The following is a 144179-nucleotide window of genomic DNA, read 5'->3' as shown; positions in this document are numbered from 1 at the left end:
GCCATTTGATCTGCCTACCTTAGCTGAAGCCATCAAGAAATCAAGAAGTATGCAGTTGGCTGCCCCTAGGTCCAAATTTTAGTCCAAGCCTTCTTCATTTTGGAAGGACAAGAAGAAATTTTCCAATCAACTTTAAACTTCCTTTCTGGATGGATGATGCACTCTTTCAAGAGCTCCGAAGGAAGAATCTTTGTTGTTCTTGCAGAGAACCTTAGGCTCCAAGACATAAATGTCATGGGAAGGGAAATTTACATCAAATGGAGTCCTATTCAATTGATGGATCAAATACTGAAATTTCAGAATAGCAGACTGAAAATGAGGACAATGAGTATGAAGAGGCTCCAGAAGGGCTTGAAACTGAGCTAGAAGATAGAGGAGTGGTTGGTCAACTCTCATGCATTCACAAAAATGAGTCCTTTAGAGTTCGGGGTGTGATAGGAGAACATCGTGTCATTGCACTCATTGACATAGGAGTGACTCGCAATTTCATTGATGAGATAATTGTTTCAAAGAGGGGGCTAGTGGCTAAGCAAGTAGAAGGCTCCAACGTCATGGTAGCTGATGACTCCACTATATCATGCAACCAATGTTTGCAATTGGCACTCATCCGGTGACTTTCGATACCTGATTTATGGTCTAGGGTTGTCATTGATGGCAACTCTTCTTGGTGATTCGATCTGGCGGTCGTGATTCATCTTATCCGAAAGCTAGAGGTAACGGGTAAAACATGGTATTTCGGTAATGTTTTGGTTTGGAATGATTTCCAATGATTGTGGTGTTTTTGGTGATTGTTTTTGTGATCTCGGTGATTAGGAAGACCCTTAAGAAGCGTTTGATTATAATCTTTTGGTCCGGTGCTATATTTTGTTCGAGATTGAAGTCGACTTGGAGCTACACGTTACATTCTTGAAGCCGACTTGAAAGAGATTGCTTTTGTATTGAGACCGGATATATAAGATCGATTTGGCGATTAATTTTTGATATGTTAGTGGTGTGGTGATTCATTTTGGTGCAATTGAGTGCAGTTTCACGTGTACACTTTTCTTTCAGACAAACCGGTAGCTGACTGAGACATAAATAGAGTATTCAGTAGAGAAAAGACAGTCAGAGATTCAGTGCTTAACCATAACTCATTTTTGCATAGTCAGATGCTAATTGAGAGTTTATTTCATTGTTTTTTCTCATTGTAATCAAATTGTAAGTTAGTGAGACTTCCCTGAAGGTTGTAGCCTTCCAGGCAACTAGATTTGAGCAGTGAGCTCTAGACAATGAGCCTGAATGCAAGTGCATTCCCCATCTATGTAATATTTATGTACTCCTAGCCATAGTATATGAATATTGTGGGTTCCAGCCCCACCTCGGTTTTTCCCTTTCTGGGTTTCCACGTAAAAATTCTGGTGTTGTGGATTTGTGTATTCTTTGTTGCATGTTTATGTTCTTTTCTGCTATGCATTGTTAACTAGTGGATAAAGAATAAGTTTGAGGATTTGATTTCAGGTAGATCATTAATTCACCCCCCCTCTTAGTGATCTCTGATTCTAACAACCGAATGGTTTCCAACATGTCTCTAAAGTTGGGAAATCATGAAAATAGAGATGATTCTTTGTGGTTAGCATTGGAGGGACTAATGATGCAGTCCTTGGCATTTAGTGGATGAGATCTCTTGGTGAGATCACATTAAACCTGCAAACCATGGAGTTGAAATTCATGTCGGATGGGAAGAAGGTAGTATTGAGAGGAATGTCTGATGGTGGGCTTAGATTTGTATCATTGAAGAGGATGGAGAGACTGATCTGCCATAACCAAGTGGAGTGGGCAGCAGAGTGCTTGATAATGCCATCAAGTCCACTTGAAGACAAGCGAAGCTATTATGGAGACATTCAAGCACTAATCACAAATAAGAGTAAGGTCTTTGGGAAACCACCTCTTGGTAGATCTTCTAAGTGTATGATCATGCCATCCAATTCACTTGAAGAGAAAAGAAGTTATCTTGATGACAATCAAGCTTTGCTTATAAAAAGGAGTAAGGTGTTTGAGAATCCACCTCCTGCTAGGCCTCCCGAGCGTGGTACTAAACACATCATTGAGTTAGAAGGAATTAAACCTTTCACGACTACTCCTTACCGGTACCCCAAGAAGCAGAATGATGAGATTGAAAAGACCATTAAGGAGCTGTTGGACATGGGTTACATTAGGCCAAGCAAGAGCCCTTTCGCTTCGGATGTTGTATTGGTGAAAAAGAAGGATGAGATTATGCATATGTGCGTGGATTACCGAGCACTAAATCAAAAAACCATCAAGAATCAGTACCTTATTCCGAGGATAGATCTCAGATCGGGCTACCATCAAATCAAAATGAGAGCATCTGATATTGAGAAGACTGCTTTCAGATGCCACTTTGGGTATTTTGAATTCCTAGTCATGCCCTTTGGCTTGACCAATGCTCCTGCCACATTCCAATCTTGCATGAACAAGATCTTTCAGAAGCAGTTGAGAAAATTTGTACTCATATTTTTTGATGATATCTTCATTTTCAGCAAGTCTTGGAAGGAACACTTGCAACACTTGGATGAAGTGCTCAATATATCGGAGTCTGAATCCCTATTTGCTAAGGATTCCAAATGTGAATTTGGAATGAGAGGGTTTCTCTATCTTGGTCACATCATCAGTGCAGAAGGTGTGAAGGTGGATCCTGAAAAGATTAGAGCTATCATAGATTGGCCACCACCTGAGAACATAACACACTTGAAGAGATTCTTGGGTCTAGGTGGTTTTTATAGAAGGTTTGCGAAGGGGTACTCTCAATTGGTTGTCCCCCTCACAGATCTCACTAGGAAATGAGCTTTTGAGTGGTCAGAAAAGGCACAAACAATGTTTGATCGGTTCAAGGAGATTATGAGCTCGTGCCCTGTTTTGGCCTTACCAGAATTCACCAAGCCTTTTGAACTTCAATGTGATGCATCAGGATAAGGTGTTGGTGCGATCCTTATGCAAGACAAGCATCCTATTGTTTTTTAAAGTAGAAAATTGAGAGGAGCTGAAATATTATATTCCATATATGATAAGGAGATGCTTTCCATAATGCATGCTCTTGCGAAGTTTAGGCAATACCTTGTGGGGAATAAGTTTGTTGTTAAGATTGATAATAATAGCCTTAAGCACCTCATGCATCAGAGGGACTTGAATGAGAGACAATAGAAATGGGTGAGTAAGCTACAGGCTTACGACTTTGACATTGAGTATGTCAAAGGGAGGAATAACATTGTGGTTGAAGCTCTATCTAGAAGACCCCACTTGAGCTCTTTGTGCGAGCTTACTGCAGATTGGAGAGGGTTTTTGCTTGTTGATTATGCCAAAAATCAGTTTGCAACCAGCCTTATTGAGGGTACTTTTCATGATGAAAAGTACAAAGTGGTTGAGGGGTTGATCTTATACAAGGGAAGGATCTTCATTGTGGCAGAATCTAAGCTTAAGGAGAAGATTTTGTAGACCTTCCATGACATTCCCCTTTCTGGTCATCAAGGTTATTTCAAGGCTTACAGTCAGATCCAAGAAAGAATTTCTTGGAAGGGGTTGAAAAACGATGTCTTGAGATACATTAAGGAGTGTCATACATGTCAGAAGAACAAAAATGAGAACACTCTATCAACTGGTTTGTTAGAACCTTTGCCCATTCCCAGTCAAAAATGGGAAAGTATATCCATGGACTTCATCATTGGGTTGCCGCGGGCTCAGGGGAATGATTGCGTATATGTTGTGATGGATAGATTGACTAAGTTTGCTCACTTTTTTGCCATCGCCAGCTCATTTACAGCAGCACAAGTTGTTGATGTGTTTTTTCGAGAGGTGTTCAGGTTACATGGATTGCCGAAGAACATTGTAAGTGATACAGAAAACAAGTTCCTCAACACTTTTTGGAAAGAAGTCTTCATATCATGTGGTACTGTGCTCACTCCAAGCACAAGCTATCACCCTCAGACTAATGGGCAGACCGAGACAATGAATAAGTGGTTGGAAGGCTATCTCATAAACTATGTTTCAAAGCAGTGGAATGCATGGGTCAGATGGCTTCACCTAGGAGAGTATTGTTACAAATCTTCATATCACATGTCCATCAAAATGTCACAACACATGTCCATCAAAATGTTACAATTCATGGCATTATATGATTATGAAGCTCCTGGCTTTGTTGATTTAATATTTGGTGACAACAGAACCCCTCAGGCGAAGGATATGATGCAGCAGAGTCAGGACATTTTGAGGTCTTTGAGGGATAATCTTCACCATGCACATAATAAGCAGAAGTTGTATGTTGATCAGCAACGGATTGAGTGCACCTTTGAGGTGGGCGACATGGTTTACTTGAGGCTCCAACATTACATACAATCTACTCTCAAGAAGAGTGGGGTCGAGAAATTGAAGCCACGTTTCTATGGGCCTTTTAGAGTCATATGGAGAGTCGAGGAAGTAGCGTATGAGTTGGAACTTATGACAAGCATCAAGATTCATAATGTATTTCATGTATCTCGCCTTAAGAAGGCTCTTGGGCATTATGTTGTAGCTTCGACAAAGTCGCCTCCACTTGATGAGGAGGGAGAGTTGGTTTTGATTCCTGAAGCTATCATTGACTTCAGGGAGAGTTCTTTGAGAAAAAGGGTGATCAAGGAGTACTTGATCAAATGGAAGAACCTATCTATTGAGGATGCTACTTGGGAGAATGAGGAGATTCTGCAACATCCAGGCTTGCGATTGCTTGAGGGCAAGCAATCTTGGGGAGGGCGAATTGTAATGTCCCCTTCTCAATAAGGAGTAATCACTGATCCATTGGCCTATTCCAAAGACTCATAAGCTTATTGGAATGAGGAATTATGGTTTCCTATTTTCTAGAAGAATTTTTCACAATTTTCAGGGATGCTCTTGTTGGAGTTTGGTAGAATGATTTGGGGATTCCTTTTGGGTTTTTCGAGAGCTTCATAGTGGTCTAACATGCATTATGTTCCAGAGTGATTTCTGTGGTGGCAGCTGACTGGATTTTAAGGTTTTTCTAGGTTTTTCAAGCTCTCTCACAGGGTTCGACAAGCATGTCTTTCGGAGATGTTTTCATGATATACCATTTTTAGTAAGTGTCGGTTCAGGCAGTGTTATTTTTGGTAGCCTTGAGCAGAGCTCCAATCCAGTTTAGATTAGTGTTTTCCTGCACCTCCATTCACATGGTTGATTTGGCAGCAATCAATGGTTGATTTTTAATTGCTAATTAAATATTATTACTTTATTCTAAAGTTTAATATTTAATTATTTCGATTTATTATATTTTTTGAGGAATGACTTAGGAAGGAAAATATTATGTTATTTGTCCAAAGTCACATTTTATTTTCCTTAGCTGATGGCATAAAAAATGAAGGTGTTTATGCTTTGTATTGTTGATATTATAACATGTTGATTTTCCTTGGGAAAAAGTTCGACTAGGGAGTGTGGAAAGTGGACGCCATACTTGGAGGGGGATGTGAAATGAAATGCAAATGAATGAAAGGTTATTTGGGTACCATTTCAGGTGAATTTGAGTTTCAAAAATCTATAAATACAAGGAATGGGCTCCTCATTTGTTTATCTATGAAAAAATTATAACAAAGTGCTGCCAAAATTTGGAATGAAGCTTTGAGGAATGCATACCTCCTAGCTACCACTTTATTTCTTGCTTGCAATACAACAACTAGTCGAGCTTGTGACCTCTCTTCATTAAGAGGAGTGGATTGGAAAATAGTGTTGCAAAATTTGGTGCCAGTTTCAAATGTTTGGTGTGTTTTCTTGAGTGTTCATGTTGTTGGTCGTGGTGTGTGTTGAAGGTGTTTTTTGCTCGTGGCGTCGTGTGTGCTTGACGTGTGGTTCTGGGTATCAGCTTCATCTCGTCATATGCCTTGGGCGATAAAGTTCACCATTTTGCGGATCTTGAAAAGCTGATTTGGATTTTATGTAGCAAGTCGAACTTCCCAACTAAGTCGTCCCCTTTCCTTGGCTACCTCAGGTTGTGTGTTGATTGTTTGTGGTGTTCACGGTGCAGGGATGAGGTTTTATTTGTGTTGTCTATGTTATATCTCTTATTTGCTTTTGATTGGTGCAATTTGGAATTGATTTGGAGAAGTAGTGAGCATTTTAGTGTGTTCGTAGCTTGCTAGTCTGCGTAGTTTTAGTGTGTTACTATTAATTTCAAAATTTGAAGTTGGTTGTGTGAAGAGATTTCTTGGTGTGACTTGATCTTTTAGTGTTGGGAGTTGTTTTCTGGGGGTGTGTAAGTTCATTGGTGTGGAAAGAAAAAACTTGGTTATTATTTGCAATTGTTGGATCTCCATTCTCTACTTCTATGATTCATGTTGTAATGTTGGTAATAGTACTAACAACAATTCCTATTGTTCTTTCTTGTCCCACTACATAAGTGGAAGAGGTTGGCCATGCCGCCTATCTTGGAATAATGATTTCTCTTAGTTTGTAATCCATATTATGCATTGTGAGCTAGTTAGTAGTACTAACAACGGTTTGATTGGATTATTGCTTTAAGACCCACTGCATAAGTGGAAGAGGCTGGCTTTGCCGCTTATTTAGGATATTGTAATACTGTCCTCCCGCTACATAAGCGGTAGAGTTGATTTGAATTTCATTGCTAGTCCTCCCTCTGAACAAGTAGTTGAGTGGTTGCATTCTTCAAGTCTTTGGCTTGTCCTTGACTAGTTTACCGCCAAGTGATTGCATTGTTTCAATATCCTGTTGTATAAACGGAAGGGGTTGGCTTGCCACCCGAAGATTGTAATCATTTTCAGTTATTGGTATCTAAAGATCCCCTCGACACTGTATGCTCTCACCCTCCCAGATTGGGCTCTCGATGATTAGAAAGTGAAGGGTTACTTTCAACAACATTTGGTTTTCATTTCCTAACATTAACAAGTGTTGTGTTGAATGTAACTTTGTGATTAAATTGGAAAAAATTAAGAAGGATATTACATTTAAATATTAACCTATCTTGTAATCTAAAATTTCGTTGATTTTCTTAACAATAAATTTTGTTGGTGATGACATATATGTATTCCATGATTTAAAGAGCTAGAACAATATTGTCTACTTATGTAATGTAATTTATGAGATTATTTTATAGACCTTTTTTAAATTAATGGCAATAGAGTTGCTTCCATCCAAATGCCCCATACTATTATAATACATATATAAAATATTCATTTATAATTTTAAATGTACTTTGGAACCTTAGATGCGATATTATTAATGATAGTGACAAAGCGATTTAGCCTTTATAAGATAGAAGGCACTTCATAACAAATTCCCTTCTATTGTAAACATTTAGTACATTCATTACAAAAATCTAAAATGACTTACAAATTTATAAATGTATGTTTCCTTATAAACATGAAGTTATCAAATTCATTTTTATGAAGTATTGAAATTCATCATTCTAGATTATTTTCAAAGACTATTTTTTTGTGTCTTTGTTGTATACAAACATGTATGCTTATGATAACATTCCAACATTTTAAAATTGACTAAACAATTTTTTTTGGTCACATGACTCAAGTGTGTGAACATTATCTGAATGCTTGTTATAAATTTTTTACATGAAACAAGTATTAAAAATCATAATTCTTAATGCAGTTGTGACTAGGGACTGCAAACAAACTTTAGATTTGACCTGGAATTCAGTCTTAACTAGCATTTGCTAAGCTTGTAACTAATGCAAAATTATCCAATTTAACATTTGCTGACATTTGTTAGGTTTACTACACATGAATATAGTGGCTAATTATATACCTAATCTAGAATGTTAACTTAATCTCAATTAGTCAAACTTGACATAGTCAAAAGATAATGCAAATAATCCAAACAAAAAAGCTATACAATATGACAAGGATTGGTCGTGAACCCTAGTCTCCATTTTTATTGTTCAGCCATCTTTCCATTTATTTGAAGTTTGCCTCACCTTTTATTTATCCCCCATTCTCCTCCTCCTTGTCTAGCTTTTCATTTCATATATATGCAGGTTTCCTGAAAACAATTCAATAAAACATCTATGTTATCATAACTGATCTCTACGCATCTAGTTTTATGAAGCCAATAGATTGCCAAATATTCGAAACAAAATTAATTAATTAATTAAAATCTAGAAAATGAAGATATAACCTTGTCCCTTCATCATTACTGCAGATCCAACACAATGCACATTATTCGATTTCCAGATTGCTTCAATTAGCATCACCAATAATCTCCCCAAGAACATTATCCCTGTTTAAAATGATAGAAATGGTTAGCATCTTTCGCAGCAATTTCTCTTCTAACAATCTTACAGATAAAGTTCGCTGCAGTGTGGCAATCAGCACATACTCAAAGCTGCCTAACAACTGTAATAGTCGTTCCAGAGGGCATGTTTAACAAACAAAACGCAATTGCCAACTTTTCACTGTGGTGGCAGATATATAATTATTCTTCCTCCTCTTCCACATCATTAAGTGAATGTCTTAGATCTGTGGTGGCAGATATATAATTATTCTTCCTCCTCTTCCACATCATTAAGTGAATGTCTTAGATCTGTGGTGGCAGATATATAATTATTCTTCCTCCTCTTCCACATCATTAAGTGAATGTCTTGAATCTGGAAAACACCCTGCTGCTTTAATCTCCCAAGCCAATTTCTCCAACTTTGCATGGATCTCCTGTCTGTAGATGTAATCTGTCTCCTACACAAAAAGTATGTACTGTTTTATGGCCTTCAATCCAACTACATCCATGTATCTTTTTAATTCCTCTATCTTTCATCAATCTCCTTACCATTTCAACCTCATCCCACCTACCTACTTCTGCATAGATGTTTGACAGAAGAACATAGGTTGCAGCATTTTTAGCATCCAAATCAAAAAGCATCATCGATGTAAATACTCCTAAACCTATATTCATATGTGATCTACAGGCACCAAGAAAACACATCCACACAACCACTACAGGTTTAACTGGCATCTTAATGATAAAGTTTAGGGTATCCTCAAGATAGCCAGCACGGGCAAAAAGATCAACCATGCACACATAATGATCAACTGTAGGTATAATGCAATAAGAGTTACTCATGTGATTGAAGTATGTGCAGCCCTCATCCACTAAACCTACATGGCTGCATGCACATAAAACACAAGCAAAGCTTACGATGTCAGGATATGTTCCAGAGTGCTTCATTAATTCAAAGATTTTGAGAGCATCTTTGCAAAATCCATTTTGTGCATATCCTGCAATCATGGCATTCCATGACACCACATTTCTTTCAGGCATTTTATCAAACAGTTCACGTGCCTTGTCTATGCTTCCACATTTTGCATACATGTCTATTAGGGCAGTTGCAACTACAACATCTGATAAAATTCCTCTATCATTTATACCTTGATGAATGTCAATACCCTGTTCCAAAGCTCCCATTTTAGCACAGGCAGGGAGGATGCTCGCAAAGGTTGTGGAGTCTGGCTTTACACCTGTCAGTTGCATTTGCTTGAAAGTTTCTAAAGCTTTTTCCAAATATCCATTTTGTACGTATCCTGCGATCAGGGCATTCCATGAGATGCAATCTCTTTGAGGCATTCTTCCAAACAGTTCGCGTGCCTTGTCTATGCTTCCACATTTTGCATACATGTCTACCAGAGCATTTCCAATCATAACATCTGACAAAAAGCCCCCTTCCATTATGCTTTGATGGATGTTCATACCCTGTTCCAAAGCTCCCATTTTGGCACAGGCAGGGATGACGCTTGCAAAGGTTGTAGACATTGGCTTTACACCTGCCAATTGCATTTGCTTGAACGTTTCTAAAGCCTTTTCAAAAAATCCATTTTGCGCATATCCTGCAATCATGGCATTCCAAGACACTACATTTCTTTCAGGCATTTTGTCAAACAGTTTCCGTGCCTTATCTATGCTTCCACATTTTGCATACATGTCTACTAGGGCTGTTGCAACTGCAACATTTGACAAAATTCCTCTATCCTTTATGTTTCGATGGATGTCCATACCCTGTTCCAAATCTCTCATTTTAGCACAAGCAGGGAGAATGCTGGCGAAGGTTGTGGAATCTGGCTTTACACCTGCCAATTGCATTTGCTTGAAAGTTTCAAAAGCCTTGTCAACTAATCCATTTTGCGCATATCCTGTAATCATGGCATTCCATGAAACCACATCTCTCCGAGGCATTCTCTCAAACAACCCACGTGCCTTGTCAGTGCTTCCAAATTTTGCATACATGTCCACCAAGGCACTTGCAACTACAACATCTGACAAAAAGTCCCCTTCCACTATACTTTGATGGATGTCCACACCCAGTTCCAAAGCTCCCATTTTGGCGCAGGCGGGAAGGACGCTGGCAAAGGTCGTGGAATTTGGCTTTACACCTGCCAACTGCATTTGCTTGAAAGTTTCGAGAGCCTTTTCAACAAATTCAAGTTGTACATATCCTGCAATCATTGCAGTCCATGTGACCACATTTCGTTCAGGCATTTTGTCAAACAATTCACGTGCCTTCTTTATGCTTCCACATTTTGCATACATATCTACCAGGGCAGTTGCAACTGCAACATTTGACGAAATTCCGCTATCCTTTATGCTTTGATGGATATCTATACCCTGTTCCAAAGCTCCGATTTTGGCACAGGCTGGAAGCACGCTAGTTAATGTGAACTCATCGGGTTGGAAACCTGTTCGTTGCATTTGGTGAAACAATCTGACCGCCTCGTGAGGATACCCATGTCTTCTGTAGGCTGCAATAATCCTATTCCATGAGACACTGTCTCGTTCTTGCATGTGATCAAACACTTTACGAGCATCAACCAAGCTTCCGCACTTGACATACATGTAAATAAGTTTACTATGAAAAGTTTTGCGTGTAGCAAATGCAAATTGCCTGTGAGTGATAAAAGAGTGGACATTTTTCCCTTGTGAAAGAGCGTTTTTGAGAATGCAGGTCTGCAATAATCGAAGATATGTAGAGTCGTCCTCAGGAGGTTTGTGAGTTGTAAGCAGAATGTGCAGCGCCTCTTTCAACTGGCCCTCTTTACATAATGCTGTGAGATTGAGATGAGTAGCGGCTGGCAATGACATCTTATGACTGTAAGTGGAGCAGGAAAACGTGCAGTGTTATTCAGTCGTGCTGGCATTTCTGTGAATGGGATAATACTTTTACATTCCATATTTGTATGTATGCTTCAATTTTTTATTACTATTTTTTTGTTTTATTATTTCTTGATGGCCAGCACATAATTCAAGACTGTCATATAACTTGTGGAGATTCGGAATCCTATTGATGTCTACAACATAGTTCTGTTGAGTGCAATTCGAAAATTTGATTAAAAAAAGTTACACAGTTTTTTCAAGCACTCTTGCACATGATACATGGATTGTGGAAAGCTCATGCCTATTACACTATTAAACAAAGCATTTTTTGGTATTTGTGTTATAAGTTGATGTCTTATTTGGTTCAAGGCTAGTTATCAAATAAATTAAGGTTAAATTAATAAACAATTTAATATTTTATAGTTTATATTTGTGATTAAGTACATTGTTTAATACAATATATTAGTGTTTTTATATCAACATTTTAGATTATATTTTATAATTGATTTGAGAGTAATAAATCTTGTGCATTGTCATTTCTAGTTTAGACTGTGCATTTTTCCTCGATGTCTAGGATCAAACTTCGTGATCCTTCATCAAGAAGTGAAAACAAGAGAAGAGAATTGTAAGATAGTTTGCAGACCAAGCCCAAATAAAAGGTGGAAGAATAGTAGTTGGGGTCTAAAAACCAAGAAGACCAAAGAAGAGGGAGACACAATAAAATAATAAAAAACTAAAAAACTGAAGGGGGAAAAGGAACATGAAAAGAGCAATAAAATGAAAAGAGGAACATAACAAAATTACAAGAAGAAAGAAGAAAGAAAAAGGAAACAAAGAGGAAAGAGAGGAAAAAGAAAATAAGAGAAAATGAAAAACAAGAAAACTAAAAAGAAGGTGTATATATATATATATATATATAGAGAGAGAGAGAGAGAGAGAGAGAGATCAAAGGAGAGGAAAGAGAGTGAGGTGGAAGGAGGGGAGAGGTGGGCGGGACGAGTGGGGAGGGGGGGAGGGGGGTTGGAGAGGATGAAGGGGGCAAGGGAGGACGAGTGGAAGGAGGGGACGGATGGACATAGGGCAACTCAAGGATTGAGGAAGGGTCTAGGAGGGGGGAACTTATAGATTGTGAGGCGGGTTAACAAGGGATGCCGAGAAAAGCTTAAACCCCATTCAATGTCATGGTTAAGGTTTAGGGATGGTGGTTTATTTCAATTTCTTCTTTAAGTTTCCTCTTAAAGAAGTGATCTTTAGTGGCTAAGATTTGAGTGTCTTCTAATGGGATATGGTGTTTGGTTAAAGAAGAATGCTCCACAAGTGTCGACTTTTGTATTCGCTCAAGTCTTATGTTGATGTCATTCTCTTTAATCCTTGTGCTAATAGATCTACATGTTGCACATATGTATGGTGTGTCACACAAGTAGGTGACTTTATAGACCCCAACACATTGGAGAAGGTTTGGGGGCTCTTTGGGGGAGGGGACACTGTTTCTAAGGGTTTGAATTGGTTTAAAGGTGCAACAAAGGCTTCCCTTTTTAAGAATTTTGGATATTTTATAATAGAGGCCTTCAATGAAAGGGAGGGAGGCGATATATAGGGAGGTCTAAAGGGAATGACTCTTTGGACTTAGAACACACATTAGAATTGGATTGCTTGATAGCCTTGATGATATGCTTTCTTTTGTACCCATTTAATATGAAGACCTTTGTAAGATGGGAAATCTCTTTGGTCTTTGTGGTCATTATCACATATTCTATAGGCTCTGGTGAACAAGGTTTTGAGGATGCCAATTTTTTTAGGGTGGTGATGATGCGAGGAGATGTGAAGATAGAGCTCAGTGTGGGTGGCCTTGTGAAACACTTGGTGGGCTAAGGTGTTGGCGATTTGGAGGAATTGATTATGTTTAGCATTGATGTTTGTCATTGATGTCAACACTATCTGCTTTGGTTGTGTTACTTGTATATGTTTGGTCCCGATAGGATGATTGGTTTCTGGTTGGATTATGCTCCGGTATGCTTTGGTCTTTGGAATTGTTTGGATTGGTTATTCATATGTTCCTGATATGTATCACATTCAGTTGGTTTGGGATTTAATGATCCAGAAGCTATCACTTGTTCTAGTAAGCCTTTTGGTTACCGGTAAGGGTTTCATCGACAGAGCTTTGTTAAAGATCTTTTGATGAATCTGATGAGTGATGTCGGTGTGGCTTCTAGAAGGTTATCCAAATGCTAATGGTTATCTTGTCTGTGTTCCAGTTGATCGATGGTGTTGGATTTGGTTTATGGCAACCTATTTTGGGTCCGGTTCTATCTAGGTTATGGACCAGTTTATGTGACGTGTTGGAGGATGTTCCTGATGCATTACCAACAGGATTTCAGGACTGGTTTACATTATTTTCGACCTAAGCCAACTTGGTTGATCATTAGATTGCGAGTTTATTCTATGAATTTATTGTATTATCTTTTAGGTGGCCAACCTAATTGTTTAGGTCCCGGGTTGGTATAAATGTGATGTAAGATCTCTTTGTAGATCATGTATGGTATGGGTTATGGGATTATCTATATGCGAATAATGTAATAATCATATGCAAAGGATTTGGTCGATCATAGGTGATCGAGTTGGGTTTGTGGAAGAGGTTTAAGGCCTCAAGTATTGAGCTTAACCAGGACTATACTCAGGCATGGGAGATGCCATACTTGCAGTTCAATCTTTATTCCATATTGTTGTCCGATGTTTTATGTAGTCAGTGAGACTCTTTTTGTGATGAGCAGTGTGCTCTAGGTTGTTGGCCTTCCTGCATGTGCAGGCCCCTTATTGTAATATTTATTCATCTTATCAGTGTATAGATATTGTGGGTCTCCAATCCCACCGTGGTTTTTTCTCTTTGAGGTTTTCCATGTATAAATCTATGGTGTTATGGTGTTCATCTTTGTGGTTGTATTGTTTCTTATTGTTATATGCTTTTATGTTTATCAATTGTTGAGTTGTTGTATTAATAAGGTTAAAATTCTCCATTTCGATAGAACACTGATTCACCCCCCCTCTCAGTGTTCTTGTATTCCAACAATTGGTATCAGAGCCTAGTGCCTCGGAGTAAGTCTAACAACTTGAGGAAGATCCTGTATCCGGAATCTATGGAGATAAGTTTAAGGAAGGAACTTCAAGTGGCACTTGAAGACTATGATGATGAAAGATTGAGGAACATGAAGTTGCAAGATGAGTTGAGATCTTCAAAGGAATTCATTTTTACTCTACAGGAGAGGTTGTCATCTATTCAAGCTAGAAGGAAGGAACTTTTACAAAATCACGATGATGAAGAGAAGGATGCCCTTAAGGAACAATGTCAGAAGTTGAGTCAGGAGAATATTGTCATGAAGAATGAAATGCAAGCCCTAACTATGAGGATGTCCACGGAGATTGAAGACCATAAGAAGAATGAATAAAATCTTGCTATATCTCTGAAATACAGATTTGAGGAATGCATTCGGTTGGTTCATGAGAATGAAGTGTTGAGAACTGAATTGGTGCAATCACAGATTAATGAGCAAGAATTGGAAAGAATAGTAACAATCCAAAGAGATTATCCGACTATTGCAAATGAATACAAAGAGAAGTTCAAGGTTAGTTTTGCTATGCTTGATGAATTATTGAAGGATCAAAGGGACACTGGAGACACTAGAGGTCTTGGATTTGAGCATGGATAAAGTTCTGGTACTGCTAATCAGGATAACACATCTGATATGCATGATGGTCAGAAGGTCAACCAGAATTAGAGGTCACTGATAAGGCAACCCAATGCACATAAATTTAATGGTAGATGCTTTGTTTGCAATAAATTTGGTCATATGGCAAGACATTGTAGAAATAGAGCAAATCAGAATAATAATGCAATTCCCAGTCAGTGTTCAAATTGTAAGAAGTATGGTCATAGGACAAATGATTGTAGAATGAATGTGAAATGTCATGCATGTGGAAAGTTTGGACATATGGCTAATCAATGCAGGTCAAGGAATGGTCAAGGTTAAAGTAAGGCAATTCAAAAGAACAATGTCACTTGTTATGCATGCAACAAAGTAGGACATATTGTTAAATTTTGCAGAAGCAAGAGCCCATCGGCAGGAAGTGATAAATCTAATGAGAAGGGAAAATAGAAGGTTGATGACATTCGAAAGGAGCATGAGAAGAAGTGGGTTATGAAGTCTGAGGCTCAACTGAAAGAATCAATTGCCCCAAATGTTCATTTGGCTAAAGGATATACCTTGGTTACTCAACCGACAGAGCAGAATGTTCTTGCACCGACAGGTTACCCATTTGGTAACTAAGGCATTCGCCTTAGGGGGAGGCAAATTGATGACAGATCTTGCATTGCCCCTGGTAGTGGTCTGAAATCCTGTTTCAAATCTTTGGAAGTCAGTTTGAAGGTTAACCGGCAAAGATTTGTTGTCCGTTTACCGGTAAGTCATTTTATGAGTTATGGTTTGGTCATGCAGTTAAGTATTTCAAAATCTTTGGTAGTAAATGTTATATCAAGAGAGATGATTTCATTGGCAAGTTTGATCCTAGATGTGATGAAATAATATTTCTTGGAAGTCAAATCAGAAATTATGAGCAAGACCTGGTCGTAGCAATGAACTTAACTGAACCGGTAACACCTTTACCGGAACAGAATGTTGAACTAGTTACTCCGGTTGTATCAGAAAATTCAACAGTAATTGAAGATTAGGGAAGAGGAACAGAGAATCAAAGACTCCTAGGTATGTAAGGTTGAATCATTCAAAAGTCAGATAATTGGACAAGAAGGTTGGCAGTTGATGAGGTATGCTTAATTTCTTTAATTATACCAGCATTAGTTATTGAAGCTTGTGAGGATGAATGTTGGATGAAAGTTATGGAAGAGAAATTGGATAAGTTAGAAAGGACTTTGATGTTATTGGAACTAGGCTTGATTGGTTTGCAATGGATATTCTCAGAAGGAAGGAATTGATTATGTTGAATCCTTGCTCTGACAGCTAGGATTTTTAGATATTTTCAAGGATTTTCTGGTATGGTTTTTGTTTTATGATGACTTTACATTTTGAGCATGTTCAGATGCAGATTGGGCTAGAGGTATAGGTAACCGGATAGGCTCATCCGATGAAGCTTTATTTCTTGGAAAGAAACTTATTTCATGGATCAGCAGAAATAGTCATGTACTTCTTTGTCTACTGCTGAAGCTAAGTATGTTGTTGTTGCTACTGTATGTACCCAAGTTCTCTAGATGAAGAAAATGTGGAAGGATATAAGGTTGGATTCTAATGTACCGGTAGTTATTCATTGTAATAACTCTACTGCTATTGACATATCAAAGAATCTGATATTTCTATCAGGTATAATTTTATGAAGGAGTAGGTGGATTGGTTTGAGGAAGCATTTGAGAGACAGGTTGGGAGTTTCTACCCCTCTGGTAGAGACTTGGGTGATGCTATTTGACATCAGTCTGGTATGCATTATTAGAGTTATTATTCATTTCGGATTGATGTGGTGATGCTACTACTCAGGGGGAGTAGTTAGTCTTATGATTTTGCTTTGATATTTATGTCAGATTCTTGGCATTGATGTCAAAAGGGGAGAGATATTCATGTGAAAAAATTAAAATAAAAACTTAAGGAGTTATATATATTGGAGGGAGAGATATTTATATGATAAACATAGCTTAATAGAGATATTAGTCTAAGGGGGAGACTATTGGAACTATATTTTAGATTGGTTGTATCCCATTGGGGGAGTTTGGTTCAATTCTATGGATGGTTAATTGGTACAGAGATATTTGGTCATTGTCATATCATCTTGTGGGAGATTGTTGGTTGTCTTCCATTGGGGGAGACTTGTTTGGCATTTCTTGGCACTTGGATGTTTTTCACATCTAGTGTTGCCATCAATGTCAAAGGGGGATATTGACAATTTGGAGGAATTGATTGTGTTGCATTTATGTTTGTCATTGATGTCAACACTAGTTGCTTTGGTTGTTTACTGGTATCTGTTTGGTCCTGGTAGGATGATTGGTTTCTGGTTGGATTATGATCCGGTATGCTCTGATATGCTTTGGTCTGTGGAATTAGTTTGGATTGGTTATTCATATGTTCCTGATGTGTATGACATTCAATTGGTTCAGGATTTGATGATTCGAAAGCTATCACTTGTTCTAGTAAGCCTTTTGGTTACCGGTAAGGGTTTCACCAAAAGAGCTTTGTTGAAGATCTTTTGATGAATCCGATAAGTGGTGTTGGTGTGGCTTCTAGAAGGTTATCTAGATGTTGATGGTTATCTTGTTCATGTTCTAGTTGATCGGTGGTGTTGGATTTGGTTTATGGCGACCTATTTTGGGTCTGGTTCTATCTAGGTTATGGACCAGTTTATGTAACGTGTTGGAGGATGTTCTTGATGCGTTACCGATAGGATTTAAGGATTGGTTTACATTGTTTTCGGCCTAAGCCAACTTGGTTGATCATTAGATTGCAGGTTTATTCTATGAATTTATTGTATTATCTTTTAGGTGGTCGACCTAATTGTTTAGGTCCCGGGTTGGTATAAATATGATGTAAGATCTCTTTGTAGATCATGTATGGTATGGGTTATGGGATTATCTGTATGTGAATAATGTAATAATCATATGCAGAGGATTTGGTCGATCATAGGTGATCGAGTTGGGTTTGTGGAAGAGGTTTAAGGCCTTCGGTATTGAGCTTAACCAGAACTGTACTCAGGCATGGGAGATGTTATACTTGTAGTTCAATCTTCATTCCAGATTGTTGTCCGATGTTTTCTGTAGTCAGTGAGACTCCTTTTGTGATGAGAAGTGTGCTCTAGGTTGTTGGCCTTCCTACATGTGTAGGCCCCTTATTGTAATATTTATTCATCTAATCAGTGGATAGATATTTGTGGGTGGGTCTCCAATCCCATTGTGGTTTTTCCTCTTTGAGGTTTTCCACGTATAAATCTGTGGTGTTATGGTGTTCATCTTTGTGGTTGTATTGTTGCTTATTGTTATACGCTTTTATGTTTACCGGTTGCTAAGTTGTTTTATTAATAAGGTTAAAATTCTCCATTCCGGTAGAACACTGATTCAACACCCCCCCCCCCCCTCTCTTAGTGTTCTTGTATCCCAATATAAGGATCCATTGGGCTTCCTACTGAGCAAGATATCCAAGAAGGGGAGTTGGTTATTGCTTTCAAGCTCTTTGGTAAAGGAAATGCAAGGAGCTATGTTGTTAAGGTGTGAGTGGAATTCTTCTAACTTTTTAGGACCATGGGGCCAGCAAATATTAGTATCATCCACATAACGCTTCCACCATTTAGGTTTAAGGAGAAAGGAATTGAGAGCTAAATCTTGAAAATGCTCCATGTAAAGATTGACCACTATAGTTTACAAAGGGGATCCCATGTCAACCCCTTCAACTTTCTCATAAACAATTCCTTGAAAGGTGAAGAAGATGGACCTAAGACATAGCTCAACTAAGGAGGCAATATCACTATTGGTTTTACACTTGACAATCTCAATAGAGTTCGAGATTGACACCTTGGTGACGAGAGAGACAACATCAAAGCTAACTATGAGGTCATTGCTATCTAGTTTTTTTATCATTGATGAATTCTTGATATCCAAACTAGAATTGCCAGAAAGGGGGGCAAGGAGTTTGGTGAGGTAAGAGGCAAGTTGATAGGTCAGGGAGCTAGTGGTGTCCACTATAGGTCTAAGGGGGATACCCTCCTTATGGATTTAGGGACTCCATAAATTCGAGGGGTAGCCTCTTTGGAGGGGTTAAGTTGTATCTTGGTAGAGTCATCAAAGGGGGATTAAGAAAGGCTAGTTTAAATTTTTTAATAATTTGAGAGATGGGGTTATGAGATAAGATTTTATAGCTATTATTTGTCAAGTACCTTTTAATGATGTCCTTCAAATTATTTTATTATATATGAATAATAAAGATTAAATAGAGAATACAAAATTAATCAATAAATATAAAAATTATATTACAATCTAAAACATCATCAAAGTAGATTATAAGTGCGATAGAAGAAATGAATATCAAGTGATAAATATCTTAAATAGTAATAAAACAACCACGCCACTAGTATTAGATAAATCATAAATAACAATAATAATAATCTTAAAACACAATTAACAAAAAAATGCAACAATGATATTAATTAGTTGCAAACTAGATGCGCTTGTTTATATTTTCTTATTGAGTTTCTAGCTAGAACATTTTCTCTTGAATCCAATTGAATTACTTGGCTAATTATTTGTTACCTTTGAGTGCTCCTTGAGTTGTGAGAAGTCAAAGTGTTGATCTCAAAATATCCATTTTAGAATAAAGCTCTAGAAAGCTACTTGGTTGTCTACTTGTAAACTTTGAGTGCTCCCTAGATTGTGAGAAGACAAAGTAACAAACTCGAAAAAGACTTGTTTATATAAAGCTCTTAAATTGAAGTTCCCAAATGAAAATTTTAAATGCTGCAAACTACCTTGCATCTAGATTTCCAAATGTGACTAATGATATAAGTTTGTCTTATGGATTTTGAAAAGCTTTATCTTAAGTACTTGTATTAAGGAAGGCATATTTCCATCTAAGAGGGATTACAAAGGCAAAAATGTAAGAAACCACAACAATTTAGTATTGGTGCGAGTATAGTCCCAAACACATTCTTAACATGCTCTTTTTGCAGTGGCAACACTAGATGCTTTTGTTTGTAGAAATCTAAGATAGTTCTAAATGGGGTTTTTTAGGTTAAAAGGCTTCTAAGCCACTATTTGAACATTAGCTACAAAAGTTGACTTTCAAATAAAACTATTAAGTTTAGATTAGAACTTATTGGAAAATTTACATGGCCTCCTAACATAGAGTTGATGGAAACGGGAAAGCTTAAGAAGCACATATTAGTAGATTTGTTTCAAATAGAAAGGAGAAAATCCTAGATTCTAACTAGTGTTTTCTATCTAGATGGATCTTGTAATTATTGGAGTATGTCAAATATATTGACCACATAGGATTCTGAATGAGATTTCCAATCATTGAACAAGTTATTATAAGAGAAACTCCTAGATTCAAAGACGATAGTGTTCTAATCTCTCCCTTTCTTTCTATTTACCCCCATCTCTAAGTAGCACTTTTATAGTGGATATGCTCACATTATTGGAACAAACCATTAATGAATAGATCCATGAAATTAAACCTACTAGAAGAATCTTAAGAAAACCTACAAGGGTCCATTGACTAAGAATGCCAAGTCTTATTTGTAGCTCTAATATGAAACATTATGTTGATTATAACCCAATGAAATTGGTTCAAGTTCAATCCACCAACAAATGAGTCATACTAATAGATGAAGCTTTTATCTTAACTCATATCCATCCAATAATTCCTTGGCTCCTATCTCATACCTTACTAACAATTTACAACTTATGGATATGTTATATAGACAATTTCTTCTTAAGATTGCACTCGCCCTAAAATATGAAGAGAAAGAGGTAAAAATTAAGGAGATGAGGAACAAATTAGAAATGATTAGGGATCATCTACCTTGATCCAATTAAGAGAGAATAGTTGAATATGGTAAAAAACTTGAAAATAGAATTAAAAAAATTGCTATGTATGAACAAGAAGATGACTAACCCAGATACTTTTCAAGTTCTAAATGTGGATATTATATTATGGGGATATTATTCAACTAGGTTGCACACACAAACAAGAAAGATACATAAAAATTTAAAGCCCAAAGAAAATGGATACCCTAATTGTACATTTTTTCCAAGCAAATATAAATGATATAGCTTATGGTTCTTCCACCATATTGCCAAAGAAAGAAATATGAAAAGAGATTTAGTAATAAATCTATATCAAGGAGTGACAATCTATTTAAAAATAGCCATGTTGACTCATAGCTAAACAAGAGCAGAATCTAGTCTCAATGGTGTAACCAATCGACATACGATAATTGAGACATTCACCTTGAGGATGTGCATGTCTTGGTCAAAGAGGACAATTTCTTCAAGAGGGAGCTCAAAGAAGTTATTTTTATTAGAAATCAATGTACCAACCTAAATTGAGATGATGGGTGAAGCTCAAGCTCAACTTGAAATCCTCTTCTAAATTCCCTCCAAATTGATTCCCCTTCTCTCCAAATGATTTCTCTCCACCTACCATCGTCAACTTCGTTTTCCATCCATTTTGGTGGTCTCCCACCTCCTCCTTTCACATTGCTCTAGCTCCTTCTCTTCTCCTTTCCCCACCTTGTCCTCTCCCCCAACCTTTCATTAGAGTTCTTTCTATGTTATCCTCATCCTCATCTATGCATTACCTCTAAACCCTCATCTTATTGATCATAGGCTCATTATTTCCCTATGCATTTTTTTCATATGTTTCCCTCTTCCTTTTAAAAGCTTTTCTTTGGTCCCCCTTCATTCTTTCTTTTTTCTCATTTTACTATTTTTTTTTCAATCCCTTCTTTGTATCAATTTTTATTTTCCCTATTAAATTTGTTATTTCCTCTCTTATCGCTATTTATAATTATTGCCTTGTTTATAGCTTGATTATTATTATTGCTCTCTTTTTGCTTCTCTCTTTTATATGGTTATTCACTTGTCAATATTACACGTTCACATTATATCATTATGGTTACACTCATTATCTATTGTGTATTTATCCTTATAGTATTTTTTCACAAAAATAACTAAATATTGAATTTTCGTATTAATAAAATTTTAGTGTACTTTATTGTGATTTTCATTGCTATTTTTTCAAAAATCATGTCACTATTTTTTTTTTTTGTTCTTTGTTTGTTTTTTGATCAGTAAAGGGCACTTCTTTAAGGTGTCGAAAACTACTTTTGTTCAAATCCGTGAGCCCACAAGCCTAGCAAAAGTACCAAGCCTACGAGCATAGTGACCCGATGGGGGTTTAAACCTTGGTGGCGGTTTCACCAAGCAAGTGTTTTAACCGTTGAACTACATAGGTCACCCCTAAAAATCACCTCACTATTATTTATATTTTTATTTATTTATTTATTTATTATTGTTATTAGACTCATATTGTACCATATTTTGAGGCTTTACCTTTCCTATTTTTTATTTTAAAGAAGTTATGGTAGTGGAACAACTTCCTACATTGATCTTGAGAGGAGAATCATGCAAAAGTTTTACAAATATTTAAAATAGTTACATAAACTTAATAGAAATAAACATAAATAGAATGCATACAAAAACACAATGATTTACGTGGGAGAAACCCATTTAGGCGAAAAACCCCACACTCTAAAATCTGCCTAATATATCATTCAAAAATCAACAAAAAAAACAATATACTTGTAGAGCAAGATTCTCATAGGAGTATCACCAACAGAGATCCAGAGAAAACTCGATGTCTATCAAAATCTTATAATACATCACAATACATAGCCCTAATACAATGCCCTCATAAAATAGGGTTTCCTTCTAGGACAAACAAAACACACAAAATATCCACCATTAGATCTTTTACCTAATGATAAATAGTTTAAATTCACAATGATAAAATATAAATGAAATTTTGTTTCAAGGGTGCTACCCCCAAAGACTCCCACTAGGGTGGGCTGCTCCCAGCCCCTAGTTGGTCAAGGGATCAAAGCCTGCAAGGGGGTACCCCTTGTGCTCACGTATCAACATTAATCTTTTATCAACGATACCTTTTGATTATTGCAAGGTTGAGACATTTTTTTCCTAATAAATCGAGACATTTTTTTCCTAATAAATCTCCCACTTGTCGAACACTTGGGAAGAGCAACAAGAGGGATAAATCATTGTTTAATAATTAGGGCTCAAGAGGCACATAGACTTTGAACACCATTTAAACTTCTTTGTGCTCACAACCTTAGCTAAAGAATCTGCATCATTCATCAAAGTTTCTATATTAACTAGCTTTACCCTGCCATCCTCAATCATATCTCTGACAATATGATATTAAACATTAATGTACTTGGTCTTGGCATGAAAATTCAAGTGCTTAGCTAGGCATATTGCACTCTAATTGTCACTACACCTTGTTTTATTTAAAATTTGAACACAGTCTCTTAAGCCAAATGGCTTCTTTACAAGCATTAATAACAACTATATGCTTTGCTTCAGTAGTGGACAAAGCAACCATAGCCTCTCGCTTACTCATCCAACTAATTACACCACCAAATAGAATAAACACATAAGCACTAATGGATCTTCTACTATCAACATCACCTACCTAGTTTGAATCCACATAACCATGAATATCAAGGGAAATCTCGTCTCCTATCAAATTACCATGATAACACAAAGAATACTTTGAGGTACCCTTTAAATATTTGAAGACTCTTTTAATTGCATCCTAATGAACTCTACTATGATTAGACATATATACAGAAAGAACTCCAATTGATTGGGCAATGTCTGGTCCAGTACATACCGTAGCATACATCAAACTCCCAACTGCACTCTAGTAAGGTATTTTGATCGTGTCTTCCATCTCTGATGGGGATGCAGAACAAATTGAAACAGATAACTTTGTTCCAACTATAAAATGAACACATAATGATCTACAATCCTGCATGTTGAACCTTCCTAAAACAAAATTCACATGCTTACTCTGGCCTAGCCGTAACTTTCTTTTCATTCTATCTTCTATAATTTCCATCCCAAAAATGTGTTTAGTTGCACCAAGATCATTCATTTCAAACTTATCAACAAGTTGAGACTTTAGTTTTGAAATTTGACCTTTCCCTTTACCAATGAATAACATATCATCAACATATAATGCAATGTATAGGAAATGATCACGTATCAACAATAACCTTTTATCAACAGTACCTTTTTATTATTGCAAGGTTGAGACACCATTTTTCCTAACTTCTATCTTAATTGTCTTCTAGTTCTCCCTATTATTTTTGTTTTTCTATGTCAAGTCTTTATCTCTTTATTTAAGGAGCCAACCATTCATTTGTGGACCATTTTATCACCTTCTTATTGATCAATCATGTTTTGTGATTTGAAATGCCAATGCAAAAAAGATATGCATAGTTTATCTTTGGAAGCTTTTAGAAATTTAAAACATTCTTTATCCTAATTCAATTTCAACTTCAAATTAGAATTTAGAATCCTCCATGTTTTGAAGACAACTTACTACCATTAATGCATGTTTTGGTATACAATTTTTTATATTAAATAGAGAAAAGTAGAAATGTTGTCATTTTACCAAATTTTCTAATGATATGTTCTTGTTTTAGTTTGAAATACTATTATTTGCTTTCATATGCTCTTTTACAATTCAACATCAAACATCCAAGATGGTCATAGAGACTTAACACTTGTAAGATCTCTAGACCTACTTGAATACTAGGCCATGAACATGAACTATGACCAAGGTGTCTCCTTATAACATTAATTTTCCATGTTAGAGATATGGTAAAAGAGAAAATCACATTAGGTTTATGAGCCACCAACATCATGAATGATGGTTTCCTTGCAAATGGTATCCCCTTGTTTTAATAAGTAAAGGGTTGTTGTGTTAGAATTTGTGAAATGTGAATCTCACAAGCCTAGTTATCTTCTGCAAGAATACCTGTCACACAATAAGAGAAAATTGAACAGCAAAGAGAATTGAAGACAACTAACAGTAATTGAATGTATTGCTTTGAAATTGCTTTATTACAATGAAAGATATGACATCCTTATAAAGAAATCTAACTCTAAAGATAAAAACCCTAAATGGTGGAGTCTACAAGATAGACTGAGAGTTAAAATAGAATGCATGAATCACTCATGTATGCACAAAAAGCATAATAGACTAATTAATGCATGAAACTCTCAAAATTCTAAACATAGCTTGCTTTTCCTAGTTTGCATTATGCATGGAGATAAATATTAATTAATTAATTAACTAACTAATAAATGGCAATAATTAATTACTAACTAAGGCATCGATTATTTAGTGAATTAATATAATTAAGTTAATAATTAATATATGAATTATTTATTCCAATACCCCCTTGAATGCACAACTAGGAGAGAGGCAAAGATATAGGAAAAATCATGTAAAAATGAATGCATGATGGGTCCCAGCCTAAAGCCTGATGAGGTACCCATGAACAAACATGCAAGTTTCTCAAAAATAGAGCAAAGGAGAAAACCCTGTGTGGGGAAAAAACTCCTCTCCAAAAGAGAAACAAAAAGAAAAGCATGAAGAAACATTGAAGCATGAAGAAGTTGCAAACATTGTCATAGAATGACTGTTATGATGCTAAAAAAAGAACCTCCGGAAATAGGAATGCTAGTGTGTCAATATGGTAAGTATTTCATCTCACCGACAATGTGTGGGTAAATGGTTGCGACGCATCTCATAGTACATAGGAATAAATATGTAAGTGATCCATCTCACAGACAATGCATGGGTAAATGGCTCTGCATCTCTTAGTACATAGGAACAAGTACTAAATATAAAGAACACGCCAACATGAAATCAAGGAAGCATTAGCAACAACAATAGAAACTCCCTCATAATGCTGACAAGGGAGAGTAAGATAGGTACACATAATCTAAATGCTATTGTCCATGATGCTAAAAAAAATAGAGATGTGTGCCAAAAAGATGGAGCTCAATCACAGGAGGACAAAATAGGGCCAGGAAGTCACTGATTACTTTGGCAAGAAGAGGTAGTGGGCTGGAAATCTATCTGCAAAAATGGACCTGAGATTTGGATAGAGCGCTGAATCACCTTTCCGACGATATCTCGTTTGCGAAAAAAGGAGTCCGCATGCACAAGATATGCCCCCGGGAGTGCAAACTGCAACTTCTAACTTCAACTAGCAAAAAACCTTGCAAAATAAAAAAATCAGAAAAATATACCTCCATCTCTGGACCGGGCTCAGAAAGAGATTTCCAACGGTATATGGCTTGCCCAATTTCGCCTCTGTATGACCAAGTTATGGCCAAAACAGAAAAAACACCTCTTTTAGGGCACAAAGAGGGTCAAAGAAGGGCCATGTATGCTGACTGTACTACTAGCGTCAGTAGCCGAAAATCAAAATCCCTTAAAAAATAAATCAATTTTTTTTGACGAAAAATTTCTGATGCAGGTACAAGTATGGTCGTACAGATTTTCATGCCTCGAAAAGCGTGCTAATGAAATTTTTTGCCTCTGATGCTCCCGTCACAAAAAATAAGCAAACTATATATCAAAATTTGTGGAATCGGCCTTATGAATCCAACCATGATGTCCTTTTCAGCCCGAAAAGCTCCGAATTTTCAGGTACCCTCTGGAACAGAGAAAAACCCTCGAACTTCGAACCCTTGCAAAATGGACTCTGTATATCGGATTTCAGTGAAACGAAAGGCGATCCTGACTTTCTCGAGCCTTCTGGAACTGATGGTGAGCTCCAAACTAACCCAAGGTGAACAATTTTCTGTGTAAATTCAAATATTTTCCAAAAAAGCGAACAAAAATCTTCAGATCTAGAGCTCTGATACCATGTTAGAATTCATGAAATGCGAATCCCACAAGCCCCGTTATCTTCTGCAAGAATGCTTGTCACGCAATAAGATAAAATTGAACAACAAAGAGAATTGAAGACAATTAACAATAATTGAATGTATTGCTTTGAAATTACTTTTATTACAATGAAATATATGTCATCCTTATAAAGAAATCTAACTCTAAAGATAGAAACCCTAAATGGTGGAGTCTACAAAATAGACTAAGAGTTAAAATAGAATGCATGAATCAGTTATGTATGCACAAAAAGCATAATAGACTAATTAATGCATGAAACTCTCAAAATTCTAAACATAACTTGATTTTCCTAGTTTGCATTATGCATGGAGATAAATATTAATTAATTAACTAACTAACTAACTAATAAATGGCAATAATTAATTACTAACTAAGGCATCAATTATTTAGTGAATTAATATAATTAAGTGAATAATTAATATATGAATTATTTATTCCAACATGTGGTACCAAGGATAATTATGAATACCAAATTCTCATATTCATTAGTATAGCTTTATATCAAGATACTTAGCTCTAGCATGGGAGATCATAAGAATTGAGTAAAGATGAATTTCGATGGATTCAATCCCCAAATACAATTCCTATTAGTTGTCAAGGAAAGGATGTAAACTAGTAACTTCCAAAGACAACTCTAATTTAGCTTTATGATATATGCGTGGTTCATATTTTTTTGCGATTTACAATATAAGTGCTAGCTAGACAATTCCACATAAATTTGTGACAACAATTTTAGGATCGGAATAGGGTGTTAGATGCCATAATCCGAGCAAAAGGGACCCAAATTTGAACCCTTTTATGATCGTGAGTAGGAAAAGATACCAAACATTGGTCTTCTTCATAGTTTTCAACGTTTTTGTGAGAATAGGTACAAAAGCAAGTTTTATATCCCCTCATTTGAAATATCTCTCCACAAGTTTGCAATTCATTTCAAGTGAGGAAGCAATCAAGCATCATGAAGGCAATGAAGGAGAGGTCAAGTATTCAAATTTTTAGGCATTCAAGATGGTATTCATGATCAATCTTAGGTGAATTAATGAATGAGTTCCTACCTAACAACATCAACCTTTCATGAAGACTTCAAAGAAAGGGAGATTCATGAATGAAGGTATGACATTTTAATTCAACTTTTCATTCCAGATCTAGCTTCTACCCTACAAAAGTAAGCTCTCTTTTCTATCAATTCTTCACTATAGGGTCAATTTCAAACCCACCCAACACCATTTTTTTGCTCTCTTGTATATGCAAATTTCATATTTAGCAAAGGACTACAAATTCAAAAAGTACAGATTGAGACAAAAAGATTTAAACTTTGAAGAAGCAGAAAACCCAAGACTATGGCAATCATTGCCTAGTTACTGACACTTTTTCGACAAAATTTCAAGAGGATGCAACATTATGATCCTGAATATGTTTTCAATATATGCATCTAACACCTTTAGGAATAGGATGCTTATTGACACAGTCCATCACTTTCAAGCTCAAATTATAGACATGAGATCCTTTCTGATCCTTGTTTCCAGATCTCTACTCAAAGTCTACATATCTGATATGTAGCTTACTATTTATTCTAATTACTCTCAAATTTGCATCATTAGCCCTACTTCTTGCATTTTATCATTCTAACTTATTCAATTGTGTCTATTCTCAACAAGGAAACAATCAATTATTGTGACCAACTCTACTAAGGGTTTGTAGTTGGGCCTATCAGTTGTTTCCTTAATGTGGATTGATGTGAATGGGTTTTATTCCTAGTTTTGCATGTTTAGGCTATAGAATCCCATTCCACCACTCTACACCTATTATTTAAATAACCACTACTAAATTACTCACTATTAAAATGTAATGTATGAGATTATTATTAATGACAACGGGATTGATTATATTTAAATGTTTCACATTATTATAATACATGCATCAAATACTCTTTTATTTTTAGATGTATGTTTGGATCTCAAATGTGATACTATTAATGATACCTATAAAATGATGTAGCTCTTATAAGAATAGAAAGGTACTTCATGTTGGGAAAGTTGTCTCAACCTTGCATCCTATTGCCACACTTTATTAATTAATTAAAAAACATAAAAATTATTTATTTTTCATTCCACAACTTTGTGGATTATGACTCCCAATCAAATTATAAAAAATTGAAGCTATTTGATGTGTTGGTAAAGACTGTGGAAGACCTAACAAGAGCCATTGAGAGGATCCATATAAGGGCTAGAAAATTTCTTTAGGCCATTGCAAATGTAGATTGTATATGTAGAAAATACCAAAATTTTAAATTTTCAATATTTCCTAGATATAACTAAGCAAATGTCATTGAAATAATCTTGGATCTTTATTGGATCATGATGCACCTTTGAATGCATTGGAATATGTCAAAGTGGAGCACCCAAATCAAGGAGTCGATTATGACAATTATAAGAGCATCTTTTATTTTTAGTAGAAGAGATTATGACCAACTTGGGTATTAAATTTCACACCAATTATAGCATCATTTTTGGCTCATTGTTTTAACTCAAGGTTTTAGTAAAAACTACTTATGTTTTGTGGTTTCAATTTTGTCCATTTATTGGTGCTTGAAGATGAAGTAGCATACAAGTTATATGATTGATTTTCCAATAGCATTATGCTATCAAATTTACTCTTACTCCAAAATCTAAATGTTAATACTTTTGTAAAGGCATACTCTAAGATTTGTATTGTAACCAATTGCTAAATAATAAAGTTATTTTTTCTTTAGAGTGTGGGGTTTTCCATCTAAAGGATTTTCCCCGCATAAATCATATTGTAGCTGGTATATTTTTTGTGCATTATTTTTTATAACTGTAATATCTTTTGTCTTTTGCACATACCCCCTTTGAAAGATTAGTGTAAGAAGTGTTTCTACACCATTGCTTCCTTTTAATGTATAGCAAATTCCCTCCTATTAGAAATATTGAATACATCATTAGAAAGAGTTATATTGCAAAGAATTATACTTTTAAGTGTATGTTTCCTTATTTCCATAAATTTGTCAAATGCATTTGTCTGAGGTGAGGAATTGAAGTTCATCATCCTAGATTATGGTACTAATATTCCAACATTTTAAAATTGTCTCAACAAATTTGTTTAGCTACATACTTCACGAGTCTTTGAACAATATAGATTGAACCCTTTATTTATAAATTTTGACATGAAACAAGTACAAAAGTTCAAGATTCTCAATGTAGTTGTGGTTAAGGATTGTTAACAAACCTTAGACGCAACATATGGAATTTAGTATTCACTAGCATTTGCAAGCAATGTAACTAATGGAAAATTATCCAATTCCTATCTTATCAAATGAAATTTAACCATTATAGCCATTTGTTAGGTGTGCCACACATGAATTAAGTAGTTAGTTTGACCCTAATATGAATATAGTTGTAATGTTATATTTAATCGTATGGATGTCTCCCATCATATTTCTTTGAGGGTCTTATAGCCTTGATCCTTTTGGGTTCCTCTTGTTTTAAACCTATCGTTTTGTCAAATACTTCTGAAATGCACCATTTAGTGTAACAACCACCTTCAAACACTCATCTCATCGGTATCAATTTATAAATCTCATCATGCACAATTTTGTAATCTTATAGGCCTAACTCTTTTGAGTTTCTCTTGTTTTAAACCTATCATCACTCCAAATACTTATGAAATGCCTTATTTCGCTTTCGCCCAACCACCTTCAAACCCTCATCTCATTAGTATGAATTTCTATATCTCATTGTGCACAATTTTGTAACAGTTGTGAATGTGTAATTATATTGAGATTCCATTTATATACACACGCTATTCTCTTCTCTCCAACATCAATTTATAAACCTTATTATGAGAGTTTTCTAGTGCCATGCTATTTGCTAATTATAACATAAACACAATAGGGATTTTTTATTTTCTTTATATATAAATTATTATAGTTTATTTCTATTTGAAGCCCAAAAAAGTTGAAAATATTTTTTTTTTAAATGGTAAATTTGTCAATGTCTTAGCTACCTCATAACATTAGGAATATCTAACAATAGATGAGACAAAATCTACATAAAATTTAAAATGTGTGATTTGATTTCAAATGGTTGATTACACAGACAAGAGATGATACAATTGGTCCACACAAAAAAACTGTCCAAAATGGTAAGGGTTGATTGTGAGCCCTCCTCTACCATTTCCTGCTGGTCAAGCATCTTTCTATTTACTCAAGTGTTCCTCACCTTTTGTTTTTCTTCATCCTTCACCTCCTCCAATTTTTCATTTCATAACTAGGCAAGTTTCCTGAAAAAATTCAATAAAACAAACGTCCATGTCAAAACAGGTCTTTGACAGATAACCCAACAAGGTCTATAAGCAGTGATTAGCATTGCAGTCTATCATCAAATTTTATGAAGCCAATAGCATGGTCTAGAATAATAAAAACAAAAACAAAAGAAAAAGTTATTATAGAAAAAAGAGCTTTCTGAAACAACAAATAAACCTTATCCTTTCATTATTACTATAGGTCTGACAAGGTGCACATCATTATAGAGCAAACCTATTTTCCAGATTGCTTCATTTAGCATCACCAATAATCTCCGCAGGAATATTGTCCCTGTTTCAAATGATGGAAACAGTTATCTCCGCAACAATTTCTCTTCCAAGAATGTTGGAGATAAATTTTGTTGCAGTATCGCAATCAACACACACTCGAAGGTTTTTTACTACTCTGATATGTGTTTCAGAGGGTGTGTTCAACAATCCAAGCAACTGCCAACTTTTCACTATGGTGGCATAGAAATATTTCTTTTTCCTCCTTCCACATCATTAAGTAAATGTCTTGAATCTGAAAAATTCCCTGCTGCCTTCACATCTCCCAAGCCAATTTCTCCAACTTTGGATTGATCTCTTGTGTCTATAGATGTGATATGTCTCCTACACAAAATGCATGCACCATTTTACTGCCTTCAATCCAACTACATCCAGGGATCTTTTTTATTCCCGTCTTTCATCAATCTCCTTACCATTTGAACCTCACCCCACCTGCCCACTTCTGCATGAATATTTGAGAGAAGAACATAAGTTGCAGCATTTTTAGAATCCAAATCCAAAAGCAGCGTTGCTGTAAATACTCCTAAGCCTATATTCATATGTGATCTACAGGCACCAAGAAAACACGTCCACACAACCACCACAGGTTTAACTGGCATCTTAATGATAAAGTTTAGGGTGTTCTCAAGATAGCCAACACGGGCAAGAAGGTCAACCATGCACACATAATGATCAACTGTTGGTGTAATGCAGTGAGGGTTACTAATGTGATTGAAGTATGTACAGCCCTCATCCACAAATCCTGCATGGCTGCATGCATATAAAACACAAGCAAAGCTTACAATGTCAGGATATGTTCCAGATCGCTTCATTAATTCAAAAAGTTTGCGGGCATCTTTGCAAAATCCGTTTTGTGCATATCCTGCAATCATGGCATTCCATGACACCACATTTCTTTCAGGCATTTTGTCAAACAGTTCACGTGCTTTGTCTATGCTTCCACATTTTGCATACATGTCTACCAAGGCAGTTGCAACTATAATATCTGATAAAATTTCTCTATCTTTTATGCTTTGATGGATATCCATACACTGTTCCAATGCTCCCATTTTGGCACAGGCAGGAAGGACACTAGCAAAGGTTGTGGAGTCTGGCTTTACACATGCCAATTGCATTTCTCTGAAGGTTTCTAAAGCCTTTTCAATAAATCCACTTTGTGCATAGGCTGCAATAAAGGCATTCCATGAGATGACATCTCTTTGAGGCATTCTGTCAAACACTTCACGTGCCTTGTCTATGGTTCTGCATTTTGCATATATGTCTACTAGAGCATTTCCAACTATAGTATCTGATGAAAGTCCTCCTTCCATCATGCTTTGATGAATGCCCATACCCTGTTCCAAACTTCCCATTTTGGCACAGGCAGGTAGGATGCTGGCAAAGGTTGTGGAATTTAGCTTCACACCTACCAATTGCATTTGCTTGAAAGTTTCTAAGGCCTTTTCAATGAATCCATATTGTGTATATCAAGCAATCATGGCATTCCATGAGACCACATTTCTTTGAGGCATTTTGTTAAACAGTTCAGATACCTAGTTTATGCTTCCACATTTTGCATACATATCTAGTAAAGCATTTGCAACTATTATATCTGACAAAAATTCCCCTTCCAGTATGCTTTGATGGATGTCCATACCTTGTTCTAAAGCTCCCATTTTCACACAGGCCTGGAAGACGCTGGCAAAGGTTGTGGAATTTGACTTTACACCTGCCAATTGCATTTGCTTGAAAGTTTCTAAAGCCTTCTCAACAAAACCAATTTGAGCGTATCCTGCAATCATAGCAGTCCATGAGATAACATCTCTTTGAGGCATTTTGTCGAACAGTTCACATGCCTTCTCTGTGCTTCCACATTTTGCATACATGTCTATCAGGGCAGTTGCTACTACAACATCTGATGAAATTTCTCTATCCTTTATGCTTTGATGGATTTTCATACCCTGTTCCAAAGCTCCAATTTTGGCACAGGCAGGGAGGATGCCCGCATAGGTTGTCGAGTTTGGCTTTACACCTGCCAATTGCATTTGCTTGAAACTTTCTAAAGCTTTTTCAACAAATCCATTTTGTGCATATCCTGCAATCATGGCATTCCAGGAGACCACATCTCTTTGATGCATTCTGTCAAACAATTCACGTGCCTTGTCTATGCATCCACACTTTGCATACATATCTACCAGGGCACTTGCAACAACGATATCTGACAAAAATCCACCTTCCATTATGCTTTGATGGATGTCTATACCCTGTTCCAATGCTCCCATTTTGGCACAGGCAGGAAAGTATGCTGACAAAGGTCGTGGAATTCGGCTTCATACCTTCCAATTGCATTTGCTTAAAAGTTTCTAAAGCCCTCTCAACAAAACCGATTTGTGCACATCCTGCAATCATTGCAGTCCATGACACCACATTTCTTTCAGGCATTTTGTCAAACAGTTCACGTGCCTTTGTTTATGCTTCCACATTTGACGAAATTGTCAACCAGGAAAGTTGCAACTATAACATTTGACGAAATTCCTGTGTCCTTTATGCTTTGATGGATGTCCATATCCTGTTCCAAAGCTCCCATTTTGGCACAGGCTGGAAGTACGCTGGCAAATGTGAATTGATCGGGTTGGAAACCTCTTCATTGCATTTGGTGAAACAGAGTGACTGCCTCGCGAGGATACCCATGTCTTCCGTATGCTGATATAATCGTATTTCATGAGACACTGTCTCGTTCATTCATATGGTCAAACACTTTGCGAGCGTTAACTAAACTTCCGCATTTCACATACATATAAATAGGCTTATTACGAAAACTTCTGCGTGTACCTGTTGTGACGTTTTCACACATCGCCCCATTGCAAATGGGGACCCCTGTTTTTTGCTTTTTAGGGTTTGTTTTTGTTTTTTTTAGGTCTTTTAGGGTTTTGTCAGTTGGCTTTTGCATTTTTGAGTGCTGTCGGGGATATCAATAGGATAGCAGGTCCTGCTGGAGTGAAGCCCTGATCCTGAAAATTTGGCTAAGTCTGAAAGTCCTGATTCTAAAATTTGGCTAAGTCTGGAATGTCCTAATCCTGAAATTTGACTAAGTCTAGAAACTGAAAAACCTCCAAAAACTAGATTTTGCAATATAACTCCTGGAGGTCTGAAACCACTCTCAAACATCCTGAAAGTATATATGGAATATAACTTAAAGTATAAGAAAGAATACTTAAATGTTATATTCCATAAAAATTATCCTGATAGAGAGTTCAAAAAAGTCAAAAAGCGCTCCTGTCCTTCACTGAGTGTCCAGAGCGAATTTCGCTCCTGTCCCTCTCCAAGGGACCAAGGCAAAGCGCTCCTGTCCCTCACCAAGGGTCCAGGGCGAAAAGGCTTATTTGAGTCATTCCTGACCTTGTTTGGTCAAATTGGAACATCAAAGGCATGGTGAAGGACGAAATGAGCATGATAGAGCATCCAGACTTGACAATGAAATGATGGAGTTTTTGTCTACAAAGGTAAAAGCGCTCCTGTCCCTCACCAAGGGACCAGAGCGATTTTCTTTATAGACACATTTTTAGACCTTTCTTGGACTTGAACTCTTATTCATGGCGTGTAACAAGATGATATCTTCCTTAGCCAAGACATTTCATGGTGAAAAGTGAAGCATTTTGGCCTAGAAGACAAAATTCGCTCCTGTCCCTCACTGAAGGACCGGAGCTTGAATTTCAAATTTGCACTGTTCTTGCAAGATCAAGACAATTTTATGATTTGAAGAGACCAAGGAAAACATGATTTATCCATTGAATATAATTTGGAAGGCTAACAAAGGACGGATAAGCTTGGATTTGCAAAATCGCTCCTGTCCCTCTCCAAGGGACCAGGGCGAAAAACCTAATATCCAGTCCTTCTCGCCAAGTTTGGACAAATCTAAGCCAAGGCGCGAATTTGAAATGATGTTTAAAATGCCTTGAGGTTGATATGATCAAGAATTTGCGCAATGGATGCAAAAGGCGCTCCTATCCCTCACTAAAGGACCAGGGCGATTTTTATAAAATCAACAATTTCCCTCCGAGATTATGCTAAGGCAAAGTTGAGCAAGATTGGAAAGGTCTTCTAAATCATGATGAACAAAGGTTTGACTCCAAAAACTTGATGATCCTAGGCCAAATGCAAAAGGCACTCCTGTCCCTCACTGAAGGACCAGGGCGAAAATCTCTAGAACATCAATTTTGCCTTGCAAAAAACGAGTTGAACATGCACTGAAGGGACGAAAGGGATCATTGCTAGCCCCACAACGTGAATTGGCAATTAAAAAATGAAGGATTGAGGACAAAAGTGAAAAGGCGCTCCTGTCCCTCTCCAAGGGACCAGAGCGAAGTTATTGGCATTCACTATTTTCTACTTGGGTGTTAATATCCTCCAAATCGCATGAAATGCCAAAATCATCAACTTCGAAATATTTGAAAAAATTAATTAAATTGGCATTTAATAAATTAATTTTGGGCCTCAAAAAATCGAATTTCTATTATAAAGGCATTTAAAATTAATTTTTGTGAAATAAAAAATTAAAAGTTGAGTGCACAAGGCATTATTTTGCCTTTATTTGGCAAGTCGGCTTACTCCTTTCGAGGTTTTATTTATTATTTCACCTTTTATTTGCTAGGTCGGCCTCATGGGTAAGTAGAAGGTGAGCGCTCTATATATTGGGGGTGTTTTTTCACAATTTAAATCATTCAATCATCCTTTCAAGTGCGAAATTGGAGAGCTAATTGAAGGTGCGAAATCTAGCTGGAGTGGAGCGAATTTCTACTAAGTGTGGAGACTAAGGAGGGCGAAATTCATATTGAAGGCTATTGGAGAGGCGAATTTCTTGCTAGATTGGAGGATAATTTCCAGATTTTTGAAGACATTTGAAGGCGAATTTCCAGATCTTGAAGAAGCTAGTGGAAGGTGGAGTTCTTTTCCAAGCTAAAGGAGGCGCAATTTGTTCAAGAGAAGGCTTTGATCTACACTTTGCCTAGCGAAATCTATTTTTTTTACATCATTTCTTAGAGTTTAAAACTCAAGAGGAGGTATGGCGAAATCATCTTGACACCCTTGTTCAAGGTTTGATTTTTTAGACATTTGTTTTGGAAAATCTAAGTATTGCGTAGTTAATTAGGAAATGATAATTCAAAGATTTATCATAAAGTTTCCTAATTAAAATCTTGAATCTTCCTTTTAAAGTTTAATTTTTAGATTTCAAGATATATTACTAATTTTGAAATGTTGTGTAGGTATCAAGATGGCGACTCCAAAGCCCGGAGGATCTACAAGTCGGCAGGTTCTCATCAAGGACGATCAAGCAAGGACAAGGGCGACCTCCTCCAGCCTAGCATCGACAAGGACGGCCTTCTTTGGACTAACGTCATCAAGGGCGACTTCTCCAATCCAGTATTCCAAGGCGAGGTACATCAATCATCCTGCACATCAAGGACACAAGAAGTTAGAACAAGGGTTCGTTGAAGAAGCAAATAGTTCCAGATGAATTAATTAAAGCTAGCTTCTCAACAGCATCAAGTTGAATATTTACTAGGTTACAAGTGTCAGACGAGGTGGCATCCTAGTCATCACTTCTCCAGTCAGTGTGGTCCACCTCAGCATTTCCAGATTCAATGTACCTAACTCATGGAAGGTGGCACAAACTCCGATGTACCTACCCCAGCTATCCATTGGTGGAATTTTCTAGAGAGGACATGTGTCCAAGCAATACAATTTTATCATTGGTCAAGCATTAAATGTTATGTAATGGTTGTAACAAACCCTAATTAGGGTTTTCATTGTTGAATCTTGGCCATTGATCTCGAATTGATCTAAGCCATCGAATTGTATTGAGGGCACTATATAAGCCCTGGCATTTCATTTTGTAAAGAGAGTTAGAATATAGTTGGAAGCAGTTAGAAGACAGATAGAGAGTAGTTAGAAGGTGATTAGCTAGTTGATAGAATAGCAATTAGAGTAGAATAGAGAGAGAAGGCAAAGATTGTTGCCAAGATGTTGTAAAAGACTTGTAACTTCATTGAAGAAATGGTGAAATTTATGGGTCGATTCGACAATTTGTATGGTCTCTATACTTCTCGTATTTGATTTCATGTTATTAGATGAGTGGAAGAAATGTGCTTGATTGATGGTGGAATTTGTATATCCATACTACTAGCAGTTTGTTGATTGTAGACTTGCCTTGTGTAGTCAACTGGAATCATTCAGCTTAAGCTTAACTTCAATTGTCGCTTCTTCATTGATATGCATCAACCTGATGGTGTCTATGCCTGCAGTGATGATTTGAACATCATAAAGCTTTCCTTCGAAGATCGCACTAACCTTGTGGAGATGGTCCTGGGATGTCAAAACAAGACTTAGTTAGAATTCCATCAAAGATCATTCATTGCTCTTACATTCTTAGTGTTAGGATTAGATCCTTTCCTCGCCCTCATCTTTTTTTCCTTTTTTCAAATCAAAGCTAGTAAGAGCCTGTGTTCCAGCAATATTCAAAGCAGATCAGACGTTCAATCATCAAATGTAAGTCCCCTTGTGATTCCAGTAAATCACATCATACCACAGAGAGCTTATCCACACGTAGAGATCCTACATCGAAGAACCTTGGAGTCATCCTGATTGATCCTTTTTCGCGATATCTTCAGCAATCAAAGGCTTTATTCAAGAGAGGATAAGGTACCCTTGGGTATTTTACTCTGTGTTTGATTGTGTACAAAATACACGTCAACAGTACCCAATGCGAATTCCCTTTGAGCAATGAAAGAGTGGACTGTTTTCCCTTGTAACAGTGCATTTTTGACACTGCAGGTCTGCAATAATTGAATACATGCAGATGAGCCCTCAGCGGGGTTGTGTGTAGTAAGCAGAATGTCAAGCGCTTCCTTCAGCTAGCCTTCTCTACATAAAGTTGTCAGATTAAGATGAGAAGTGGATATGATCCGAATTATTGAATCGGATGACAACACCTGAGTGAGAACCTGCGGTATTGTAAATTCTGTTTACAAGAACTAGAAAGCATAGAATTGAAGCAAGCGAAAAAGTAATCTATTCCATTCGAAAATCCAACATATAGAAGTTCATGAGATTCCAAGGGTCACAAAAACCCCTTGAGAATCGAAGTCCAACAATCACATTTGTTTATTACATAATAAAATCTAAAACCTACGAAAATTTCAAAAAACTATATGAAATTTTATCACAACTTTAACTAGGCATAACCTCGGGACTCGAAATTACAAGCCGTTTAACTCGTTGGAAAGGTCTCCAAGAGTTGTAGGCGAAATCTTGTTTCAAGGGCTAAAAATGCCCTGAAGGCCTTCAAAAATGCCATTTACTAATGTCTAGAAAAACTAAAAAAATATGAAAATATTTTTTTCAATTATTTCAGATTTTCTTCTGATCATTACTTCCCCCTTGGAAACCAATGGGCCCCATTGCATCAACACTCTGAATGAGATGAGATCTTGAAGCTGCTCTCTGGTAAACCACTTTCCTTGTTGAGCAATCTGCCCTACTCGAACCACTTTGTACAAGTAAATCTGCTGCTGTTTGAGTGTTTTCACCATGGTGTCCACAATCTGATCGCATTGGAATGGGGTAGCTGCATTTGGATTCAATTATGTAGTGGATATTGTTTCTGCCACATCTGCAACATCTAATAGTGGAGGAAAATATGGCTTCAAGAGTTCCACATTGAAGACTGGATGAAGACCCAAAAATGGAGGTAAATTAAGCTCAAAAGCATTATCACCAACTTGCTTGATGATGGTGTATAGCCCATAACTCAGAGGACGAAGCTTCCTATTGGTACCCTGCAATCGTTCCTTCTGGATATGCAACCACACCTTGTCCCCGACTTGAAAATTATGAGGAGTACGATGCTCATCATGTCTCTCCTTATACTTCTTATTGGTGTGTTCCAAAATTTCATGAACTTGTTGTTGTAGATGATGAATTCTATCGATGAACTGGGCTGCCTTATCTTCCTGCTTACCAACACGTGGAACCAGATCAGGTTGAAGAAGTGGTATGGCAACGTCCATGGGTGCAAGTGGCTGATAACCAAGACAAACCTCAAATGGGTTGTGGGCAGTTGAACTATGAATTGCCCTGTTGTAGCTATGCTGAACATATGGAAGACTTTCATCCCATGTGCGGGGATGTTTTGAGTGGTACATTCGTAGGATGTGTATGATCATCTGATTCACTACCTCTGTTTGGCCATCTGTTTGAGGGTGGAAAGCAATAGACTTTGTTAATTTTGTGTCCATATTTTCCCATAGTGTAGACCAGAACTTACTAAGAAACCTATTGTCCCTATCCGAGATAATGGTATTCGGCAGACCAAAATGAACCCAAATGTATTCAAAGAATAGCTTTGCAGTGTCCTCTGCAGAAATTGTTTTTTTACATGCCACTATTACTGCCATTTTTTAGAACCTATCTACCACAACATACACACAATCATGGCCTCTTTTGGTGGTAGGAAGACCAGACATAAAGTCCATAGAAACTGAGTGCCAAGGTTTTTCAGGAACAGGAAGTGGTGAGTATAGCCCAAGTTTACGATTGGCAGGCTTAGCAATAGCACATGCGATACAAGCTTGAATATATGAAATAACATCATTTCGCAATTTTGGCCAATAGAAATACTTTTGAAGTATAGCAATAGTCTTACCTATACCAAAGTGACCGGCAACCTTACTATAGTGAGCTTCCCATATCAACTTTTTGCGTTCTGCATTGGGCACACAGATTTGGCCAAGGTGACAAAGCATTCCATCCTGCAAATAGAAGTCATTCACTTAATGTCCCTTCACTAATTGATTATAAACATCTACAAATTCAACATCGTTCTCATACAAGCAAGCTTAGGCTTCGGTTTGATGACCACATGAGTTCAAAACCATACTTATGGCTGCAATTGGAGGCCTGCTCAAACAGTTCGCTACTTTGTTAGTACTTCCCTTCTTGTGGCGAATATTGAGGTGAAATTGTTGAAGATATTTTGACCATCATTGATGTCGATCATTCTGCAACTTCCCTTGTGTTTGCAAAAATCTAAGGGGTTTGTGATCTGTGTGGATGACAGTCTCCTTACCCAAAATGTAATGTTTCCACTACTTACAGGCTTGAACAATAGCATACAGTTCCTTGTCGTAAGTAGCATATCGACGCACTGTATCAGAAAAAGTCTGACTGTGATATGCAACTGGATGACCATGTTGCATGAGGACTACCCCTAGAGCATATTCTGATGCATCTGTTTGTATTTCAAATGACTGTTGCAGGTCAGGAAGAGATAAAACTGGTGCAGAACATAACCTTCGTTTTAGCCCCTCGAATGCTTCTTGTTGAGCACTTGTCCATTTAAACTTTGCTTGTGTCCCCCCCCCCCTCAATGACTGATTTAGAGGCCAAGACAGATGGGAAAATCCCAACACAAATCTACGATAAAAGTTTGCCAACCCGAGGAAACTCCATAACTCAGTGAGATTTCTAGGAAACGACCAGTCCTTAATCACTTGTATCTTCTCCGGATCAACATGGACACCTTCACTGTCAATAACATATCCCAAGTATCTGATACTCTGCATACCAAAGGAGCACTTTTCTTTGTTTGCATAAAGCCTATGATCTTGTAAGGTTGAGAGGATTTTTTCCACATGTTGCAAATGTTCCTCCCAAGTTTTGTTGAAGATGAGTATGTCATCAAGATATACCACCACGAAGGAATCAGTGAATGGTCTAAGTATATCATTCATCATTCTCATGAATGTCGCTGGAGCAATTGTTAGACCGAAAGGCATCACTAGCCATTCAAACAATCCCTCTTTAGATTTGAAAGTTGTCTTCCACACATCGGCTGATTCAATTGGTACTTGATGGTACCCTAATTTCAAATCAATTTTGGTGAAGAATCGGGCCCCTCTAAGCTGGTCCAAGAGGTCATCTATCCGGGGAAGTGGATACCTATTTTTGACTGAAATTTTATTCAAGGCCCTATAGTCAATACAAAGCCTCCAGGTTCCATCATTTTTCTTTGCTAGAACAATGGGGCTGCCACAGGGTGATGCACTTGGACGAATATGTCCCTTCTCAATCAATTCTTGTATTTGCCTCTTAATCTCATTATTCTCTAATACTGACCTATGGTAGACTGGTTCATTAGGTAATGGAGTTCCTGGTATCAAATCAATAGTATGTCTCACTTGGCAGTGTGTAGGTATCCCAGTTGGTAACTTAAACAGATTTTCATATTTCATCAAAATTTGATCCATTGATATTTTCTACAGTGTTATGGTGTTTGTGATGGTATGGGAATTATAAACTGATTTCCTTTCTTCTTCAGAACGAATCATCAATAAAATGAATGTTCTCGTTTTGGCAACCAACCTCTTACATTGCTTGGCACTAATCAAAGAGGTAGTGTATGCAGGGCTTACCTCTGGTATTCGGTATTTCTACTCACCTAATTTGATGGTCACGCTGCAAGTGTATGCAGGGCTTACCTCTGGTATTCGGTATTTCTACTCACCTAATTTGATGGTCACGCTGCAAGGCCTGGACTCATAAACACCATGTCACTGGTACATATATGGTTGTCCCAATAGAACATCACAAACATCTAAGGGAGCCACATCACAGATTACCTCATCTTTGAAAGGCTTTATGGAGTATGAAAGGTGACACTGCTGGTGCACCTGGATATCTCTTCCTTGACTAACCCATCCCATTGAATAGGGTTGTGGGTGGGTTGTTGTTTTCAGATTCAGTCTCTTCACAGTCTCTGCTAATATTAGGTTCTTTTGACTTCTGCTATCAACGATAAAGTGCAGGGCTTTTCCTCCTACCCACACTTGTGAATGGAACAATCTCTCCTCATCCTCCTGGAGCAATATCCTTGTAGTAGCTACCATGGCATATGGATCAGCCTCAATAACCTGTTCATGATTTCCTTCTGTGCAAGTTTCTGCCACCTTAGATTTTGCCTTGTCTTCATGCGTCTTCATCATTAAGATTTTTATGGTTCTGCAATCATTTGTATTATGCGAGGGACTCTTATGGAATTCACACCACATACCATTTTCTTGTGTCTTCTTCACACTCCATGTCTTTTTTGTTGGTGAATTGGGAGAGGGGTCCTTAGACGTTTGTTTCCATGTAGTTTTGCCACCTTCACCCTTCCATCTGTTGTTTGCAAAATTATCCCTCCTTCCTTTCTGTTTGAATTTCTCCTCACTTTTGGTAGCAAATTTATATGCACTAGGTAAAGTCTCTATGTTTAGGAATTCCATTTCGGTTTGGATGTACCTGTGGAGTCCACTCTAATATTTCAAAACTCGGTGCTTCTCACAATCTTTGATGCCAAGCTTTGCTGCTAAGGCATGAAACATATTAGTATATTCTTGAATAGTTTGGTCCTTCTTCTGTCGAAGCAATTGCCATTGCATATATTTTTGTTCATATGTATCAATAGGAAAATATTCTTCCTTTATGTGCTCCATGAATTCTCCCCATGTGGGTTTTTTATCAAAAATAAAAGTGCTGCCATTTTTTGCTGCCTTGGATGCTAATTTTGCTTCCCACAAATCTTTCACATGATTTTCAGCTTTGAGGAGAGCGAAAGTTATCTTATCTTCATCTGAAAACTGATTGACAGAGAAATATCGTTTTGAAACCCAATCATCAACAACATCTGCATCGATCTTTCCTTGAAATGTGGGTATATCAAAATTCACTTGCACCTTGAATGGCGTATACCCTGTGAATGGTGGGTTTGCTTGTGACCCATGACTTTCCAGCATTTGCTTGAACTGCTCCATCATTTCTTCACGTTGTTTTGTTAGTGCATCTGCAACTAATGCTTTAATGTCATCATCGATCTGCAACTTAGCCATCTGCGATCGTGTGCGTCTCAAAGGAAGGTAATCTGAAGGATTCCTTGTTTCCAACCCCAATCTTTGATATGTTGATCGCGTGTGATATGACATACAGGAGTGAACTTGCTCTGATACTACTGATCCGAATTATGGATTCGGATGACAACACTTGAGTGAGAACCTGCGGTATTGTAAATTTTGTTTACAAGAACCAAAAAGTATAGAATTGAAGCAAGCCAAAAAGTAATCTATTCTATTCGAAAATCCAACATATAGAAGTTCATGAGATTCCAAGGGTCACAAAAACCCCTTGAGAATCAAAGTCCAACAGTCACATTTGTTTATTACATAATAAAATCTAAAACCTACGAAAGTTTCAAAAAAACTATATGAAATTTTATCCTAACTTTAACTAGGCATAACTTTCTGCTCGGGACTTGAAATTACAAGCCGTTTAACTCGTTGGAAAGGTCTCCAAGTCTACATCACCACAATGATATTGCCATTGGTAATCCTGGGAGAATTCTCACTTGAAGCCGAGATGATAGCAAAAAATCAGGTTGTGAACTCTTCCTCAGGTACGCTCCTCCTACTCTTTTCCTCTGAATAATGGTCCCGCTGATTGCCATGATCTGGTTAGGTGCTATCTAAATTGTATAGTTGTATTTAGGTATATCTAAATTCTCCCTTTCAAACTGATTATGACTTTAAGTTGCTTGCTTTCCTTACCAATAATGGTAGTTACAAAGCATTAGATCATAACCCCGTTGCCAAGATCATGAAGGATGTGAGAAATAGTATAGCTCTTTCTTCTTTTCTTGATAAGATCAAGAGAAATTGCACCCTAAATAGAATTTCTTTAAGGCCTATCGTAAACATCTCCAACTTCCCTACATACAAGATTGTCTCCTAACTCACTAAGAAAATAAAATTGTCTCTTATCTCACCAAGAAAATATGCTCCCTCATCGGAAATTATTGTTTTCACCAATTAGCTCTCCCATTTTGTTGAGTTTGTCAAAGATTAAAAAGGTGAAAAATAAAAGACATATTGGTCAACTCTAATGTCATCACTAGATGCAATACTAGTGATGAAATGACTTCCCCAATAGAGCTGCCTTAGGTCCACGTATTTCACCTTCCAAGAAGTAGTATATGAACAATTGTAGGTATAACTATGGTCCTCTTTCTTTTTGTAAATAACATTTTTAAAAATATAGCTCTCAATTTCTTTCACCTTAAACTTAGATGGTAGAAGTGTTACATCACGATGACATCAATAATTCTTAGAAGGAAAACCCTAAAATTTTGAAAAGAACAATTCTAGTCTCATTTACATATTACTGAAAGCATTAATTTCATCAAAGAACTTGAAATCAATAGTTCCAAACTCCCCTTTCCAAAAAATCCTTCTCATTAGAAAACATGGTGGTGGTGGTTCACAAAAAGCATTAATTTCACCAAATAACTTGAAATCAATAGTTTTGAACTCACCTTTATAGAAAATCCTTCTCATTAGAAAAACATGGTAGTTCCTTGGCCTATTAAGTGTGTGGGTAAGATATCTCCCTTGCTAAAAATTTGTGTCATTTTAAACATGTTGATTGTTCCCACAAATGTAATGTGTTCACCCTTACAAAGTTTGTGTATTTACTCAATCAAATCTTTTATGGAGTACATGTCTTTTGTACCTTTGGAAATGGATCCACTTGCTATATAATATATTTTTTCTCTTTTGCTAAACCTTTCAATTAGCCTGATTGGTCATTAGAGTGAAAATGTTATTTATAATCATTTTAAAAAGTTTAAAGAAAATGTCAAAATACATTTATTTAACACATTGTGGGTTGTAAGAAGTGGGATAAGTTGTGCATTTATAATTTTTCCAATAAATTTTTAGTCCAATTATTAAAAAAGTACATGAAAATACTTGAAATTTATGGAAAATTTATACAAGAGTGCAATAGTAATTGTGTATGGCTATGCGTCTTCGGACATGTAGTGTCGTGGTTAAAACACTTCGTTGGTGAAGCGGCCACAAAGGTTCAAATCGTTGCTGGGCCTTTGTGCTCACAAGGCCTTGTGCCTTCGCTGGGCCATTGTGCTCGCGGATTTGAACAAGTGAAGTGTGGGGATGAGGTCCCCCGTTTGTGGCCTCACTGATTCATAGTTCCAGGTCAAAAGCGTTTACCCCTTAAATAAATAAAAAAATTGTGTATGGCTATGCAAATTAATAGAGGGGTTTTGTTTGATTGTGTAGGGACCAATGATTTAAAATATTAGGTGTATATAACAAGATATCATATAAAGATAGGTGCATTATACATTTAATGAAAGCTCAATGTTTGAGGTAGGATATCGTAAAAAAAATTAACTTGTGATGCACAACAAAGATGACTGGAAAAGTATGTTATGACCATTTTCAGCATTATGTTCAATTGGAGGAAAATAATGTAAGTTCATATTGTCGGAATAGTACTTATCCATGTTCAAATGTCTAGATAAATGTTTGATGATTCCTGTCCGTGTACAAATGTCTAGATAAATGTTTGATAATTCCTCTCCATGTCTAAATATCTAGATAGGTGTTTGATAATTTTAGGGGACTTCAAAAATCTCTAAAGCTACATTCTCTATCTTGTTGATTTTTTATTTATTCAACTATGCAATGACTTAAAATCCTTTCACTAGTCTAGTATCTATTCATTTTTTAATTGAAATGAATGTTCACTCATATAAAGTTCTTGAATTAAATTTTTATTTGAATGAAAGTGTAGAAAGAATAGTGACATTTTATATATGTTTTTATTCTCTATTTAGATTCATGTGTGTTCTAGTCATAGGTGAAGTAAAAATTCATAAGAATTTGAATTTTGTATATGGGTTTATTAATCAAACTTTCACACGAGTTGTATCATAACCTGCTACTTAATTTACTTTCTTCAAGGATATATGATCCAAAAAGCAAGTAATACAAGTATAGAGGACATATAGAGATATCCTTTTCGGATGTCTTTATGCTTACGATTTAGCTAAGTCCTATGGTTATTTTGTCTTTATGTATCCTACAAAGGTCTCTAGGAACATCCCTCTTTTACCCAAGCAAATCTAGAACAGTAGAAGAATTATATTTATCTTCTTAGTTGGTCAAAGCCACATGTAGTCTAATGATTAATTCCACATGACTCTTATCCAAACTTTGTTTCCCCATAATTATTAATTATGTTTTGTCTTCTAGAGTTGCTAAATGTAATTTTGATGGCCAAGAGAGTCTTTTGAAAGACTACCCATAAATAACTTTACCTTCATTCATTCTCTCACCACAACCCAAACTAAAAAATTGGTGCCTTAAAAACTTTGCCCACTAGGGAATTCTAAATTTTTTATAAGGATCATATCAATTAAGAAATTTTCTATCTCACCAAAGTTTTTAAATAGAATTTTTACAAGAGCATTCAAACAAACCAAAACAAACAAACAAACAAATCAAGTTTTCTTACTTTGCTTAACTCTTCTGAAACTATCTACTTGATCATGCTTGCACGATCTCACTTTCATGCTTGGGAATTTCATCCTTGTGATTTATTTCACCTTAAATATCCTACCTCTTAGTAGTCCTTGGTCTTAAAATGTGAACGTGCGCTTGTTGTAGCATATGCTTGATGATGTTATTTTGACTTTGTGATGTCCTTGCTTGATCTTGATCTCCCTTTTGCCTATGCTTTGATTATCATGTGCAAGTTCATCCTCTTGCTTAGGAATCTTCCTTGAGATGCACTTCTTCTTGATGATATTTGATCTTTGCCATAGACTTGAACTCCTTGCCTTGATCCATGTTGCAGTGTTCCTCATCCAAGATTGCTTCCTTGTACTGACACTTATTCTTGGATTTCCGAAGGAAATTCAAGATGGCCAAATTTCCTCATCTTCATTGAGATGCCTTAAACAAGATCGAACTATTGAATCCTTCATGCATTACCAAGTTTATGTAGTCCCTCTATATTGCAATGTTGATCACCTCCTCATGTTGCCATCTTGAACTCGTGGATCTTGATGTGTAAGTCTTCCATCATGTTGTAGACCTTCATTCTCCTTGCCTTGATGTAGATTCCTTTGATGTTGCAATTCTCTAAGTCCTCCATCCTTGCCTCAAAACTTGATATTGACACACTCAATTCACTGGGTTGAGGCGCTCCTTGTTTGTAATGAAGTCCTCATAACCTAAAAGAAAGAAAAAAAAAACACATTGTGAATAGAATGCAAAACAAATAATAATGTATCACAATTAATGAAAATCAATTTCATTTCTCAATTCTGATCTGATTTTCTGCCTTTGCAACCTATGTTTGTTGGTGAAACTCTTTAAAAACCTGGTCTGAATTGCCCCCAAATTACCTCTGATTTGGATCATTTCTTGTTTGAAATTCATACCCTTCTGCCTGCTTAACGTCTAATCTTTGCCCCCTAATCGTAGGTCTGCCCCTTCTTATTAAGCCCTGAATTGATGTTGATCTGATGGTGGAAAGGAACTTAATCTCCATCTTACAGGCATCCTTACCGCTTTAAAATCACCTCCACCTTATTAGGCTGACCTAACCATCTATGTGTTTGAAATTTAATTAGATTCAAGTCGGCCAAGGCAATAACATTAGCTTTGCTTTGTCTTTCCTTCAAAAGGGCTGACTTGGGTTCTTAACCCTCCTTGAGCGGGTTTGATAAGGTTAAATGCACAAGACAAGTCGGTTGCACCTCTTTGTTTTATTTATTTTCCTCGCCCTAGGTCAGCCAAGTTGAGGGCATGTTAAAATTGGTTTATTTTACCTCATTTCATGAGCAAGTCAGCTGAAATTAAGTGTCATCACATAAGTGCATATAAATAATAGTCAAGATTGTACCTCAAAACATAATTCAAGACTTGAAATACATACTTGCTCTGTTCTGCATATAAATTTAGGTTTGAGTTTGTGAGTTGCAGGTTTGATTTTGCCCCGAGTTGACTGATTTCAAAGTATCAAAGGTCTGATTACTCATTTCATGGTCTGATTTTTCGTTTGTCAGATTTGATTATCTTGCTTTGACCTGCAATTTTCCTTCTGGAAAATTTTGAATTAAATGTGGGGGTGAAAAGGGACTCTTAATTTTCCCTTCATTTGTCATCTTCTCAAAGGTTGGAAATTCGATGTTTAGGAGGAAATTCTCATTTTTGAATTAAGAGTGCAAGTTCCACATCTAGGGGATTTTCCACTCTTCCTTTTAATCATCCATTAATCACCAAGACATTGAGTGGAAAATCGCACTAGACAAGGAAGGGTGGACAATTGCTACATAGAAGGAAGATTTTGATTTCCTTGTCTTTCATCCTGCTTTGTTGCATCTTACTTGCATTGTTCATCAATTTGCTTGGAGAGTGGAAAATCGAACCACACAAGGAAATTTCATTTTCAAGCAAAGGGTGGAATTTCGTGGTCTACAAAGAAATTCCACTCTTTCACCTTATTTTGCCTTGTAAATTTTCCCTTAGAGTGAAAAATCGACCTCAATTCTTTTTATTCAATTATACCTAATTTTTCACTCAATTTCATAGGGTGGAAAAATGACCCTGACAAGGAAGATCCCACTTCTCTTTCATTTTCATTTAACATTCAATCTGCATGAGTGGAAATTTGATGGGTACAAGTAAATGGTGATTTCCAATCTATCAAAGGGTGGAAATCAATGGTGGACAAGGAAATTTCACTCTTACTTGATTTTCACTTGTACTTGTAAATTTTCCTCAGGAGTGGAAAATCGACCCCTAGGAGGAAACTAGGAAGTTTCGCTCACCTTGACATCTTTTCTGGCGACTTTGCAACATGACAACATTTGACAATTTCTTACAACCTCTAGCAATTTGTCCCCAAACTCAATCCTAACACTCTACCATGGATTCCGAACTCAAACCAAACCTTTTCATACACAAAGGCTATAAACAAAGAAACCACTGCCAAGCCAGGACAACTAAACTTAAAACAATGACTCTAAAAAGAAAAAAATGGGGGTCCGCATTTGCAATCGGGCGATGTGTGAAACTGTTACAACACCAACTACCTTCAAACCTTCATCTCATTGGTATCAATTTAGAAATTTTATCATCCACCAGTTTTTGCAAAACCATAAATGAGTGATTGCATATAAATTATGATTTTATTTTTACATATACAAAAGTTATTTTCTCTAGCATCAATCTATATGCCTCATTATGTGAGTTTTTCAAGTGTCATGCATATTTGCTAATTACAACATAAACACAATTATATTATTTTTTAATTCATATATAAATCGTAATAGTTTTCTTCTAATTGAAACCAAACAGATTGAAATCAAATTAAATCAAAATATAATTGTGAATCATCTAATCTGTTAGCCATCTCACCAAGTAAAGGGATGACAAAATCAATTAGAAATATCCTATGATAAATGAGACAATATCTAATGCACTTATATAAAATTACGTACCTCATTTGGAATGTGCAATTTAATCTCAAATGGTTGATCTGGCATAGGCAAAAGATAATACAATTAATCAGAACAAAAGAACTATATGAAATGGCAAACATAGATTGTGAGCACTCCTATCCAGTTTCCTGCTGGTCAAGCATCTTTCCATTTAACTTAAGTGTTCCTCACCTTTTTCTTTTCCTCCATTCTCCTCCATCTCCTCAAGCTTTTCATTTCTTACATTTGCAGGTTTCCTGAGAATATTTCAATGGAAAGTCCATGTTATCGTAAAACGGGTCTTTTACAGATAGCCCAGCAGTCTATATAAGCAGTAAATCTGCATCTACTCTATGTATCTAAATTTATGAAGCCATAGCATGGTCTAGATTGCCAAGTACTCAAAACGAAACAGAAAAATAAAAGAAACATAACTTACTTTCTAGAAACTGAAAATAAAACATTTTCCCTTTATTGTTTCTGCAGGTCTGACACAGCACACATTGTTAAAGTGCAGGCTTATTTTTCAGATTGTTTCATTTAGCATCACCAATAATCTCCGCAAGAACATTGTCCATGTTTAAAATGATGGAAACTGTTTGCATCTCTCAAAAAAAATTCTCCTCCATCAATCTTGCAGATAAAATTTAGTTGCAGTGTGGCAATCAGGACATACTTGATGGTTCTCAACAACTCTATTAGTTGTTACGAGAAGCGTGTTTAACAAACCCAATGTGATTGCCAACTTTTCACTATGGTGGCAGAGAAATAATTATTTTTCTTCCTCTTCCACATCATTAGGTGAATTCTCGGATCTGGAAAATACCTGTAACTTTCATCTCCCAAACCCATTTCTCCCACTATGCACAGATTTCCTATGTCTGTGTATGCGATCTGTCTCCCACACAAAAATAATGTACCATTTTATTGCCTTCAATCCAACTACATCCAGGGATCTTTTTAATTCCTCTATCTTTCATTACTCTTCTTACCATTTGAACCTCACCCCACCTGCCCACCTCTGCATAGATGTTTGAGAGAAGAACGTAAGTAGCGGCATTTTTAGGATCCAAATCCAAAAGCAGCGTTGCTGTAAATACTCCTAAGGTTATATTCATATGTGATCTACAGCCACCAAGAAAACACATCCAAACAATAACCACAGGTCTAACTGGCATCTTAATGATAAAGTTTAAAGTGTCCTCAAGATAGCCAGCACGAGCAAGAAGATCAACCATGCATACATAATGATCAAGCGTAGGTGTAATACAATAAAGGTTACTCATGTGATTTAAGTATGTACAGCCCTCATTGACTAAACCTGCATGGCTGCATGCACAGAGAACACAAGCAAAGCTTACAGTGTCAGGATATGTTCCAGAGTGCTTCATTAATTCAAAGATTTTGAGAGCATCCTCGCAAAATCCATTTTGTGCATATCCTGCAATCATTGCATTCCATGAGATGACATCTCTTTGAGGCAATCTATCAAACAGTTCGCGTGCCTTGCCTATGCTTCCACATTTTGCATACATGTCTAGTAGAGCATTTCCAACCATAATATCTGATGAAAATTCTCCTTCCATTATGCTTTGATGGATGTCCATACCCTGTTCCAAAGCTCCCATTTTGCCACAGACAGGGAGGATGCTGGCAAAGGTTGTAGAATTTGGATTTACACTTGCCAATTGCATTTGCTTGAATGTTTCTAAAGCCTTTTCAATAAATCCATTTTGTGCATAACCTCTTATCATTGCATTCCATGAGATGGCATCTCTTTGAGGCATTTTGTCAAACACTTCGTGTGCCTTGTCTATGCTTCCACATTTTGCATACATATCTACCAAGGCAGTTGTAACTACAACATCTGACAAAATTCTTCTATCCATTATGTTTTGATGGATTTCCATACCCTGTTCTAAATTTCCCATTTTGGCACAGGCAGGGATGATGCTAGCAAAGGTTGTGTAATTTGGCTTTAGACCTGCCAACTGCATCTGCTTGAAAGTTTCTAAAGCCTTTTCTACAAATCCATTTTGTTCATATCCTGCAATCATTGTAGTCCATGAGACCACATCTCTCTGAGGCATTCTGTCAAACAATTTATGTGCATTGCCTATGTTTCCACATTTTGCATACATGTCTACTAGAGCATTTCTAACTATAATATCTAATAAAAATCCCCCTTCCATAATGATTTTATGGATGTCCTTACCATGTTCCAAAGCTCCTGTTTTGGAACAGGCAGGAAGGATGCTAGCAAAGCTTATGGAATTTGGTTTTACACATGCCAATTGCATTTGCTTGAACGTTGCTAAAGCCTTTTCAACAGATCCATTTTGCACATATCCTGCAATCATGGCGTTCCACGAGACCACATCTCTTTCAGGCATGCTGTCAAACAGTTCGCGTGCCTTGTCGATGCTTCCACATTTTGCATACATATCTACGAGAGCGCTAGCAATTACAACATCTGACAAAAGCCCTCTATCCTTTACGCTTTGATGGATTTCCATACCCTGTTCTAAAGCTCCCATCTTGGCACAGGCAGAGAGGATGCTGGCAAAGGTTGTGGAGTCTGGCTTCACACCTGCCAATTGCATTTGCTGAAAAGTTTCTAAAGCCATTTGAAAAGATTTACTTTGTACATATCCTGCAATCATTGCATTCCATGAGACCACATTTCTTTGAGGCATTTTGTCAAACAGTTCACGTGCTTTATCAATTTTTTCACATCTTGTATACATGTCCACCAGGGCAGTTGCAACTACAACATTTGACAACATTCCCCTATCCTTTATACTTTGATGAATGCCCATACCCAGTTCCAGAGCTCCCATTTTAGCACAGGCAGGGAGTACGCTGGCAAAGGTTGTGGAGTCTGGCTTTACACCTGCCAATTGCATTTGCTTGAAAGTTTCTAAAGCCTTTTCAACAAATCCAATTTGTGCATATCCTCCAATCATTGCATTCCATGAGACTACAGTTCTTTGATGCATTCCTTCAAACAGTTCGCATGCCTTGTCTATGCTTCCACATTTTGCATACATGTCTACCAGCGCAGTTGCAACTACAACATTTGACGAAATTCCTCTATCCTTTATGCTTTGATGGATGTCCATCCCCTGTTCCAAAGCTCCCATTTTGGCACAGGCTGGGAGTACGCTGGCAAATGTATACTGATCGGGTTGGATACCTGTTCGTTGCATTTGGTGAAACAGTGTGACTGTCTCGTGAGGATTCCCATGCCTTCTGTAGGCTGCAATAATCGAATTCCATGAAACACTGTCGCGTTCTCTCATGTGATCAAACACGTTACGAGCATCCACCAAACTTCCGCATTTCTCATACATGTAAATAAGCTTATTATAAAAAGTTGTACGTGTAGCAAGAGCAAATCCCCTGTGGGCGACGAAAGAATGGACCTTTTTCCCCTCTGAAAGCGCGTTCTTCAGAATGCAGATCTGCAATAATTGGAGATATGTAGAAGAGTCTTCAGGGGGGTTGTGTGTGGTAAGCAGAATGTGCAGTGCCTCCTTCAAATGACCCTCTCTACATAATGCTGCAAGATTGAGACGAGTAGAGGATGGCAATGGCAATGACATTTGACGATTGTAATTGAAGCGGGAAAAATGTGCAGACTTGTTCAGTCTACGTCTACGAAATTGCCACTGGTAAACTTGTGAGCAGACAATCACCAGTCATATTTTCACATTCTCAACTGGTGCATTCTCTTATTTTATTTGAAGGGTATTAAAGTTTCTTATTTTATTTGAAGGGTATTAATGTTTGGAATCACATTCTATGATCTATTATCTTTTTCATTTATCACTTTTTATTTTCATGATGTCATTTCTTTAACTATTTGTGTTTCTTAGGTTGGGTTCTTTCTTCCATCTTCTCCCTCCTTCCTTTTCTCTCCTTTCCTCTTCTTTCCTCATTTGTTGTCATCAACTATCTCCCATCTTCTCCCTTTTTCTATCATTTCTCTACCCATCTCTTAATTTATAATTTCTCTTACCAACTCTTGACTTGTTCATACCTTGTTCTCATCTAATTATTTCACTAAATTCCTTTCTAGTCTTTTTTAAATTTGCCCGCCTTGCCACTCCCTACTCCTACACTCCTTCCTTTTTTAGTTCTCTTTTTTGTGATTATCTTTAATTCTTGCTCACACCCTTTTATTTATTAAATTCCTTCATTTTTAATTTACTAATCTTTTGTATTAAGCATTAATTAAGTAGATGTTACTGCTAATATAAATATCTTTAGTAAATCTTTCTAGAAAATACCAAGTGATGTCAATATTATATCATGTTCTTTTAAATCTTCAATAATTAATTACTTATTAATCTTTAGCTTGCCATGTAGATAATTGGTCTAATTTATATTATACTTATGGTATTATTTTGTAAAGGTTTATCGAATGGTATTCTCATCTTGGGGATAGGCAAGACTTGCTAGAAGGGAATATGTAATGGACTACTTTTACATCTCTTTTGAAACGGACCAAATGTTGTCAAATGGAAGTACTTTGGGGATTGCCTCTTCTAGAAATCGGATAAATAATTGTTTATGTGGTAGTTAGGCCATAGAAAGATTTTTGCTAATGGGAGGATAATATTAGATGGACTGAGTTGAATATAGGCATGTACTCTATTAAAGTTGTTTATTTGGTGGGTAATGACTAGGTGGTTGTAGGGATTGGGCATCTTCCCTTTATTGACACAAGTCTTACCTTCTAAAGACCAAGGATTTGTCTAGTTAGTCCTTCACAATAGAGTTCAATCTATTAAAAAAACATGTACTATTTGGTCTTTCAAGTGACTAAGAGTGTCTTATGCATGGATGATAATAGAAGCATCAATCATTTATTTCTTTATTATCTTTTTGCTTCAAAATGTTGGTCATTGCTTTATACTTACCCTACATGGAGTAGAGCAATTCCTCAAACTTTGTTACAATTATTTCAATGTTGGTCATCTATATATCCCAAAACAATCTTTAATTTTCTTGGGTATGTCTCACTTTCTCTTCTAATGTCATATTTGGAGAGAAAAGAACAACATAATTTATTTCAATAAGTTATCATCCATTGGTGTGATCCTTCAATTGGATATGGCAATCAATAAACTTATTATGACAAAGGTAAAAGCAAAACTCAGAAAAAAATAGAATCTTCTTCTTGTGGGATGGTTTGATGCTAAAAGAATTGAAAACTATTGAAGGTTCCCCTATTTTGAGGTCACTAGTGACCGAACTACTCATGGTGAGGAAATGAAACTTAAGTGGGTCCCCTTCTTAAAAAATTGTGAAATTGAATTTTGATGGAGCTATGTGGAGTGATCTAGGTGTTCCAAGAGATGGATGTTTCATTAGAGACCTAATAGGTAGAGTTGCGGTAGTAGCTTCTAGGAAAATCAATATGTGTAATAATAATGAAGTTGAGGCATAAGCATTGTTTTCAGGTCTCACTATGGCTACTCAAATGTGTCTAGCTCATATTATTATTGAAAGTGACTCCGTGATAATGATAAATGTGATAAATGGCACTCAATAATCAATTGGATTTTTATAATACCTTTCAAAATTCCTAGGTATTTCATTAATATATTTCCTTCTTAAAAAGTCAATATTACTATCAATAGGTCATTGGGATTATAAATTGGCTAGCTAATTTGGCTATTGACATGTCTTTTGATAGAATGAGCATGCTAATTCGCTTGATAACTTTAATTTATGATCCTTCAATTAGATATGACAATCACTAAAACTATTTTGACAATAGTAACATAACTCTCACAAAAAATGGAAGTAGTTATCTTCATTGGTAATTAGATGTTGGAAAATTGAACATTATTGAATATTCTCCCTATTCATGGAGCCATTAGTGATGTAACTACTCATTTGGATAAAATAAAAGATAAGTGGGATCCCTTCCGCAACAATTTGTGAAAATGAATTTTGATGGGCTTGCATAAGGTAATCTAGATATGTCAAGAGACAAGTGTGACATTGGAGACTCAATAGGAAAAATATTGTGGTAGTAGCTTCTAGAGAACATAATATAGGTTTGCCTTTAGTACCTATATAGGTTTAGTGCGTCATTTGATACCATGGCTACCCAAGTGTGTGTGTCTTAGATTGTTACTAAAGGTAAACCTATGATAATGAAAAATTTGATAAAATGATGCTTAGTACTCAACTAGATATTAGATATTATCTTGCAAAATGTTTAAGTGTGGCTTGAATCTATTTCAGTTTTTGAAATTCAATATTGTTATCATGAAGCTAAAAGGGTGTAGACTCATTCACTAATTTATCTATTGAAATACATTTTGATAGTGTGTGTATGTGAGAAGATAGTGGATGCCTAGATCTATGTTTAACTACCAATACTTATAATATATAGATAACATGGTTATTCGCATTAACCACAAATTATGGAGGGTGAAAGGAACCAAGGATTTAGAATAAGTCTCACCTCATGTGGTTGAGACATGTGTCCTCAATTTGTGAGACACCTCTAGCATGCACATTTGTCACTCACTATCTAACACTTGTCAAGTGAGATAACAAGTGTTCCATTATTGGAGGATTAGTCACTTGTTTACTACTTGCCTACCTCCATTGGCTTGCCTATATATGCAAGTCTTCTATGTACACTCAAATCGTTTCTTGATAATATCATTTGGTTTATTGCAGGCATGTAATTTGTGGATGTTTATTTCTAGTTTTAACTTGTTTATCTTAGAAAACACAAAACTAGGACACAAAGAATACAAATGTATAAAGAAAAAGATAAATAAAAGGGTATGGCAATGGCAACATCAACAATTTAAAAAAAATTAAAATGGCTTATTAATTCAGTAACATCTCACCATATGACCTATTCCTAATATCAATTTATTTCATTGTATCCCTCATATATAGTTGAATTAAAAATAGAAAACAACACTTCTTTGTATGTTTGTGGGAAAGGTACCATTTAGAGAGGGAATGGATACTTCATTGATGTGTGTTTTTTCATAATTGAATAGTAACCTCCTCTCTATTAATCAAATTACAAACAATAGGACTAGGAAAACAAATGATTTTCAACCAAATTCAGTAATCATTTGAAACTTGTTGAGTACAAAAATTACAACTGTTAGAAAAGTTGATAGTTTTTCTTGTCTATATACATTCACAACCTTTTCTCCTGATGATTATTCTTCTATAGTATACTCATCCACATCCAATGTAGATAGTTCATCACTTGGTGCTACAGAGCTCAAAGGCACTTCGTAGAAAGCTTCCAAAGATTCTTCACATCAATACAATGTTGACTCCATTGAGGATATATGTAGTCACCTTTGATATATCATTATTTGTAGCATGACTAGCTTATATTTCATCATCCCTCTTTTGGAGGAAAGTTTCTTTCCATGGGGTTATCTTTCTTGCTTCTCTTTATGAGAGATCCTATTGTACTTGGTACCTAACATGGCTAGTAGTCGGGACCCATCACCATCTTGAATACATTACTCCCTAAGTTGAACTTAAGGTGGGTGTTGGTGTTAATAGTGACTTTATCAAACTAGTTGGATTTCAGCCAACCCAAAGAGAGTCCTATTCACTTTTCTTAAGTTTACAAAGATATTTTAGAGATTTGTCTCACCTCATGTGGTTGAGACGTGTACTCACTTTTTGAGACATGTTTAGCATGCATACTTGCCACCCTCTAAAACACTTGTCAAGTGAACTAACAAGTGTTTCATTATTGGAGGATTAGTCATGTGTCGTTTACTACTTGCCTATCTTCACTAGTGTGCCTACACATGCAAGTCTTCTATGAACATTAAAATCATCTCTTGATAATATCATTTTTCTTATTGTATGCATGTAATTTGTGAAAGTGTATTTCTAGTTTTTGCTTTATGATCTTGGAAATATCAACGTCATGTTTGCATGAAAACTTGAGGCCTATGAAGGTGTGTTTTGATATTATTGTAGGACTCAAAGATTAGAAAAAATGTCAAACTTCCAAGAACAAGTCTCGAGTCCAAGCGAAAGCCCAAGGTCCACATGTAACTTTAAGATTAGTCCATTTTTTTTAGTAGAGGTTGGATGTCAAAAGGGAATTCCAAATTAGAACTAAGCTCCATGTCCTCTTAGAACATAGCTGCATCATCAATGGGAATATGTTTGTAGATGAGGAATGTTTTGATTAGTTGAGGTGGGTTGGATTCTAAGGTGAATGGGGATAGATGATGGGTTTTTTTGTAAGGTAGGTGTAGCATGGCCCTATAAGAAATAATAGGATTCAAAGATGTTGAACTAGGGAAAGTGGAAAACACCTCTACTAGCATAGGATAATTGCTAAGGAGGTAGGTGGTTATTCATTTCTAGTATTCATATAATGGGTTTCAAAAAGTGAAGGTTACTATGGGTTTCAGTGTGGTGAAGTTATTAGGTTTGGATTGGTTGATGTCAGAAGTGACTATAGTTAGGTGTTGTGATGAATCATATAATGGGTTTTGAAAGGAAAATGTAACTACAATCTCTTTCTTACTAATATTACTTAGTTTTTATTGGTCAAAGCTATGGGAGAGTGTAGTACCCTCCTCTATAAGTTGTTCTAAGAAATGTGTTCTATTTGATTTTACAAGATGATCTAGATAGGCTTGATTAATGTCATCTTTATAAACTCAATAAATATCCACCATGTCTTCTTCATCTATTCTAACGTGGACTTGTAAAAAATTTCCTTGTCTATACTATTTAGTTACAAGGGGATTTGAATCATTTTTCTCCATATTCTTCTTTGCTTGCAACATAGTGATGGGTGTGATGAACCTATTAACTCTAATTTCTTTTTTTGGTTTTAAAAGTTGAACTAAGAAAAAGATTGAAATGTTAAAAGAACTATGGCTCAAAGGATGAGGTTTCTTTTTTCGTTTAAAGTGGGGAGGTTCTAATACAACAATGAAAAAAATACAAGACATACATATAATATTAAAATTAATTAGGTGGAGGTCTCAATCATTGTGGGCTCATGGACATCATCTATTGAGTGATAGATAGTCAAGGAATGAAATGTCATGTACCACCTATACACCCATTACCTTAGAGGCTAAAACCTTACCCAAAGTTATCTCTCTCTCCACAGTCTGAAAGAACATTGTTAGTAATTTCTCAAGCCTAACCAATCTCCAATGTACCATATGCAAGGATGACCAAAGGTCTTAAACTCTAGGATATATAGGCGACTAGGGGAATCACTGATATACCACAAGGGCATAAGAGGCTTACTTTGTGAATACGAAAGTACAATGATGCCAAATAGCCAAGAGAAGAGGGTAACCCAACCTTCTCCTTCACTTCTTCAAGGTATAAAGTTCTTAGGGGCTTATCTTAAACAGAAAAATTATAATTTTTCAAGAGGCATATTTTTTGATTTAGCCCTCACTCTTTATATGTTGTTGGAACACTAGAGTTCATGTTGTCCCCTTAGTGATGAAATCCAAGATAGGCCTCCTAAATATTTTTTTGGAAGAAGTTTTCTATTTTATTTTCAAGATCACGCAAGTGTGTGATACAAGAGTGTGTGTGTGTGTGCGCACACACACACACATGCACCTTTGGGATTATAAAATGATTTATTGATTGACCAAATTGAAATGTGTAAGTATATTTTAATCCCTAAAAGTAGTGATTCAAAAAAGACATTAAACAAACACAATGAATAAAAATAGAAAATAATCTATAAACAACAACCTTGTGATGGTCATCTTGTAAAACCATTGAGTTAGAATTTTTTGGTTTTTCTCTTTAGCTTAGAAAAATGATGGTTTTATGTTTCAGTCTCTAGCCAAGGATACTACATTAAAATATTATGCAAAAACACAAAAGGGAGTATTTCAATTTAAAAAATATAATGCACCATTGAATTTTTCTTGAAATTCTCATAATTTTTTAAATTGTCAAATTACAATCATGTATGTAAAATTTGAGTTCATTTGAAGATTTAAAATGAAATACTCACTTTTAACAATTTTATTTGATTCTCGATTTGTCATTTAAAGAGTGGTTTGATCCATTACATCCATCATGAAACTAGCTTTCCAACACTTGTAAAAAGTCCAAATTTTGATTAATTTTGCAAAAGATATAAGCATTTTTTTGAAGGTAGGATTTTTTAAAAATTAAAAGGATGGTGTGCTAGTGCTTAGCCCCTTCAACGTAGCTCCCAGTCACCAGTGGGATCCAGGCTAGGTCAGTGGTTTATAAACATAGGGGCTAGCCTTGAAGCCCCCACAAGCAAGTGATATAGAGAGGTATGGTCAAGGGATAAAGGTTGGTTTGGTGGATCCCTTGGTTAATCATGTGATCAAGAGATTTTGAAAATTAAAAAAATAAAAAATAAAAAATTATTATAGTCCTTTTGTTGGTTATATATTGATGCAAGATTATGGGTTAGTTTAAAAGTAAACTATGTGTTGTGTGTATTAAGTCCCATGAGTACTATGCATTTTCCCATGGGTGCATATAAGTATACAAATATATATTCATTGTATAACCATTAAGACTCCTATGTATATCGTAGGCAATGGTAAAAATATGAATATTTTTATGAGTATGTGCTAGGGTGTGGGTGTTATGTATACACTGATATTTGTGTATATCATAAAACATGTGTATACAGGTCTATCAACGGGCCTAGAAGGGTTAATCTTCCTGAAGTCCCAAATAAATTGGTGGTCTAGAAGCCTCTTGATCTAGGATGGATTAAGATAAACTTTGATGGTGCTTCATAGGGTAATCCTAGTCTGGTAGGTGTTGGATGCATTACATGTGACCACACAGGTAGAACTTTGGGTTGGAGTAGGCAGGGGATTGGAGTGGCCACTAACAACGTGGCAGAGGCTGGCACGACCTATTTGGCAATCTGACTTGGCAAAATAATTTCAATTGAATCGATTCACTTGGAAGGTGATTCACAAATCATAATCAATTCCACAGGGTGATGCACTTGGACGAATATGTCCCTTCTCAATAAAATTCTTGTATTTGCCTCTTAATCTCATTATTCTCTAATACTGACCTACGGTAGACTAGTTCATTAGGTAATGGAGTTCCTGGTATCAAATCAATCGTATGTCTCACTTGGCAGTGTGTAGGTACCCCAGTTGGTAACTTAAACAGATTTTCATATTTCATCAAAATTTGATCCATTGATATTTTCTGCAGTGTTGTGTTGTTTGTGATGGTATGGGAATTATAAATTGATTTCCTTTCTTCTTCAGAACGAATCATCAATAAAATGAATGTTCTCGTTTTGGCAACCAACCTCTTACATTGCTTTGCAAATAAAGTTAATTGATGAGGCGAAAATGAGAATTTTATTTATTGAAAATGAATATATAGCTCTCAATTAATAATAAAATATCATTTCATTAAATGGTAAGTGATGATAAATGTTCAATGATGTGACACACAATAAATGGTAATGAATGATAAATGTAATGATTAATTAATGATACGATAAATAACATTTAACAAATAATATGTTGATAGTCAGGATTCAACTATTAGGAGAAAAAATTTAGTGTCTACATGTATTATATTATGAAGAAAAAAAAAAGATGAAGGTACATCTTTTTATGATTTTTCATACTCTTTATAAATTGATAAATTAAGAGAACTTTAAACTTATTAAATTTTATTTTTCTTAAAAGAAAAATGTTAGTAAGTTTATTATAAAACCTTCTTTTTATTAAATTGTGTTGTCTAATTTTTAGACCGTTGTAATACTTAAATGTGATAGTCTTATGTCTAATTGGAAAAAAAATGGGTAAGGCTTATGGAGGCATCATCAAATTAATTTAAATTATTTGGAAGACCACTTACATGAATAATATAGTGTTGTTATCTCATTATTAGCCATGTGTTAATCCCTTAGATAACTTAGAGGAACAAAGAGGCCTATGTGGGCCCACTCAATTTGCACATGTTCTTTGGGAGACCACACATGATTGAGAATGAAATATAGATGTATACCAGATAGAAAAAACTTAGCCTAGTGTTTTGAATAATATAATATTTTAAGATAGTGGCAAGTAGGTCCTATCCTAATACACTTTATTGATTACTATGCATGGTGAGAGAAGGTCATCACTTCAGAGTAAACGTGTGTACAAGTGATTAAAAATTTGATGTTATTTTGTTCTAAACATTGATCGAGAGGATGAATTTATTGAAATGGTTTATTATGTTTTTAAGAGTTAAAATGAAATTTCATTAGATATTCTATAATCTTAGATTATCTAATTTATTTGTTTAGCATTGAATACAATATTAGAAATAATTTTTCTTTTAGAGGAATGTAGAATAAGTCAAATTCCATGATAAGAAAATCATTTTAGTATTGTCTTTTGAAAATTGTAAATTTTAGCTAGTTTAGACATTATCTAGTAACATGAAAATCATACTAAGAAAACACGTATGTATGTGTTCGTGTGTGTGAAGTTAAAATCATGGAAAATAAATAAACTTTAGTATGTTATTTAAGCAATTGTAAACTCTAGTTAGTTTGAACATTATCTAATATCATGAAAATCAAATTATTAAGCAAACATGTGTGTGTGATCTATGTGCTTAAATTAACAGATCACAACATTGAATGTGATAAAATTAAATATGAATTTAAATATAGAATTCTACACAATAGATTAAATCAAATTATTTGAACATTTTTTTGGTTGTCAACTAACTTTCACATACCCTTATTCATACTCCTAAATTTCAACACTTTGAAATTCATAAACATTCTTAGAAATCAAAATTCACAATCTTAGTGTGTCACTCACTTAAAACTTTAGTTTAGGTTGAGTATAAAATCAAATATAGATAAAGAACTTGATTTAGATTGAATACTTGGTTCATAGTTTGATAAATACTAAACATAGTAATTTTTTAAAGTCTCGTGACTAGGTAATTCGCATGCATTCCTATAGTACTATTTTGAGAAAGGCTTGTTGGATTTTGGGTTATTATATAAATTATAGGTTATGATATAAAGTATTACAAAATATATTAAATGGGATGAAACATCTTTTGTTGAGCTCCTCCATCTTTTGAAGACAACTTATTACTGTTCATGAACGTTTTGACTTATAAGTTTTTATATTATCTAGGAGAAATTGAAAATATTATCATTTTACTAATTTTATTGATGTATGCTCTTGTTTATTTTGAAAGATTATAGTGTGATTTCATTTGCTAAATCATAATATCAAAATCAAACATTCAAAGTGGCCTTAAAGTCTTAACACTTGAAGGTCATCTGAACCTATTCAAATGTTAGAGCCAAGCACATAAACTATGACAAAGGTGTCTCCCCAAAGACTTCTCCGTACATGAGATATTGTAATAGAGGCAAGCAGAATAGTTTTAGAAGCCACCTTCATTATCTAGGATGGTTTCCCTAAAAATGGTCTCGTTTACTCCAATAAACAAAATGGTGTATTACTTAAGGATAATCATCAATACCAAATGATTGTAGTTGTTATGGCTCCAAAAATGCTCTGTTGTGCACTGATAACTTTCGTGTTATACTATAATGGGGGACAGCGGCCGCAACGCTTCTACCGAGGGATGTGCCTTATCCGGCTCCAAAACCGTGCTATCGTACGACCAATAACTTTCATGTTATGTAGACACAAAAATTGTAAAATACTCACAAAATCATTGTGGAGCTCGACAAAAGCATTGTGGCCGTTGTTCCCCACTATAGTATAACACGAAATTTATTGGTGTATGATAGGGCATTTTTGGAGCTAGAATAGCTACAGCCTCTATTAAGCCTCACAGCCATACCAAATTACCATATTCATTGGCACAACCTCATATTAGGACACTTACCTTGAGCATGGGGAGATTAAAGTAGAAGCACTAGGCACACATGACATCCAATAAGATTAGTTCCCACTTTTTTTCCTATTGGGTGTTAAAGAAAAGATGTAAACCACATCTCCCATTTTGTACTTCTTAAGACAACTCTAATTAAGCTTTGTGATATTTATGCAACTCGTATTTTTTGTGATTTACAATGTGAATATTCGCAAACATTTCTACATCTTTCTAATATTATCATTCTTATAACCTAAGTATTGACTTATCTTGTAGTCTAAAATTTTGTTGATTTTCTTTATAATATTTTGTATTGATGATGACATATATATCCAATGATTTAAATAATTGCTACTATATCATCCACTTATGTACTATAATCAATGTAATTACTTTATAATTATTGTTATTATTAATAACAAAAAATTTCTTCTCAAGAAAAAATATTCATTCTTAATTTTATATGTACCTTAAGACCTTAGATGTGATATTATTAATGATAATTAAAACTAAACTAATTTTACAAGAATAAAAAACAATTCGTATTGTAAAACAAACAAAAAACATATTTACTAACAATTTAATTTTTAAAGCTATCAGATTTGTGCAATCCATAAGACTGTATGTGTTGCTTCTGGATTTGATTGTGTGAATGTTTTTTCATCAAAGTTTCGGATCACATTTTTCTCCTTATGATCTCTATCTCATCCTGATGATGGATCATGGAGTGTGATCCGAAACGTTGACGAAAAAACATTCATACAATCAAAATCCAGAAACAACACATACGATTTAGTTTTTTTCTTTCATTCTATGATTCTTGTCATGTGGTTTCAAGGGTAGCAACTGAATTTGCAGAATAAGTTTTTTAAGCTGAAAGGATAGACTATTATATTTAAGGAAGGATATCATAGCAAGGAAGGGTTGTTATTTTCCAACAGAAAATATACATTTCTCTAGCTTCTTTTCAGTGATAAAAAAACCTCCTGACAGTACAGGCCTGTAATTTTCTATCATTAACTTTCAAATATGTCATTGCAAGAGGCCTGTAGGTAGTTGAATTGAAGATTAAAGCTGTTCAGCCTATGTCCTTTGAAATTTTCTGAGTAATTAAAGATTGTCACAATTTGTTGATTTAATGAATTGTTTGTGTAATGAAATTGGGTTGCCTGAATTTGCTATCTGTTGAAGGTATCCAGTTCAGACTGCATCAAACTCTTATTATAAGAAGCTATAATGATATTAGAAAGACTTCTATGTCATTAGAAATATATTTCTTTATATGTATAAGTTTGTATGGGATGAAGAATTGAAATCAGACATTTTAATTTTTTTTTTAAATTTATGACAAAAATATATGTTTTCTTACAATCATAGAGTTGTCAAATGTATTTGCATGAGATGAAGAATTAAAGTTTATCATTCTAGATTCTTTTTCAAAACTATCTTTTTTTACCTTTGTTGTATACAAAGATGGATGTTTATGATAGCATTTCAACGTATTCAAATCAACCAAACGGAAGTTGTTAGCTACACAACTCATAAGTCTTTGAATATTATGAATTGAACCTTCTACTATAGAATTTTGACATGAAACATCTACAAAAATTCAATATTCTTAAAGTAGTTGTGATTAAGGTTTGTAAACAAATCTTACACGTGACATGGAATTTAGCGTTCACTGGCAGTAGCTACTAATCTGACTAATATAGAGTTATTAAATTTTTATCTTATCAAATGAAATTTTATCTTTACTAGCATTTTTTCAGTTTGCCACACATGAATAAAGTAATCAATTTGATCATATTATGAATATAATTATCTTTTTCAATCCTATGGATATCTCCCATTGCATCTCTCTAAAATTCTAATCATCCTAATCCTTTTGAGTTCCTCTTGTTTTAAACCTATTGTTATTCCCAACACTTAAGAATGTTCTCTTTAACTCTCTTCAGATCATCTTCAAACCCTCCTCTCATTAGTATCAATTTATAAATCACATCATACACAATTTTGTAAAATCATGATTTTATAGTTACAACGCAATATAAATTGTAATTTTATTTTTATATATACAAATATTATTCTTCTCTTTCTAATATTGAATCTATAAACGGAGAATGGGTTTTTCAAATGTCATTCATATTTGTTGGTTACAACATAAATACAATTGTAATTTTTTTACCACTTTGATATATAAATTTCAATAATGTATTATTGAAACCAAACAAATTAAAATTGAATACAAATTTTAAAAATTGTGAATTCACAATTTTTTTTAGCTTTTATCACCAAACAAAATGGTGTGAAGCATAAATGAAAGAATTACATATACTTACATAACATTACATACTAAATTTGGAGTGTATAATTTAATCTAAAATGAAAACCCTGACATAGGCAAATAATAATAATAATTAATCCAAACAGAAAAATTACATAAAATTACACGAATAGATTGTGAGCTCCCCTCTCCCCTATTTTCAACTTGAAAGGAGTATATGATTCATTGATTGTAAAAAGCCTAATAGAGAAAAAAATAGATTTCGATACAATATAATATAGACTATGAAAGAGGGGTATCTTATTGTTCTCTAGGAATACAGTAAGTTTCTCATGGATCGAATCAGTTAGGGTATCAACAAAATCAAAATCTAGATACTAATTCTTCATAATAGATTTCATTTTATGAAGGGCACCTAATTGAAACTAATAAACATGGTCATTTTATGGCTTTAGGAAGGTGCAACTCTTTGTTAAGAAAACTAATTTGATCAAAACTTTATTTCTCGGGTCTCCTCAAATATTGATATATGCAATAAAAGGCACTAGGTATGATTGATAATTCTAACATTTTTATTATTATATCTATATTCACAATATCCTTAGGCTTGTTCCTTAATAACACTAGTGTTTCCACTATAACAATTAGCACAAGCGTAAATCAATTAAAGATAAGGATGGACTTGGGAAATTATAGTGGAGGAAATTTGTCACCTCAAGGATGATAAACCGAAGAGGACAAACTAATCCTCCAGTACCTCACTTAAACTGATGCTAAGGGTGAGTCAGGGGATTAAAATAACAGACTGTGATCTAAGATTCTCAGATAACTCTGCCAAGCCTCTGTCAAGAGTATGAGCGCACGGTTTTGGGACACAAGTGCAATGTGATTTCAGCTTGTACGGATGAGGTACAAAGACCGTACAAAAAATACTAGATGAGATTGTAATATGATAAACACTAAGCTAGTAAATACATGATACAATATGACTAGGATAAAATAAAAGGAGAAAAGATGAGAGAGACTCACAGTTGGTCCACGATTGGAGCCTCCCACAAAGTGACTATTCTTCCATGATTATTCACCTACACACAAACAAGAGTGAAAATGTTGGGGTTGTGTTTTGGATCGTGCCTAAGTCAAACCACCATTTTGGTGTTTCCACCACCACGAACAACCCAGATAAAACCATGGGGAAATAAACAATGAAGATGATGGAAAGACAATGCAAGATAAAAGGGAGATAATGCATAAAATGGATGAAAGAGAGAATAAGTAAAATCCCCTTTCAAAAACTGTGAAGATGGTGTTGTGAGCTATTGGGAGAGTTACAACAATGGTGGTATTTGTGAGGAAAACCTGAATGCTTCTTAAGGAGATTTCCAAAAACTTTAACCTGCAAGAATTGATCCAAAATTGCCAAAAGATCCCAAATATGCCTTCAAATGGGAGAGATATAGGCCTTGTAAGGCAAACTGATGTCCGTAGGCGCATGCAAGGGTGTTAGGATTCCTTCCAAGAGCAAGTATAATGCTCAAACGACCACCTATGGACTATCAAATTCGCGGGATGCTAGCACGCAGACGTCTCTGCACCATGCTATAGTCCCAAATGTGATAGTTCGACAAAGTTGGTGAAATTCTAGTTTGAAGCTGACAAAGCGATCTCGATGGACAAAGGAAAAAGATGGCGGTACACAACCTCTGACGATGTGGAGGAAGGTGTCATTTGTTGTGTTGAATTGCACAAGGTATGATTTTTGATATTACATTTTTCCCCCACTTTAGCGAGCATGTCTTTGCTGAGAGATGTCAAGATAAAATAGAGGAAGATAAAGAAAAGAGTCATGACAGGGAGACAAAATTTCGTTGATCAAATGAGGTTGCCCCAACGAGAAGTTTGAAATAGATATTGCTAATTGATACATCACAAACATGCTAGCTACAGACTAAGTTGTCAGATGATAAGATGAAGGATAAATTTAGGATAGATGTTAGATAAGATAGTGTGACAAAAACGGACCTTGCTTGGAGGAAAGCCCCTTATTATGAAAAGATATAAGATAAGCGGTTGTCGTGATATGAGATGCATCGGTATGGATAGAAAAGTGTATTATTCTATATAGCCATATGATAGGACGGTAATATATACTAGTATGGGTAACCATATGATAGGGCAGGATTTTGCCAGCATGGGTAGTGATACGCTCGATAGCCATGTGATTGGGCAAGATTAAAGACAGATTCAGTAAGTAGAAGATTGGCCCCTACGAAGGCGAATGAAAGAGATAGATTGAATGGTTTGGCCCCCATTTAGGCAAACATGATAAAGAAAAAGATCAAGTGGTTTGGCCCCTACCTAGGCAAAACATGAAAAAGAAAAAGATCAAGTGGTATGGCCCCCACCTAGGCAATACATGAAAACGTGATCAACAAGAAACATAAACGTAAGAAACTAAAAGACAAAGGTAGATCATACAAAAAATGCAAATATGATGGCCCCCCCTTAGAATGATATGCATGAAAGGCATGTTATTCTAAGGAGAAGAGCAATTGTGGCACATCAACATAACAATATGTTTCCATGGAATGCCACCAGTAGCTGGTGGCACATAAGTGTCCACAACATCAATGATGAATGCAAGAAGATAGGGGGGATTCGATAGTTTGGCATCAGAACCCATAGTAGTGAAAAAAAGATATGTCATATAATTGTGAGATGGGTATATCGTCATAGCGCCAAAGTTCTTGGATCTGAGGAAGAGCATATGAAGACAAAGATAAAATAAAGATCTGGGTCAACATGGAAGAAGGCTCGAAATTCCCCCAACGCTTTGCATCATCCCCGAATATCAAAAAATAAAGATACAACAAATAGAAGAAGTAGAGAGACAAATAGAAGAAGATATACAACAAAAAATATCCCGTATTCGAACACCTATGGAGTAACTTGGGTCCTCCGGGAGATCACAACAGATAAATATATTCAACCTCTTGTATCCAAGTACCTATGGAGTAACCTGGGTCCTCTGGGAGGGAACAAACATATAAAGCAAGCATGTGGGAACACAATCAAGCGCACACACACAAAAAGATGGAGGTAAGAGATAAACATCCTAAAGGCCATCCTGTAGGAGATCATTGTCCTCCCAATCTAGATCATAGGGAGGAGGACAAGCTCAGAGAGGGACCACCGCAAGAGCTTCAACAGATGCCTCACCAGAAGCAAGGGCAAGGGACGAAGCAACAACGAGGGAAATGGATAAAGAAGCATCAACGTCTGTGTCCACAAGCTCGAAAGAGGCAAGGGTCAACGATCACGTGAAGATCATAGACAAGGCCGAGATGTCCTCCAAGGAGTTGAACAAGCAAGCCTCTGTAGAGGAAGTAGGTGACTCACTCAGAGAAGATGAAATAACAATAGGATTGTCAATCTCCGGGAGAGGGGTAGTGACAAACTTAGGAGAAGGTAGATCCTTCTCAATCACACAGACAAAGATAGGCAAAGAAGTAAGCACTGAAATAGGCAGAGAAAAGTATGAGGTGAATACTTGCGAGGATTTTTGTCGTTGGAACTCTAGAACGGAGCCTTGCTCAAGCTTGCGTTTGGGTCGGACAGGAGAAGCGGGTCTCCTATCAACCGTAGCAGGCTGAAGGACTCCAGGGAAGCTCTGATGCTGGAATGGTTGTGAAACAGGGAAAGTAGATAAACTTGCATTGGACACCACCTGCATATGCAACATATCAATAGGCTGAGACAACAGAGGTATGTATGGCAAGGAGGTGATGAGGGGTGGCTCCAATGAAGGAGCAATGAAAACCTGCATCCGTTTAGGGGGAGATTCATCGAGAGGCCCCAAAGCAACTGGAAGAAAAATCGAAGAAGATGCAGAAATAGGAGCATCAGATAAAGCAAGAGCCGACGCAACAGAGTTGGGAGCTACAGATGGAGCAGCAGCTTGCAGAGCAACATCACGCTCTTGAGCCATGGTTTGTCGATAGCACTTATGTTCACACACACGATGATTACGATGGAGATGACGACCACCAACTAAATCCTGAGAGGATTATGGAGCATCATGCTCCATAGGAGAGGCCTTTGGGACCGTGTCAGGGATAGGAGAAGGTTCAACCGATGGAACACGAGGTGCATCCAAGATAGGTAGTACATTCACAACAAGCGTCCTACCTTGCTTCACTCGAGGAGCGACCAGAGGGACAAAGGGTTCCATCATAGGCTATGAAGTAGAAGCGAGCGGCGACAAATTTTCACTGGAGGAGCGCTTCTGTTTCTCATAACGAGAGGGCCAAGGAATATCAACCATGATCGAAAGCTCAAAGGGAGGGCAGGCCACAGACTTTAACAACATGGGTGCCTTTCCCTTGTCTTCTCTAGGTGCAGTCGTAGGAACAAAAGACACCACTGGAGGTTGTGTAGTCCTAGGCAAACAAGATGGTCTATTTGGAGGAACAGGCTTAGCCCTGACCCCTAATGATGAGGGGACATAGGGCACTACCCGCTCCAACACGCGAATAGACAAAGCAGAGGTTGATGAAGGAAGAGGCAATGAATAACTGGGATGAATAGATTTAGGGGCCATCTCCCCCGTCTTATATTGATAATACGCGTGATACATCAAATCACCATGGGGAAGCATGGGTCCCACTAGAGCAGGCCAAAAATGATCCAACAAAAAATCCCCACGGGCTACCACATTCATAAAACCCTCGTGAGGAAACTGTAAAGCGGAAAATCGCTGTTGAACCCTAGTTGGTCTCCCCTCTTCTAACTCCGAGGAGAGAGAAGGGAGGTTCGCTAGGATTCGATGGGTTTTCACTTAGGGGGAAGACTTTACATTCAAAAGAGGGGTTGAAACTCATAAGATCCAATCCCACACAAGGTAAGATTGGATGCTAGATGAATTTCAAGGGTTTGGAAAGCAAAGCTACCCTCTTTTGTAAAGAATGTTGATTAAGGAAATTAAGCTAAGGATGCATAGAAAGTCATAAAGATTCGCTTATAAACTGAGTTTAGGTTATAGGATGAAGCTGCGGACCTGGAATTAGCAGTAAAATGTCGATACGGCGCTGTCCTGCAAATTTGAGAAAAAGCTGTTGGGACGATGGCGCCCGGCGCCACGGTCCTCCGAAAAATCCGCGAAACAAAGGGGGATCGGTTCGTCTCTGCACAAGGATTCCAGATCTTCAATCTCAGCCGCGTACCTGCAACCTACACACAGAAAAGCGAAGACGATGGGGGGTTAGGGATTAGGGGTTTGCCTTTAGGTCAAACCCCGGTTTTGGAATTAACCAAGAAATGAGCAAGAGCTGTAAATGTAAATGACTGTAATGTAAAACAAGTACTAATACCTTGTTCTAAGGATGTTGGTATCCTTATGTGCGAAGGTTTAGATGTTGTATGTTGTAGTATGTAGCATGTTGTATGTAGCATGTAGTAAGTGATCTCCTCTTCAATGGTTGAATCCTTGACTTGAATGCAACACTTAGCCTTGAATGGAGACTTGAAATGATCAATTGCTTGAATGCTTGAATGCTTGAGTATAGTTTCCACGCCTTTTCCATCATATCGAATGAGAGAGGAAAATGTAGTTTATATACTTGTCATTTAGGGCTGATAGACTGATTTTCCCGACCTTAGGCCGACCAGGGAAGTATATTTCCAAATTGCAATCAAAAAGACCCGATATCACTTAGGAGACCGGGCCCAAAATAGGACCCAGGGACCAGGGCGCTAGGCGCCATGGTCCTGGAGGACCAGGGCGCTGGGCGCCTTGGTCCTGAGGGACCAGGGCGCTGGGCGCTCTGGTCCCACCTCCGGGACAGCGGGGTGCAAAGGAGGTTCAGGCCAGGGTGCATGAAAAATGCAGTTTTCAGTGTCGTGAGCAAGTTTTGGGGTCTCCATTCAGGTTGCGTGTTGCGTCGCCATTGTGAAGACCGAAATGCAGTCGAAATTGCAAGTGTCGCAATTTTAGGACGCTACATTTAGCCCCCACTTTAGCGAGAGTATGTATGCTCATACTTCCGGTAAAGTACAAGGAAACAACATTGAAAGACTTTCACCACGTCAAGGAGGCAAGACACACCAAGCCCCCAGTGGACTAAGGATCTTACAACTTCGATTGACAAAGTAAAAGGGAAGATCACGAGGGAGAACCATGACTGTCAGTAGTAAGGTTCCCTCACTATGAGTCATGTAAGAGAAATACCGAAAATTTTCAAGGCAAAGCTAAGTTCTCCAAGAAATTTTCAAGTATCGTGAAGGGATAGTCAGGGTGTATGCCCCCCTATGTTAAAGCGATCGCACGCACCTCAACGGGGGTGATTGTTTTAACATAGTGATACACATAAGAAATGAGAAAGGAAAGGAGCACGTTATCGCAAGGATTTAGCCCCCAAGTGTGAGATAAACCCAAGGATAATGAACACAAACACAAAGCACGAGGTGACTTTGCTTTCCTCGGGGTCAATATGCTCTATGATAAGTCATGTATATATCATATGTATGTATGCATAATTGTTCTTCATTCCCCAATCAAGGAAGGTCACCTAGAAGAAGGGAACACATGTGTCTTTTGAGTCAACATGAGAGAGACCAAAGAGATCTCAATGCTTTGCATCGTCCTCAAGTAGACAACACTAAGGACAACAAATAGAAGAATGAGAATAACATATAGAAGAAGTAACAAAAGAGAGGGGGAGAGAATCTGCCATGCTAATGTAACTAGTCTAGCACGTCATCTACCCCCCGATCTTACTGATCAATGTTTCGGGAAGGCAGGGAACACGCTAGAGGAGGAACATCCAACACCGCAGATGGAGCTATCACAAGATCCAAACAAGGGCTATGTTCATGTTCCAAGCCACATTGTTCTTGTCTAGGAGCTAGGATAAGTGCTTTAGAAAATTCATTAGATAAATGGTTGTCAACATCAACAAGTTCATATTCACTGTCAGAAGCAAGAGGAGTAACATTTTCATCATGAATAACATTTTCATCTATATCATCATCAAGATTTATAAAAATAGGATCTTTAACTCGCACAGGATCAAGACCATCATGCATCTTATGTTTAGGAGATTTAGGCTCAATATCCGGCTGAGGAGAAAATGGAATAATGCTTGTTGAAGGTGTTTTTGGAGATTGTAAATTTTGAGAAGCGGCTGCTTGAGCCCTAAGACGACGTTTTCGTCGGCGTTCGCGTGCAGAACGATTACGTCGAATCTTAGTAGGAAGTGGAGAAGATTGAGGAGGAGGAATGTTCTCATCCTTAGCACTTGGGTGTTTAGGTTGTGGTCTCTTCGGTTGAATAATAGGAGAAGAAGAAGGTCTCTTCTCTCTATAAAAGGCAGGAGGAGGAACTGCTCCATATAAAGGAGGAATTTTTGGTTTAGGGAGAAGACCAAGTCCATCATGACGAGGAGGTATAGGTCTACTCTTAAAAGATTTATTAGGCATAGACATAGTTACATCCATGGGGACGGGTTGGGAATCTTCTTGAGGAAAGACATTAGTTTTGTTTTTCAAAGGAAGAATTTCCTTTTCAAGAATGATAGGAATGTCAAGTTTAGGTGTTCTAGGTTCACTTAAAGATAGGATCATATCTGTTTTCCACTTTTGATAAGATTTGAAAAGATGATCACTTCGCGGGGGAAGAGATTGGAATTGTTTAGGCCAAAAGTAATCAATAGGAACACTAGAGGTTCTTTCAGCTGGTTTAAAGAGACTATGATTGACAGTAACAATTTCACCATTATGGGGAAATTTTAAACACTTATGAATAGGAGAAGCAATAGCCTTCATGGAAGATAGCCAAGGATAGCCAAGTTTCACACGAAATTGTTCGGAAGAAGGAATAATAGCAAAGTTCACATCAAGAGATTTATTATGGACCTCAATAGGCAATGTAATAGAACCAATTGCAGGAGAAAAAAATGCATCAAATAGTTTCACAATCACATCTGTTTTGTCATATATCACTTGATTCAATTGCAAAGTAAAAAGAAATTCTTCAGTAATAACATTAACCATGCACGAAGGATCAATAAGCACTCCACGGCAAGGTATATTCTTAACTTTTGCAACTATGTATAAAGGACCATCAGGTGCTCTAATGGTTTCACTAGAATTAAATGTGATGGAAGGTTCTTTAGGGATTTCTTGCTGCTCTACAAAGTTAATCACATTCGGAGTCATAGACACAAGACCATCAGATGAAAGAGAGGAATCATTAGCCTCAATTGCATTAGAGGTATGAGAAGGCAATGGATCAGTAAAAATCTGAAGATTTTGGTTAGGAGGAGTTACAGATGTGTTGCCTTTATCATTCACTCCAGAAACAGAGATAGTATTATTATCAATCAAATCCTGAATTTTACCCTTTAAAGAAAAACATTTTTCAGTATCATGACCAGGCTGACGATGAAAATGACAAAAAGCTTTGTGATCAAAATAAGGGGAAGTAATTTTTGCAGGATCAATTTGTCTTATAGGAGGAAGAGTAAGCACATTTTGTCCCAATAACTTATTCATAATATCATGCAATGATTCATTCAAAGGAGTATACTTTCTTTCTTTCCTGAAAAATTTAGAAATAGGAGGCACACCTGATGCTGCATTCACAGTGTTGTTGATGATGTTTTCATTGAATTTGATGGAATCTCTGTTCGGTTTAAACTTCCCAAATGGTTGTTGACTGCTATCACCCTTATCACTCGGAGCCATAGGATGTGATTGTTCCATTTGACTCACAGTCAGTTGATAATTGTGAAGAGTGGCACACAACTGTTGGAAAGAAGTAAACTCAGAAAACAGAAGTTTGTCTCGAATATCTTTTTGCAAATTAGAAATAAAGATTCTTTGAATATCATTATCAAGCACTGGAAAAGAAATTTGAGCATACAAATGCTTATATCTACCAATGAAATCAGTCACTTTTTCTTTAACACCTTGTTTACAATGCATTAAATCAATCAAAGTAACTTTAGGACTTATATTGTTTTGAAATTGTTGAATGAAAGCATTTGCAAGTTGTTCGAAAGAAGTAATAGAATAAGAAGGCAACGAGCAATACCATTGTAGGGCTTTGTCTCTTAATGTTCTAGTGAATAGTTTCGCAAGCAACCTTGGGTCGTAAGCAAAATCAGTACAAATTGTTTGAAAAGTTTTAACATGTGTTAGAGGATCTCCTTTACCATTATAAAGCTCCAAATGCGGGATTTCAACATGTTTAGGAGGGATAGCTCGAACAATGTCAAGAGAAAGTGGGCTCGCAACATCAAATGTGGGCACACTAAACTTAGATTGATTCATAGAGGCAATTTGTTGCTGTAAAGAAGAGACAGTTTGTGCAAGATTGTTAATGGTCGCTTCAGTCGAAGAATTCATATTAGGTGTGTTAGATTGAGATGGAGGTGTTATGTTATTGAAAGAAGGTAGAGAATAAGGTGGTGGGACCCTATGATAGTCAACCATAGGGGATGATTGGATAGGAGGAACACTACAAGGAGGAATGGAATGGTTAAATGAATTGCCCCCTTGCGTCATGTTCATTTGTGAAGATATAATAGGAACACTCATTGAAGGAATGTACGAAGAAGTTGGATTGAATGAAGGAAGAGGATTAACTGAAGAAGGAGGATTGCCCCCATGACTGGTAATCACAGGAGGAATGTCTTGTATAGAAGTAGCCATGATGTTTGATGTAAAGGTAGGTATACTAGCAATAGGAGTAGTCAAAGGAATAGAATGATTAACTTGTGTAGAAGGTTGTGTATAACCTAAGGATTCAGCACAACTCTTCATAGGCATCACATTCAAATCCACAATGTGTGCAATACCACGCAAAACATCAATTCCATTCTTATCACTTTGAAGCATGCGTTTTAGACCCTCAATTAAAGGAAGAGCTTGACTATCGGGATACTCATGAGACATCCACTGGTGAAAATCGTCAAATTGGTTATCCAATTTGGAAAGTTGTTCAACGGAAACTTCATGGAGAGCTTCTTCATCATTCGGAGGATTAGAGGAATTACCCATGTCCTCGTTAAAAAGGCTACTCAAATTAGGTTCCATCTCCTCGGTAGTTAAACCTTGGAAAGACTTAATTATACGGCTTCGTCTAACGGGAATAGTGTAAGTAGGACTTGTTGTTGTAAAACTCATGCACTAGAGAGAGAGAAAAGATTTTGAATTTAGAGGTAGCAATTTTCAGTAAAAACAGCCAATCTTCCAGATTTAAGCTGTTAAATGCAATCACAACAGTCTCCCGAAATTTCGGAAAAAATGTTCGGGACCGTGGCGCTCGGAGTGCAACACGGTCCTTGCAACTTTTTTCGAAATTTGTAGGGATGAAAGGTGTGATGATTTTAGAGCTAATCTGAAAAAATTGAGTGATTTTACGATCTGTAGATAGGCCAAATTAAAGTTGCAATCTCAAAATTGAACCCTATCAAGATTGTCGAAAAATGCAAAATGTGAATTTTGAAAAAGAGAGGGAAACTGAAATTTTGAATTTTATGATTTTAGAGGGAATGTCAAAAGCAGTGCAAGTTTTGAATTTTAAAAATTGACTCAATTTCACACAAAATTCAATTTTGAAAGCGGAAATCAAGGTTGTTGTAATTAAGCACTTAATTTCAAAAGTCACAAATTGCAAGATTTTGAATAAAGCACTGAAATTTCGAATGAATGCAAACACACTTTTCAGATTTAGGACAGTAAGAACACAATTTTGACACAAAATTTCAATTTCAATGATTTTTGAATGATTAGAAGCCTTAAACCAAGCAATCACAAGACCAACTTTGACTGTAATTTTGAAAGTGTTATAATTGACAAAATCAGCCAAAATTCTGGATTTTAGCAGGAAAATACCGCAAGATCTCACTCCCGAAATTTTGGAAAAAATGTCGGGGACGATGGCGCTCGGAGTGCAACACGGTCCTCGCAACTTTTTTCCAAATTTTCAGGGATGAAAGATATTGTGATTTTATTGCAGAATCCAAAGTTACAGCTGATTTGGAGATGTTTTGATCGGTCAAATTGTCGGACAAAGGTTGAATTAAGAGGGTTTCAAAAATTAGGGTTTTGACATTTAACCACTTAATTTTCAAAATTAAAGTACTGATATGAATTGATAATTTATAATAGAAAAGCAGATCTGAAGCAAGCATTAACAATTAAACATTTCGCAAGTTCAATGTTCAAAAAGAAAATTTAGGGTTTTTATGCAATCACCTCTAAAATTTTGCAAAAGATCAAACATGGAAATATAATCAATTTTTCAGATCTAAGCATAAAAAAATCAGAAAGGATGTTCACGTCGGGTTCACCAAAATGTAAAGCGGAAAATCGCTGTCGAACCCTAGTTGGTCTCCCCTCTTCTAACTTCGAGGAGAGAGAAGGGAGGTTCGCTAGGATTCGATGGGTTTTCACTTAGGGGGAAGACTTTACATTCAAAAGAGGGGTTGAAACTCATAAGATCCAATCCCACACAAGGTAAGATTGGATGCTAGATGAATTTCAAGGGTTTGGAAAGCAAAGCTACCCTCTTTTGTAAAGAATGTTGATTAAGGAAATTAAGCTAAGGATGCATAGAAAGTCATAAAGATTCGCTTATAAACTGAGTTTAGGTTATAGGATGAAGCTGTGGACCTGGAATTAGCAGTAAAATGTCGATACGGCGCTGTCCTGCAAATTTGAGAAAAAGCTGTCGGGACGATGGCGCCCGGCGCCACGGTCCTTCGAAAAATCCGCGAAACGAAGGGGGATCGGTTCGTCTCTGCACAAGGATTCCAGATCTTCAATCTCAGCCGCGTACCTGCAACCTACACACAGAAAAGCGAAGACGATGGGGGGTTAGGGATTAGGGGTTTGCCTTTAGGTCAAACCCCGGTTTTGGAATTAACCAAGAAATGAGCAAGAGCTGTAAATGTAAATGACTGTAATGTAAAACAAATACTAATACCTTGTTCTAAGGATGTTGGTATCCTTATGTGCGAAGGTTTAGATGTTGTATGTTCTAGTATGTAGCATGTTGTATGTAGCATGTAGTAAGTGATCTCCTCTTCAATGGTTGAATCCTTGACTTGAATGCAACACTTAGCCTTGAATGGAGACTTGAAATGATCAATTGCTTGAATGTTTGAATGCTTGAGTATAGTTTCCACGCCTTTTCCATCATATCGAATGAGAGAGGAAAATGTAGTTTATATACTTGTCATTTAGGGTTGATAGACTGATTTTCCCGACCTTAGGCAGACCAGGGAAGTATATTTCCAAATTGCAATCAAAAAGACCCGATATCACTTAGGAGACCGGGCCCAAAATAGGACCCAGGGACCAGGGCGCTGGGCGCCATGGTCCTGAGGGACCAGGGCGCTGGGCGCTCTGGTCCCACCTCCGGGACAGCGGGGTGCAAAGGAGGTTCAGGCCAGGGTGCATGAAAAATGCAGTTTTCAGTGTCGTGAGCAAGTTTTGGGGTCTCCATTCAGGTTGCGTGTTGCGTCGCCATCGTGAAGACCGAAATGCAGTCGAAATTGCAAGTGTCGCAATTTTAGGACGCTACAGAAACTTAAGACATTTATGAATCAGCGAAGGGATCACATCCATAGAAATCAACCCAAGAATACCTAGTTTAACCCGAAATAGGTCCGATTTAAGAATGATCACAAACGTTGAAGAAACAACCTTGGGTCCCATGAGGACCATCAAGGTGATGCTACCCAAAGGAGAGATAGAAAAACCATCACGTGTTCTTAGGGTTGCCTAATGTTCATCATATGCAGGTCTATGCCAACCGTTCACGAATAGAGTCTCCTCCATGATAACATCGACTCTGCAAGATGGGTCAGCCATCACACCTTTGACAGTTTGACCCTTCAACTTAGCAGGGATGTACAAAGGAGCAGGCTCTCCATAGTATGGGGCATCCAGAGGGGTGGAAGACATGTCATACGCCTTCTCCTTTTGGCTAGGAGGCAAAAAAATAGGAGTGATGATGACTATGTTCACAAAGGGACCAAAGGGACCATCATCCAAGGAGGATCCGATGCAGAAATTAAATTCATCAAATGCAAGGGAAACAAATCAGTGTAGATCTGCAAATCCTTGTTAGTTTGATCAATAGATTTGCTTGACTTATGTTTCTGTGCATCCACTTTAATCGCCCCACTATCGATGTGGTCTTGGACAATATTTTGAAGATGATAACATCACTCAATGTCATGACCAGGCACACGATGGTTATGGAAAAAAATTGACCCATCATACCAGCACGAATAGGGTCTTCTATTGGGCAACAGTCGAACCTAGGGAAGGGTAATCAGATTATCTTTTAATAATTGTCGCATAATTCTTTCTAGACCCTTTTGTGGATGTGCCTGCAAAAGACCCACTGCAAGAGTTCAAAGTAGAATCTTCAAACTGAGTCATGGTATGCTAGTAGTCTGTAAGTGCAAAGCACACATTAGCAAAGTTCTGGTAACGATTAAGTGATAGTTTCTCCCTCAATGTAGGTTGTAGATTGTCGATGAACATCCTCTACAAATTGTTATCTTGCAAGGAAAAGGGGATTCTATTAGGGATTGATTGATACCTTGAGATAAAATCTGTGATCTCTTCGTTGGGCTTCTACTTACAGTGAACAAGGTCGGTGATAGTGACCCTACTGCCAATGTTAGCTTGAAACCGTCTAAGAAATATATCTATGAGTTTATCAAAGGTACGAATAGAATGATCTGGTAAGGAGTTGTACCATTCTAACATGATTCCCTTAAGGGATCATGAGAATAGCTTGAGCAACACAAAATCTAGGTTGTGATATTCACTACACATGGTCATGAAGGAATTAATGTGCACATTAGGGTCCCCATCACCATTGAACCTATCAAACTTCAATGATTCAGCCGCAGAGGAAGGATGGTGTTCAGTATAGTGATATCAAGGGGACTCTTCCTATAATATGCAGGCATAGATGATTGACCAGAAGCAGAGGCAAGGTTTGTGACCTGTAATTGTAATTGCCCCATGTATTTTAAGATGGTGTTCAAGACTGGATTAGCAAGTGGAGGAGGCAGAGGTTGGCCAAACGCGCCACCACTTCCACCACCACCTCCATCGGCACCACCAAGAGAACCAGTGCCACTAGAAAAGGTAGTACTAGTACTGACCATAGAGACCTAAGATGTAGCAGAGGCAGAGGTCGAACTACTAGACATACCTGTATACCCTAAGGGAGTGATCAAGGCATTGGTGCTAGGGATGGTAGGCTCGGGGTCGACTATGTGTATTGTCAAACCAGGTATGTCAACACCCAACTGAGAACCACAAATGTCAGACTGGACATCCTATGGGGGGGCATCAGCCAAGGGTACATGATTTTTGACAATGACAGATAATGCCCTCAACATCTCTAAACCTTTCTTATTTGAGATAAGCATGTGTCTCAAAGTGTTAACTACACTCCCGGTTTTAGGGAGAGCATTCTCCTAATTGAGGAACCCTTCTAAATCTCTTAGGTTCTCCTCTAGAGACTGAATCCAGTCAAAGTCAATAGTGATAACAGAATCGTGGTCAACGAAAGGAGGAGAAGGCAGCGAATAGTTCGTTGGGGAGTTGTTTTGAGAACTAGTGGTTGACGAGCCTCTCATGAAAGGTATCTAGAGAGTATAAGAGGGGAAAGGCTCGCTGGATTCGAGCAAAGGGTTTTTGATCATCGCGTCAGATAGAGGACTGTAATGATCATGAGGGAAACTCCATCTAGATGACCTTCTGACTACGACTCTTGTGGTAGTCTGGATCGTAAAGCTTATAGACAAGCCTCACAACACTAAGACTACACTACAAGGACACGAAGGATCTTCTCTTCTACTAAAGATTGTGACTTAGATGAAGAGGCTAATGCAAATGTTAGAACAAAGATGCAAACTATGTTTTGGATTTTAAAATTTTAGATTTTAAATGTATGCAATGGACTATATGATAAAAACATGATGATAAAAAGAAAACTAGCTTCATTCTGGGTCCACCAAAATGTAGTGGACGAAATTTGTCACCTCGAGGATTATAAACCCAAGAGGATAAACAAATCCTCCAGTACCTCACTTAAACCGGCGCTAAGGGTGAACTAGGGGATAAAAATAGCAGACTGAATTGACAGACTGCGATTTGAGATTCTCAAACGACTCTGCTAAGCCTTTGTCCAGAGGACAAGCGCGAAGGTTTGGGTCACTAGCACAAAATTCTCTTGTCTTGTATAGACGAGGTACAAAGACTGTACAAAAAATACGAGATGCAATTGTAATATGATAAAAACACAGGAAAATGATAAAACTAAGCTAGTAAATATAGAATACGAAATGACTAGGTTAAAATAAAAGGAGAAAAGGTGAAAGAGACTCACATCCGGTCCACGATTGGAGCCTCCCGCAAAGTGAATATTCTTCCACAATTATTCACCTACACACAAACAAGAGAGAAAATGTTGGGGGTTGTCTTTTGGAGTCTACCTAGGTCATACCCTTGTTTTGGTGTATCCACCACCACGAACAACCCAGATAAAACCACAGGGAAATAAACGATGAAGGTGATGGAATGACAATGCAAGATAAAAGGGAGATAATGCATAAAGTGGATGAAAGAAAGAATAACTAAACTCCCCTTTCGAAAAATGTGAAGATGGCGTTGTGAGCTATTCAGAGAGCTGCAACAATGGTGATATTTGTGAGAAAAACTACAAATGCTGCCCAAGAAGATTGCCAAAATCTTCAACCTGCAAGAATTGATCCAAAATTACCAAAAGATCCCAAAGATGCCTTCAAACTGTTAGATACTTGGTGAATCCCAAAGACACTGAGAGAGGGGTGGGTGAATCAGTGTCTCGCCGATAGATGAAAGATTTAAACTTATTTGCAATTTTGTAACTGAAATTAATATACCGGTAAATAAATAATAATGCAGTAAATAGAAACAAAAGAATCAGCATCAATGCACACCATAACAAAAATATTTTGGTGAGGAAACCCGGTAAGGGAAAAACATCGGTGGGATTTGTGACTCACAATATTTACTCACTGGCCAATATGAATAAATATTACTTAGTACAAAAGGGCTTGCACATGCAGAAAGGCCAATTGCCTAGAGCTCACTGCTCAAAAAAATGGAGTCACACTAATGTAAACACAAAATCGAACTCTTACAACTTGCATCAAAATGTTGGATGAGTTCTCTATTATGCTCTGTCCCATACCGGTTTTGCCTCTGCCAAAAACCGTAGCTAGTATGTCGTCAATATTATCACTTACTTCATACATACATACATACCAAATGACCTACAAGAACTCATAAATATATGAGTCTTTATAATACAATATGTCGGCCATACAATTATAATTTACATTACAATTTATTTCGCATAAACAATACTATTGTCAAGTCGGCCTTGAATGCCAGTATGATCTGCTGTTGGTGTAACCTAGATGCCGGTGTGAATAAACCTTATTGTATTTGTCGGTGCCGGTAGGTGAAGTCTATTGCTGATTGAACCTGTAGAACTTTGTTGTCATCAATGCCAACATCTACCTTTCTCATCTAAGTGTATAATGCCAACAATCTCCCCCTTTGGCATTGATGGCAACACTCATGAGAAAAATCAAAAACCAAAAATTGAAAGTACTCCCCCTAAGCAAATGATCTCCTTCTGTTCACTTTTCACAATGCCTTACTTTGTACATTTTTTCTCACTATACCACTCCCCCTTTGACATCAATGACAAAAGGATGTCAAAGTATCAAAATTCAAAAATTACCTAGATACCTGAAGTCTGTTATAAACAATCTAAAAAATATCTGCAAGAACTAAGTTAAGACCCTGTAGGAACTTTGTACTGTCGGTAATTATTGTTTCAGTCTGCCTGATCATCCTGGTAAGATAGTGCATTTGTTGTTCTGGTGATCTGTCTCCTTGAATTGTTGCCTTGGATAGTTCATTCTGGTGAGTTAGTAGATTGTCCAATCTTGGACCAAGCTTATTCTTCAACTCCCGGGTTTTCATTTTCAATCTAGCCTTTTCTTTTTCCAGATTTTCAATATTTTCCTCATAAATAGCCATTTCTTGATCTAAGACTGATGTTAGTTCCAAAGAACCAATTATGTTATCTACAATATCATCAATCTCCTTCTGAGTTTTCCTGATTTGATCATCAATATCTTCAGTTAAATGATGAGGTTTGCAAGTTTCATGGTATAATTCCTTATATTCCAAAATAGTGGAATTCAATGCCGGTAGCAATGAATCAATCTGTTGAGTACAATCCTTTATGGTTTTACCAAATAATTCTTCCTTTTCTTTATTAACTCTTTCTTGAATAGTCTCCTCATTTATTTTGTCTAATGTTTGAATGTTAGTAGAAATGAATTTAGACAATGTGTCCAATTTACCTATTGAGCCAACAATGTGATCTACCTTGCACTCTGGTGCAATCATCTGCAAAATGGGTAGAGAGTCATCTATAGCCTTGAATGCTAAGGCATTACACTCTGTTATCTTCTTTATAGAATCCAATAATACATCAGTGACAGTTGTTGGTCTGAAATCCACAGTTGAAGTACTGTGAGAAGTGCTAGGTTCTGTATTATCTTTCTTCTCTTCTCCTGTTATTTGTTCAACTACCTTAACCACTTCCTCTTCCTTGTTCTCACTCTTATTCTCTACCAGTATCTTAACATTTTGTTGAGTGTCAACTACCTTGACCGGTGAGTCAGAGATCTCAACATTTATAGATTCAGATTTCTTCTCCTCAAAGCTTTCTGAAATAGAGGTATTATCCATTACAATATTGATGCCCTGAGTGTCAACATCATCTGTTTTTACTTCCTCTGATATCTTTTCTTCGGGCTGATTCTGCATATTTGCCTATGTCTCTGCTACTGTCGGTGGGGTGTCCTGAGCCAGTGGAGGTAAGTTATCTTTTATTGTGAAGTCAGGTACACTGCCAACCTTATTCTTTCCTTTATATCCTTTTTGGTATACCTTAGTAAAAGATTTGTCGACCTTTTGTCTTTCTTTTTCTTCTCTTTTCTCTTTCTCCACAAAGAAAATATCCCATTTATCTGTTGTCTCATCTGCTATTTCCTTTATTTTGTTGACCATGAGGCTTACTTGTCAGTGACCACTTGCAAAAACAATTATGTTAGCTTCAGATATCAATTCATCAATTTCTTGTTTAGATTTAACTGGATGAACATCCAAGAGTGCTTCAACATTCAATTTCTTATCCAATTCCATAATAGATATTCTTTTAGCTTCAATTCTCAGATATAAGTCATTAGGGAGAACATCAATGACTTCAATAAGAACTTTCTTATATATATCTAAGTACAAAATTATGCTCTCTTCAATAGTGTCCTTATCTGAATCTTTAAAAGAATGATAAAACTTACTAACATTGTTGAGATTTCCATCCTGATTTATTTCATTAATAAGCTCTTCCGGGGAAAGAGTATCGAATACCTTTTGTTCTGGTTTCCTCTATGTAACCTTCTTCTTCGAACCGCTAGTCTCTCTCACAACTTGTTCTTTCTTTCTAAGTGTCATTGTCTTCTTAGGTGATGGAGCAGGTGCCGGTAGGATTTTCTCTTCTTCCTATCTACCCTTTTAAATTATGCAGCCTTGTCAATATCAGAGTCGGATGAGGTAACAACATGGGAAACATGTGTTACCGGATGTTGTTCAGATTTTCTTTATTTTACAGCAACACCATTCATCTGATCAAGTTTCATCAACCCCTTTGTAACATCTTCAACAAACTTTGAAGCATCTTTCAATATTTTATCTCTTTTCTTCCTTTGCTTCTAAATATCAACATCTTTTTCTATGGTCTCAGCAGTGCCAAAGATCTTTTCACTAGGTTCCGGTGGTGTATCTAGAAGTATCTTGGCATAAGATTCCAAAATGTTTGAGTCCACTTCATATCCCATCTCAGTTACCCAAAAAGTTCTAGGTTTAACTGCCTCCATCCATATTTCATCTCTCTTAATAACAAAGCATATTTGTTTGTCATATTTATCAATAATACTCTGAGGAATTCTTTCCCTTTCCTTCATTTTAGCTTGAAAGTTTTTGAAATATTCCTTTACTTGCTTGTCACCTTCTAAACCCATGCCGGTAATTGCCTCCTTAATTTGTTTTCCAATGGAAATATCATAGGCAAAGTCTTTGTGGCCTATACCGAGAATCTCCATTGAGAAGTATAGCATTAAACATACAAGTAATTCCCAAATTTGAAGGTTCCCTTTTTATCACCCTTGATTTTGTCCAAATTTTCTATCAGTTCATCTTTCAACCACTCACAAATGCCAATTTTAGCATTGTTCTTTATCATCTCATAAGTACCATGAATGCATAGACTGGAAACATAATTCAGCCTATTTGTATGTGCAACCTTATATCCAATAATCATACTGGCATATTTAACATTGTTATCAGTTATGTCACTAACCCTGAGTGATCTATTATCAGATGTAGCGTCAGTTAAGTTCATAACCTCTTTGTTTGGAATTTTCTTCTTCTTCTCAGGCTTTGTGCCGGTAGAGGGTAAACCTGTAACAACCCTAATTGCTTCCTTAGTGATTTTGTGAACTCTACTAAGAACATATCAGACAGTTTCATCTTCGAATTCAAGCATATGAAGGATGTCTACCAACCCTATGTCTTCTACAATCTTATGTTCAGGTTTGATTACGCCTTGTTTGTTTGTGATGACATTCATGAACATGTTCTTTATATCCTCATACCCTAAATCTTCAATATTACAGTGAATGTATGCCCTAGGGTCTTCTGCAAATGCAACTCCCTTCGAAATTTTTGAAAATGTACCAATAGAGTCATCCATCTTAGCTATCTTAGGGATTATCTTAAAGACTAGTCTAAGACGTTTGATATTCTCCACAGTAGTAGGGTTTGCAAAGAATTCAGGAACGGAAGATGAAGAAGCCATGTCGTAAAATAAATACCTTTTAAGTGAAAACCTTGGATGCCCTGAAAATATTTGTCGCTTTGCTTTTTGAATGTCGGTGCTCTACTTCTATGCTCTTCGAATACTTGAATGCTTGGTGAATCGAAATGAGAAATTTCAATGCTTTATAACCAAAAAGTTAACTGACAACCGCATTAAATGCTTCGTCGGTTTAGTGAATTTCCATTGTAACTCAACATATGTGCCAGTAAAGAAGGATTATGACTTCTTACCACCACCTGAGGGTAAAATGCATGATCTTCAATTAGTTGCCTTACCCCTAAGGGTTATTCCTTAGTTAGACGAAGAATCTCCTGCCAGTACAAGATTCAGTGTAGAGCCAGATTCATCATTTCTCTTATCTCTCTTCTTGACCCATTGTTTAAAGAATTCTTGCTTGATTTCATTCACCTTTTCCTTGCCTTTGTTACTAGATCCTTTGTTGTTTGTCGGTACATTCTTGCTTCTGCAAAATCTTGCAATATGCCCAATCTTGTTGCATGCATAATAGGCTACATTGTTTCTTTGAATAACTTTTCCATAACCTTGCCCGGTTTGAGTTCTGCATTGATTAGATAGATGTCAAAATCTACCACAAGTATAGCATTTTACATTCATTCTACAATTGTTTGAGTTATGACCATGTTTATTGCATTTGGAACATTGACCGGTGGATGAGTTTGTATTATGATTATTCCTATATCTACACTAATTTGCTCTATGACCAAATTTATTGCAATTAAAACATTTGCCATTGAATTTATAAGCATTGGGTTGCCTTACCGGTTTGTTGTGATCATGATTGTTTGCAGTTCCAGAACTTTCTCCATGTTCAAATCCAAGTCCAACTGTTTCACCATGAGATCTTTGACTTTTCAGCATATCATCAAGCTTGTCTGAACTCTTTTTGAATGTGTCCTTGTATTCATTTGCAGCGACCAACTCACCTTCCAGAGTGCTAACTTGTCTCATAAGTTCCTCTTTGTCATGTTGCATTTGAATCAACTCTATTTTAAGCATATCATTTTCATAACTAAGCCTTGTACATTCATCTGATCTTTCATTAAGTTGTTTGGCCAAATCTTCTTGATTCTTCTTTTTATCTTCAATATCCTTACATTGTCTCATGGTTAAATCTTGCATCTCATTCTTCGTGTTACTATTCTCTTGTCTCAGTTTCTCTGCAATATCTTTGAGAGTTTCTTTTTCTTCATCATCTTGGTTTTGTAGTTGTACATGTAATTCTTTTCTCTTATTCTATGTCATGACCAGGTTATCTTGAAGTGCTTTGATGAATTCTCGAGCAGATCTGAGTTCTTCTTCCAGTTTGATATTCTTTAATTTTTCTGCATCAAAATCTTCAAGAGTTGCTTCCAACTGTTATCTCAAACTTTCCATCGGTACCAGTTTCAGAATCTCCCTCAAGTTGTTAGGCTTCTGCAAATAGAGGACCAGGCTCTGATACCAATTTTTAGATACTTAGTTAATCCCATAGACACTGAGAGTGGGGGGTGAACCAATGTCTAACCGATAGATGAAAGATTTGAATTTATTTGCAATTCTATAACTGAAATTAATATACCGTTAAACAAATAATAATGCAGTAAAGAGAAATAAAAGAATCAGTATCAATGCACACCATAACACAAATATTTTGACGAGGAAACCCAGTAAGGGAAAAACCTCGGTGGGATTTGTGACCCACAATATTTACTCATTGGCCAATATGAATAAATATTACTTACTACAAAAGGGGCCTGCACATGCAGGAAGGCCAACTGCCTAGAGCTCACTGCTCAACAAAAATGGAGTCACACTGACTACAACATCACATATATGTAAACACAAAATTGAACTCTTACAACTTGCATCAAAATGCTGGATGAGTTCTCTGTTATGCTCTGTCCCATACCGGTTCTGCCTCTGCCAAAAACCCTAGTCGGTATACCATCAATATTACCACTTACTTCATACATACATACATACATACCAAATGACCTACAAGAACTCATAAATATATGAGTCTTTACAATACAATATGTTGGCCATACAATTATAATTTACATTACAATTTATTTCATATAAACAAACTATTGTCAAGTCGGCCTGGAATGTCGATATGATATGTTGTCGGTGTGAATAAACCTTATTGTATCTGTCGGTGTCACTAGGTGAAGTCTATTGCTGGTTGAACCTGTAGAACCTTGTTGCCATCAATAACAACATCTACCTTTCTCATTTGAGTGTATAATGCCAACACAAACGGGAGAGATATAGGCACTGGAAGGCAAACTGACATCGGTGGGCGCATGCAAGGGCGTTACGATTTCTTCCAGGTGTAGACGTAACCCTTAAACGACCACCTGTGAACTGTCAGATTCGCAGGATGCTAGCATACCACGCGAACATCTTCATGTTGCACTATAGTCCCGAGGGTGACAGATCGACAGAGTTGGTGAAATTCCAGTTTGAAGCTGACAAAGCAATCCTGTTGGATAAAAGGAGAAAGGTGGTGGACACGACCTCTGATGACATGGAGGAAGGTGTCATTTGTTGTGTTGAATTGCACAAGGTGTGATTTTTGATATTATAGAAATAATATATTAGATCAAAGAAAAACTAGTAAAGCACATCAACATAAAATTTTCTTGTTCTATTTGAGGTGGAAAGTTCATCTACCCTTCCCTTTCAACATCTTTGCTTTGAATTGGAATATTAGGCTATTGCACAACCGTTCTACAAAACCTTTGCTTCAGTGATTATAAGTGAGCTCCTAAAGGTACTTTGCCCAAAGCATCATTCAACTAGATTTTGCACTAAAGACTTTTCTACTACAATTTGATACGAGAACAAATGAGAATTCAAAGTGAAAATCATTATATAATTTCACTTTTTATAGGGAGACTTTATTAACTTCATTTAAGATCATAAATGTTCATGTCACCTGGGTTAGGTCACACTTATCTTGAAATTTCAAATCTTCATATATGCCTGTTCAATAATCCACTAATGATCTGAATAAGATTTGAAGGATTTATTGCATTTACTCATGATTTTGATATGAAAAGACTACTTGCATGCTAATGCAACTTCAATCTTTAACTAGTGTCACTAAAATCCCTTTGAACTGAACTTTTAGCTTCTAGAAGATTTGACGGCCAATGATGAAGCTAAACTTATAATCCAACAATTGCCACAAGTCTTTTATTCAAAGAGGGCTTGACAACATTTGAAAGTTGAGTGGACTATTCATTTAGTTTGAGATTTATGATTGATAGACCTTACTTTCCTTTTGAGAGTTTTCCCAGTTAATCTTCATAATATAAAATATCATCTCAAAATCTAATGTCCCCTAATTGCTAACCCATGGTTGGATGAAAAAAGGAGCTTCACGTTGAAAATGTCAATGGTTATTCGGACTAGCTTCAACAACACAAATGAGAGAGCAAAGGAATCAAGCCCACACATGATGAATCAAATCTAAAACGAATTTGAAGGATTTGAACACACAAAAACTATGTACATACTCCACCATAAATTGGAAACAAGAAAAATGATACATATATACATGATACTCTTACACAAAACTCAATTGTGGGGCTTGTGATGCATCCCAATGACTAGGATTTGATGCCCGTGTCTGTTTAGAGGAGAGAGCTCAAAAGAGTTTTCCTATTTGTATGATGAATAAAGTAATGATCATTCCACAATGTATCAAACTTATTGTGATGACAAGACTTTTCTCTATCTTTGTTTCACTTGGGGACCATGACGCCCATATTGGAACTTTGCATTGTGGAACATTTGTCAAACCAACATTTGACAACATTGTGATGCTTTTGTAATGCATTTATGGCCAATTGTTTCTTCTTTTCAAGCTTCAAATTTTTTGTCAATCTTACAAAAATGGCCCCTTTATCTCTATCTTTTAGTTGTTAGATAGATTAGTAATGCACGAAGTTCAAGTGAACTAGAAATGGATGTTTCTTTATCATATATCAGAGAATGAGAGGCAACACAAATAGCCTTCTTTGATGTCTAGGCATTCAAATGTTCCATACAATTATAACGTATATATAAAAAAAAATCATTTATGATTTTGGATGTATCTTAGATCTTAGGTGTAATACTATTTATGATAGTTACGAAGTGATTTAGCTTTTATGAAAATAAAAGGGACTTCATAACAAGTCTCCTATCATAAAAACTAAATCACTCATTATAAAGAGCTAAAATACTTCAAAAATATATGTTTTCATAACCATAAAGTTGTCAAATGTATTTACTTGAGATGAAGAATTAAAGTTCATCATTCTATATTATTTCAAAACTATTATTTCCTACCTACATTGTATACAATCATCTAGGTCTATGATAACACTCAACATTTTAAAATTGACTAAACAAAAATTGTTAGCCATATGATCTACAAGTCTTTGAACATAATGAATTGGATGTTATAAAACTTTGACATGAAACAAGTACAAAAATCTAAGATTTTTAATGTAGTTGCAATTAACAATAATAAATAAACCTTAGATGTGGCATAGGGAATTTAGTCTCCACCAACCTTTGCTAGATATGCAATTAATCCAAAATTGTTCAATTCCTCTTATCAAATGTAACTTAACCTTTACTTCCATTTTTATACCCAAAATTGTTCAATTCCTCTTATCAAATGTGTATGCGGGAAAAGTGGGCGAATAAAACTCAATATGTGAAAATTTAGTTAAATACTAGTCCACACACACACACAGGACTTCTTGATGCAAGCAAAATGTATCTTAACCTTTACTTCCATTTTTTTTAATTAAGACAAACGTTTTTGACTGGATTTATGAACCAGAGATGGGTTTTGAAAGCACCCCACAACCTTTTATAACAAGATCAACAAGGAAATAAAACAAGGCTCAAAGCCAAAAACAGAACAGACCAATAGGTGATCAAAACTGGTCCTACAAAATGAGACAAAACAAAATTAAAGAGGAGAGCAAGGACAGGAGCAAAGAACTGGGGGCTGGTTTTGAAAAGAATCTAAAACCAACAAGAGCTGCAAGCAGCGAAGTTCCTGCCGAGCAATGGCAGGAAGTGTAGTTGTTTGGTGTGGTGCAGTAGTAGGAAGATCAAAAAGATTTTTATTTTATAAATGCAACTATCAGAATCAATGGGGAAGATGGCAAATATCTACTCAATCACCATGGGATGGGAGGGAATAGTAATCGCCTATCGCGCGGGGTGGGAGCGGCCAAACATAGTGGTAGCGGGAGCGACCAAACTATTAACTATTAACTATTAACTATGCTAGCAACTATACTAGCTATACATTTTGAAGACAAAACTAGTACAGTGTTAATAAATTTGCAGTAAAACAAGTGATGGAAACAGAAATGGGACTTAAGATAACTAAAGAAAATGTTGAAAAGGTGTTTTTTTTTTATTTTCTTGATAAAACAAGTTTTCCGCTTGTAAGAGTTGAACATTGGTATATAACTGATTTCCTTCTTTTCTTTTAAAGAAAATGTACATGATCCATGCATTTCTCTTCTTTACTCCTTCAAAGGAGCTTTCCAAAACAAGGGTTGTTAGGTACTTAAATCATTGTTTCTTTGTGGATTCAACGAATAATATGAATTTTTTGTGAATGACAAAGTTCAAACCACAAATTTCGTTTTGTTTTCATTGTTGAGACTATGTTCAGATAATGATTTACACTGGCTAATGTTTAAATGCCCTAGACCATGTTCTTCTTGGTCATTCAAAATAGATTCCATGTAATCACAACTTGTAGCTGCAGTGCGATCATTACTGCTGCAACTTCCTGCACTGCCACCAAGCCCACATCTTGGAGAGCCCTGGGCTACAATTGCCTGATATACTGGCTCAGTGTTGAATTTATTATTGCCACTCTTGTGTTTGGGATTTTGTTTGTTTGATCTATATATACCATTATTTACTAGTGAGTACATGGCAGTATCTGTGATGTTTTGGCAGTAATACAGTCCCAATGATCTTAAGTCATGGCAATTTCCAGCCAATGCAATAACTCTTTGATCTGCACCATGTAAAAATAAATAAATAAATGAGCACAAATTTCATGTTCTGTTATTAAATTGAACGAAAGTTTTTGCAGTACATATGCTAACTTTCATTTTTATACCTGTTATTAACACACAACCACACAGGTCTAGAGCTCTTAACTCAGGGCAACATTGTGCCAATCCTGTAACACCAACATCAGTAACCATCTCACACCAACCCAGATTCAAAGATTGCAAGTGGCAGCAATTATGAGCCAGTGCCTGGGAATCACAACGTATATGCAAATGTTAGATACCAAGCACAAGTTGGAGCTTTTGGATTACAATTGATCCTAATTGGCCTACTAAATTAGTAATGAAGAATAAACTTGCTTCCCATACCATCTTGAAAGTCGAAAAATTCCATTACAGAACCCTTTGATTTCCAAGAAACAAATAAAATCTGCCACACTTGCTAATAGACCTACCAGTAAAGCTCTGTCAAATGCAGCTCTAACGCAGCCACACAAATTTAGAGGCCTCAATTTGTTGCACTGCTCTGATAGAAAGATAAGTGCATGATCGCTGACTCCAGAACATCCACTTATGTTAAGCTTTTCTAGTAGACTACAACCACGTGCCAATGCCTCTAGAGATTTATCTGTCAGTTGTGTGTTGTTTGAAAGATCTATAGCACGCAAATCATGGCAATGCTTTGCCACTATTTCTACTGCTTGTTCATTGAGTTGGTGTTGATTCTGGCATAAATTAAGAGATTGCAAACAGTTGAACCTAGGAACAGCTGACAGAACCAAGTTGCTCATGTTCCGCTTACACCTACATTGCAAAAAGATATAGTCACTGCACTTGACATAAAAACACTCGTGATGAACCCCCACTTAAACACCTTTTGAGTAGGAATAGACTGAAAAAATTATATATGGTGCACATAAGACCTACTATGAGGACATTTCAATAGAAAAACCTTTGGTGAAAAAGGAAAAGCTCTTTAGGAAAAATCAACTAGAATCTCCCTCTTTTAAGTTAAGCCAACATTTAATCTGTAGATGATAGACGTTAGCTTCAGGTGATTATAATTTGTAACGTCCACTATAATTACAATTTGAAGAGCAAAATTTAATGTAAAGACTTTTAACGTAAACTGGAGGCAAACAAACAGCTTGAAAGACAACAAAATGATATTCTGGTTATATCATTCACACACCATTAATAATAAATATATATTCCAAGAATGACATTTCAACATATTAATAAATATATATTCCAAGAATGACATTTCAACATATAAGCGAAGGACACACACCACTAGCTGAATTTACAAATGCACCTTTGCACAATTTTTTTAACCTGATGAAGATCAAGACACCAATCTTGAGGTCCTAATTTATGGAAAAATGTAAGGATTCCAGCAGGATTTACAAAAATGACTACTTTACTACAAGGAATGACCTTTAAGGACATTAAGGTCCATACTAACACGGCAAGCCATAAAACTGCCTACTAATGATGCCTCAGAGAGCTAAAATGTCTTAGAATGATGTTCAATCATACCAAAAAAATTGATGCTGAAATGTTAAGATTCACTACCACTGCTCACATATCAGTATATATATAGCAACCACAAAACTACAAAAAGCCAAAAAAAGGCAACCTTGGGTAAGAAACAAAGTAAATTTGCAAAACTGCAGGTAGCTTAACCCAAGTAGCTGGCATCATTTATTAAAAAATGTCCAAGGCAGTCACATGGGCATGAAACATAATCACCACCTCGTTTCCAGAACTGCTACAGAGGATATCTGATATTTTTCATGATGTGGATTAAAAAGGGATATAACTCGTGGAACACATGGAAGGGGTATGGAATAGAATCTAAAAATTTAGTATAGACAAAATGGAGTATTGTTCATGACCTCAGAATAGAGAAACAAAATTTAAGTACACTGTCATAATCAGAAGAAGCATATCTTTCTCAATCAGACAGCTTGTTTGAAGAGGATAATTTCAAAACCCTTAGGAGGCATTACTTCTCTTGTTTCTTGTTAATCATTTAGACCACCATATCTATTCTTGTACTCAAGCTAAATTGTTCAATCATACTTAGAGATCCTTCTAATTTATTTTATCGACTATTATGATTGCTTTTTTCCTTGGTGAGGGGACCTTCCATGGCCCCAGTACTGTAAATTTCCTCAACAGTGAAAAAGATAGAATCAATTTTAATTGGCTTGGTTACTATAAAAAAGCAAACATCAAATTCTCACCATGAAAGTGAAAGATCTTGAACACCAACACAGATTGCATCTCTCCAGCCAGTGCATACACCTGAGGCAACAATGATAGAGCGGTCATCCGCAAGGACAAGAATGCGCACAAGGAGCTCCATGGGTGAATCATGCCATTTGGAATGCATAGCATCATCTTCAGTTTCAATCTGCACATTGTATAAAACACTATAATTCTGCACAACAGGACTCTTTTCTTGCTTGATCATTGTGAAGGGCATTGGCTCCAATGCTTGGGGCTGTTGGGGGATCATAGGTTTGATGTTTTCTTTCCCTGACATACTTAATGCTCAGCCAATTCCCCACCTTAATTCTATTACAGTGTACACAATATGCTAAGTTATTAAAATCTGCACACACAAACACCAAAAGAATAAGTAACAGGAAGAAACAACAAAAAAATTAACTTCCAAAACAAACGCAGCTTACAATAAGGTACAGAAAGCTAAAACACAAAAAAGTAACCTCATCAAATAGACAACAAAGCTATAAAGTTCTTAGTCATATTTATAAATTATAAGGATAAATAACCTTGCTCACATCAATAGGCGACTACTTTTCAAATCAATCAAGTTTAACCATTTGATGTCTCTATATACAGTGATATGACTAGAGGTAGCACACAGCCACCACTTCAAATACGATCTTGTTTACAACAAGGCTAAAAATCTTGGTATCTTCAATTTCAATTTACATTCTAACAAATCAAGAATTGCAACCAATATAACAGTATTTATAATGTTTAAGCCCATACGTAAAATTTGTTTACGTGATTCCCAAGAGTGCTTAAGAGTTCAATCTCTAAGTTCAAATAAAGCACTTATAGCACATTATTGATCATGTCTTTGTTAGAGGGCCATGGGTCAGTCCTGTTTTAGGCCCCATACAATATCAATGTACAACATCCAAGTCAGCACCAGCAATAGAGAACAAAAATAGAGAGAGAGAGAGAGAGAGAGAGAGAGAGAGAGATTTTATGCATCTAATGCAAGAGAACTATGCCTGTCAGCAAATTTCCAAAAACGCAGGATAATCTACTTTAAGAAAATAGTAAATACTACTTAACAAAATGTCAAACTGTGATAAAGGGAAGTCATGAAAAGATTAAAGAAAATTTACAAAAACAACAGATCAAATCAAATTAGTGTAGAACCTCTGTTTCATTAGGCTCCTGGATTAATTTGCAGAACTAGCATAATATCAACAGAAAGGTAATACGCCAAAAATTGTCACAAGAAACATAAAAAGGATTGGAAAGACTCTTGAAAACATGCTTGACAATTATATTGTCCTCCTCACCATTCTTGCAAGTAGGTGTCTGTGGTTAAAAATAGCAGCTTCTACAAATATAATGTGAAAACACAATATATATTAATAATGATCCTGATTCATGAGTTGATGGGTGGGATGAGTTTTAGTGGTAAATCGTCAGGCTTTTATATGCCATACCACAATGAAAATGAGAGATAGAAGTCCTAGGTAGCTTTACAGATGAGATACCCTTGGTAAAGACACCTAAGTCAAAAGTTGACCTACAAAACGAATTTACTAGTGCAAAAATATATTAATTCATGGATTTGCCAAGAGAACACATGGGCAGCAGCATTTGCAGATGTATCATTGACCCAGGAAGTGTGGTGACATTGCCTTTGCACGGCAACTAAAATAAATTAAGTGCAATCAATATTTAACAGTTCTAAATCACTACCAAATAGTCTAGACCTGCACCTGTACAAACCTGGGATCAGCCCAAAATGATGTATTATCAAGCTCTGGAATCACCAGAGTCAAATTCAAATACCATGCTATGGTCAGCATATCACAAATCTATTCACTTAGACAGTAAAATTGCTACATTTTTCCATGGCTTCTCATTACAACATAACATAATTCAATAAAACGCTCAATCTTTATGCCATTAGAAACATAGAAACATAAAAGGCATGTTAATATAGGTTCTTAATGTGACATAATAAGTTCTAATATGATTAGTGCTCTTGAACAGATAATTTTTAAACATACCGCTGTTGTCATTTGATTCAAACGTCCATTGCTGGACACCTTCAAGTAGCCATTATTGTTATATATTCCTGCAAAGAGAAAATCTAGTAATAAACCGTGTAAGAATCTAGACTGTATGAGATAGAAGGTGATTAGATTTAATCCTTGCCTGCTCTACTCTATCCCCAACATTTATGTCCATCTAGAATGAATTGAGATGATTGAAGTTGGATCCTCAAACTCTTACAGTATTTTAAAAAATATATATTAACAACTTCAAGTCTCCATTTATGCAATTATATGACAATTTGTGTAATGATCTAGCCATCCTATCATTTGATTGCAGGATGGACACAAATTGCATTTTCTGAAAGGAGTTTAAAAACTTTCATGCAAATGCAATTGGCAGATGTAGATTCAGACTGCAAAACCTTTCTCAATGTTCTTTTTGTCTATGCAAAACGAGAGCTTTGGAACAAGATATTGACATTGATCGAAGCATAAAGAATTGGAATGGAAAAATGTCTAGATGTTTAGCGATTTCTTCCTAAGCATGAAAAACATAGTTGTAAACTGGCTTTGACATCTCAAATTTTGTACCGTAAAACAGGAAAAAGAGCTAACAAATTAGCAATATGTACTAAAATGGGTCACTTTCTAACATAACTTTCATCTATACAGATTATAACATCAAATTCTATGAAAATCCTTTCCATCAATACATATAGCAAGAAACTTGAAAAAAAGAAAAATCTCGCATGTGTATTTGTGGTAATCCTACACTCATATTTATATTATTGGCTTAATATTTTTAAACTGGATATTTTAAAAATTGTTTGCGAAATTAAAGATTTTCTTCAGTTTCTGTAAAAGTAATTTTTTTTCCAGCTTTTTGCAGGATCCATATAATATCTTAAAGAACTTGGAAATAATTTCTTATTAGGTTATAAACCAAACTTTACAAAATTGAACATCTGTTCTGGAAAAGAATTATCAAGATTTTCAATCTTCTAAAAAAGTACGGTTCCTTAAAAAAATTCTAGTAGCAAGTCTTTTATGAGCAATTATCAAGATTCCTAATCTTCTAAAAAGGTATCCTTCCTTAAATATTTTCTAGCACGTTTTTTGTGAGCTTATATTTTGGGGCGATTCAAAGTGTTGATCTGAGAATTACAGTTTTATTCTTCAATTTTGGTATGTGGAATAGTAGAACAACCTAAGAGTGGCTTTACTGCCTTATTTTTAATGCTGAGCTGTGTGTGTTGGACTTGTTCTCCAAAATCTTCATCCCTGCAGAGCATGTTGAGATTTTGCAATGGCAATCCTTTTGCTAGAAACAAGATTTATCAGTTTTTTCTTGGTTTTATTGTATTATTTAGAATTAATGGGTGTTCAACTTTCAATGCTAGTCTATTGGTTTTTTCACACTGAAGCAAATTTTATCGAGTGTTGTAGTTGCAAATCCCCTGTTCGGCGTGCATACAGAATTTGGAAGGTATTCTAGGGCACGCTGAAGCAACAAAGAAGAGGGTTCTATATGAAATCCAGGGTCAAAAAGAGCTGATGAATATCAAGTACAATCTAGAAAAAGGTCATGAAAACCTAGAAAAAGGAATAGGAAGATCTAGGCCCTAAGGAAGGAAACCTGTACATTTCATCCACTCAAAAGCCAAAGGAACAAGTTGAAGATAAAGAAGAGGAGTCAATTGATGGAAAATGAGTAGCTAAATCTCCAATGCTTGCAGCATTTTCACATTGACATCACCATTGCAAGCAATAATTACAGTGGCACATTGTAGATCCTAGTGCACAACACTTAAGGATTTACTTAGCATTCAACTACTTTAGATATACATAGATCAAAGATGCAACTATTACAAATAAACATAACCCAAGATCAACAAGCACAAACATATGTACTTAATAAGAAACAACAATGTAATTAAACAAAAACAGACACAACTGCCATTTTCCGGCTGAAAAATCATTTTTTCCGTTTATTATTTAAGATTATTTTTCCAGAACCCTACAAACAAATACAAATTGCGCCGTTTTCAGACATCTCACCTTCAAATCCCTGTGGTAGACACCCCTGCTGTGGCAATATCCGACGGCATCAATTAGCTGCTGGAAATACTTTCTCGCTACGTTTTCATGGAGTTCTCCGTTACTCGCCTCAATCTAAAGATAACATTTATGTGTGAAAAACCAGAGCACTAAATTGAAAAAGGAAAAGCTTCACAAGATAGCTTCATTGCACTCACAATTTTGTCAAGCAAATTTCCCCCGGTAACAAACTCGAGAACAATATATATCTTCTTCCTGCTCGCCAAAATCTGTCAGAGATTGACATCAGTAATCATATTAAATATCTGTTAAAAACTGCCTTAGAAGATTATTATCATAATGCCTGCACAAGCAAATACCTCGTATAATCTCATGACATTAGAATGTTTAATGAGCTTCAGCATGCATATTTCCCTTTTAATCTACAAACAGAAGAAAGAAATCTTGCACATCAAATCAGTACATAAAAATACTGCAATTGTTCCAAATCAAAGCTTTATATGTTTTGCATTTCCTTACATGATTCACAATTTTGCACCGGGAAACCTTTTCCTTGTCCAAGATTTTCACGGCATAGCTCTGTCCTGTTTCCACGTCAATGGCGAGTTTAACCTTTGCGAATTTCCCCTCGCCAAGAGTCCTTCCTAGCTCCATACTCTGCAATCTGTCCTATGATTTTGCCAAATGTTGCTCTCACTCCGCAGGCCCTTTTTTTGTTGGCCATGTTTTTCTACCGACTGCGCTCTGTCAAATTTCCATTTTGGTGGCCCTGCACCTGTCTCTGGAGCTGTGCGTTCTCTCTCGTTGAGAACTGCGCGAACCCCTGCAAACCGCCAACAATACCAATAGTTAAACGCCACAAAATTTGTTAAGAATATTTTTCTTAACTAATACGCAAGTTCACCGTTATTGAGCATTAGCAAATGCAAAAATAGTTTACAACAATCATTTTTGATTGGTTCAGTGCCATCACATTAATCACTAGTTAATGAAAGAGGCCTCCGCTATAGTCCCTGCGGGCAGGAACTAACAACAAAGCCTAACAATCTATCAACACAATTTGAAACCAAACTTCACCTAAGGCCTTAGAAGAGGGGCAGGATGAGAATGGAATAAAATAGTTAGAGTTTAACCATATTATAGATATAATTGTACTATTATTTTTAATCCTATGAGTATCTCCCATTGTGTTTCTTTGAAATTCTTATAGCTTGATGCTTTTGAATTCCTCTTGTTCTAAACCTATTGTGACTCCAAACACTTACGATATCTAGCTTTCTCCCCAGCTTCAAACCCTTGTCTCATTAATATCAGTTTATAAAAACTGATAAATCTCAACATGTACAATTTTGTCATACCATGGATTTGTGATTACAATGCAATATAAACTATGATTATGCCGAAGGCATCTCCTATCTGAGATGGACAACCTCAGATTTTCCATCCATCGCTGATATCATCCGGTAGAAAATGCAAGACGATTGCAGTGATCGTAGCCCTCCATTATCATCGCACTGTAGAATGATGAATGAATGAATGAATTATGGTCAAACAAATCAAATCAGCAACTGCCATATTTCTAATTGATACGGCAAAGATTTTTGTGTTCAGAAAAATTAAATCAAAGAATGTACAGCAGAGACTTCTGTGTGCAAATTAGCGTGTTTGATCTCCTCAGAGAACCTTCTTCCTGAAAAGAAACACGAAGTGCTTTGCACGTTTCACTAGCACATCCGAAGCTTCTAGCAGACCTGAAACAATTACACAGACCACCAATGTGCAGAGAATTTCACCCAATTCCTTTAGGTTGTGATAAGAACATTCCTCAGCTCTGATGAAGGGAGTACTAAACATTTCCTGACCTAGCCTGTTAAGTTTTATAACCAACTTATCTACTCTCGCCCGCTCTTTTGTTGTAAGCTACCGCTCTACTTTCTCTCTCTTTTTTTTCAAGAGATGTGACCAAGACATGTTTCAACTTTACCTCCATCAAATCCATTTCAATTTCGTATTCCCTACCGTAAAAGAAGATATTGAGGGGGTTCACAACCATCTTGTATGGATGGTCCACAAACTTCAGCACATCTCGTGTCTCCCTGTAAGCTTCAAAGGCATCCTCCAAATCTATACCTATCTCAATATCAGCTATAGCACTAAATATGCTAGATACTGCTCCCATCCAGCAATGCCTGGTACGACCACTTAGCCAAAGATGATAATTTTCAGTCAGTTCAACGTCTCCCATGATTGAAAGCAATCCTGTGCAGTAGTTGTAATCAAGATTAAAACCACTGCAATAAAATCCTAATTTATATCATTTACATCTGAAAACTAAGTTGCATGCATTGTAGATACAAAACAAGAAACCTGGCAGACATGCAGCTCCCAACGTGGAATGCATGCATCTGTTTCACAGATATAACCATGATACAGAAAATCTTGCCACATTTGGTCAGTTTATCAAATTGACTTTTTGCTATTTCTTCTATTTCCCCTTTTTTGTTTTGTCTGATGCTATTGTATTCAGCATACCCATTGCACACCAAGGTGCAATTGTTACTTTTATTTCACAGAGACAAATGTTACTCTCTTTTCTCTAACATCAATCTGTAAACCTCATTATGAAAGCTTTTCATATGTCATGCATTCTTCTATTTACAACATAAACACAATTGTAATTTTTTTACTTCCTCCTATATAAATCACAATAGATTATTTCTGGTTAAAACCAAAAAGATTGAAATCAAATTAAATTAAAAACTATTTGTGAAATACAAATCTATAAGCTATTTCACAAAGCAAAGAGATGTGAAGCAACATTAGAAATATATAATCATAAATGAGACAAAATCTATGTGCACTTGTATAAAATTACATATCTAATCTGAAATGTGTAATTCAATCTCAGATGGTTTACCTGACATAAGAAAAAGAGAATACAATTAATCCAAACAAAAGAATTATAATAAATAGCAAAAGTTGATTGTAAGCCCTCCTGTCACAATTCTGTTTGTCAAACATCTTTCCATTTGCCTGAAGTGTTCCTTACCTTTTTCTCCATTCTCTATCTCTTCCTCCACCTTTTCATTTCATACATATGCAGATTTCTGAATACAATTTATTGAACACCCATATCATCATAAGACAGATCTTGGACCAATACCCAACAGTGCATATAAGCAGTGATCTACATTGCACTCTGTGCATATAATTTTGTGAAACAACCAGCATGGTATAGATTAGCCAAATACTCAAAACAAAACAAAAACTCTATAGTCTGAAAATAAAACGAACAAAAAACCAACCTTCTAGAAGCTGAAAGTAAAACCTTGTCCCTTCCTGATCACTGTAGATCAGACACGGTGCACATTATTGTAGTGCAAGCCTATTCTTCAGATTGCTTCATTTCATATCACCAATAGTCACCGCAAGAAGATGGAAACCGTTCACATTACTCACAACAATTTCCCTTGAAACAACTTTTGAGATCAATTTCATTGCCGTGTGGCAATCAGCACATACTCGAAGGTTCTTAACAACTCTAATAGTTGTTCCTGGGGTGTATTTAACAAAACAAATGAAATTGCCAGCTTTTCACTATGGTGGGTGAGAACTGAGAAATAAATATTTTCCTCCTCTTCCACATTACTAAGTGAATACCTTGAGTCTGGAAAATACCCAGCTGCTTTCATCTCACAAGTCAACTCCTGCAACTTTGCATAGATCTCCCGTGTCTATGGATGTGACCTGTCTCCTACACAAAATGCATGTACCATTTTATTGCCTTCAATCCAACTATATCCAGGGAGCTTTCTAATTCCTCTATCTTTCATCAATCTCCCTACCATTTGAACCTCATCCCACCTGCCCAATTCTGCATAGATGTTTGAGAGAAGAACATAAGTTGCAACATTTATAGGATCCAAAGCAGAAAGCAGTGTCGCTGTAAATACTCCTAAGCCTGTATTCATATCTGATGTCTCCATCCCAATGCTAAATCTCTAAAGCCAAACAATTTTAAAAAAGCTCCTTGTATTATCTTTATAGATAATAGAAGACATGAATAAACAATTACAAAGACAAGGAAAGAGCAGTGATACATTTTGAATGAAGAGCAACATCGATAATGCACATAAACATGGACATCATAGAGAACGACAATAAGGCAAATACAAAGTAGCCATGGGTCATACAACACATACAGCGATTATCTCTGTAACAACAACCCTCTCATTTATTAGGCAGTACCCATCTGTTGTTGATACCATTCAGCCATGCTAATCGACTTGGCACTTGGGTGACGTAGGTGTAACAATAGAGCCGGCATTTCAAATGTGATTTATTTAAGTCAGTGAAAGACATCAAACATATATTAATAACAATCAATAAGGGGTCATTACAAATACACAAGTAATCGTACAAAAAACTCTTCTCCAACCTTGCTCATATCGTATCCACTCCATTTGACACTATTTAAGAAGATCGACCAAATAGATATTGTCGTATAAGGGTGAAAGGAGTCACATGCACCCCACTGTAATAGCTCGATGAAGAACAGATTAGATCATGAAAACACAGTGAATGCCGACAACCTTAAATCTGTTGGTGCCAAGTTTACCAAATGCTGTCAGGGTGACCATATCTAAACGATAGTCAACCATCTCATAATGCCATAATCGGAATTATAATGATCTCGACTAAGGCAAAGGTAAATGTCGATTAATGATTATGATTAAAGTTACACGATGTCCACTAATGATAAGCAATCTCTGGGTAGAGACTAATCTCAATGAAGAGACACGATGACAACCAAAACACCATCGATCACTAGTTTGAGATTAATAATAATGAAGGACGCAATTATAAGGAAGTAGTATGATTAGTAAGTTCTATGAAGGAAGGCGATCACAAAGAGACATGGGGCATGTCTTAATCAAGTGACTTCTCATCCTAAGCGCATGGTATAAGAGGGCATTCACAATCTCTCAATTCAGGGGATTCGATTATCTTTTATTCTTTTATCCATTTTGGATTCGCTCATCTAAAGAGCAGTTGCCTTTGGCATTTCAATTGCATAAGGAACACACAAATAAATCAGAGATAGCATGATCTTAAGTTGCAAGCACATAAGTATACATCCGGAACAACATATCACCATAAGGGTGATACTGATATCTACAACCTGGATATTATTATCAGTGGATCAGACATAGCAGCTGTTTCAAGGATGAACATTGCATGATCATCATCAGCATATCAGAGAGAACAAGGTCACTCATCATCTGCAAGTCACAACGAGTAACAGACCTCTATTCACATACATTCCAAGTCCTAAATCAGATACAGCAGTATCTAGATATTGCAGATTATCATCTATATATACTTAAACATTGAAGATTCCTTTGCTTGTTTATACATATTTTCTTCTGAGACAGCCAGTAATCTATATATTCTAATTACCAAATATTTGTACATATTGATAATTGTATATCAGAAATAGCATAAAAATCAGTATATTTCATAATTCATATCATTTGAAAAGATCATCCCAGTAAGAAATTCTTCACAATTAGATACTTGTCCCTATCTCATAAGTAACCAAATAACGGGATATTACATCATATGTGAGCTGCAGCCACCAAGAAAACACATCCACACAACCACCACAGGTTTAACTGGCATCTTAATGATAAAGTTTAGGGTGCCCTCCAGATAGCCAGCACAGGTAAGAAGGTCAACCATACACACATAATGATCAACTGTAGGTGTAATGCAATAATGGTTACTCATGTGACTGAAGTATGTACAGTCATCATCCACTAAACCTGCTTAGCTGCATGCACATAGAACACAAGAAAAACTTATAATATCAGGATATGTTCCAGTGTGCTTCATTAATTCGAAGATTTTAAGAGCATCCTTACAAAATCCATTTTGTGCATATCCTGCAATCATTGCATTCCATGTGATTATAACTCTTTGGGGCATTCCATCAAACACTTCACGTGCCTTGTCTATGCTTCCACATTTTGCATACATGTCTACCAGGGCAGTTGCAACTACAATATTTGATGAAATTCCTCTATGCTTTATGCTTTCATGGATGTCCATACCCTGTTCCAAAGCTCCATTTTGGTACAGGCAGGGAGGAGAGTGGCAAAGGTTGTGGAGTTTGGCTTAACACCTGCCAATTGCATTTGCTTGAAAGTTTCTAAAGCCTTTTCAGCAAATCCGTTTTGTGCATATCCTGCAATAATTTTAGTCCATGAGATGACATCATTTTGAGGCATTTTGTCAAACACTTTACGTGCCTTGTCTATTCTTCCACATTTTTTGTACATTTGTACCATGGCAGTTGCAACGACGACATTTAATGAAATTCCTCTATCCATTATGCTTTGATGGATGCCTATACCCTGTTTCAAAAATACCATTTTGGCACAGGCAGGGAGGATGCTAGCCAAGGTTGTGGTGTCTGACATTACATCTGCCTGTTGCATTTGCTTGAAAGTTTCTAAAGCCTTTTCCACAAATCCATTTTGTGCATATCCTGCGATCATGACACTCCATGAAATAATATCTCTTTGAGGCATTCCGTCAAACAATTTGCGTGCCTTGTCTGTGCTACTGCATTTTACATACATGTCTACTAGAGCATTTGCAAGTATACGATTTGGCAAAAAGTCCCCTTCCATTATGGTTTGATGGACTTCCATACCTTGTTCCAAAGCTCCTATTTCGGCACAGGCAGGGAGGATGCTGGCAAAGGTTTGGGAATTTGGCTTTATACCTACCGCTTGCATTTGCTTGAAAGCTTCTAAAGCCTTTTCAACAAAACCATTTTTTACATATCCTCCAATCATTGCAGTCCATAACACCACATTTCTTTCAGGCATTTTGTCAAATTGTTCACGTGCTTTGTCTATGCTTCCACATTTTGCATACATGTCTACCAGCGCAGTAGCAACTACAACATCTGATGAAGTTCCTTCTTCCAAACTGCTTCGATGGATTTCCATCCCCTGTTGCAAAGCTCCCATTTTGGCACACGCAGGGAGGGTGCTGATAAAGGTTGTGGAATTTGGCTTTACACATGCCAATCGCATTTGCTTGAAAATTGCTAAAGCCTTTTCAAAAAGTCCAATTTGTGCATATCCTGAGATCATTGCATTCCATGAGACCACATTTCTTTCAGGTATTTGGTCAAACAGTTCACGTGCCTTATCTATGCTTCCACATTTTGCATACATGTCTAGCAGGGCAGTTGCAACTATAACATTTGATGAAATTCCTGTATCCTTTATGCTATGATGGATCTCCATACCCTTTTCCAAAGCTCCCATTTTGGCACAGGCTGGGAGTACGTTGGCAAATGTGAACTTATCTGGTTGAAAACCTGTTTGTTGCATTTTGTGAAACAGAGTGACTGCCTCGTTAGGATACCCGTGCCTTCTATACGCAGTAATAATCGTATTCCATGAGCTGACATCACGTTCTTTCATGTGGTCAAACACCTTACGACAATCCACCAAACTTCCGCAGTTGGAATACATGAAAATAAGCCTATTATGAAAAGTTGTGCTTGGAGCAAATGCAAATCGCCTGTGAGCGATGAAAGAGTGTACATTCTTCCCTTGTGAAAGCGACTTCTTGAGAACGCAGGTCTGCAATAATTGAAGATATGTAGAGCAGTCTTCAGGGGGGTTGTGAGTAGTAAGCAGAATGTGCAGCGCCTCCTTCAACTGTCCCTCTCTGCATAATGCTGTGAGATTGAGATTAGTACGTGACAATGGCATTTTATGGTTGTACAGTATTACTCGGTCTACGTATACCACAATGACAATGCCACTGGTAAGCTTAGAAGCATTTACACGGAATCCGCTCCATGTTTGCCTTCTCAGCTCATTCATTCTTTCTTAATTCATTGAACTGACATTTGCAGGAGCATTGATTAACTGTGACAAAATTTATCGGGTTTCCACATGCATTGGTGAGATCCATATGTATTAGGGTTAATAAGCTCTCTTTTTGTATTGGTGGGAAGGGTTGATCCATATGTATTAGGGTTAATAAGCTTTCTTTTTGTATTGGTGAGAAGGGTTGATCCATATGTATTAGGGTTTCCACATGTATTAAAGGGTTTATCCATATGTATTAAGGTTAATAAGCTTTCTTTTTGTATTGGTGAGAAGGGTTAATCTATATGTATTAGGGTTAATAAGCTCTCTTTTTATCTTGGTGAGAAGGGTTGATCCATATGTATTAGGGTTTTCATATGTATTGGTGAGAAGGGTTATCCATATGTATTAGGGTTTTTATATATATTAGTGAGAAGGGTTGATCCATTCTTTTTATAATCTTTTTGTTTTGTGTTTGTGTTTTTATTTTTATTTTTGTATTTATTGTTATCTAAATTTCGCTTATAGTTCAGTTAGGTAGAGTTGAGATAACATTTACACTAAAAGATTTAAAAGTACATATTTGATTATGCTAAGTTCTCATACAAGTAATAGATGCTAATAAATGAATAATAGATTCAATGCAAGTGTTTTCAAGAAAGAATAGTTTACAACTTTGCACAGAAAATTGTTTTATTTATTCATGAACATCAAAAGTATAGTGCCCCACACAAGTCGTGGGAGTAACTGATTCAGTGCATCATTAAAAAAAACTATACATTTGAAAATGAAGAACATAAGAAAAGAATAGCGATCCGTCATTGCCTGAATGATGAACCTCAAGGTTGAATTGTTGAATTGTTGTCCCCAAAATTGTCTGCAAGAGATTAAAAAAGTGGTGCTAGAGCTCAAGATGCCTAATTAGTTCATATGTAACATCAACAAACATATAATTTACTCTCATAAGGCATTAGATCATATTATGCATTCATTTCATGCATCAAAGAAAAGTAGAGAACTATCAACAATATCCATGAAAATTTGAACTTCATTATTTTATCTAAAATGTTTGTTCGTTGTGTAGATATATGTATCATATTTATCACTGGTATATCAAATACCACAACATGTGGAGTAAAATGGGCTCCCGCAAGGGTTGAGCCCAACATGTTGTAATCCAATGTTTAACAAAGGCAGGGATCTTTCTCGTTTCATGGTAGCCCAATTAAGAAGGGGTTCATCATTCACAACAATGAATTAACAAGTTCACTGGTATAAATAAGAAATCAATGCTCAATAGAACCACATTAAAATAGTAAAGATCAAGCGGCCAGGTCACATCAAAGATCAAAAGTTGGATTTAAGTCATGTTTGAATGCTCTCATGATAGATTTAGAACAATAGCAGTCCATTATTGAGGGCTATAACTTAATCATTGCTCCAGCCTTCTCAATCTTTGAGATTATAAGACATAGTGAAGAATTCAAATTTAAAGAGCAACTATCAAAAGATTAGAAGTTACAGGGGTTCATTACACAATCACAACTAGACAACCCCAATACCAAGGTGCAATCCTAAGATCATTAGAACAGTGGATCGCTCATTAGAGAAACATTCACTCATAAAGCAAGGAGCAAAAGAGCACATGGATGCAACTTTAAAGCAAAGGAATGTCAATGGGTAATTTGATGAAACTTTGGTAGTGATACAACATTGAAGAGATAGATTTAATGACAACTTTAACGCAGCCAATATGGTCAATCAAAATGATAGTGATGATCCAAAAAAAGGCAGGTTTGAGATAATACAGTGGTACAGAGAAGCATCTTCAAGGCTTTAAGGTACAAGCAGTTTTAGATTTGAAGAAAACAATGACAAAGTGTTGTTGCAATATAAGCTCACAGTCCCAAAGGAAAGATGATTTTTTATAGTCCAAAAGGAACCAAAGAACAAGAAAAGGGAAGTTCTAGGGCTAGAGAATGCATAGAAACACCTTCATTGTAGTATTCATTGTCAAAAAAGCCTTGAGACAATACAAAGAGCAGTGTCTTTCATCACTATCTAAACATAGCAGCATATATTGAAGACAAAGGGTTTTGAAGAAGTCCAATATCCTTAATAGCTTCAAAATTGTGATTTTCATAGCTTTTGATAGAAAGACAATGGTATCAAAACAAAGATGCAAGAGTTATTACTCAGTAAAGATGTATTTGTTGTAACTATTGGCAGATATAAGAATGTTATACTTCAAATAAGAGAAAATAAATCATGAATACCAGTCAAAGGGTATGATATTTTTGTTATAAGACATGTAAGAAGCCATCAATGGCATCCTGAGCAGTTTCACATGCGCACTTTTCTTTCAGATCAATCGGTAGTTGACTGAGACAAAAACAGAGTATTCAGTAGAGCGAAAACAGTCAGAGAATCGGAGCTTAACCTGAACTCATTCTTGCATAGTCAGATGCTAACTGAGAGTTCATTTCATTGTATTTTCTCATTGTAAACAAATTGCAAGTCAGTGAGACTTCCCTGAAGGTTGTAGCCTTTCGGGCAACTATATTTGAGCAGTAATCTCTAGGCAGTGTGCCTGAATGCAAGTGCATTCCCCACTGATGTAATATTTATGTACTCTTGGCCATAGTATATGAATATTGTGGGTTCCATCCCCAACATGGTTTTTCCCTTTCCGGGTTTCCACGTAAAAATTCTGGTGTTGTGGATTTGTGTATTCTCTATTGCATGTTTATGTTCTTTTCTATTATGCATTATTAATCGGTAGATAAAGAATAATTTTGTGGTTTTAACTTCCGGTAGATCATTGATTCACACCCCCCCCCCCCTCTCAGTGATCCCCGATTCTAACAATTGGTATCAAAGCCTAGTTCCTCTAAGGAAGCTTAACCGCTTGAGGAAGATCTGGGAGATTGATTCAATGGATTATGGTTTTCAAAGATAACTCAATGTGGCACTTGAGGATCTTGATGCAGCTAGAAGTGAGGTCTATACCATGAAGAAGAATCTGAATGTTGTCAATGAATTCATTAGTGAGCTGAATGATCAAGCAAGTATCTGTAGAGAAAAGAGGAAGGAATTAATGGACAAATTGAAGGAGAAAGAAGATCAGATCATGGAATTTCAGGACAAAGATGATGAAGTTAACAAACTTGAGATAGAGAATGTTGCTTTGAAGAATGAGATGCAATCCATTGTGATGAGACTGACTAAGGAGATTAATGACCGAAAGAAGAATGAAGAGAATCTGGCACAATCATTGAAGGACAGAGTTGATGAATGCTTCAGGCTTACCTATGAGAATGATCAGTTGAAGCTTGAATTGACACAATCAAGGAATAATGGTCAAGAGCTTGAAAGACATATTGCTACCTTGAGGGATGAACTTGCTACTACCAATGAATAAAAAGACAAATTCAAAGCTAGTTCAACAAGGCTTGATGAGATGTTGGAAAGTCAGAGACATGGAAAGGATATGTGAGGCCAAGGATTTGAGAAAGGTGAATCCTCCGGATCTGGACAAGGCGAGCAAGAATCCTCTGATAAGACATCCCAATACCCATAAATTCAATGGTAGATATTTTACTTGCAACAAGTTTGTTCATATGGTGAGTCAATGTAGAAGTAAGAAGAATAGTGGAATGATGAACAATATCAATATGATGAATAATGTACCTACCTTTATTGGTTAGTGTTTCATATGCAATAACTTTGGACACAAGTCAAATGTGTGTAGAGAAGTAATAAATAACTTTCAGAATAGAAGATTATATGCTTGTGGAATGTTTGGACATATTTCTAATCAATGCAGGACAAGATAGAATCAGATGAACTTCAGACCTATGAAGAATAATGTTGTTTGCAGAGCATGCAACAAAACTAGTCACATTGCAAAATTCTACAAAAGAAAAAGTAGTACTCTGGTTGACAAGAAAAAATCATATGAGAAAGGTAAAGAGAAAGTAGAAGAAATCAAGGAGAAGCATGATAAGATGTGGGTGAGAAAGGATGAATCCAGAACTGACAATAGGTCTGCACACAAATCCAGTGTAGGATCTTCAACTGGTAACTAGGGCTTTTGGCCTTAGGGGGAAGCAAACCAATGCAAAACTTGCAGTACCCCTTGATGAGATATGTAGTCGATGAATTATAGATGGTAGAAATGAGATTCAGTTGATATCCGAAATTCAGATGGCTGATTTCGACATCCGGTAGTGAAACAGGGCATCTGGTTGAATATTTGAGGTGCATTTATTTCAAAGTGAAATTAGGGTTTTCAAAGTTAAAAGGGAAAATACAAGAATTATTCTTTACTTTGCGAATAGTCTGATCAAGTTGAAGAACAAGGCAATCAAAGTTTCCAGGCGATCAAAGAGAAAAAGTAATCCGACAAAGCAATCTAGGGCATCCATCAGTTGGTTAAGGTATTTGTCGAAGGGGATTTTTTGAGTATAAGTTTCTGATATTTTGAAATGTCATGTGCATCTTCCATTGCTACTCCATTGGTGGTGTAGGTTAAGTACAAGACTCATCCTATATTTAAGAAACAACCGTACAAATCCATGGAAGACGACCCGATTGGAGCATTTTATTTCATTCTGCACGATGTATTGCACGTCAATGATGTTTGAGCCTACCTTCACTATGAAATTGAGGAAACCGGATTTGAGGACATGCTGGACTATATACTGCCATCATCATGGATGAGATTGGTAACCCTAAGCCAGAATTTGCACAGCTACAAAGAAAGGGTTTCACACAATTTGTGAACTTTCTGACTTTCGATGAGAAGCAAGGAGTAAGATATGTGTTAAGAAGGATCCATGCTAAATTCATATGGCGTGACCAACCATACAAGATCACTGATGTTGCGATTAGGGCAGTAACCTATTTGAATCAAATCGGTGAAAAGCCAGGGCCGTGAAAGGTAACAAAACCCTACCGTGAACAAACTAACCTGTGTAGAGTTTGACGAACGATCAACGAAGATTAGCACAATAAAAGAGGATGATGTCAAATTTTCTGCAATGGTGATTGATTACAAAGTGTACCAGTCTAACAGACTGAATTCTGTGTCTAGCACTGATATTCATGCAGCTTATTGAATGGTCAAAGAAGATGGTCATTATGATCTATGCAATGTGTTATTGGAGGAATTGTTGATAAATTTGAAGAAAATTAAATAGGATAAAAAGCATCTCTTCAAATTTGGTTCTTTAATTATCTGTTTGACGCTCTATTTCATGAATCGGATCCCCATAACCAACGTAGTACAATGGAATTTTGACAGACTGATGGCTCAACAAATAAAGTAGGGGCTTGAAAGACTTGGCAACAAGGACAATCAGAATGTTGCCTTGTGAGCTTTCTTTAAAACTTTTCAAGACAAAATGAAACAAAGAGTGAGAATCCCCAAAGAAATTGTAAAGAAATATGAGGGGACAATCTTCTTTATGGTAAACAAGGATGAATGTCTTATGGAAGCAATTCACCCCGGACAATATGGATATTGCCAATGGGGTATGAAGTTGATGAAGCTACCTTGGATGCCTGCGCACAACATTTGTTACAAGCTCCGGTAGGCACCAAGGAAGAAAGGTTTGGAACCTGCAAAGAGAAATCAATGGAGTTGCACTCCAAGTTCTCTGAACCAGCAAGAAAGAGGAAGGTTGCAAAGATTGTGGAAGACCTTCTTGTCAAAGAAGGTCATCCCCGAGAGAGAGTCAAAGCTACTAGAGCTGCTAGGGATGCAGTTGTAAAAGAAAAGGAACAAAAGACTGCACATGCTCCCGTTAAGGTGAAGGTGACAGGACCACCTCCCACTCTGGTGAAGACACCTCCTGCTGAAGCTGAACCCTCTGGTGTATTTACAAAGGGAAAAGGTGTTTTGAGGAAGTACTATAAGACTCAAAGAGAGTATGTAGCAGTCTCTCAGGTGCAATCAGAGACTGAATCTGATTCAGACACTCACAAGGCACCAAAGAAAGGTGATTTTTCTAGGGTGATCCAAATGTAAGTAAAACACAGTATGGAAACATCTTCCTAACATCAATTCAATAAGGGATTAGGCAAGTATGCCTTTCAAAATTATGTTGCAAACACATTAAGATGGCATAGATAGACAATTCAAATATCCAAACACACAGAGAAAAGACACCAAGATTTACGTGGGAAAACCCTTATGGGAAAACCCCCACCACCCAACTGCAAGACTACTTTATTCACAGTAAAAGGATTACTATAAAGTTACAACTTCTTAACAAAGAAGGTATTCATTCTTAGTCTACACGGTTTGGAACTCTTCTATAACATCATATAGAACATACAAAACTATAGACATGCCAAAACTACAACAACGTAGCCTCTCTGCATCCCTTCGTAATCACTCTGTTCTGCTTTGATCAGCACATACCTATCGGTTCACTCTGCTCTACTCAACAGTCATTCAACCTCTGTCACTTATTAGTTACATTTCTGGCAGCAAATATATCAGCCAAGATTACAATGTATCAGTTAAGCATAACCGTTATGGAATCCAACAGTCTTCCATCCATCCAACTGTGTTTCGGTTTCCTCTGGCCATTCTGACAGTTAGTTGCTCCAACCACCAGGAAGTCTAACCATCGAGTGACTGCCAGTCAGTTCATGAATTCGTGGGAACCAAATATCCTACATTCATCTGGAAGTCAGGTCAGTTCGTATTCATATACACTGACAGTCTCATCATTAGTGTCCGAATGTTCACCTTTTTGGATCTCAGTTCGATCTCACATCCGCAGTCGGTCTCCGCTCCATCGGCCATCGGTATAGCTTTCCATTGATAGAGTCGATCGCCCAATGATACCCGATCGCCGAAGGCGACTCCATCGGGTCATCGGCACAACCTTCTTGTTGTCTCCCCGATCCCCGATCACTCTGAGTATGTCTACACCAAACCATCAGATCTTCGGCCAAACAATGAGCAAGTAGTCTCAATCCCTCGATACACCGCTCCAAAACAGATCAGCTCCATCGGCTCTTCAGGATAACCTACACTGCGATGTTACCCCAATAACCTAAGGTGGTCTCATCGGGTCATCGGCTCATGCCCAAAACTGCTATCCCGATAAGCGAAGCACTCTAAGACAAAACAAAGCGGACTTGTCGGGACTTCGACTTCATCACGTTGACCCGATTGCCGATATCAACCCGATCGTCGAAGGCGACTTCATCGAGTATCGGTGTAACTCTAGACCGGAACCTCCGATAGCCAATGACAACCTGGAGCGCCTAAGATAGGTCCATCGGATCATCGACACAACTCTGATATAGTCTTCTCGAAAGCCGAAGTTATCCCGATGACCGAATTTGACTTCGTCGGGTCATCAGGATGACTTCAAACCCGCTATACCGATATGTGAATAAGTCACACTGATCAGAAAGTGTTCAACAACCAAGAAGGTAACAAGGTAACACTCTGCTGCTCCATCGGTGTAGGCTACTCCAATCAACCCGAACATGGTCAGGAGAGTTCGAGGCATATTCCCAACAATCTCCCACTTGCCGAGGAATCCACTGGACTTGTCTATCATGTCGAACACATATCGACACCATTGAGAAGCATGGACTCAAAATCCCATCAATGTTGATATACCATTCGATCATAAACCATCAAGAAATACAGTTTACCTTGTGCACCACTAAGATACTTATAGAGTAGTCACATCTCATTCATCGACATACCTCCCTTCTACCATGCCACTACCATAGAAGCTATCCACTAAGAAAAAACCATAACTCTGACTCTTAGAACACAAACCTCACGATCCCAAGCCTACTCAAATGTGCCAACATTACTCACAACCACAACTAGAATAGCACCCACAACAAGTGCTAGTACATCCAACTATACATACCTCCAAGGTATAACTAGATGAAATTCAAATCATCGACATATACAACCTGTTACTCACAGTATCAAACTTCAAGTGCAATAATAGTCATATGCCCACCAAGAAGCTCCCACTGCATAGGTAATGTCAGAATTGAAAAAGATCCCTTTTTCAACATTACATAGAAGTAAATAAAACCTTTGTACCAAGAGCATTCACAATACTAACTGTAAACAAAAAACCTGCAAGTAAGTCTTCACAACACCCTGTATCATACCCTTTCTTCACTTCTAAATGCTAACTGTGTTATCACAAATGAATGCCTTTCAGTTGAACCTATTACTCATTCCAACTCAACACCATCTACATTTCCATGTTTCCAAGAGCACCTATAGCTGACCAACCCATGTCAAAACTGCAAATGCAAAACTACATTATCATGAAGTACCAAGCAAAATATCAATGTACTCTAAAAATAAAAAATAGAACCAAGATCATTGTCACAATTCCAACTGCAGAATCAGGAACTTAAACATGATAGCCATGGTCTACAACATCCCATCCAAAGAGATTACATGCTCCGTATGAACATAAACACATTATGTCAAAACTCTAAATGCATCTCAAGAGTATATCCTGACATAAAAACATCCTAACTAAGGATTACAACATCTCTGCCAAAGACCCCTTATGAGTCCTCAAGATATTAGCATCTTCAGTCACATGAAGAACATTCACCAATACATGATGAATCTGCATCACTGCCAAAGACCCAAGGTACCCAGTCTTAATGGCATCATGATTGAACCAGACATTAATAGATGTCTGAATTCCCAAAGCAGCTTAGTAAGCATCTATATCCTCATTCTTAGAGGACCCAGAATTTGAAGAACTCTTATTCTTCTTCTCTTTGCAATCCTTACAGATATGACCAGTCTGCCCACAATTCCAGCACTTCGCTTTGGACTTCTTTCTAGGAGTCTTAGAACTTTCCTCTGACTCAGATTTAGACTTCTTGTTCTCCTTCTTGCCTCTAATAGCAAGAGAATCCTCGACCATCTCAAAAGATCTTCTTCGTGTTTCTTCTGACAACAACGAAGCAACCACACCTTCCATAGTAAGCTTGGTTGTTGTAATCCCAATGGTAATTACCAGATGATCTCATGAGTTAGGCAAAGAACATAACAAAAGCATACATCGATCCTCGTCATCAATCTAGACTCCTACAGAGGTTAGCTGAGCAACAATCATATTGAAAACATTCAAATGATCTGCAACAAATATACCCTCGTCCATCTTCAGGGAATATAACTTCTTCCCTAGGAACAACTTGTTTACCAGAGTCTTTCCTTGATAAATGTCTCCAAGCTTCTTCCACAGAAGAATAGCAGTCTTCTCTTCATGGACATTCAACATAATAGAATCTGCCAAATAGAGTCGGATTAACCCTCTAGCTTTTCTATCTGCAAGATCCCAGTCTTCTTGCTTCATGCCTGAAGGCTTAGCAATTGCAGTCACAGCAACCCAGAGATCTCTATCAACTAGTAAGTCTTCCATCTTAAGTTTCCACAACTCAAAACTCGCACCATTAAATTTCTCGATCTCCACTCGCCCAGAAACATTCGCCATCTTAATATGCAAACAAAATACTCTGCCAGACTCCTATTGAAAACATAATTGACAACAAACATCCCTACCCGACAAGGATAACACAACTAAATGGCTTTGATACCACTTGTAAGGAAAACACAATGCGGAAACGTCTTCCTAACGTCAATTCAATAGGGGATTAGGCAAGTATGCCTTTTAAAATTATTTTGCAAGCACATTAAGATGACATAGATAGACGATTCAAGTATCCAAACACACAGAGAAAAGACACCAAGATTTACGTGGGAAAACCCTTACGGGAAAAAACCCACCACCCAAGTACAAGACTACTTTATTCACAGTAAAAGGATTACTATAAAGTTATAGTCTTAATAGAGAAGGTATTCATTCTCAGTCTACACGGTTTGGAACTCTAGTATAACATCATATAGAACATACAAGACTACAGACATGCCAAAACTATAATAACGTAGTCTCTTTGCATCCCTTCGTAGTCACTTTGTTCTGATTTGATCAGCACAGACCTATCGGTTCACTTTGCTCTACTCAACAGTCATTCAACTTCTATCACTTATCAGTTACATTTCTTGCAACAAATATATCAGCCAAGATTACAATGTATCGGTTAAGCATAACCGTTATGGAATCCAACGGTCTTCCATCCATCCAATTGCGTTTCGGTTTCCTTTGGCCATTCTGACAGTTAGTTTCTCCAACCACCAGGAAGTCTAACCGTCGAGCGACTACCAATCGGTTCATGAGCTCATGGGAACCAAATATCCCACATTCATCCGGAAGTCGGGTCGGTTCGTATTCATATACACCGACAGTCTCATCCTTAGTGTCTGAGTGTTCACCTTTTTGGATCTCGGTTTGATCTCACATCAGTAGCCGGTCTCCGCTCCATCGGCCATCGGTATAGCTTTCAACTGGTAGAGTCGATCACTCGATGATACCCGATCAATGAAGGCGACTCCATCGGGTCATCGACACAACCTTCCTGCTATCTCCCGGATCCGTGATCACTCTGAGGATGCCTACACCAAACCATTGATTCTTCGGCCAAACAATGAACAAGTAGTCCCAATCCCCTGATACAAACAGTAGACGGCTCCACTAATATGCTCCAAAACAAGTCGGCTCCATTGGCTCTTCGGGATAACCTACACTGCGATGTTACCCCGATAACTTAAGGTGGTCTCAGCAGGTCATCGACTCATGCCCAAAACTGCTATCCCGATAAGCGAAGCACTCCGAGACAAAATAGAGTGGACTCATCAAGACTTCGATGTAGCATTCATCATGTTGACTCAATTGCCAATATCAACCCGATCGTCGAAGGCGACTTCATCGGGTATCGATGTAACTCCAGATCGGAACCTTCGATAGCCGATGACAATCTGGAGTGCCTAAGATAGGTCCATTGGATCATCGACACAACTGTGATAGAGTCTTCCCGAAAGCCGAAGTTAGCCCGATGACCGAAGTTGACTTCGTTGAGTCATCAGGATGACTTCAAGCCTGCTATACTGATATGCAAATAAGTCACACCGATCAGAAAGTGTTCAACAACCAAGAAGGTAACAAGGTAACACTCTGCTGCTCCATCGGTGTAGGCTACTCCGATCAACCCAAACATGGTCAGGAGAATTTGAGGCATATTCCCAACACCAAAAACCCCAATCCAGTGATGAGAGGGAAGAGCCAAAGGAGAAGAAGGCGAGATCTGATCCTGTACCGACAGACAAGCCCCAGAGAGGAAAGAAAACAAAATCAAATCTGGATGAGGCTAAAGAATCTGGTAAGATGAAAACTTCTAAAACAGAGTATCATATTATTCCTCCTTATCTACTCGAGAATTAATTGATGAAATTATTAAAGATCGAAATTTGAAAAACATCTATGTATATTATGTAAATATGGATGATAAGGATCAAAGGCAGATTGAGGAAGCTGTAATTTTGTACATGGATGTGTTTAGTAAAGCATTGATTGAATTAGAAAAATATCTTCCCAAGGATTTGTACAACTTAATTGATGCTAGGAGAAAATATGCTAGCCAAATGGATAGAAAAATAAAGGAGAATGAACTGGTTAATCAATGCACTAATATCACTATAAAGGAAATTGACAGATTAATTTTATTGGTGAATAAAAAGGGATTCAGGAGCAAGCACAGGGTTAACAGTCTGATGGTTGGCAGAGTTGGTGAAATAAGGAGAGAAACTAGTGAAATCTAGAAAAAGTTTCTAATTGAGAACCGGCTTGTAGAAACTGTCTCTCAAGATGAAGCCACTCAATCAAAAAATTCCCTGGCAGATAATGTAAATAAAGAAGAGGATGCTCAGGATTTTGAGGAACAACAAGTTTTGGATACTGTTGAAGTTGAGCCTGCAAAAGAAAATGATAAATCAAGAGAGGCAGAGGATGGTGCACCAAGTGGTGACACCGATGCACATGAGGCACCTAAAGAAGTCAAATCCGGACCAGTTGAGGTTGAGAAGAAGAAAGAAGTGAAACAAGATGAATCAGATAGAGGAAAGGGTAAGGCAACAAAGACTCCGATACTTGTGGCAATTGACACTGCAAAAATCCAAAGCCAAGGGAGTTTTCCACAGTTCAATATTAGTTTTGATAAAATCTTCAATCAAATGTCTCTGACAAAGAGAATGATTGTTGTTGATGGTCTTCAAGTGCAAGCCAGTTAGGAGTTATCATAGTCAGAATCTGAAGAAAAGAGACTTATTGAAAAATCGGTTAAAGTTTTGGAACAGGTGGTACCAGAACTGCAACTTGATGCAAACACCAATTCATCCGGCAAGCTTCAAAACTTAATTGATCATATATCCACCCAGTTTGATTCTTTGACAAAGGAATCAACCCGACAAGCTATGGAGAAATTTAAAGATGTGAAAGTTCAATTTTTTTTGCAAATGATTAGTAATGATAAGGCCTAGCTAGACAAAGAGTTAAAACTAATTGATGAGGCCTTAGCGGAAAGCGGTAAAATTTATAAGTCTTGTCTAATTTTGACCAATTTTACTACTGGGATAGACAAGCAGATAGATAATTGTAGAGGATAGTTAGCTCAAATTTCTCAAGCTTATGATCCTACAGCTAACTTAACCAACAATATTTAATGACAAATTTTGAATATTACTGAGCAGATTAGGAATTTTGAGAAGGAGGAGAGGATGATCAGGCAAACAAGTGAACTTTGGAACCTAATTGGTCCCTGGTTGGACACCTTAGTGTATCATAAGATGGACTACATTCAGAACATATCTTGAGAGACTCCTACTAAGATTGTGGTTATATAATTTCATGCTTAAGTTTTGAATGGTTTTGTTTCAATTTTGGAGAAGTTGCAAGCATGATGGAGCACATATCTTGGGTTCCTTAAGATGACATATGCATAGATAATTAATCAAGTATAGACTTGATCATCTAGTGAATGTATATATATGTACAGGGAATTTCGATGCACACCCTATCTTTAGCATTGTTGTCATAGGGGTAGAGATGAGGTGAAAAATGTACAGACTGATTGTATGTATGGAGTTAACAATCCGATGTAATGCAGATTCTTGGAGTTTTTATCTAAGGGGGAGCCTTAGAATTATTTTATTTCTTAGAATTCTTTCATTATTTCATCCGGTGTACAAGTTTCAACACGTAGCCATTTTTCACAAGTGTTGCCATCAATGCCAAAGGGGGAAATTGTTGGCAATTGATACTCATCTAGTGATTTCAGATGACTTCCGGTAGTTGCATATTTGTCTAGGATTGTCATTGATGGCAAATCTTCTTGGTGGTTTGATCTGGCAGTCATGATTCATCTTATCAGAAGATGAAGATAACCGATATGCAATTAAACGGTAAAATGAGGTATTTTGGTAATGCTTTGATCTAGAATGATCTCTGGTGATTGTGATGTTTTTGGTGATAATTTTTGTGATCTCGGTGATTGGGAAGACCTTTAGGATGCGTTTGATTATAATATATTGTCTGGTGCTATGTTTTGTTCAAGATTGAAGCCGACTTGGAGCTACACGTTACACTTATTGAAGCTAACTTGAAGGAAATTGTTATTGTGTTAAGACCGGATATATAAGATCGATTTGGCGGTTGATTTTCAGTATGTTAGAGTTATGGTGATCCGTTTTGGTGCGATTGAGTGTAGTTTCACATGCACAGTTTGCTTTCAGATCAACCAGTAGCTGACTGAGACAGAAACAAAGTATTCAACAGAGTGAAGACAATTAGAGAATCAGAGCTTAACCGAAACTCATTCTTGCATAGTCAGATGCTAATTGAGAGTTCATTTCATTGTATTTTCTCATTGTAAACAATTGTAAGTCAATGAGACTTCCCTGAAGGTTGTAGCCTTCTAGGCAACTATATTTGAGCAGCGAGCTCTAGGCAGTGTGCATGAATTCAAGTGCATTCCCCACATGTGTAATATTTTTTGTACTTTTGGTCATAGTATATGAATATTGTGGGTTCCAGCCCCACTATGGTTTTTCCCTTTCTAGGTTTTCACGTAAAAATTCGGATGTTGTGGATTTGTGTATTCTTTGTTGCATGTTTATGTTTTTTTCTATTATGCATTGTTAATTGGTGGATAAAGAATAAGTTTGTGGTTTTAACTTCCGGTAGATCACTCATTCATTCACCCCCCCCCCCCCCCCTCCCCCCCACTCTCAGTGATCCCCGATTCTAACAATATTTATCACTTAATGAACATTATCATGTAGCTAATATTTATTAAGTGATAAATTATAAATCACTTAATAAATATTATTTTATGAAGCAAATAGTAGCATGGGTTTAAGTTATATTAAATAAGAGATATTTATTAAAGTGATATTAGTAGATATTTTTCTTATTTACATTTATTGATAGCTTAACTTAAAAATGAAATAGGAAAGATATTTATTAAAGTCATAAATAATAAATCACTTTATCAGATATTTTTCGTATTTGCATTTATTGATAAATTAGAAGATATTATTGCATTTATGAAGGAATACATGTCGTGTTTGACTTGTTTAGGGACCATTTAATGCATTTTTAAGAGCCTTTATGACAAAGGATGAGGAGGCTTGACTTTTTTCTCAAGCACATGCCTTTTTAGAGTTGTTTAGGGGCCTAAAAGATAGGCTTTTTGAGTATGCGTGACCAAAGGAGGTGGAGTCCTAGTCTCATACAACTGTTTTGGGAAAGCATAAATATCTCCAAGTTTTCATTATTGGAGTTAGTTCTTACTGGCTCACTTCTTGCAACCTATAACTTTCGAGAGTTATTTTGTAGATTTGATGAGCTTGTAGCTCAGTTTCAAAGTTTGACAACATTGTAACACTTTTTGTGACAGTAATAGAGCATTTGCCTACTCGGATTTCTGGATATTGTGTGTTTGGTGAATGACATAGTCTCATGTGATGATTTTTTGTCCTTGTAATTGTGTCTCTATTAGCACCTTTATGCAGGAATGTATAATTATTTGCAGGTTATAAGTTGTGTCTATGATATAATCAGTCTTAGGTTGTGAGAAAGAATCTTTTCCTCTTAAGACTGTGAGTATTTAGCCTTCTTGTAAGTTATTGATGCAAATATTATGAGTTTTTGAGTTGTGCAATAGTACCTTTTGTTACTAGTTATTTTGTGTGTTATTCATTTGTCCAAATTTCAAATTATCATTTTGGTGGGAAGTATAGGTTCATTTCATGTTTTCTTCCTTCCCTTTTTCCTTTCAAAGTTTAGTTTAGGTGAAAGAACCATAAGAACCAGCTTACTCTAGAGGCTCACTCCAAGTTTCAAGCAACCCATAGGCCTAGGAGTGTTCCCATGTTTCTCCTTAAGGCTAATTTCTGCAAATTAGCATAGGGTTCATTTTTGAAAGATAACATTTATATCACTATTTATTTCACAAGATATGGTTCTTAACCATTCTTCTTTTTCCTTACATTCTCTCTTGTTGTACATCTCACAACATGCTCTATTTTTCTTTTGACAAAATGACAACCCCTTGTTTTACCTTATACTAGTTCTTGTTGTAGTAAAGTTCCAAGTTCCAAAATGAATGATTGTAATTCCACCATATTTTTATAGAAGATTCAAAATGATGGCAAGTCTCTTATAGAAGAATATTAAGAGGAGCTACTAAATGGGAGATTTAAGTTGGTGGAGTTTTCCTATCCATGCAAACTTAGTATTCACTTTGGTCATAATGTTCATAAGAATTAATAAAGTCCACAAAATATAAATGATATTAAAATGTCTTATATTAGTTTAGGTGGAAATCCAATGCCTTATTAAACATTGAAAAGTAAAAAGGCAAAAATTTGAGCCCCGAATTGAACTTTTACTTTTATTAATTAGAATCTCAAGTTCACTATAATTTTTTTTACCATTTTTTAATTTTAAATTAAGAATATTTCTTGGTAAAGATTCAGTGTCCATCTAAAATGAACATTAAGATTCAACAAAATATTCATTTCACATAGATTCACCCACAAGCATTGACAATTCAACAAGTAGAATTTTGAGCCTCTATTGAAGTTCACTTTTGTAGTGAGCTTCACTTCACTTCGGTAGTAAAACCCAATATAGATGGAAATGAAATATGGAATTGAAGCAGACTTCCAAGCAACATTAATACTTCAACTCCACTTGCAATTTCTCGTGAAAAGCAAAAAAATCTCTAAAGGCATAGGGGAAAATTTCCATTTGAAGTGAATAGGTAGAACTTCTCATTTGAAATGAATACTTTAACACAGTAAAAACTTCACTTTAGTTCCAAGATAAATTTCCATAATGCTCTTTCCCATGTTGATAGTTAATTATCTACCTCCTTTCCTAGTGCATTAAATGTTATTTCTTCTAAAAATTGATTATGAATTAATAGAAGAATTTCAACAACTTAATCAATAGCTTATCATCCTTTATGCAACAAACAATTGAAATCATTGAGTTGGAAAGTGATAGTCATTGTTGCAAAGAAAAATGTGAAAGGGAAGAAATGATAGGTTGAGTATGATTGACTATGTAACCATCAACAACATTCACAGGTGAATTCTAAAAAAAACTAGTAAATACCCTTCCATTCTTGTAAATAAATTTAGTTTGCCAAAATGAAAACTCTGTTAGAAAGATGGGAATGTTATGGCAAAAGGGAAAATTTTATTTCTAAACTAATGTTATTATTGCAAATGTGAACAAGATAATAATTAGTTTACAATTAGGGCAAGGTCAATGTTTTTTTTTTTTTTTATCGGTAATTGGCCGAAGCCTGAATAGCTTTTGACTGGAGCTATGAACCAGTGGGGACACAGTAGGGGGCCCCATCCCCATTACATATCTTTGAATTATTATTATTATTATGTTTGATTAGATTGACCCCAAGACCTTCCCCATCCTATGGAAGGCCAAGAGTCACAACTTAGAATTCCACTTCAGATGTCCCTATTGGGAATTGAACTTGGGTCTCCACAGTGAGAACCCAGTGTTTTAACCAATTAAGCTCAACCCCTTGGACTAGGGCAAGGTCAATGTTAAAACCCTAAATTTAACAAAAAATATTAGTCAAGACAGTAATTAATGAGCATAATGAAATCAATTAGGAAAAATCAATGAGAATAAACTATAAACCTTCCAATATGTTATCTTCTACAAAAATCCTAATTTGATTCTCATAAATACTTTTGTCTAGAGTTCCTCGTAGAAAAAATATGCCCTACAAAAATCCATACAAAATACAAGCTTCACTACATGCATAATTCCATTTCATACCTATGTCCCACACTTTGGTAGAGATTCACCTTGCATATGAACATAAGCCTATCCACATGATATTTCACATCTTTTTTTTTTTTTAATTTTTGCAAAAATCTATATATTTAATTGAACAACACTTCATATTTTTAGCGAAATAGTGACGATTGAAGGCAACAGAAGTGGCAGTGGCAGCAGGTGCAGGGATGTCAATGGGCGAAGTTTGGGCATTCAAGCCGCGAAGATTCCTAGTCAAAACAAAGTTGCCCCAAATATTGGTTCATGGAGTGACAAAGCAGATATTGCCTTTCCCATTGAAGCAGGTAGGTTGCAACCCTCTTAGAAACTGACTAACTTTGGGAGAAAAGACATGTTCCATGGAGACAGATATTCTAGTCCACAAATGAATTATGGAAATCTGTATTCGAGTGGCAACTAGTGCCCTATTGACCCACATAAATGGAAGGATAATGGCTTCATTTGGAATAATAAAGGTTGGTTTCGCAAGGCCAAGTATCCTGCTTCCGAGCTCCCCCAAAACTGGCAACCATCGCCTGAATATAGCATCCCTAGTGCGGAAATCGAGCAAGGCAATCCATATTTTGAACCCAATCTGGTCCCTCCAAAATCTCATGGTAATTTCCAAATGCAGAATGGGCGCTTCGGGCAAAATTAATCTAGGGTGGACCACGCCAGGTTTTGGAGATCCAACTTTCATCCTAAAAATCAGAACCCTTGGTCGGATCGAAGGGGGAACATTGATTTCCAAGGACGAACCTTTCTCCCTCATCGTCCCCATCATCCTAAACCGGTAAGAAAAACATCAAGACCTACTGTCTTTTTGGATGAAAATAAAATTAATTCTGCTAGGTCGAATTTGCTTGAGTTTTGCTTTTTCATCAAGTGGGGTGGTGGAAAACAGGTTAAGGGCAACCTTGAATCTTGGTGTAGAGAACAATGGGGAAAGGATATCAATATCAATACTCCCTAATGAATTCTATATGATCGAATTTATGAGTAATGAGGAGAAATGGCAAGCTAAAAATAAAGGTCCATATATCTTGGATGGCATTGAAGTTCACATCATTGAATGGCAGCCCAATTTCAATCCCCAGAATCATGTATTACCGGACAGTAAAGTATGGATAAGATTCTACAATTGTCCCTTAGATTACTGGCATATTGATATCATTAAGGATATATGCAAAGATCTTGGCACATGTATATCAGTTGATGACATTTTGGAGGACAAAGTATGGGGAAGCTTCCTCAGAATATGCATTAGCACAAACCAAATCACCAAGATCCCCAATGAAGTTAAAATTATTGGTGTTGGGAAGTTCTGGATCCAAAATATTGATAGAGAAGATCAGTTGCATATTTTCCCTAAATGCTTCTCCTTGTATCACACCGGCTTAGGTTGTGATGTTTCGGCTACGATATAGAGAAGTTATTCCTGTATGCAATTTCCTATTGATGAAAATCTGCAACTGGAGCCTCCTATCTCCACTGATACCAGGGAGGAATTTTGTAATGCAATTCATGAAAATGAGAATATTCCATTGATTGAGGCAACTCATTTGAACAAAGATCCTCCTTCCTTTGATCAAAGTGAGAGCCAACAAGATCTTCTCATGCTTCTGGAAAAGACTAAAACCTTTTAGGTGGATATTGAATCTAAATTAGCGGATTCCCTACCACCCTCTCCTCTTGATACTGGGAGTTTGTCGGTAATTGAAGACCATAAAATTCATACTCAGGAAAAGGAGGCTACTAGAACTCTGGGGGAGATGGGAGATAAGATCTTCTCTTTGCTGGGTATTGAATTGGAAGATGGTGAAATTGAGTCTTTCTCCTCGGAGTGGGAAGAAGACTTTGAACCTGACTCTAATCTTATATTGGAGGTTTCCACAAAAGGTTTTGGGAAGTCAGATTCAACCATTGATAAACCAAACTTTAAGCCAAAAGGAATGTGGGGGCACAAGTCAAAAAAAATAATACTAGCAATTGTTGGTGCAGCTAGTGATCAAACCAAACTTAATTTAGGGAAGGGAAATGCCCTTCCCTAGGAAAAATGAAACTCTTATCTTGGAATGTCAAGGGCATCAATGCCCCTGACAAATGGCGCTTGATTAAGCACCAGATTGATGACACCAAAGGAGATATTTGGCTACTACAACAGACTAAGTGGAGTAAGGTTGAGATTGATGCAAAAATGAGAGTTTGGAAACAGTGGAATGGTTTGTTTAGGCATTCGGATGGAGCCTCTGGTGGCTTGGGAATCATCTGGAATCCCATGAATGTTAGGATCTCTCTTGTTGGGGAAGATAAGTATTGGAAGCATTGCCTAGTATCTATCCTAGGACGGAATGAGAATTTCAATCTTTTTAATGTTTACAGACCATCCTCTGTCGGTGATAAACGTGCTCTCTGGGATCTGTTAGCCATCAGACTTTGCAGTATTACCAAAGGCAGTTGTGTGGTTGTGGGGGACTTCAATGCGATCCTTTCTGGCAATGAAAAAAGTGGGGGCATTCAAAGGACTGGTACGACCGAGAAGGATTTTTTGGAATTTGTTGAGAAGAATCACCTAATAGACATTGTTCCTAAAAATGGATTTTTCACATGGACGAACAGGAGATCGGGTTTTACTAATATTGTTGAATGGCTAGACCAGTTTCTTGTTACTGGTGATTGGTTAGGACAAAATATGGTATAAGAGTCATCGATTCTCCCGCTTATTAGATCAGTTTACTACCCGATTTGTCTGGAGGTCGCCAAGGGACAATCGGAGGGAGGTACTCCTTTCCAGTTTGAGAAAATGTGGTTCAGAGTGCCTAAGCTATATGATCTTATCTGTTTGGTGGAATGAACCGGTACTAGGGAATAATTCGAGATTATTCATACTCAATAAGAAGCTCAAGTATATTAAGGTTAAGATCAAAGAATGGAATAGGAGCCATTTCAAGAATATTCATATGGAGAAATTAAGAATTAAGGCTGAGTTGGAAGAAATAACCAATTTTGTTATTACTTCAGGAATGAATGAGATTTATTTAATAAAGAAAACTCCCTCAAATCTTATCTAAATGAAATCCTTCGGTGTGAGGAAATCCATTGGCGACAAAAATCAAGGGAGTTGTGGCTTAAGGAAGGTGACAAAAACACCAAATTTTTCTATAGATTGGCCATTGCCATTCGCAATAGAAACATAATATCAGAAATTAAGAGACCAGATGGTTTCATTGTCAGGAACTATGAGGACATTGCGCAGGAAGCTGTTAGATTCTTTGAATCTTTAATGAATGGTGGTCACCAGAATGATCATGAAGCAAGAGCCAGACTTCTTAAATCAATCCCATCCATATAGTCAAAATGCAACTCTCTTTAATCCTATTTCAATTGATGAAGTAAGGAAAATTACCTTCCAACTGAATTCTGATAGGCCTACTGGCCCTGATGGCTTCCCTGCAGCTTTCTTCCAACAATTTTGGGATATCATCGCTCGAGATATACACCTAGCAGTAGAAGAATCAAGAAAGAAAATGACTATGTTAGGTGCTATTAACCACACCTTTTTGGCTTTAATACCGAACAAGCTGTTAGGGTTTCAAGCAGATCCGAAGCAAATATGAACTAACAATTATATGCAGATTTAAATACAAAAGATAAAGAAATAAAATAGGACACAGATAACATGGAGATTTAACGTGGTTCACCCAAAATGGGTCACGTCCACCATACATAGCTGTCCAATCTTTCTTATTATCCAGCAAAAATAGTACATCAACGTTACAATGCCTTAAGCATCCCAGCCGCTTATAACATGCATTTTTAGGGCAACAAACAAAGTCAGCCTTTTTAGGGTTTTATTACAATGTCAGTTTTCATCAACATTTCAAGGATACAGTACTTTGTTGAGTGTACAGTACTTTGTTGATCAGTCGCCACATTTCAACAATCTCCCACTTGGAGACTGATCAAGCTCCACACCGAACAATCTCCCACTTGGAGACTGAAACTACACGACACCACTGTACATGCAACATCCACTGGAAAAAACACTAGGACTCGACTGGTATACATTCCACAATTATCAATCAAGAAGACCAACAGAAACTGATGAAGAAATCAACTTCTCCTGTGGAACTGCCTTCGTGAACATATCGACAGGATTCTCACTTGTGTGAATCTTCTCAAGCCGTAACTGACCCTCCTCCAAAATAGTCCAGATGAAGTGGTACCTGAGCTGAATGTGCTTTGTCCTTGAATGAAAAGCAGAGTTCTTCGCAAGATGAATGGCACTTTGGCTATCAGTATATAATGGGCGATCCTCTTGTGTTTGACCCAATTCCTCCAGAAAACATTGTAACCAAATCATCTCCTTGCTAGCTTCTGTAGCAGCAACATACTCAGCTTCAGTGGTTGAAAGTGCAACAATATTTTGCAGCCTAGAAATCCAACTGACTGTAGTTCCCCCTATAGTAAAAACATACCCTGTAGTACTCCTCCATGAATCAATAATACCCGCCAGATTAGAGTCAACAAATCCACTCAGAGCAGCATTAGATCCTTTGAAACATAATGCCTTCGTAGTAGTTCCTTTCAAATACCAAAGAATCCATTTCACAGCATTCCAATGTTCCATACCCAGATTACTCATAAACCTGCTCACAACTCCCACTGCATGTGCAATATCTGGCCTTGTGCATACCATTGCATACATCAGACTGCCAACAACTGATGAATACGGGATGTTAGACATTTTATTAACCTCTTCCTGTGCCTTTGGGCACATCTCCTTAGTCAATTTGAAATGACTAGCCAAAGGTGTACTAACTGCTTTTGCATCCTGCATGTTAAATCTTTTCAACACCTTCTTTATATACTCACTTTGGGACAAATTCAAGGTTCTATTTTTCCTGTCTCGTGTAATCCTCATACTGAGAATTTGCTTAGCTGCACCCAAATCCTTCATAGCAAATGACCTGGCTAATTTCTATTTAAGATCATTTATATGTTGCTAAGTGTACAGTACTTTGTTGATCAGATGCCACATTTCAACAATCTCCCACTTGGAGATTGATCAGGCTCCACACCGAACAATCTCCGACTTGGAGACTGAAACTACACGACACCACTGTACATGCAAGATCCGCTGGAAAAAACACTAGGACTCGACTGGTATACATTCCACAATTATCAATCAAGAAGACCAATAGAAACTGATGAAGAAATCAGCTTCTCCTGTGGAACTGCCTTCGTGAACATATCGGCAGGATTCTCACTTGTGTGAATCTTCTCAAGTCGTAACTGACCCTCCTCCAAAATAGTCCAGATGAAGTGGTACCTGAGCTGAATGTGCTTTGTCCTTGAATGAAAAACAGAGTTCTTCGCAAGATGAATGGCACTCTGGCTATCAGTATACAATGGGCGATCCTCCTGTGTTTGACCCAATTCCTCCAGAAAACATTGTAACCAAATCATCTCCTTTCTAGCTTCTGTAGCAGCAACATACTCAGCTTCAGTGGTTGAAAGTGCAACAACCTTTTGCAGCCTAGAAATCCAATTGATTGCAGTTCCCCCTATAGTAAAAACATACCCTGTAGTACTCCTCCGTGAATCAATATCACCTGCCAGATCAAAGTCAACAAATCCACTCAGAGAAGCATTAGATCCTTTGAAACATAATACCTTTGTAGTAGTTCCTTTCAAATACCGAAGAATCCATTTCACAGCATTCCAATGTTGCATACCCAGATTACTCATAAACCTGCTCACAACTCCCACTACATGTGCGATATCTGGCCTTGTGCATACCAATGCATACATCAGACTACCAACAGAAGATGGATACGGGGTGTTAGACATTTTATTAACCTCTTCCTATGCCTTTGGACACATCTCCTTAGTCAATTTGAAATGACTAGCGAAAGGTGTACTAACTGCTTTTGCATCCTGCATGTTAAATATTTTCAACACCTTCTTTATATACTCACTTTGGGACAAATTCAAGGTTCTATTTTTCCTGTCCCGTGTAATCCTCATACCGAGAATTTGCTTAGTTGCACCCAAATCCTTCATAGCAAATGACTTGACTAATTTATGTTTAAGATCATTTATATGTTGCATGTTAGACCCAGCAACTAGCATGTCATCAACATAAAGCAACAGGATAATATAATTGCCATTATCAAATCTCTTAAAATATACACAATGATAACAATAACATCTATGATAACCTTGTTCAGCCATGAAACTATCAAATTTTAAATACCATTGTCGGGGTGCTTGCTTTAGGCCATACAAACTTTTCTTCAACCTGCACACCAAGTTCTCCTTACCTTTGACCTCATATCCCTGTGGTTGCAACATGTAAATTTCCTCCTCCAAATCTCCATGGAGAAAAGTTGTTTTCACATCTAATTGTTCAAGATGTAAATCATCTGCAGCCACAAGACTAAGTACAGTTCTAATTGAAGTCATTTTTACAACTGGAGAAAATATTTCATCATAATCTATACCCTTTTTCTGTGCAAAACCTTTTACCACAAGTCTGGCCTTATATCTTTTTTGACCTCCTTCCTCCTCCTTCAGCCGATAAACCCATTTGTTAGGCAAGACTCTTTTTTCTGCAGGTAAAGGGACGAAGTCCCAAGTCTTATTTTTCATCAAGGAGTCCATCTCCTCTTTCATGCCTAGCTCCCACTGTTGTTTGGCATCCACCTGCATTGCTTCTTCATATTCTTCTGGTTCACCAGAATCAGTTAATAATATAGAATACAAAGAGGGAGAAAATATTTCAGGGGGTCTATTTGACCTCGTAGAACATCTAACACTTGCAGGAGTTTGTGGGACATTCTGTTGTTGCTGAGCATTAGGTACCTGTGGCATTTCATTTTCAGGAATCTCATCCAACACCACATATTCTTGCTTGTCCTGTTCATGCTTCTTTTCCTGCATCTGTTCTTTATACATAACCTTCTCATTGAATATAACATCTCTACTTCTAGTTATTTTCTTATTTTCAAAATCCCATAACCGATAGCCATATTCATCTATCCCATATCCAATGAAGGTACATTTATGAGATTTAGCATCAAGCTTGGTTCTGTTTTCTTTATCAACATGGACAAAAGCTTCACAACCAAAGGTTTTCAGAAAAGAATAATTTACCTTTTTACCAGTCCATGCCTCCTCTGGAATACCACCATCCAAAGGGGTTGAAGGTCCTTTATTTATCAAATAGACAGCAATATGTACAACATCTACCCAAAAATGTAAGGGTAATCTAGCATGCAATCTCATGCTCCTCGCGCGTTCCATGATAGTCCTATTCATTCTCTTTGACACACCATTTTCCTGTGGAGTTCCTGGATTTGTCTTCTGCTTTCTAATCCCATTTAAGGAGCAGTAATCTTTAAATTCCTTGTTGCAATACTCACCTCCATTATTCGATCTGAGACACTTCAACCCTTTTCCTGTCTCATTCTCAACCAAAGCTTTCCATTTATTAAAAGTTTCAAAAACATCTGATTTTTGCTTTAGGAAATATACCAATGTTTTTCTAGTTGAGTCATCAATAAAAATAACATAATAACAAGAGCCACCAAGAGATGATACTTGAGCTGATCCCCATACATCTGAATGTACAAGCTCTAACTTCTCACTCTTCTTCTCTTTCCCAACCTTGAGAAATTTGACTCTTTTCTGTTTGCCATAAACACAGTTTTCACATAACTCTAAATCAATCTTCTTTAGTCCTGCCAATGGTTTTTTGGAGTGAAGGATTTTCATCCCTTTCTCACTCATGTGCCCAAGCCTATGGTGCCACATTATCGAATCTGTTCTTGCAACATCTATTGTTGTTTTCCCTACAGTAACTTTATCTGTAGCAGCTAAGGTAGAGTAATGTTACCAGTACACAAATATAATGTACCTACCTTCGCACCTTTAGCTACTACTAATGATCCTTTACTGACCTTCCAGATACTGTCTGAGAAGGTAACTATGCAACCTTCACTACCTAGTTGCCCTGCAGAAATTAAATTTCTTCTTAAGTTAGGAACATGTCTTACCTCCTGCAGAAACCAGTCATTACCATTCTGTAGCTTGATCTTTATCTTTCATTTTCCAACAATTTGACAGGGCTCATCATCACCTAAATATACCTGTCCAAAATCACCTTGAACATAATCTAGAAAATATTTTCTATGGGGTGTAGCATGAAATGAAGCCCTAGAATCTATTACTCAGGAATCATTAACATTATCCAAATATAAGATTAAACATCTTGTAAAGTATTACTTGCAATATTAGCTTCCTTACTATCATTTTTATTTTTGTCTCCTTCTTTATTTTTCCGAGACCAACAGTCTTTCTTTAGATGACCAGGTTTTCCGCAGTACCAACAATCTTTCTTTCCTCTAGATTGAAAGCGTTCTTTCTTTGACTTCCCTCGTGACTTCTCATTCCAAGGGCCTTTTCCTCTTTCCTTTGATCTTCCTCTATTCTCCACATTCAAAACACTACCTGATGATGTTGGAGTCTCACCTGTGTTTTTCCTTCGCATTTCCTCGCTTAGGATAACACCAACAATATCATCAAATACCAGAGTATTTTTATCAGAGACAGAGTTACTTATAGCCATAACCAAGCTATTCCAGCTTTCTGGCAAAGAACATAAAATCAAGAGAGCCCTAACCTCTTCTGCAAAGGTAATTTTTACCAAAGACAATTGACTGGTAATTGTATTAAATTCATTTAAGTGCTCCGCTACAGATCCTCCCTCACTCATTTTCAAATTAAACAAACGCTTCATAAGAAATACCTTATTCGAAGCTGAGGGTTTCTCATACAGCTTAGTCAATGTCGCCATCAAATCTACAACATTTTTTGCTTCTGTTATATTGAAAGCTACAGACGGTGCAAGGCACAATCGAATGGATCCCAGTGCCTTTATATCTAAAATGTCCCATTTTTCATCTGACATTGTGGTCGCTTTCTTTGCCTTTCCTTCTAATGGCCACCACAAATCCTTTTGATATAGGTAATCCTCCATCTGCATTTTCCATAACTGATAATTCTGGTCATTAAACTTTTCGACCTTGAATTTGGAATCCTCCATTGCTCCCACTCAAATCTGAAAGTCCTGCCAATTTACAGAAAAACCTCGCTCTGATACCAATTGTTAGGGTTTCAAGCAGATCCGAAGCAAGTATGAACTAACAATTATATGCAGATTTAAATACAAAAGATAAAGAAATAAAATAGGACACAGATAACACAGAGATTTAACGTGGTTCACCCAAAATGGGTTACGTTCACCATACACAACCGTCCAATCTTTCTTATTATCCAGCAAAAATAGTACATCAATGTTACAATGCCTTAAGCATCCCAACCGCTTATAACATGCATTTTTAGGGCAACAGAGAAAGTCGGCCTTTTTAGGGTTTTATTACAATGTCGATTTTCATCAACAAAAAATGGCAAAAAAAAATTTCTCGGGGGCTACCGCCCCCAAACCCTCGTAGTGGGCTTCGCCCGCTTTGGGGGATGCCGCCCCCAAACCCCCACTTGGGGCCCGACCCGACCCCAAACCCCAGCAAGGATACGCGTTGAGTGTACAGTACTTTGCTGATTAGTCACCACATTTCAACAATCTCCCACTTGGAGACTGATTAGGCTCCACACCGAACACAAGCAAAACCCTCAATAGATGAGTGATTTTAGGCCCATTGCTTTATGCAACACAGTCTATAAGATTGTAACAAATATCATAGCCAATAGATTGAAGCCCCTCCTTAAACACATCATATCGGATGAACAAAGTGGATTTGCCCCTAGAAGATCCATTGTAGAAGGCATTATCATTGCCCATGAAACGCTTCACACGACTAGGAAGACCAAGGATTCCTATATGATTTTAAAATTGGATATTCTGAAAGCTTATGATATGGTGGACAAGGGTTTCTTAATTGATGTATTAAATAAATCTGGTTTCTGCAAGGAATGGATCACATGGGTCACGAGTTGTTTATCATCCCCCAAATTCTCTGTTTTGGTTAATGGCTCATCTCATGGCTTCTTTTCCACATCAAGAGGAATATGACAAGGTGATCCAATGTTACCATTTTTGTTTATCATAATGGTTGAAGCCTTAGGTTGTTCAATAAGAGCTCTTCAACAAGATGATCGATGGATTGGAGTCAATGTGGCAACATGGGTTGAAAAAATGACTCACTTGCAGTTTGTCGATGATACCATTCTATTTGGCTCAGCTTGTAGGAGAGAGGCAAGGACAATTAAATCATGCCTCAATGATTACTATATAGCTTCTAGGTAGAAAATCAATTGGAACAAATCTGAAGTGTTTTTTGTCAACACTCCGATTAACTTGCAAGGTGTCTTATCAAGGATTCTTAATCTCAGAGTTGCAAAATTCCCAGGGAAATTTCTTGGAACCCCCCTCTTCATTGGTAGTAACAGAACTTGCTATTGGAAGCATCTTATTGATAAGTGCAAATCCAAGCTTACAATTTGGAAAGGTAAGTGGTTATCCTTTGCTGGGAAATTCATCGGTTTTTTCCATGGCATGTTTGAGATTACCGGTGGCAATTGAAGATGAATTGATCTCTATAATGAGAAATTTCCTTTCGGATGACAAAGGGAAATTTCCTCTTGTAGCTTGGAAAAAGATCTGCCAACCAAAAAAGGCAGGGGTGCTGGCATTCGACAAATTTTGATAATGAATTTAGCTTTGGGTGCTAAATTGGTTTGGGAAATTTGCAGTGGTGGTAAACAAAAATGGGCAAGGATTCTAAAACATAAATATTTGGACTCCCTAGAAGCCAAAAAGGATTCTCACTATAAACAACCCCCCCAGAGGTTCGTCCATCTAGAATTTTATTGTGGAAAGCAAGGAAATCATAAGTGATCAGGTTACCTGGCATGTCAGGAATGGTAGGGATGCCTCATTTTGGATTGATTATTGGGCTGGTAAAGTTGGCTTATGTCTCAACCCTTCTCTGCAATCTATTATGTTAGAAACTTATCGCCTCTGGGGTCACAATATCTGTGATTATGGTTATCCTATCCAATAAAATGGCCTAGCGAAGTGGAAATGGAACTCCTTGGACCCCTTGGACTTGGATCAACATCAAAAAGACTTGTTTGCAGACATTCTCAGCAAAAGGGTTATTTTCCCTTCCCCTAAAAAGGACATTATTAGGTGGTGCGGCTCCTCTGATGGTAAATACAAGGTATATTTTGGTTACAAATTGAAAGAAGCGGCTATAGACAAAAAAGATTGGTTTGTTAATCTTTTTTGGCACCAACATCTACTACCCAAAGAAGATTCATTTGTCTAGCTGGTTTGTCAAAGAAAGATTTTAACTAAAGAAAGGCTCTATTCAATGGGTATCAATGGACCCAGTAGATGCATTTTATGTCAAGAACAAGAAGAGACTGTGAATCATCTACTTCTCCACTGCAAGTTCTCCAGTCACTGTTGGTGGCATTTCATGGGAAAATTGAGAATCTTTGGCCCCTTCCCTTCAGGGCCGAATGAGTGGTTTCTGCAATGACTTAAATCGACAGGAAGGGCTATATTTGTTGATTTACTTTATATTTTACCATCTCTGCTGATTTGGGAAATTTGGAAAGAAAGGAATCGCAGAACTTTCAAGGTAAAGAGACAAGCTTAACGCCTCTATGTGGGAAAACTGAGAACCTTCTGACTGAGCTCCTGAATGAGGTTGCTCAATCCAAATCATTAAAGAAAAATATATATATATGGACTAGGATTGAAATATTAAGCTGGCACTTCCAAATCTGCTCATTCCATCTCTTGTTGGCAAGGGATCCTTGGTGGATGAGGTCAATCCAAGATTGGGTGTTATATGGGAAGCGCTAGAGCCTGGGTGGTTTAAGGTAAACTTTGATGGCGCTTCTCCAGGAAACCCGAGTCAAAGTGGTATTGGGTGTATATTGAGGAACTCCGATGGTATTTGTATAAAAGAAATCTTTGAAAAGATTAGAGTTGCCACTAACAATGAAGTTGAATTCAAAGTGGATTTAAGAGGGTTGCAGCTAGGGAAGGAGCTTGGGGTGCAGAGAATTCATCTAGAGAGAGACTCACTAAATGTGGTGAATGCAGTCCGTTGTAACAACACCCCTAGTTGGCACCTTAACCAGTGGCTTCAACCGATTCTGATGATGCTAGCTACCTTTGAGGAATTCTGAATTAGCCACATATATAGGGAAGGCAATGGAGAGGTTGATAGACTCTCTAAATTGGTGATTGTTGATGGTGAATCTCCCTTGGCACTCTGATTGGGTCTTTCTGACTAGTTTGTTTGTTAGGTCGCGGAGACAACTGAAAGGGGGGGGGGGGTGAATCAGTTGTCAACTAAATTCAAACTAAAAACAACTTAACCAACTTAATGCTTAATACCGGTAATTCAGTTAAGTATGCCGGTAGACAGTGTTAACAATTAATTGCTATACCGGTAAAGATTAATGCATGAAACATAAACACAAAGTCATCCACAACACACAACACCAATATTTGTACGTGGAAACCTTGTAAGGGGAAAAATCACGGTGGGAAACCTTACCCACAATCAGATGATACTATTGCAGATAGTAAGTGTACATAAATGGGGTCTGCACATGCATAAAGGCCAACAACCTAGAGCTCACTGCTCAATCACAAAATGGGAGTCACACTGACTACAGTTGGATGGTTAAATCCAATAAGAATGTACTACACAAAATAACATCTTCATATGTTGGATTCAGTACCAGTGTAATGCTGATATGCTTCCACAAAAACCTAACTTCACCTTCAAATGATGTCTTCGTGTATAGCTTTGCTTAATCTCGCATATACCTTCACACAATTCTTTTTCGCATTCCACATTCGATCTTACAAATAAGATCTTACATTTATACCATAACCTAAGACCAATTTTAGTAGGTCGGCTCTACAAGATATTACAATAAAAACATTTTACAAACACTATAATATCCGATGCAATAACCGATTGAACATGTCGGCTTAATGCATTTACAACAATAATTAATCATCTCCATAGTGTGCCATGCTAATCTGGAAAAGATAAACCTGTCGGTGTAACCCTAGGTAACCCTGGACCTATTTGTCGGTAAAAGCAAATATGCAAATATGAATATACCAATAAACAATTCTCCAAAACAATGTGTCCACACAACGTCTTCGATATTACCAGATGTCTTCCATATCATTCCAAGTGTCGGTGATCATTATATCCTGTCGATGAACCATAAACTAGTAACTGTGCAATAGTTTCCTGCTTGCCGATGAATGTTGCTGGATCTCCAAAGTGCTAGTGTTTTAGTAGGTGTTGACATCAATGACAAAACCATACCAAAATACCAACAATCTCCCCCTTTAGCATTGATGGCAACACAAGATGGAAAAACCATCAAAGTGCCAAAACAGAAATGCCAAGTATCAAAAACTAACAATCTCCAAAAAGATTATAACCAGAAATCAGAGAGTAATAATCTCTCCTAAACAACAATCTCTCCCCTTGGGAGCAACATGTGTTTTCCAAAGTTTGCATACCAATTTCTCCAAAAGATAATGTGTTTTTCCATAGATATCTCTCCCCCTTTGATATCAAATGCCAAAGTTACAATAATACCAAGTTCATATACAAAATACCAACTACTCCCCTTGAGAAGTAGCTTCCTCATCAAAGACCGGAGTTAAAGTTTTGTCTTTTAATTCTGTCGGTTGATGACAATCAACAACTGTCTAAGTCTCTACCGGTGGTGGTATGACTCCAAGCTGATCTCTGAGATATTCAAAAGTCTCTTTAGGCAAAGGTTTTGTGAAAATATCTGCAAGTTGTTCTTTAGTGTTCACATAAACCAGTTTTATCTCCTTTTCTTCAACTTTTTCCCTTAGAAAATTCAGTTTGATAGAAACGTGTTTTGTTTTAGAATGTAATACTGGATTCTTAGATATATCAATTGTTGCAGTGTTATCACAATATATGGTAATAGGTTCCTTGCATTTTACCTTTGTCTTTCAACATTTGCTTAAGCCATAGTACCTGTGTACAATTAGTTGTTGCTGCAACATATTCTGATTCTGCTGTTGATAAAGATGTACAACTCTGTTTCTTACTCAACCGAGAAGCTAATCTTTTTCCAAGAAAGAATGCTCCACCGGTGGTGCTTTTTCTATCATCCACATCTCCTGCCCAATTTGTATCTGTGTATGCACATAATTCAAAGTTTTCATCTCTAGGATACCATAATCCAAGATTTATAGTGCCTTGTAAGTACCGAAAAATCCTTTTTACTGTTGATTCATGATTTTCTCTAGGTTTACTTTGAAATCTTGAAACAATACATACTGCATTCATAATATTAGGTCTGGTTTGTGTTAAATACAATAAACCTCCTATCATAGATTTGTATCTAGTTGGATTAACAGGTGTAGATTCATCCCTTTGTGATAATTTGTCATTTGTAGACATAGGTGTGCTTACCGGTTTAGAGTTCTCCATCCCAAATTTCTTTGGTAACTCTTTTAAGTACTTGGATTGACTCAAAAATATACCTTTATTAGTATGTGAAATCTGCAATCCTAAAAAAAATTTTATTTCACCAATCATAGACATTTTAAATTCTTACTGTATTTTAGTAAAAAATTCCTTACATAAACCATCTTCTCCTCCAAAGATTATATCATCAACAAATACTTCTATAATCAAGATGTCATCATTAGTTATTTTGTAATATAAATTGTTGTCTGCATTTCCTTTAGTAAAACCAATCTTTAAAAGATACTTATCCAATCTTGCATACCAAGCTCTTGGGGCTTGTTTCAGTCCATACAGAGCTTTCCTTAACCTGCAAACCATATCATTGTCATCTGTCAAAGAAAATCCATCAGGTTGTTCAATATATACTTCCTCTTCAAGATCTCCATTCAAAAATGCACATTTAATATCCATTTGATAAACTTTGTAGTTCTTGTGTGCTGCAAAAGCCAAGAATAATCTGACTGCCTCAATTCTAGCTACCGGTGCAAAGGTTTCATTGTAATCAACTCCTTCTTTCTGAGAATATCCCTTACATACTAGTCTTGCTTTATTTCTGACAACCTTACCATCTTCATTAAGTTTGTTTCTATATACCCATTTGGTTCCAATTACATTTTTATCTTTAGGCCAGGGAACTAATGTCCAAGTGTTGTTTTTCTCAATTTGTTCTAATTCTTCTTCCATAGCTTTAATCCAAAATTTATCTTCACATGCCTCATTAACAGATGATGGTTCAATTTGAGAAATAAGACATACCTCTTCATTTGCCAATCTTCCTCTTGTCATAACTCCTTTAAATTTATTTCCAATTATCTGATCTTCAGAGTGATTCAATCTTACATACCGGGGTGTCTTTGTTTGTTGTTGTTCTTTAGTTAATGTGGAATCCTCAGATGGTACCGGGGTAACTGGATCTTCATTTTGTACTGGTGGATTTGGTGTAGGTTCATTCGTCACAATTTCTGTTGCCGGTTCAGAGTCTATATACCTTGAAGTTCCTCTGAATTGTTCATCAATTTTTACATTTGTACTCTCAACAATTTTCTGCAATCTCTTGTTTAAACATCTATATGCTTTGCTCTTAGATGAATAACCAAGAAATATTCCTTCATCACTTCTAGGATCAAATTTGCCAATATGCTCATCTCTTCTAATATAACATTTACTTCCAAAAATTCTGAAATATTTAAGAGTAGGAGTATTACCAAACCATGGTTCATGAGGGGTCTTACCGGTTTCACCTTTGATGTGAACTTTGTTGAATGTATAGACCGCTGTGCTGACTGCTTCTCTCCAATAGACATGTGGTAAATTTGCTTCTGATAACATACTTCTTGCTGCATCCAAGATAGTTCTGTTTTTCCTTTCAACAACTCCATTCTGCTGTGGTGTCCGAGGTGCTGATAGTTGTTTTCTGATTCCATTCACTTCACAAAATGTATTAAAGTCCTTAGATGTGAATTCACCTCCTTGATCTGATCTTAAACATTTGATTTTCTTACCGGTTTCATTTTCAACCATTGCTTTGAATAGTTTGAACTTTCCAAGTGCTTCTGATTTTTCTCTAAGAAAAGTAACCCAACACATTCTAGAATAGTCATCAATGATTAGCATGAAATATCTATCACCTTGTAAGCTTTTAGTTCTAGCTGGACCACATAAATCAGTGTGAATCAAATCAAGAGCATTATTGGATTTTTCTGGAATACTTTTGAAACTAGCTCTAACTTGTTTTCCAAATTGACATTCCTTACATACTGTATTCTGAGGTTTGACAATTTTAGGTAAATCTCTAACTGCCTTAGAAGTACTGATCTTCACCATGCAATCAAAGTTTACATGACAGAGTCTCTTATGCCATAACCAACTTTCATCTATATGTGCAATCAAGCATTTCTTTTCACTGTTATTCAAATGAAATATATTACCTCTAGTCTGATTACCGGTTGCAATTTCCAAACCAGTTCTATTCATGATTTTGCATTTTCCATTTTTAAATTGTAACTAAAATCCTTTTTCAACTAATTGACCAACACTTAAAAGATTATGCTTTAATCCTTCAACATAGTAGACATTGTCAGTGTTATGCTTACCATCAAGAGATATTGTACCCTTACCTTTAATTGAACAGTCTTTGTCATCTCCAAATCTTACTAAACCTCCATTGTATTTTTGAAAGTTCAAGAATTTACCTTTGTCTCCTGTCATATGATGTGAGCATTCTGAGTCAGTGATCCATTCATCCTTTACTTCAACTTTAGCTGCTAGGGCTTGTTCTACCGGTTGAGTAGTAGGTGCCGGTTGATCTTCTGTTATAGCAACAAAAACCCATCCATTGTCTGTTGGATCCTCATCAGAATCATCAGTCACACCTTCATCAGCAATGTAACAAGATTTGTCTTTGTTCTTCTTGAATCTGTATCTCTGATATTCAGGATTAGGTTTGTATGTCCTTATAGCTTCTTCTCTTAGTCTAGCATGTCTATCAGGGCATCTCGAAGCTATATGACCAATCTTATTGCAGTTAAAACATTTAGAGGGTGCTTTACCTTCATACTTACTTCCAATTGGACCTTTAGGCATTTTCCTTGCAAATAGTGCTTCAAGTTCTTCAAGTTCTTCATTCTCCTTCCTAGTTTCTTCAAGTTCTCTTGCATAAAAAGCTTTCCAATCTGATTTTTCAAATGATGGAGCATATGATGTTGATGCTTTAAAGGCCAAATTTGTCTTTATAGTAGCAACAGGACCAAATTCCTCAATTTCAAAGGCTGAAAGTTTTCTAATCAATGTATCCCTAGTTACTGATGTATTAGGAATTGTTCTTAACTCATTTATAGCAGTAACCTTCATTTTGTATGCTGGTGGCAATCCTCTTAATATTTTTGAAACAATTTCATCCTCACTTAAGGTTCCTCCACAACATATAATACCCAAAACAATTTCATTTACTCTTTCCATAAAAGTAGAAATCCTTTCATCTTCTTCCATTTTCAGATGTTCATACCTGACCCAAAAGCTTTCAAGTTTTGCAATTTTGACTGTGGAATCTCCTTCATTCAGTGTTTCCAAATGATCCTAAATAGCTTTAGCAGTAGACCTATCTGATAGTCCCATAATTTGTTGATCTGATAATGCGCTCAAAAGTGCTTCTCTTGCTTTGCAATCATTTTCCTCATCTTTTGTCAAGTTAGCTGGACTAGGCTGACCTGGTATAGCAGCAGTATAACCATTCTTTGTAACATCCCAGATGTCCTTTCCAATGTAGTTTAGATGTGTCTCCATTCTGATCTTCCATATGCCATAATTGGTTCCATCAAGTTTAGGACTGTCCTTCCTGAAGTAATTAGTAGACATTGGATCTCCTCAAGTTGTTAAACTTCTGCAAAAGAGGACTATGCTCTGATACCAATTGTTAGGTCCCGGAGACAACCAAGAGGGGGGGGGGGGGGGGTGAATCAGTTGTCAACTAAATTCAAACCAAAAACAACTTAACCAAATTAATGCTTAAAACCGGTAAACCAGTTAAGTATGCCGGTAAGAAGTGTTAACAGTTAGTTGCTATATCGGTAAAGATTAATGCATGAAACATAAACACAAAGTCATCCACAACACACAACACCAATATTTGTACGTGGAAACCCTGTAAGGGGAAAAACCACGGTGGGAAACCTTACCCACAATCAGATGATACTACTGCAGATAGTAAGTATACATAAATGGGGTCTGCACATGTAGAAAGGCCAACAGCCTAGAGCTCACTGCTCAATCACAAAATGGGAGCCACACTGACTACAGTTGGATGGTTAAATCCAATAAGAATGTACTGCACAAAATGGCATCTTCATATGCTGGATTCAGTACCGGTGTAATGTTGATATGCTTCCACAAAAACCTAACTTCACCTTCAAATGATGTCTTCGTGTATAGCTCTGCTTAATCTCGCATATACCTTCACACAATTCTTTTTCGCATTCCACATTCGATCTTACAAATAAGATCTTACATTTATACCATAACCTAAGACCAATTTTAGTAGGTTGGCTCTACAAAATATTACAATAAAAACATTTTACAAACAATATAATATCCGATGCAATAACCGATTGAACATGTCGGCTTAATGCATTTATCACAATAATTAATCATCTCCATAGCGTACCATGCTGATCTGGAAAAGATAAACCTACCGGTGTAACCCTGGACCTATTTGCCGGTAAAAGCAAATATGCAAATATGAATATACCAATAAACAATTATCCAAAACAAAGTGTCCACATGATGTCTTCGACATTACCAGATGTCTTCCATATCATTCCAAGTGTCGGTGATCATTATATCCTGCCGGTGAACCATAAACTAGTAACTGTGCAATAGTTACCTGCTTGCCGGTGAATGTTGTTGGATCTCCAAAGTGCTAGTGTTTTAGTAGGTGTTGACATCTGTAGACACCTAAAATTGTCATGTCTAATTAAATAAATATTTTATTTATTTAATTACTTTAGCTTAATTCTTCTATTAATTAAATAAATCTTTATTTATTTAATTAATTCATTTATCCTCTTCTAGCCTTATTTCTCATTTAAATAAATACAGTTATTTATTTAAATTATCCCTTTCCTAAATTAAATAAATATTTTATTTATTTAATTGCCCTACTTCTTCTATTAATTAAATAAATCTTTATTTATTTAATTAATTCATTAACCTTTTCTACACATGACACATGTCATTCATCTCTTATTTCCTACACTACCTACCCCTTTCATTATTTTGGTATTTCTTATACCTACCCTCTAATCCTAGCCGACCTCTCTTTTTACACCTCTCAATCTTAACCCTCCATTTTCTATTGTGTCTTCTATTTAAGGAGATGCTTTCTTCATTACCAGAACCCTAATGACTAATTTTGGAGGACTTGGCTACACTACGATCCTACTTGCAACCACATTCCGTTCTTTGTTGAGCTCTTGTGCATACAAAAATCTGAGAGCAAGCATATCAAACAAGATCAATGGAGATAGGAAGAATGGAGATCAAAAACCCTAGTGGACATGTGATGGTATAATCTTTGTGATTTTTTGAGTTATTTTGCATTGTCTTAGGTTATCTTCATATGTTATGGTGGATCTTTGTTCATTGTTAGGCTAGGGTTTGGTGGTTGAATCCATTTTAGTCTTTCAATATTGTTGTTTATTGCTATCCATTTTCACCATATACATTTTGGCACGCCCGGTGGGACTCTTGTCCCTTTGCATTTAACATTTTGTTGCAGATTTTGCATTTTTGAAGTTGCAGATCGGACGATTTCGATGACATTTTAGGTTTTTTTTTCGCGTCTGCGAGTGTTCGGATCGCGTTTTTGTATTTCAGAGGCGTCTGTGACATCTTTTATCGCGTCTGTGTTTCTGTCATTTTCTATTTTTGCAGGTTTCCGAAAGTCGCGTCTGTGATCCCGAATCGCGTCTGTGAACCCTCTGATCGCGTCTGAAGAATAAAAAGGCGTCTGTGTTCTGAAATCACGTCTGCGAATCACAGAGCCGCGTCTGTGTCGGATAGACGCGTCTGTGTCTGGTATAACAGCGTCTGTGCATTCTGTTTTGCAAAAAAAAATTATTATTTTTTTTTTTTTTTTCAAGTTTTTCGATTCGGGTTTTCGGATTTTGTACTTAGGGTTTCAGATCTGGTTTATTTTTGGCTAACCTTTGCAGATCTAGCTAACCTGGTTTGTGCAGCTTGCTTTGGAGGCAAATACGTTTTTGTTGAAGGCCCCTTTTCACAAAGTCTTTTTGGGTTTTCTTAAAATTTACCTAACTCGTGTGCTTGCAGGAAGGGGTTATCATTTGAAACAACCCAAACTACTAACAATTTTGTTGCAGGGCCTTAGCTAGGGTTTTGTAATTTTATTTGTGTGCCTTGTCTTCATAGCTTAGCAAACACTTCAATTGGTGCACTAAAATTGAACCATTGTCTTTTGTGTCTTGAGCAATAGGCTCTTTGTGTTTATTCTTTAGAGGGCCTGTCTTCCCGTGTGGTCATTAGGACTACTAGTGAGAAGAGAACGACCCAAGTGGTAACAAAAGAAAAGCCATCTTCTTCCAAGCCACTATAATCAAATGTATTCATGGTGAAAACTATGAATAACGTGTGCTGATTAGTTC

The 144179-nt window shown here is 36.7% G+C and overlaps 3 protein-coding genes across 4 annotated transcripts; all 3 read right to left on the bottom strand.

The window, feature by feature from the left end:
• Positions 1-7810: 7810 nt before the first annotated feature.
• Positions 7811-11260, bottom strand: LOC131042869 (pentatricopeptide repeat-containing protein At5g27110-like). Of its 2 annotated transcripts, XM_057976199.2 has the most exons (3): positions 8380-11260; positions 8179-8280; positions 7811-8043 (listed from the first exon to the last, which is right to left on the bottom strand). In XM_057976199.2, exon 1 carries the CDS (start codon positions 11125-11127, stop codon positions 8668-8670), a length of 2460 nt encoding a protein of 819 aa, XP_057832182.2. In that variant the 5' UTR covers positions 11128-11260; the 3' UTR covers positions 7811-8043; positions 8179-8280; positions 8380-8667. The 2 variants fall into 2 exon arrangements, with proteins under 2 accessions (XP_057832182.2, XP_057832181.2); XM_057976198.2 differs by having other exon boundaries at positions 8179-11260.
• Positions 11261-30737: 19477 nt separating this feature from the next.
• On the bottom strand, positions 30738-104002 carry LOC131042830 (pentatricopeptide repeat-containing protein At4g13650-like). The gene is made up of 17 exons (XM_059211837.1): positions 103868-104002; positions 98770-99073; positions 98610-98672; positions 98448-98519; positions 98251-98364; positions 96255-96287; positions 94162-94331; positions 92368-92716; positions 92020-92161; positions 91520-91914; positions 83417-83749; positions 69648-69884; positions 69378-69554; positions 50090-53339; positions 49843-49907; positions 49672-49709; positions 30738-30983 (listed from the first exon to the last, which is right to left on the bottom strand). The coding sequence occupies exons 2-14, from the start codon at positions 98902-98904 to the stop codon at positions 50526-50528; spliced, it is 5034 nt and encodes a 1677-aa protein (XP_059067820.1). The 5' UTR covers positions 98905-99073; positions 103868-104002; the 3' UTR covers positions 30738-30983; positions 49672-49709; positions 49843-49907; positions 50090-50525.
• LOC131042829 (pentatricopeptide repeat-containing protein At3g53360, mitochondrial) lies at positions 98981-106160 on the bottom strand. The gene is made up of 8 exons (XM_059211836.1): positions 105575-106160; positions 105222-105406; positions 102115-102251; positions 100618-100655; positions 100270-100509; positions 99934-100001; positions 99681-99764; positions 98981-99073 (listed from the first exon to the last, which is right to left on the bottom strand). The coding sequence occupies exons 1-8, from the start codon at positions 106158-106160 to the stop codon at positions 98981-98983; spliced, it is 1431 nt and encodes a 476-aa protein (XP_059067819.1).
• Between the last annotated feature and the right edge of the window lie 38019 nt (positions 106161-144179).

Source organism: Cryptomeria japonica, chromosome 9 (genome assembly GCF_030272615.1).
Source record: "Cryptomeria japonica chromosome 9, Sugi_1.0, whole genome shotgun sequence".
Lineage (NCBI taxonomy): Eukaryota > Viridiplantae > Streptophyta > Pinopsida > Cupressales > Cupressaceae > Cryptomeria > Cryptomeria japonica.
Note: the sequence above shows the minus strand (reverse complement) of the source record. Positions and strands in the feature narration are given on the sequence as shown.

What these genes read in the sequence shown, in the direction of transcription:
- LOC131042869 (XM_057976198.2), bottom strand. Translation starts at nt 11,127, where the DNA reads ATGTCATTGCCAGCCGCTACTCATCTCAATCTCACAGCATTATGTAAA.
- LOC131042830 (XM_059211837.1), bottom strand. Translation starts at nt 98,904, where the DNA reads ATGGAGCTAGGAAGGACTCTTGGCGAGGGGAAATTCGCAAAGGTTAAA. An exon ending in CAAGATCTTTCACTTTCATG is followed by an intron (nt 92,717 to 94,161) that starts GTGAGAATTTGA and finishes TTTGCAATGTAG; the next exon opens with GTGTAAGCGGAACATGAGCA. An exon ending in CATTTGACAGAGCTTTACTG is followed by an intron (nt 92,162 to 92,367) that starts GTAGGTCTATTA and finishes TGTGATTCCCAG; the next exon opens with GCACTGGCTCATAATTGCTG.
- LOC131042829 (XM_059211836.1), bottom strand. Translation starts at nt 106,160, where the DNA reads ATGAATGAGCTGAGAAGGCAAACATGGAGCGGATTCCGTGTAAATGCT. An exon ending in AATGGGAGCTTTGGAAAAGG is followed by an intron (nt 105,407 to 105,574) that starts GTATGGAGATCC and finishes CAATGATCTCAG; the next exon opens with GATATGCACAAATTGGACTT. An exon ending in GGGAGCTGCATGTCTGCCAG is followed by an intron (nt 100,510 to 100,617) that starts GTTTCTTGTTTT and finishes ACTACTGCACAG; the next exon opens with GATTGCTTTCAATCATGGGA.